This window comes from Malania oleifera, chromosome 4, assembly GCF_029873635.1.
Source record: "Malania oleifera isolate guangnan ecotype guangnan chromosome 4, ASM2987363v1, whole genome shotgun sequence".
NCBI lineage: Eukaryota > Viridiplantae > Streptophyta > Magnoliopsida > Santalales > Ximeniaceae > Malania > Malania oleifera.
The window spans coordinates 103,297,208-103,441,386 of NC_080420.1; the positions used below are offsets into that span (position 1 = coordinate 103,297,208).

At 36.3% G+C, this 144,179-nt stretch overlaps 1 protein-coding gene across 6 annotated transcripts; it reads right to left on the reverse strand.

Annotated features, from left to right (window-relative positions):
- Positions 1-32,449: 32,449 nt before the first annotated feature.
- LOC131152632 (E3 ubiquitin protein ligase DRIP2-like) lies at positions 32,450-98,329 on the reverse strand. Of its 6 annotated transcripts, none has more exons than XM_058104383.1 (8): positions 97,975-98,329; positions 93,948-94,047; positions 59,124-59,457; positions 58,568-59,016; positions 58,413-58,463; positions 52,228-52,300; positions 36,922-36,993; positions 32,450-32,885 (listed from the first exon to the last, which is right to left on the reverse strand). In XM_058104383.1, the coding sequence occupies exons 1-8, from the start codon at positions 98,075-98,077 to the stop codon at positions 32,712-32,714; spliced, it is 1,356 nt and encodes a 451-aa protein (XP_057960366.1). In that variant the 5' UTR covers positions 98,078-98,329; the 3' UTR covers positions 32,450-32,711. The 6 variants fall into 6 exon arrangements, 5 of the variants coding, with proteins under 5 accessions (XP_057960366.1, XP_057960369.1, XP_057960367.1 ...); XM_058104386.1 differs by having other exon boundaries at positions 32,450-32,901; XR_009136068.1 differs by lacking the exon at positions 36,922-36,993 and adding an exon at positions 57,710-57,853 and having other exon boundaries at positions 32,843-32,901; positions 97,975-98,183.
- Between the last annotated feature and the right edge of the window lie 45,850 nt (positions 98,330-144,179).

Consider the following 144,179-nt stretch of genomic DNA (forward strand, 5'->3'; position numbering starts at 1 on the left):
CCCTATTCTTTGAAGCTATCAACATATCATCAAAATACAAAAGTAAATATATAAAAGATCCATTTTGTAGTCTGCGAAAATAAACACAATGATCATGTTTATTTCTGATGTACTTTTGACCCATCATAAACTGATGAAATCGTTTGTACCACTGTCTTGGAGACTGTTTTAAACCATACAACGATTTACCCAGTTTACATACCCAATTTTCTTTTCCAGCAACCTGAAATCCATCTGGTTGAGTCATATAGATTTCCTATTCCAAATCACCATGTAAAAATGCAATTTTTACATCGAGTTGAACTAGTTCAAGATCAAATTGTGCTACCAAAGCCAACAAAATTCGAATAGAAGAATGTTTAACAACTGGAGAAAATACCTCATTATAATCAATGTCTTTCTTCTGTGCGTAGCCCTTAGCTACCAATCTAGCTTTGAAGCGAACATTATTTGTATCTGGAAATCCTTCTTTCTTTACATAAACCCATTTACAACCAATTGCTTTCTTACCCTTGGGCAGCTGGGCTAGCTCCCAAGTCTAATTCTGATGAAGAGACTACATTTCTTCATCTATTGCTTTTTTCCACTTGTTTGATTCAGAGTTCCTCATTGCTTCTTTGAAAGTGTAAGGAACATTATCATCCACAACTGGAAGTGCATAGGCCACCATATCAGTATATTGAGCAGGTTTTCGAATTTCTCGTCTTGGCCTTTGAGAAACAATTGATTCTTGTTGATGTGAAGATTCTCGAATTGAAATCTTCTCTTCTTGTACACTATCCCCCACCGTAACAGGAGAGTTACCTTGTGTAGTCTAATTTCTCACTGGGTTTCCTTAAATTGTCTCAACCTCCACCTGTTGTTGAGTACCACTGGTATTCTCTTCAACTCGTGACTCTTTGCGTATTGTTTTCTTCATCATCGCAAGTTCATCAAAAGTTACATCTCTACTTAAAATCATTTTTTTCGTCTCTAGACACCAAATACGGTATCCTTTGACTCCTGCACTTATCCCCAAGAATATTGCTTTCTTGGCTCTTGGATCCAACTTAGATTCTTTAACATGATAATAAGCCATAGTACCAAATACATGTAAAGAATCATAATCACTAGCAGGCTTTCCAGACCATACCTCATAAGGTGTTTTGCCCCCTATTGCAGATGATGGTAGACAATTGATGAGATGACACGCATATTTAATAGCCTCGGCCCAAAACCTTTTGTCTAACCCAGCATTAGACAACATACATCTAACTTTCTCCAACAAAGTCCAATTCATATGCTCTGCCACCCCATTCTGCTGTGGTGTATTTCGAATTGTGAAGTATCAAGCAATACCTTCATCCTGACATACCTTCATAAACGGGTCACTCATGTATTCACCACCATTATCTGATCTGAGCCGTTTAATCTTTTTGCCAGTTTGAGTTTCAACTAATTTTTTTCACTTAAGGAAAATATCACACACTTCATTTTTATGCTTCATAGAATACACCCAAACTCTTCTGGAAAAATCATCAACAAAAGTGACAAAATAATGCATACCACCCAACGAAGCTGTTTTTGTAGGCCCCCATACATCTGTATGGATGTAGTCTAAAATACCTTCAGTCTGGTGGATTGCTGTGCCAAATTTCACTCTAGTTTGTTTTCCCAGAATGCAATGCTCACAAAATTCAATTTTGCACACCTTTGCACCCTTTAACAAACCTCGCTTAGCTAATTGTTGCAAAGATTTTTCTCCTGCATGTGTTAATCGCATATGCCATAACTTGGTTGTATTTGAACCTGCATCTTTCTTAGAAACAATAGTTGCTGAGCCAATAACTGTACTACCTTGTAAATAATACAAGTTATTTTTCCTTATTCCTTTCATCACCACCAGTGCACCTGATTTAATCTTTAAGGTTCCATCTTTCAAAGTGATAGTAAACCCTTTAGAATCTAAGACACTCAATGAAATCAGAGTCTTCTTTAGGCTTGGAACATACCTAACATCAGTCAAGGTCTTAATAGTTCCATCTTGACATTTCAACTGTATTGATCCTATTCCAGTTGTTTTACAAGTATTATCATTTCCCATAAAAACAACCCCACCATCTAATTCTTAAAAATTAGAAAATCATTCCCTATTAGGACACATGTGATAGGAACAACCAGAATCCAAAATCCACTCACCAAAATAATGTGACGAAGATGTTCTATCAAGAGAAAAATCTGACTCACTTTCATCATCATTGACTATATTGGCATTAGAATGTGCTTTGCCCTTATTCTTTTGTTGTAATTTAGGGCAGTCTTTCTTCCAATGCCCTCTCTCACAACAAAGGCGCATTCATCTTTAGTAGGTCTCCCACGAGATTTACTCCTCCCATGAGATTTACTCTTCCTTCCAGGCATACGACTCTGAGAACGTCCCCTTATTGTTAGTGCTTCTGCTGTTTCCTTATGGACCCTTTGATCCTTCTTTCTGCATTCAGTACTAATCAATGCAGTACAAACAACATCATAAGTAACTTTATCTTTCCCATACAATAAAGTGGTGGTCAAATGTTCATACTCATCAGGGAGAGAATTCAGTAATAATATGACTTTATTCTCATCTTTCACCTTTTCATCCAAATTTAACAAATCAGCCAAAATTTTATTGAAAACATTTATGTGGTTATTAATCGAAATACTTGGTTGATACTAGAAGCGAAACAATTTCTTTTTCAAATAGAACCGATTTTCCAGACTCTTGGTCATAAATGTATCTTCCAATGTCTTCCACAATTTCTTTGCAGATGTCTCCCTCATAACACAATATTTCTGATTTTTGACGAGACACAGACGAATCATACCACATGCCTGACGATTGATCTTTTCCCAATCTTTGTCACCCATATCTACCGGTTTATCATCCAAAGCAATATCTAGTTCTTGTTGATACAAGATGTCCATCGCCTCACATTGCCACATACCAAAATTATTGGTACCATCAAATATCTCCACCTCAAACCGAGCATTAGCTATCGTCTTCGATGATGATGTCGAAGCCGAAGGGGTTGGAGTTTGTGTGGACAGAGTTTCTTCTACTGCTGCACTAGTTTCTGCCATCTTCTATATATTCAATAGCAACCAACAAAGCAAAAGGCCTAGAGTGAATAGTACGTACCAACAGTGTCTGCTCTGTTTTATCCTATGAAATTCCACTTTGACCAGGCCGACCTCCAGGGAGCGACTGAGCCGCAATGGTCTCTGAGCACTCACTTAGACAAGGTATTTCTTAGGCATCAAACGTGGAATCAAGGATCCTAACAGAGGAACACCTCCGTATCAATACTATTCAACCTAGCTCTGATACCAATTGTTGTGCCAGACACCCCACTTGTGCCAAACACCAATACTACAACTATTGCTGTTGAATATTAAAGAAATTAAAGTAATGCAAAAACTAATAATAAAACAGTAAAATGAACAAGATAAAAAAATTTACGAGGTTCGGTATAGAATTACCTACGTCCTCGGGCGCCGATGATCAATTCACTACTTCTTGACAAAGTACAACTTTGAGGTGTGTTTTACAAATGAAGAGTTGAGCTCTTTATATAGCTTCAACTTCAAGTCTAAAAAACACTTCTCTCCAATGTGGGACAAATAATATAAAAAATTCAAAACAACCTTTTATACTAAGGTGGAAGTATTCTACCAATGTGGGACAAAAATAACAAGGAAGACGAACCCTCACATTTTTTACTTAAATATCCAAAGCATGAAGGACTACAATATTCATACAAGAAACATGTGCACATATAGTTAACTTGTCCGAAATGAATCTCAACCAATATTTAATATTAAGCCACAAAGTTCTCACCGAATCATGAATTGATTCCATCTTGACTCTACATCGACAAGTCCAAAGTCTCCAAATGATGAGACTAGGTATGAGACTTACCAAAATGCCTAACTATGAGGCCTACCTTACACAACTAAACCAGACATTAACTATGGCTTTCTGAGTATTTGTTGCCATACAACTAACACCCAACGCCACTGCTGCTTGTTTCCATACCTCTTGAGCAAAAGATCCCGTGGAAAACACATGGTCTAGAGATTCAATCTTGGCATTTGAACAACAATCACATCGAGAGGCCATCTGAACACCTACTTCTTTAATACTAGTATCAATCGGATGACAAGCGAACCAAGACTTCTACATACAAATTGACAACCTTTTTGGCAACATAGGATGCCAGATCCATTTTGCAACTAAGAATTTCTTTTTATGCTCCCTTATAATTTTCCAAGTGCTTGTCATGGTAAATTTACCATTTGTTGAAGGTTCCCAAATTACTATATCTGGACCCTCCTTTCAAGAAATAGCAGAGTTCATTACTTCCTCAGCCTAATCTTCACCCAACATATCTACTAATAAATCAACATTCCACCCATCTTTATCCCAACAATCTTGTGTTCATAGCTCATGGTTTCTGATTTCCTGAACCTTAGCACAAAGAGGACCGGAGGCTAACCATCGATCAAACAAAAAAGAGGCCGACCTTTCCTTAATTTGAACATGAACATGCTCTAATACTTTAGGTATCACACGAACAATCGATCTCCAAAATCTAGTTCCTTTATCTGGTTTCATTTCTCTCAAGTGGTGTCTATTATACAAATACTTGGCTTTAAAGAATTAAGTCCACAGATTATCCATAGTTAACAATCTCCACACAAACTTCATATGCAATGATTTTTTTACTTCCTCAAAATCCCTAATACCCAAATCACCCTCACAAACAGGCTTACATATATTAGACCAAGAACACCATTTCCTTTTCCTTTTGTCATTTACTCCACTTCAAAAAAAATTCAATAACATAGAATTTATCTTTGTGAAGACAATATTAGGAATGTCCATTACCACCAATTGATGAATTGCCATTGATGATAAAAAATGCTTAATTAAAATTAAGGCCCCCTTGAGATAAAAGCTTAAATTTCCAACCCGCTATCTTTTTCCTCAATTTAGCAACTAGGGGCTCTAAAATACGGGTCGTAAGACGACCCTATACCAAAGGAACACCCAAGTATGTAGCAGCGAAACCTCCTTCGGCAAAGCCAGTCGTCCTTAACAAGGATCTCTTTCGAGCATAAGCAATTCTCTTTGACAAAAAAAATACTTGACTTGTCTTTATTTATCATTTGACCAGACCAATCCTCATATTTCTTAAGAGTCTTAATAAGCATTCGAATGGAACTTCTCTTACCATTAGAGAAAATAAGAATGTCATCCGCATAGAGAAGGTAAGATACCAAAGGCGCCCCACGAGGATGATAGCAAACCCCTATCTTATTCTTCATAAAATTTTTCTTTAGAAGCTGAGAAAGAACTTCCTGTAAAATAATAAATAGATAAGGAGATAGAGGGTCTCCTTGGCGAAGCCCTTGAGAAGGTTTAAAGAAACCTTTATAAGTGTCATTCATCATAATGGAGAACCAAAGAGAGGAAACACATTTTGCCACTAAACCACAGAATCTTCGTGAGAATCCAAAACTTTTTAGAACCAAGTTTAAGAAATCCCAATCGACCCTATCATATGCCTTAGCCATTTCCACTTTGATCATTACATTTTCTTCATTAGACTTCTTATGCAGAGAATGAACCATTTCTTGTGCCAATGAAATATTTTCAAATATACTTCTACCATGAAAAAAAGCTCCCTGCTCCAGAGAAATCAATGCAGACAATAAACTTGTCATCCTTGCAACAATAATTTTTGAAAAAAATTTGTAGAAAGCTTTACAAAGACTAATACACCTAAACTTGTCAAAACTCTGGGGATTCTAAACTTTTAGGATTAGAACAATGTAAGATGCAGAATAAAATCTAGGAAGAGGAGACCTAGCAAAAAAGTCTCTAGCTGCATCGATCACCTCTTCTTTTACAATATCCCAACAATCATGGAAAAAAGCTGAACCAAAACCATCCGGACCTGGGCTACTATTTCTTGGAATAAAAAGAATAGCATCCTTTACCTCCACCTCAGATGGTTCACGACAAAGAGCAATATTCTCCTCTTCAGAAACCATAGGAGATATTATATCAACAAGGTTAGCTGTTCGATTGGGGCCTACACCTGTTAAGAAAGTTCGAAAATACCTTACTACACCCTCATGAATAGCCTCCATAGAATCCAACACTTCTCCATTCGAAAGTTTCAATGAATAAATCATAGTCTTCTTCCTCTTTTGGTTCACAAATGCATGAAAGAACTTTGTATTGTTATCCCCTGCCTCCAACCACTTCTTTTTGGCTAGCTAAGAAATACAAATCTCCTCCCTCTTTTCCCATGCTTCCAACTTGAGTTTAGTAAGGAAGAAATCTTCCTCCATTTCTGGCGAATACCCTTCCTGAAGCTGAGCCTCTATAACCTCTATACTTTCCTCTAGTTTTTTAATATTTTGATGCACATGTCCAAAAACATGTTTGTTCCAGTTTCGGATTGCAACATTCGTATGCTTCAATTTAGAAGCAAATCTAACTAAACTTGTGCCATGTGACTCCTCCTTCTAGGCTTCCTTCACGCAAGACTTAAAAGATTGATGAGTGTTCCACATATTTTGATACCTGAAGGGAGAAGGACCATACCGATGCAAATTTCTATGAAATCGAATAATCAATGGGTTATGATATGAAGTCCTCCTCTTTCCATACTCAAAATAAATATTTGGCAAAAATTGGAGAAGATTCGAATTATAGAAGACCCTATCCAATTTTTCCCAACTCTGAGAATTTGCACTGTGACCATTACACCAAGACATGTTGCCAGCACCAACCGAATCCATAAGACCACAGTTGTCCAAGCAAGTATTAAATTCCTCCATAGCCGATAACGACCTCGTATGACCACCAATACGTTCTGAATCTGAACAGATGATATTAAAATCTCCCGCCACTAACTAAGGGAAATCATCCCTCTTTACAAACTCCCAATCATTCCAAAGTTCTCGGTGATCTATTTGACGACATTTAGCATAAACAAATGAAGCTAAGAAATTTTGGTCCACAGAACTAAAAATACCTGAAATAACTTGATCAGACATATGTTATAACTCAAAGTGCACTTCCTCTTCCCAAAACATCCAAAGTTTACCCCCCACTGATGCATTTGCACAAAAATTCAGAAAATTTAGAAAGTCAACCCATTGCGACATCAGACTTTCATCAGAAAAAGGCTCTGAAAGAACCAAAATAGAATGCGAAAATTTTCTCATTAACTTTTGTAAATGGCTTTTTGGCGTGCTTAAACCCCGCACGTTCCACACTAGACATGTATTAATCATAAATCAAGTTTCTTTGGACAGGTAATAACCCATTGAGACTTCTTCTCACTTTGCCCATTAATATCCTTCAACTTAACAAGCAGAACATGTAAATCATCATCCAAACAATAGCCTTTTTCCAATGGGAGTTTCTCTAAAGTATTTGTCTCCACCTCCTTATCCGATTCACAATTATGTGGGACATACCTGGGCATGATTGTACACTCTTGCTCCAAGATTTCTGAAACTATATTACTAGATGTCATCAACTAATCACGCACTACTATACTATCTTCTACTATCAAAATATCAACGTCGGGAGCACCCAAGATTGGTTCAACAATATCCTCCCTCTGCACAATCTCATACTGTTTTGTGTTCATCTGCAAAATTTTCACTTCAGGCTTCAAATCTTCAAGAACAAACTCCCCCTTTTCCATCTCACTTTGTTGAACTCAGCCACTGGCAAAATTTGTGATGTCGTTGCACCCTCTTGAACATGAGCCACCTCTAAAGGTTCTTCAACAATGCATGGATCTATCAATTCTATTTGAACTTCCTTCCCTTTATCTAATTTCTTCACATGCCAAACTTCTTGTCGATTTTCTTATCTAGCATTTTTCGTATCCTTACTTCTATCCCCAATTTTCTGTTTCCTATCACCCCCTCGGCATACCACCTTTGAATGCCCTTATCTATGACATTTCTCACAATAAAATCCTTGCTTTTTGTACCTCACTTCCTGCCAAATTTTTTGATTTACAGAAACAACAATTGGGAAAGCATCCACCTGATTTGCCAATAAATCCACCTCCACGCACATTCTCGCACCCGTAGCCCTAGTTCGGTTAAGCATAACAATGTCAGTTCCCAAGTATCGACCAAACCTTGTGGCTAGAATTTGTAAACAATCAGGTCTGTACATGTGCATCGGAAGACAAGGGAGAAATAACCATTGAGGGGCCAAGGATGGTTCTTGCTTCAGATTGAAATCCTTTGTCCATTGAAACAGACGAAATGGAAACCCAGCCAAAATCCTTCCTTCACGAGACCATCCATGAAGAAAATCTCATTCATTCTTCATTTGAACCAATACGTGAAAATCATTCATGAAACTAACAGAAGGGATCTCCGAAAGCCCCCACGACTTTATGATATTCAAATGGATAACGTCAATGGATGGCCTAGAGCGCAAAAATTTCAAAACCAACGCAAATCGGAAATCTTTTGCCACTTTGTTCATCTCAGCCTCGGAGAATATGAAACCAATATCTCCATCTACATCAATAGGATATCTCATGGCTAGTTTGAAAGAGGAATACGACGGGTTAACAGCATGAGAACGTGATACTACATGCGCATACGACAAAGATCCTGAACCACCTTTCGAAAGAGGCCCCACTGGTGGAGGATCCCCTAGAGGGCCCGCAACTGCCACCATTGAAACCCTAGACCGTAGGAGTCTTACTTCAGCAAACTTAGACGGTTGAAGAGAGACATACCTGATTAAGGATGTTTTAGAGTATCGGTAGAAAAATGGCTTGCTGAATTCAATGTTCTGGAGCTCCGGTAAGCAGCGAGATGGGTGATCATGGTTGCGGCTAGTGACTCTGCTCTTTAGCGAAACGCGCACAGCAGGAGGAGGCTAGGGATGTAGATGTGGGATGCGAGAGGGAGAGAGGCAGAGTTCAAAGTTCCCATGGGTGTTGAACTTCCCCTGGTTTTGAATCAAGACTGTCATCGCGAGAGCTCTGAATCTCCTTTGCAAAACCCAGAACTGCATAGACTGCCGTCTGAGTCTCCTCTGCAAATCCACGAACGGCTCCCTCACGTGCCCGAACTCGTCGTCATCTTGACACCGTCATTGCGAGAGTTTCTCCTTTGCAAATCTTGGAAACGACACAAACCGCTGTCTGAGTCTCCTCTGTGAAACCCTGAACAGCACTGAGTCGCCATCATTGCGAGGGTTGGGGGTCCCGTCGTCGTCGTCGCGAGAGCTAGGGTTCCCGAACTCGCCATCATCTCGACACCGTCATCGTGAGAGCTTCTCCTCTGCAAATCAATCAACAGAGCAGCAGCTAGAGTTTGGTAGTACCATGAAAGGCTGAGGTTTGAAACCTTTAAACTCTATTTCTTCTAGTCATTTCAACCATCACTATAACAAAAAGATAAGGATTGAAAATAGATCCTTGATGTACACTTATTGTGACTAGAAATTCTAATCTCTTCACTTATGGTCTTAACATTAGTCATTACTCCATCATATATATCCTTAATGACATTCATATACCTACTATATACAACTTTTTTAAAAAAAAAACCCACTATAGAACTTTCGTAGATATCCTATCATACACTTCCTCTAAGTCAATAAATACTATATATAAGTCTCTCTTCTTTTGCTTACACTTTTTCATTAATCTTCTTAAAAGTTATACAACTTTCATACAAGATCTCTCAGACATAAAACCAAATTGATTTTTTATGACCTTCATTTCTAACCTTAATATTTGCTTAATTGCCCTTTCCCACAGTTTCATTATATGGCTTATAAGTTTAATTTCATGATATTTATTACAATTTTGAATATCTTTTTTTTATTTTCGTATACATTTATTAAAGTTCTTTTCCTCAATTCGTCATAAAATTTCTTAGTTTTTATAATTATATTAAATAATTTAGTTATCCATATAATTTTGCTATCATTTAGGCATTTCCAAACTTAAATTGGAATTTTAGTCCTATAGCTTTTCCATTTTTTTTTTAAAAATTTTTAGTGCAAACTTAGCTTCATTAACTCTATTTTTAGGAATAAATCTTATATTTTTAGTATTTTCCTCATTTGTCAATTCTAAGTTTAAGTCTTCTACTAAGTTTTTGTTAAATAGCTTAGCAAAGTAACTTTGTTATCTTTCTTTTAAGTCTTCCTTCTTAATCAAGACAATATCATTCTCACTTTTTATACATTTTACATTATCTAAGTACTTACTCTTTTTTTCTCTAGCTCTAGCAAGTTTAAATATCTCTTTCCCCTTCTTTTGTATCTAATTTAGCATACAAATTATTAAATGATCTATGTTTAGATTGGCTAATGACATTTTTAGCATTTTTTCTTGCCTCTTTATATTTTTCAAAGTTTTTCATGTTTCTACATTTTTTTCAAATTTTATACCAAATTCTTTTTTGTCTTTACAACTTTTTGGACATCTTGATCCCACCACCAATTTTTTTTTTTTTAATTTAAGAATCTTCCTTTTGATTCACCTAAAATTTCTTTTACTATCTTTTAAAAATAACTAACTATCCTGCTCTAAAGTGTGTTTGTATCTACACCATCCTCTATATTCCAGTCGCCATCTTTGATCATTTTATATTTAAATTTTATTATATTTTTTTCCCTTTAAGTTCCACCACCTAGTTATCTTGCATTGATTTATTTTATCATTTCTCTTCCATTTTTTAATACATATATCTAACACTAAATTTCTATGTTGTTTGGTTAACCTTTCACTTGAGATAACTTTACAATACTTACACGATAAATTATCTACCCTCCAAATTAAGAAAAAACTATTTGACTTTTATTTTGTCCACTTTTGAAAGTTAATAATTATTTTTCTCTCTTCTTAAAACAAATATTCATTGTAATAAAATCATATGACATGACGACATCTAAGATCATGTTCCCCACTTTCATTTTTGTCTCGATATTCATATCCTCCATGCATTCTCTCATAACCACCTTTATTATCTCTTCCAATGTGTCCATTCATATTTGTTCACATAACATTTTCCTAGTCTCGGACGTCTCTTGCATAATTACTATCATTATCTTCCCAAAATTGTCTCATAAGGATTTCTACTATGTCTATTTGAGGAGTATAAACACTTGTGACATTTATTATCTCTCAACCTAAGATCTTGGATTTAGATTTTGTGTGGATTTAGAAGAAAGTCTATACAATTTTATATTATTTTTTTTATCCCAATACACAAATCTAAAATTCAATTTCTCAATTTCATGCTCCTAAACATAGGGTCCATGTATTTGTAAGTCCAATTCAATTTCAAATCCATGCATCCAAACACTACATAAAAAAACTCATAACTTTCCAACTTTTTGCATCAAATCATCATGCATGTGTGAAAATTATCATGTTTGCAATTAAAATATAGTGGAGACAACCAATATCTTGCAACGTGAAGCAATTTCTTGTGAAATTGGTAAATGTAGGAGAATTGGTTTAGTCACACATGCATTGCCAGCACTTCCCAACTTTTATTTATGATTTTTTGAATCTAGAATCTATAAAGAATACAGGAATAGAATAAGAACCCACTTCGGATTTCGTTTCGAATGAAGAGAAGAAATAAAATAAAAAAAATAAAAAATTCTTTCTTCAGATGTCTCAATTGGTCAAATTCAAAGCAATTGTCTCTTTTCGATGAATGACTGAATTAAGTATTCAAGTATTGAATATTATTTGTATTTCGAGGCGAAAGAACTCATTTTCTATCAAATTACCAAATATTTCAAAAAATTTCATGAACTACCCATAAAATAAATTGAGGTTCGGGAATAATTGAGGAAAATTTCTAAAAAATGTTGTAGTGGCAAAACAAGACAGAAATTAGATACTTATAAGAGATTCAAGAGATTCAATTTTTTAGTCATTAAGGAGCGCAAAAGAAAGGATAAAAAAACAAGACAAAGAAGATATAATTTACAAGATAGGATCTAACGTATCAATTCAAAATATAAGATCGATGAGCCGCCGTGATGACCTTAAAATAATGAAATTTGAAGCAAAGGTAGATAAGAGGATGCAATTGTCGTAGTGGTGATGTATAAAAATAATCTTGCGGACTTAGGAATTTTGAAGAGACGACAACTAATTGGACTTTTCTTAGGCATGTGGACAACACAACTCGTTGAATGGAGAAATTTGGGGGATAGGCTTTTCAAACATTTTTGCTTTGAATAGTAAAGGTGGTGTTGAAAAATGATACTTGGAAAGTGGTGCTCAAAATTTGAAGGCAACAATTTGAAGTTTAGATTTTTTGTTTTTTTGTTTTTGGGTTATGTTCTAGACAGCGGAGAAGGAAAGAGAGAGAGAGAATTAAGAGAAGAAGAATAAGAAAGAATAAGGCAGAAAAGAAGAGTGGCAGTAGATAAAGGAAAAAATAAGGGAAAGAGAAGAATAGGAAAGAAAGAAAGAAAATGTGGAAAAAAAATAAGTAAAAGAGGTAGAGGGCACTTGTTAGTTCTCAATTCAAATTTAACAATTACCAATATTCTACATAATTTTTACACACTATTTATAAGAAAGTCTGTAATTTAAAGAATTACACATACCCTTAAATATATATGAAATTACAAACACACTCTTCAAATAAACAAGCATTACAAACAAGCCCCTAAAACACACTAAATGGGGGGGAGAGGACTTATGTTAATTCTCAATTCAAATTCAACAATCACCAATCTCCACCATTACTTTTACACACTATATATATATATATAAACCTATAATTCAAGAAATTACGCATACCCATAAAGATATATGAAATTGAAAAGGAATATTCCTAAGAGGGGGTGAATTGAGTTTTTAAAAGTTTCCTTTAAATCTTTTTATAAATTCTCAACCTCTTGTAAACTTAACAAACAAACAAGAATGATTTTGATTTTTAATACTTTAATTAAATCAATCACAATCCACACTTATAAATACTTTCAACAATAACAATCCAATCAACCAATCAATCAAATATAGGATACTTAACCAACACAAAAGTTACAGCAGCGCTTCCTTGAATCAATGTTTGCAAAACTCAAAGAGTTTGATTATAGCCCTGTATTTATGGATCTTATATGCTTCCTTTTAATCAAGGTTTCTGCAAACGATTGATCAACATACTCCCTTTAAGGTTTCCGCAAACGATCAATCAACGTACTTCCTTAAGTTAAAAGTTTTTCTCAATCTCAATTGTCTCAGCTACCTACACTGAGATACACAATCATATAATTTATATATGCAGAAAAATTAAAGAGTAAAGGTTGAGAGTGAAACTGAATTTTTTACGAGGTTTAGTTTATACCCAGCCTACGTTCTCGCCTTAGGCAAGACCACCTAAGGATTCCACTATAACTTTCCTTTGTGGGCGAAACAAACCTTACAATCCCTCCTTTAGGGTGGAGCCCTCTCTCCAAGCGATACCCCATGCTTGGTACAACAATCCAATAGCCCTGAACCGTCAAAGAAAAACAAGGAAACAAGAGAAGATTCTTGTGTACAAGAGATACTCTCAGATAGAGCTGGTTAGTACAAATATAACTCAGCTAATACTTTAAATAAAATATAAAAGAGAAACTGAATTGAAGCTCAAAGAAGTATTTCACCGGATTTCTTATTTTGATTTGTATCAAGCCTTAAAATATTAGTTTTCAGATCAGTGATTGGAGACTCAGTTTATCTCTAGAAATTCTCAGCAAAAGTATGAGTGCAAGAGAGCTTTAAGAGAGAATGAGCAATGGAGCTTTGAAAACTGAATTTCAATTTCTTGGTGTAGGTTTGATTTTAGAAACTATGTATTTATAGGCTCAAAAAGTGTTAAATTCATGTTACCCAAGTTACTTGGAGTGTTTCCCAAGTTTATACAAAATTTGGGGTACAAGCAACATAAATTTGAATTTAAAAACTTTCAAAATAATAGCCGTTAATGAGTGTCAGTCGCCTGATCCTTCTGAACACAGTATAAAATTTATGTTTGAAATAGAATTAGGCGCCTGAGGATTCAGGGGTCAGTTGCCTGATCCTACACTACTTGTTCAAAAGTAGTTTAGAACAATCTTCAGTCGCATGAGGTCTAAAACTCAGTTGCCTGAATAGTTATAAATACTGTTTTTTCAGGTTATTTTCAAAACTCTTAGCCATCTTGCTTTGTTACTTTTAAAAGCATTTTTCGAGATTTTCAAAATGAGGTCTCTAAGTCCATATCAACCCCTAATGAGCTTCAAGGCATTCAAAATGATATTTATAATAAAATACTTACATAAGACTTCCTAAAGACTTTAAAAAACTCTCTAATCTTGAAGTCTTCATGTATTTCTTTTCTTTGAGCCATCTTTGCCTTGAGCTTGAGTATTCTTTAAGCTTCCACATGTTTTGAACATCTTGGTCTTTTTGAGCTTTCTTTTGATCACTTTATTGATGAAGTAAGGTTTTATGGTACTTGTGATCTTGAACTTTCATTTTTTGATCCTTTTGAACTTTGTCATACAAGGTTTCCTGAAATATCATCACTTAAATAACAAATTGTTAAATTAACCTTTATTTGTTATCATCAAAGTAAGATTCGAAAGCCATGTTAGCCCAACAATTATTGAAAATTAAGGTGTAGTCCCAAGAGGGGGGTGAATTGGGCTTTTAAAAGTCTCTTTTAAATCTTTTTACAAATAAGCATGCCTTTTAACAAACATGAGAGCATGTCAAATATGTACAACACATATTAACAATGTAGATTTGAGTTTGATGGCAAATATGTAAAACACATAAACAAAAACAAACAAGCCCCTAAACCAAAAAATCCTACTATGAGCAAAGTAGACACATGTAATAAACCACTTATTAACAAAGTAGATTTGAGTTTGATGGGGACCAACATGCCCTGCCCGTTTCCTTTGTAGACATGGTGACATGTGGACGACCTCACGATGTCCACTCCTTTGCCGACATGATGACACGTGGACAACCTCCCAATGTCCACTTCGATTTATGATTATTTTATAGGTACACGTGGATTACGTAAAGACTTTCGGTGCATGAAGATCCTAGTTGATATGCCAAAGCATGTTCGAGTTCAAGACCCATGTGGATCCCCACCCGGCTTCAATGGGCCCCACATAGATTGGGCCTCCCTTTGACGTATGCTTTATAATTAATTTGTAATATTGCAAGATAATTAAGATTGCTTGCATGTGCATGTTTAGTAAGTTGTGTGTTTAGTAACTTATAAGAGTTTTTAATATGTTTGTAAGTTGTGTTAGCATTTAGTAGGTTGTCTCCCATGCTTATGTGGGAATTATTAATTTGTTTAATGCTTTGTCTTCCATGCTAGCTAATCTTGTCTCCTCATGCTAGCTATATATATCTCTTCATTGTAAGAACTCAAAATAAGCTAAGTTTGAATATTGAATATTGAATATTCAAAGGAATTTCCTTTGCTAAAGCTTGTTAGCTTTATCCAATCTTTCGATTGTATAGTGCAAGTCTACGTCGTTCTCTCTGGAGATCAGGTGGTGAGAGACTGCTATCTATCCAACAACTCCATCTCCATCTACTCCATTTCACCCACACGGCCACCACAAAAATACCACCCCACGACCTCACAATTCCTTCACTTCATTGCTACATTTACATTGGTATTTCAAAGCTTGTACAAAGAACTTAAGGCGTGAACAAATTGTGTTGAAAAGCGTGAAGATCATCCAAACAAATCTCTTGGTAATTTCAGCATTTGTGTTTGAATCCTTATTATATTTTGTGAACCATTGTTAGTAGATTACAATCACATCTTTGAATAGACCTTTGAATCCTTAAAATTAAATATTGATACTTGCTAGCTTAAATCATTTGTATGAATATTAGTTTGCTAATATAGAACTTATATTCTTGAAATATTGTAATAGAAACTTTTCAACATATAACTTGATTTCTTTGTGAAAGAAACAATTGGGACTTATTTTTGGACAACATCATACACCCTTTCAAAAATACCACAACATGCGAAATAAATCATGATTTATGGTGTTTATGTTTAGATAATTAAATTCTTAATTTAAAGTGTTTTGAGTGTGTATGCTTGCTTGAGGGTTATCGATAGGACTAGGTCGATCCATCCCATCCTACATCAGAGTTTAGGAATCAATAACCCATTGACCCTATTATTTCAAATAGGCCTCCATGTGATCCATCCAAATACTAGCTTCTTGTCGCATATCACTAAAGCTCCTTTTCCTCAACATTCTACCTTGCCTTCTTGTCACAATTCCAAACATATGCAGCAACAATGTATATTTGAGTTTAGGAATCAATAACCCATTGACCATATTATTTCAAATAGGCCTCCATGTGATCAATCCAAATACTAGCTTCTCGTCGCACATCACTGAAGCCCCTCTTCCTCATCATTCTACCTTCCCTTCTTGTCACAAATCCAAACATATGCAGCTTGGATGCCTTCTTTATCTTATGAACATTCCCTTTATTTCAACTCAAGCTCAATGACATTAGTTGTTGAAAGATTTTTCTAAAATATATTAAATGCTATGTGGGCTTGTCTCACATTGGAAAAAGTGGAAAAACAAAAGTCATTAATAAATGATAAGGTAGAATATTCTTTTAAAATTGGTTAAGAGATTGTGCTAGTGTGAAGCACCGTTTGCACATGCACACACACACGCACACATTGCGTCGGCTGTAGGGCGCTAGTGGCGCATTTAGATGGGGCATAAGCACTTAGCACTTTTTGAGATTATGATCATTGATCATGAATCAGATGCGACCAAGTCAAGGCACATAATGCTTTGAATAGATGCAACTGTTAAGACCTTTGTAACTTTCGGGAAAAAGGAATAATTCTGTCTATTTAAAGACATAATTAACTCCATGAAATACATCGAAATTTCATCATTCTCTCCTTCTCTCTCACACATGAAATTTCCACAACTTATATCTTATTCAAATTTGGGTTATGTTTTCAGCAGAAATAGAATACAAGAAACTTATTTTAGATTCTTCTAAGGTTGTTTGTGATCAGTTTTCGTTTGTGTATAACACAAACTGATATCAGAATTATATAATGTGTTTCACTGTATCCTGAAAACGTATTTTCTAACTCAATACACATTGATATGGTGGGGGAAAATAATGTTTTAAGGATAACGACATTGTAACGTGCCTTAAAGCATTTCTCTATGTGTTTTTTTTCTATAATCTTAAAACGTTAATTACAAAATGGTTAGTTCTTCAACCTTGAGGGAATTTGCTACAGATTTTGTCAAATTTGAATGATTTGATGGAAGCAATTTCAGGCGCTGGTAGAAAAAGATGCACTTTCTTATTGCAGGTCTCAAAGTGGTGTATGCTTTAACCACCTCCAAACCTACTATGAATGAGAATGAGACTTTGGCTCAAGGACGTACAAGGATAAAATGGGAACAAGATGACTATATATGCAAAGGCCACATTTGTAATTCAATGTCAAACAATCTGTTCGATCTGTATCAGAATATGGCTACTGCAAAAGAGTTGTGGGAAGCACTTGAAGCTAACTACTTCACAAATGATGTGACTAGCAAGAAATTTATGATTGGAAATTTTTTTAATTATACCATGGTTGATAATAGGTTTGTTATAGAACAATTTCATGAAATTATGTAAATCCTTAACCAGTTTAATCAACATAATATGAAAATGAATGAATGTATTTCTGTTTCATCTATTATTGATAATGTTGACTCTATGAGTCCAATCCTGTTTTGATAATGACAAATCACTTGGTATTTGATCTGTGCATTGAGATTGTGAATAGGAACAATATTTAGTATGCATGGAAGGCTAGAAAGTCATGGAAGCCATGAAGATTAAAGTATATACATCTTGGCACAATCCATGAAACTAAAAGAGTAGAAGAATGAAGATGCAAGCGTCAAGTTCAATATCATCATGGGAATGGGTATTTAGAACTGAATGTATTTACATATTTCATATGATTTAATTCGAAACTCAAAATATACCCTAAACTGACCTTAGGACTCATGCATCTCATGAAAATCTTTTATGGGTTCTTCATTGACTTAGAGACTCTATTTAAACTCCGGAAAATATTTTATGAAAAAGCAAAGCAAGAAAGCAAAAATGATTTTTGAAAATAAAATAAAATAAAACTGAAGTTGGACTATCCAGACAACTGAGGATTACCCTTAGACATTTGAAGATGCAACTTTAGATGTCTGAAGGATTTCCTCAGAAGACTGAAGAAAAAATTGCTGAAACATAGAACAGGCAGAACACCTTCAGACGTCTGAACTTCAACTTCAGATGTCTGACCTTGTATCCAGTTCAATTTTTTTGAAACTTTAAGGAACATCAGACATCTGAACCTTAGACCTCAGTCGTCTGAACCTGCGGGAAGTTTAAAATTTTAATCTTTAGCGAGAGAACACGCGAGTTATACACTTGATCAATTTGATCCAACAGCCAGAACTTATCCTAAGGCCAAGTTTACCTATATAATCAATCTCTAAACTCTAGTGCCTCAACTTTGGGAATAATATTGAGAAACTTGAACATATTGCAATATGATTGCCTGCACTCCACAGATATTCATCAAGTTTAGGCAAATCATCTCAGCTGTTCTAAGGGATTTCATTTACACATCTTGAAAGCAAGCTTTGGTGATTGAGGTTCGGTAAACAAGGAATTGGTTTGTGTTTTAAATATATAGATATCTTGAAAATATTTCATATCTTATACTCATACATCTATTACTCTTATTGAAAAAGAAAAATCCTTGTGTTGTTACATATAAATTTATTTGTGAAAGGATTTTCTAAACATTGAATATTTGATGATCTTCAAGTTTTTATTTTGATTCAAAGACTCAATATTTTGGTTATTGTAAAATCTGCTTGATTGAAAAGTCTAAAGGTTCTCAATATATATATATATATATGTGTGTGTGTGTGTGTGTGTGTGTGATAAATATTGTTGTGACAAGTAGTGTTTAAATCTTTGCAATACTCAAAGTCTTTTATTTATTCAAAGATTCAACTTCACAAATTATTTATAGCAAGAACTTAGATCTTCATAATATTCAAGACCAATTTTTTTTAATAAGATCACATTCGGTATTCTTGCATCTAGTAAGTTGAACTAAAACCCTAAGTTCTCCAAAGCATTTACTTATATAATTATTTTGGGATATTTGATCAAAGGGAAATTTTATGAAGCAATTCATATAATGATTATATTGTTATATACATGCTGAGCTTCAAGTTTTATCATATGGATATGTGTTAGATTTTCCATTGTACTCACTAGCTTTGTTAGAAGTAATATTGAGTTGTTTTGCATATTTAAAATTTTATATTGTAATCACGGTTTGGGTTATGAACCGGGTGAGGAGGAAGTTGTGCCTCTTGTGAGTAGCGGATGTAAGGGAAGCTTTGTCCCAGTTAAAGGAGTAGAAATTTAGTGGAATCTTTGAGTGGGTTGCTCAAGGCGAGGACGTAGGCTGGGTTGGCTAAACCTCATAAAAATTGTGTTTGTCTTCTCTCTCCCTTTACTCCTTTTAATTTCCGCAACGTATTTCATTACCTATCTCGTATATGTGTTTGTTGAATAACCCCACACACACTTGATAATTAATTGGGTAAAATAAAATTTATTGAGATAATAATTTGAATCAATTTCAAGCCTTTGCAATTAATTTGTTAAATATAGAAATAGGGATTAAGTGGTAAATAATCTTAAAGATTTTTAAATAACCAATTCACCCCCTCTCTTGGGATTACACCTGAATTAACATTTGGTATTAGAGTGGGTTTACATAGACTTAACTGTTCATTTTGTAAAAAGATCACATGACATACATCAGTGTAACTCCATTCAGTGAGGGACACTCGTCCACTGGACCACTTATTTTCTTCGGTGTAAATTACACCTACTAGAAAAGAAGGATGAGTATATATCTTTTTAATATGGATTGGAAAGTGTGGAAAATTGTTTTCAAGGGAAACCATGTCCCTATGAAAGTAGTTGATAAGGTTAATGTACCCAAAACTGAAGATAAGTATACTTAAGAGGACTGAAAATCTGTGCAAATAAATGCTACTACAATGAATCTGTTATTCTATGCACTAGATGTAAATGAGTTTAATAGGATGATGACTTGTAACACTGCTAAAGAGATTTGGGAAAAATTAAAAGTTACGCATGAAGGTACTAAGGAAGTAAAAGATAGTAGGATAGACATGCTCACTAGTGAGTATGAAGCATTTAAAATGACTACTAATGAATCTGTTCAATCCATGTACTCTAAATTCACACACATCATGAATTCTTTAAATGCTCTTGGTAAATCTTACCCTACTTATGAGTGGATCAAGAAAATACTCAGGGGACTACCACCAATTTGGGAAGCTAAAGCAACTGCAATAGCAGAAGGGAGAAATCTCAAGGAGATGTTTGTTAATGAACTAATTGGATTGCTTATCACCTATGAGCTTGCAATAAATAAGAGGAAGAATGAGCAAATTAAAGCAAAGAAAGCTACAACACTTAAGACATTATCTCACTGCTCCAATGAGGGAAGTGATTCAGAATCGAATGAAAACATGACACTCATCACTAAGAAATTTGGAGAGTTCATGAGAAAGAACAAGAAATACACCAGAAAATTCAAGGGCTAAAAAACAAAAAAGGGAGAGTCAAGTAGAAGGAAACAAAAAGATGATCCTCTTATGTGTTATAACTGTAGAGAATTTGGACATATCAAGTCAGAATGTCCCCAGCTGAAGAAAGTGTCTAAGAAGAAGAATAAGAAGGCTCTAAAGGTGGGCTGGGACACTCACAGTACCAGTAGTTCAGAATCTGAATCTAGTGATGACGAGATTGCGAATCTATGTCTGATGCCTCACGATGACCATGAGGTACAATCTTTTTTGTTTTGCTTCATCTTACTATTCAAGTAATTCAGAAAATGAAAATAACATGCTTTCTTATGATGAATAGCATCAGGAATATCTATATACCCTCAAAATGCTTAAAAAAATTTCTAGTTTGAAATTAAAATTGAAAGAATTTTCGAAGTTAGTTGAAAGTCAAAATGAATCTCATGCATCTCTCATGAAAGATAAGGATTTGAAAATTGAAGAGTTAGAAAGAATTTGAAAGATAAAACTAAGATTATTTGTAAATTTACAAAATGTCAAAATAATTTTGAAAAACTCCTAGGAGCTCAAAGAAATTCCCTAGAGAAGGAAGATCTTGGTTTTAATGGGAGGGAGAATCTGAAACAAAGACATCTCTTCATGGGATATTTTGTAAGAGAGTCAAAATCGTATGTTCCAACTAAAGACTATCGTAAAAATATTACATGTTTTAAATGTAAGAGGTTGGGTCACATAAAATTTGATTGCCCTTTTGAAAATAAAGATGTCAAAATTAAGAAAGTGTAGAAAGTCAAAAGAGAATCTAGCACTAACCCCCATGGACCCAAGAAAATCTGGGTACCAAAAGTAGTTATCTGATAATGTCCTGCAGATGTGCTTGAGATTGTCCTCCTCAAAGGACAAGTGGTATATGGATAGCGGATACTCGCGACATATGATAGGAGATAAAGCTAAATTTGCATCTATCATATTCAAAGATGAATGATTCGTTACATTTGGGGATAACTCTAAAGGTAAAATCATTGGAGTTGGTAAGGTTGGTAAGGAACCTTCACTTGTCATTGATAATGTGTTATTAGTTGATGGATTGAAACGTAACTTATTGAGTATAAGTCAACTATGTGATAAAGGTTATAAAGTCTCATTTGAACATGACAAATGCACTGTAGAGAACAAATCTGAAAACAAAATACTGTTTACTGCTGATCGTCATGAAATTGTCTACACCACTAGCATTGACAACCTTGCTTCTCAACATGTCACTTATTTTTTTGCTATAAATGAGATTAGTTGGATTTGGCATAGGAGACTAGGACACGCAAACATGGACTTAATATCTAAACATGTTAAGGAAGTATTAGTTAAGGGATTGACTAAGACTAAATTCGTGAAAGATAAAATCTATGATGCATGCCAACTAGGAAAACAAGCAAGAACGAATTTTAAGAAGAAGAAAGTAATCTCTACTACTAGGCCACTTCAAATGTTACACTTAGATTTATTTGGTCCAAACCCAACTCAGAGTGTAGGAGGAAAATCATACGCATTTGTCATAATTGATGATTAATCAAGATATACATGGGTACTATTTTTAGGTCACAAAGATGAAGCGTGTGAACAATTCATAAATCTTTGTAAGAAAACTCAAAATGAAAAGGGTTATACTATCACTAAAATCCGAAGTGATAGGGGTAGAGAATTTAAAAATCAAAGCATGGAAGACTACTGCAATTCATTAGGAATAGCTCAAAATTTTTTGGCTCCTAGAACATTACAGTAGAATGGTGTAGTTGAAAGGAAGAATAGGTCTATACAAGAAATGGCCAGATCTATGCTTAACGAGCATAAACTACCTAAGTACTTCTAGGCTGAGGCAGTAAATACCGCCTGCTATGTTCTAAATAGAGTTTTGATTAGACCATCTCCAAATAAGACTCCTTATGAATTATGGAATGACCATAGACCAAACATATCATATTTTCATGTCTTTGGCTTTAAATGTTTTGTGCTTAGAGACAATGAAAATTTAGGAAAGTTTGATGTGAAATTAGATGAAGGTATCTTTCTAGGGTATGCCTTAGATAGTAAACCCTACAGAGTATATAATAAACGAACATTAACCATTATAAAATCCATTTATGTAATCTTCGATGAGTCAAATCCCTTCTCTAAAAGGACTGATGAAGATGAAATTGAGATAAATAAGGAATTTGAAAAATTGTCCATTAAAAATGATTCAGAAAAGATAAATGAATTTAAGGAGCCATCTGCTGAAGCTAAGCAAATTGAAAATGAGGTTAATGAACTACCTAGAGAATGGAAGTACATAAAAAGTCATCCCATTGATCAAATAATAGGTGAACCATTACGTGGAGTAGCCACACGATCCTCACTTAGGAATATGATTAGTCATTTTGCCTTTCTATCTCAAGAAGAACGTAGGAATGTGAGTGAAGTAATTGAGGATGAATCGTGGGTGATGTCCATGCAAGAAGAGTTAAACCAGTTTGAGAGAAACAAAGTATGGACATTAGTTCCTAGACCTAAAGATAAGACAATTATTGGAAAAAAATGAATATATGAGAATAAGAAAGATGAACATGGGATAGTTGTTAGAAATAAGGCAAGACTAGTAGCTCAGGGATATAACCACGAAGAAGGAATAGATTTTGAAGAAAATTTTGCACCTGTAGCTAGAATGGAAGCCATTCGAATACTTTTAGCCTATGCTGCTTTTAAGGATTTCAAGTTGTATCAAATGGATGTCAAAAGCGTATTTTTAAATGGCTATATAAGTGAATAGGTATATGTAAAACAACCCCCAGACTTTGAAAACCATAAGAATCCAGATAACGTTTATAGACTAACAAAAGCCTTGTACGGTTTAAAGCAAGCTCTTAGAGCTTGGTAAGAGAGACTAAGCGGTTTCTACTGGACAATGGATTTATCAGAGGGAGGATAGACACAACACTTTTCATATAGTCTAAGAACGATGACATGCTCCTAGTTCAAGTATACGTAGATGATATCATATTTGAAGCAACAATTAAAGACTTGTGCAATGAGTTTGCAAGTACTATGAAAAATGAATATGAGATGAGCATGATAGGTGAACTAATTTTTTTCCTAAGACTTCAGATCAAACAAGCGAAACATGAAATTTTTATAAATCAATCAAAGTACATTAGAGATCTGCTCAAAAAGTTTAATTTGGAAGATGGAAAAATACTAGGGACACCTATGAGCACTTCCTTGAAATTAGACAAATATGAATAAGGCATACCAGTAGATGTCAAGCTCTATGGTGGAATGATCTGTAGCTTACTATATCTGATTGCCAGCAGGACTGACATAATGTTCAGCATATGTTTGTGCTCAAGATTTCAGACTGCACTAAAAGAGTCATATTTTTTAGCTGTCAAATGAATACTTAGATACCTAATAAGAACCGTGGAACTTGGGTTATGGTATCCTAAGTATACATCTTTTGAGATTATCAGCTACTCAGATGTTGATTTTGCTGGTTGCAAAGTGGATAGAAAGAACACGAGTGACACATGTAATTTCTTAGGACATTCGTTAGTCTCTTGGTTTTCCAAGAAGCAAAATTCAATTGTTCTTTCCACAGCTACGGTAGAATATATAGTGGCAGGAAGTTGTTGTGCTCAAACACTATACATAAATCAACAACTAACGGATTTTGGATTAAGCTATGACACAATTCCTATAAGATGCGACAATACGAGTGCAATAAACATCTCAAAGAATCCTATATTACATTCAAAAATTAAACATATAGAAATAAGACATCATTTTCTTCGTGATCATGTGCAAAAAGGAGATGTGACACTTGAGTTTGTATGCACAGATGAACAATGGACAGATTTATTCATGAAACCACTTGTGGAGGATAGGTTTATCCAAATTAGGCGTGAATCAGGCCTGATGCATAGCCGAGAAGTTGCCTAGAATTTTATTAGATGACATAATTCAAGGGGAGCAACATCACTTAATATTCAAAATTGGTTAAAAAAATTCAAATTCGGATCATTTGCTCCCATTTGGTATCATATTTGTTCACATTTGGTATTAAACTCATAACATGATGAGCATATTAACTTACACATCTTAATCCTCACATAATTTTTGAACTCTAGTAACTATTTTTACTTATCCATGTCTATGAAATTTGACACATTGTGTATGTTCACATTACAATTTAATTCAATAACACAGTTTTTTGCATTAGCAAGGGGGAGAAGTAAATTGAATTAACACAGGGAGACATATTTCACAGTACAATTTTTGAAATATGATGGTTGAATAATATTTTTTTTTTAAATTGCGATTTAAAGGGGGAGAAGAATATAAGGTTATGTCCGATCATGTTTTGTTATATACTTTTTTGTTGATGTCAAAAGGGGGAGAAGAATATTAGGTTATTGCAAAAATAGTTGGCAAAACTAGTTGTGTATAAGCATATTTCATATTGCTGCATATTTGATTGTGCATTATTTGAGGGGTAGCCTTGTTAGGCGTAACCCATTTTATATTTTTGCTCGTATATTTGTCATCATAAAAGAAATGAAAAATTGTTTTGATAATGACAAATCACTTGGTATTTGATCGGTGCATTGAAATTTTAAAAAAGAACAATATTTAGCATGCACGGAAGGCTAGAAAGTCATGGAAGCCATGAAGATTAAAGTATATACATATTGGCACAATCCATGGAACTAAAAGAGTAGAGGAATGAAGATGCAAGCGTCAAGTTCAATATCATCACGGGAATGGGTATTTATAACTGAATGTATTTACATATTTCATATGATTTAATTCGAAACTCAAAATATACCCTAAATTGGCCTTAGGACTCATGCATCTCATGAAAATCTTTTAGGGGTTCTTCATTGACTTAAAGACTCTATTTAAAACCCTGGAAAATATTTTAGAAAGAAGCAAAGCAAAAAAGTAAAAAAAATAAAATAAAAAAATTGAAATAAAAAAAAAAATCTAAAGTTGGACTGCCTAGATGACTGAGGATGACCCTTAGACATTCTAAGAATTTCCTCAGAAGACTGAAGAATTAGTTCAATCGTATGAAGAATTAATTGTTGAAAATAGGCCGAACACCTTCAGACATCTGAACCTTAAGTTTAGTCGTCTGAAGTAGGGACTTCAGAAGTCTGAACCTCAACTTCAAACGTATGACCCTGTGTCTAGTTCAATTTTTTTTGAAGCTTTAAGGAACATCAGACGTCTGAACCTTAGACCTCAGTCGTCTGAACTTGCGGGAAGTTTAAAATTTTAATCTTTAGTGATAGAACACGCCGTTTTACACTTGATCAATTTGATCTAACAGTCAGGACTTATCCTAAGGCCAAATTTACCTATATAATCAACCTCTAAACCCTAGTGCCCCAACTCATAGAATAATATTGAGAAACTTGAACATATTGCAATATGATTGCCTGCACTTCATAGATATTCATCAAGTTTAGGCAAATCATCTCAGCTTTTCGAAGGGATTTCATTTACACATCTTGAAAGCAAACTTTGATGATTGAGGTTTGGTAAACAAGGAATTGGTTTGTGTTTTCAATATATAGATATCTTGAAGATCTTTCATATCTTATACTCATACATCTATTACTCTTATTGAAAAAGAAAAATCTTTGTGTTGTTACATATAAATTTATTTGTGAAAGGATTTTCTAAACATTGAATATTTGGTGATCTTCAAGTTCTTATTTTCATTCAAAGATTCAATACGTTGTTATTGCGAAATCTACTTGATTGAAAAGTCTAAAGGTTCACAATATATATTTGTGAGAAACTTTGTGTGACAAGTTGTGTTTAAAATCTTTGCAATATTCAAAGCCTTTTATTTATTCAAAGATTTAAGTTCACAAATTATTTGATTGCAAGAACTTAGATCTTCATAATATTCAAGACCAATTTTTTTTTATAAGATCACATTCGGTATTCTTGTATCTAGTAAGTTGAACTAAAACCCTAAGTTCTCCAAAGCTTTTTCTTATATATTTAACTTGGGAGATTTGATCATAGGAAATTTTGTGAAGCATATCATTCATATAATGATTACATTGTTACATACATACTAAGCTTCAAGTTTTATCATATGGATATGTGTTAGGAATTTCCATTGTACCCACTAGTTTTGTAAGAAGCAATATTGAGTTTTTTTATAGATTTGAAATTCTATATTGTAATCACAGTTCGGGTTGTGAATCGGGTGAGAAGGAAGTTGTGCCTCTTGTAAGCAGCGAATGTAAGGGAAGCTTCGTCCCAGTTAAAGGAGCAGGGATTTAGTGGAATCCTTGAGTGGATTGCTTAAGGCGAGGATGTAGGCCGGGTTAGCTGAACCTCATAAAAATTGTGCTTGCCTTCTCTCTCCCTTTACTCCTTTTAATTTCCGCAATACATTTCATTACCTATCTTGCATGTGTGTATGTTGAATAACCCACACGCACTTGATAATTAATTGGGTAAAATAGAATTTATTGAGATAATAATTTGAATCAATTTTAAACCCCTACAATTAATTTGTTAAATATAGAAATAGGGATTAAGTGGTAAAACAATCTTAAATAATTTTAAAATACCCAATTCACCCCCCCCTCTTGGGATTACACCTGAATTATTAGACTTTGCTGGAGAAACTTCGATGTATGTTGTCTAATGCTAGGTTGGATAAAAGGTTTTGGGCTAAGGCTGTTAAATATGTGTGTCATCTCATCAACTATCTACCATCATTTGCAATATGAGAAAAAACACCCTATGAGGTATGGTCTGGAAAACCTACTAATGATTATGATTCTTTACATGTATTTGGTACTATGACTTATTATCATGTTAAAGAATTTAAGTTGGATCCAAGAGCCAAAAAATAATATTCTTGGGGATTAGTGCAAGAGTCAAATGATACCGTCTAGATACAAAAAAAAAAAAAAAAATGATTTTAAGCAGAGATGTGACTTTTGATGAACCTGCATTGATGAAGAAAACAATAAGCATGGAGTCATCAATTGAAGAAAAGACTAGTTGTACTCAACAACAGGTGGAGGTTTAGACAATTTTGGGAAACCTAGTGAGAAATGAGACTACACAATGTAATTCTCTAGTTACGGTGGGGAATAATGTACAAAAAGAGGAGATTTCAATCTGAGAATCTTCCCAACAACAAGAATCAACTATTTTTCAGAATCCAAGAACCTGCTCGGTATACTGATATAGTAGCCTATGCACTTTCAGTTGTAGATGATGATGTTCCTTACACTTTCAGAGAAAAAAATGAGGAACTCTGAATCAGACAAGTGGAAAAGAGCGATGAATGAAGAAATGCACTCTTCATCAAAATCAGACTTGGGAGCTAGCACAACTGCCCCAAGGTAAGAAAACAATTGGTTGCAAATGGGTTTATGTAAAGAAAGAAAGATTTCCAAATGCAAATAATGTTTGCTTCAAAAGTTTATTGGTAGTTAAGGGCTACGCACAGTAGGAAGGCATATTTAAACATTCTTCCATTCGAATTTTGTTGGCTTTGGTAGCATAATTTGATCTTGAACTAATTAAGCTTGATGTAAAATATGCATTTTTACATAATGATTTGGAAGGGGAAATCTATACGACTCAGTTAGATGGATTTCAGGTTACTAGAAAAGAAAATTGGGTATGTAAACTGGGTAAATTATTGTATTGTTTAAAACAGTCTCTAAGATAATGGTACAAACGATTTCATCAGTTTATGATGGATCACAAGTACATCAGAAATAAACATGATCATTGTGTTTATTTTTGCAAACTACAAAATGGATCTTTTATATATTTACTTTTGTATGTTAGTGATATGTTGATAACTTAAAAGAATACGAAAGAAATCAATAAACTGAAAAGTCAGTTAAATCACGAGTTTGAAATGAAAGATCTTAGTGAAGCAAAGAAGATACTTGGCATGGAGATATGTAGAGACAGAATGAGAGGAAGAGCCAATTTAACTCAAAAATAGTATTTGAGGAAGGTAGTATAAAGTTTTGGCATGTCTGAACAGTCAAAACAAGTCAGCACTCCTCTTGCTCCTCACTTCAAACTTAGTGCAACTTTATCTTCTAAATCAAATGAGGAACGTAAGTATATGTCACAGGTTTCTTATGCAAGTGCTATTGGTAGTCTGATGTATGCAATGAGTTGTACTAGACCTGATATTTCGCAACCTGTTAGTATGGTGAGCAGGTATATACATGATCCGGCTAAAGGACATTGGCAAGCTGTGAAATGGATTTTGAGATATATTATGAATACGATTGATGTTGGTATAGTATTTGAGAAAAATAATATTATTGATCATGATGTTGTTGGATATGCGGATTCTAATTTTGCAGGTGATCTGGATAAACGTTGATCAACTACTGGATATGTTTTTACATTTGCTAATGGTCCAATGAGTTGGAGATCTACCTTACAGTCTACCATTGCCTTGTCTACAATAGAAGCAGAGTACATGACAGCTTTAGAGGCTGTTAAGGAATACATTTGGTTGCAGGGTTTACTTAAAAATTTGGGAGTTATTTAGAAACACATTGTTGTGTTCTATGATAGCCAGAGTGCTATTCATTTGGCAAAAAATCAAGTCTACCATGCACGAACGAAGCACATCGACGTTCGGTTTCATTTTATGCGGGATATTATTGATTGAGGTAAGATACTTCTTCAGAATATTACTACAGCTGTAAATCCCACATATATCCTGCAATCAAGTTCAAACATTGTTTGGACTTGATCAATATCCTGCAAGTTTAAATATTTTTGGAATGCGCCGATGATGTGGAACTCTAGAGAATGTTGGTGATTGAAAAATTTGTTAAATTTATCGTCAATGTGGATATTTGTTGGTTTTTGTTTATCCCACATTTGGTGGGAAAGTTGTTTTGAAGTTTTTTGTTTGTCTCACATTTGGTGGAAAATGTTTTTTGAACTTGAGGTTGAAACTATATAAAGAGCTCCCCGCTTTATTTGTAAATGACGCCAAAATCTGAAAGAGTTACAAATAGTATTTGTACTCTAAGGTATTTCTTATTACTATTGGTAATTTGAAAATTGCCCAAGTTGTAATTTTTCTGGAAGAAGTGGATTGATCATCGGCGCCAGATGACGTAGGTAATTTTGTACCGAATCTCGTTAAATTCTTATCTTATTCTTTTTAGTGTCTTTTATTATTAGTTTCTACGTTGTTTTAATTTTTATATATTTAATAGCATTAGTTGTAGTATTGGTATTTGATACAAGTGGGATGTCCGGTACAACATTAACCCCTAGCCCCTAGTTAATAATGAAAATAAAATGTGCAACCTTTCAAACTTAACCCTAAAGGAGAAAAATTATTGTTGCAATTTTTTTTTATAAAAAAAATGTTAATTGTAAAATGATAACACTAAAAACTACTACCACAAACTTGAAATTTAAGTTGACAAAACTATTCATAATTTGAAACACCACCAATAACCACATCATATTTTAACAATCTCATCCTCAATCTCCTTAAAAAGATCCATTCATCTACAACTTAACTTTGATAAATCAACTTTCCAATTTAGTTGCAATACTCCAATGACATTGAATAGAATCCTAGGGAGAAGATCAAATATCCATAAGTTTCATGATCTAGGCAAATGCTTTGGAATCCCTACCAAATTTTGTAGATTAAAGGCAAAAAAAAAAAATCTTCTTTATTAAATTAAATAGTATTACAAAGTCAAATGGTTTACAAAGAGAAAACAATGTTGCTTAATTGCTTAAGGTAGTCATATCTTGCTTACCAATCTATACAATTAACCATTAAAATGCTAGTGTCCATTTGTAGTATGGATGTAGCCTTGAGGAACATAGAGGGGTGTGTTCGAGCCACAAAGCTTCTCACTTTGTGAGGGCACAGAGAGGATTGTTCTAGTGTATGCAACATTACCCCTACTTTTATATAGAAAGACTATTTCCTTAGAGTCAAGATTGTGATCAATTAGTCACAAAGGAGCAACCTTATCAATTAGTTACAAAGGAGTAACCTTATCATTGATCCAAGCAAGCTTATGTAGCATTGAGGGACTTTTGCAAACAAAAATATGGAAGCGGGAGGGGATAATAGACCTTATTTTGTTTGCTACTCAATCTTTACTTTCCTAAAAAAAAAGTAATAATAATAATAATAAAGAAAGCAAGGAATAAAGAAAAAGAGCAGCCTTGGTTTTATATCTAAGGGATCGTTTGGTATCACTGTAAAAAATTAGAGATACTAAAACTAGAAATGAAAATCAAAAACTAGAAATAAAAACTATAAACTATAAACCAACAACTTGTTTGATTAACATTTACAAAACTAATACAAATTAAAAATCTAATTAAAAATTTCTCATTTTCATCTTTAAATCAAAATACTATAAAAATGATTAAAATAACAAATTAAAAATAATACACAATTTAAAAAATACTATAATAAAAATAAAAAATATATTATAATTATTTTACTTAATTGTTTTACTTTACAATAAAAATTTTATTGGACATGACAATTGAAAAATAGTAAAAATATTTTTAATTGGCTTAATTAGTTTTTTGAAATTTATGTATATTTTTCTTTTAATTATATTTAAATTCATATTATCATTTAATTTTAATTTTAATTTTAATTTAAAATTATATAAAATGAATAATTTAATCTTAAAAAATTATTTTTGGATATTAAAATTTCTGATAGCAAATTGTCAAAATAACTGAAAACCATAAAATTCGATTTTCAATTTTTTGACAAACAACTGAAACCAAAAACAGAAACAAAAAACTGTCAACAGAAATAAATGTTTTTTTATAATCTACTTTTTTCACTATGAAAAAACAAAAACAGAAAATAAAAAATAACAAAGACACCAAACATACCCTAAGCAAGCTTGTTTAAGGCTTAGCCCTTGATGTGGCAAAACAACCTGATTGAATTGTATGATTTATCAATTTTGCACAAATAAAAGAATTTATAGCTCCACAAAATAAGTATACTTCTTTCATACTAAAAGTCTTTAGGACTCGTGTGAAGATTTAGGTTAGATGAGAATGTTGTGAAGTGCTAATTCCAAATTATTTATTTGTAAGTACATATGACCCTCTATAGAACTTAATAGATATAACATGTATTTGAAATAAATAGATACATGTGCATGTTCAGTACACTTAAGCCTCATTTTCAAACTTAGAAAATATTAAGAAAAGAAAAAAAAATATGTAAAAATCCAATTTTTATATATATATATATATTTAATTATCCGAAAAAATGAAAATAAGTAAATAAAAATATACTAAATTGAACAAAAACTTGATTTATACACAATTAACATTCAATTTTTTTTTTAAAAAGTTTTTAAACAGAATAAATTTTAATTCCAAGAGTATTTGAAATGGAGAGAAAAATACAATAAAAAAAATAAATTTCCTTCTTATTGTTCTTTCCTTTCTATTTGTCAAATAAAAATCAAAATGGACATTAAGAAATTAATTTTCTAAATTTATGAATCTATGAATTTCATACACTAATAACTTGATAATATATATATATATTACAAACTGGAAAGACATCAGCCTCCCTCCCCCTCTCCCCACCCTCACCCCTTTTAAACATGCTGCTGGTAAGCAAGGATCTCTGATTGTGCATTACAAGATGATAGTAGTGAAAAAATTTAAGAGTATAACATTGAATATTTTTGAAAAAAAAAAAAAAAAAAAAAATTATAGGCTAGATCCATGCATTTGTCTGAAGAGAGGAAATTAGAAAGAAAAAGAACACAAAAAGAAGTTTCAAGAATGCCACAACAATACAGATTTATCATCAGATGGTCTATATGATCTGAAGAGCAATACTCGATTCTTGAACTGAAGGGGACAATTTTTATGAGGCTTGGACCCTTCTACGGTATGACAGGACCATGACAAAGTCTTTAGCAGATGAGCCTGCGGATGCTTGAACTCTTTTAGAGGTTGGCACTGTCGATACCCACAAGTCAACCAAGTTATGCAGCTGTTGTGTTGGAAGCAAGGCCTGGCCTTGGCACATTATCTGCACCTGCAAGAAGTAGCCACTGCTCTTGCATTAAAGCTAGGAAATCTGCATTTATCCATATTTTATGTACAAAAACAGTGTTCAGGTGTCGAGGCCAGCAAGTTGTGATTTCATCAACAGTTGTAGTTGTCGATCAGCTATCAGTGCTTGTGTCATTTTGATCATTCAGCTTTTTGAAGAGAAGATATGGAACCAATGATGAAGCTTTAAAGTGGTGGTGGGAGAGAGAGAGAGAGTTAAATTTGCCATGGATGACCAACAAGGTTTGATCAAGTACAATTAATTCAAGAATTTGAGAATTTGACATGAAAGAAAGAAATCCATCAGATTGAGAAATTGAGAGAGAGAAGCAAGATAGCAAGCAGGCGCCGTGAATTCACTGATGATTTGTCATAACCCTGGGTTTCTCTCTCACACACATTGGGGAGTTTAGGAGGGCCCCGGTCCTCTACAATTCTCAGCAAATAAAAGGCTTAGTTTGTGATGATGGGCTCAAATAGGAATCAATAAATGAGAATTGGGGAAAGGCATTTTGATTTGCAGCTTCAGTTAGAATTTTCAGCTGTTGGATTGAAATCTGGTTTTATCAGTCGATCCTCCCAACCAAACTAATTCGGTAGGTTTTACAAATTTTTAACTGCTGCCAACTGAAAATAGGTTTTACAAATTTTTAACTGCTGCCAACCCAATTTTTAGAAAGTGCCAATTTCCAGTGGATTGGTTGGGTCTGACATATGGGTAGGTTTTTTCAGTTTTCTGCACATAACAATAGCAGGCATGGTTGGATTCCTCAAAGTTAAGCTGCAGCAAAGAGTTGAGACACAAGCAATTTCCACAAGAAGGTAAAACACAAACTTACCCAATGTGTTTTCTGTTCCCATTTCACAAAATATCAAAAATCAGAACAGGAAACAGAATTCTTACCCAGTGCAGCATGACCTCAGATGTGTGAATGTTATGCATCCAAATCTTCATACAATATTTGTAAAACATTTTTTTTCTTCCCAACAAAGTGACAAGGTTGATGAAAAGCTAAAGCACATAAATTTATGTTAGAAATTTATATATATATATATACGTTGTGTTTGTGGCTCTTATACTTGGTGGGGCTCATAAACAAAAGAAGAAAAGCATGTGTTGAAATTTTGGTGCTGTGCAGCAGTCACTAGTTGACTAGTGTGCCTCACTAATCGACGAGTGGAGATACCGAGAGCAAGAAAATCTCAGAGAATGGAAAAACCGAGAGCAGAAAATAGACTAGTTGACTAGTGGACCATTCTAGTCGACTAGTGGACCCCTCTAGTCGACTAGTACTCTCGGGGCTGCGAGAAAATTTTCAATTTTTGAATTGGAACGTTGGAACGGTTGGGTACTAGGAGGGAAGCCTCCGAAGGGTTGTTAAATATGTTCTTCTGGGCATATTTTGTTGTGTGTGAGATCATTGTATCATTGTATTGTGTAACTTTCATTTTCATAGTGAAACCTTTGCCGAACCACATATATTTGTGTGTTGATTTTTGTTGTTTTCAGATATATTGAGTGTTTGAATTGTGTCATCAGGCTTCATTGTTTGCTGCAATTACATATTCCGCTGTGCAATCCTATACTCATATTTTTACAAAAATTGGTATTAGAGCATTGTTGTCATGGCTTTGGGTTCTTCTGCAAGGTTTGACGTCGTCAAATTTGATGGAATCAAAAATTTCGGTTTGTGGCAGAGGAGAGTGAAGGATTTACTTGTGTAGCAAGGGATGGTGAAGGCTTTGTGAAAACATAATTTAATTTCTGTATTTCTTGAATTCAATATTTTGTACATCCCAATTTACAATATATAATACAATCAAAGGTTCTAAATATGGAAACAATCTCCCTACAGAATCACTCTCAATAATATACAATCTTCTATATTTACCTACTCTCCTAATTTACTCAATATACCCAATGATACTCGGGATTTCAACACTTCCCCTTAAGTTGGATCATAGATATTGATCATATCCAACTTGCCAATGAAATCATCAAAGTTCTGCAGTGATAACCCTTTAGTGAAGATGTTTGCAGTTTGTTCCTTGGTAGGTACATAAGTCATACAGATGGTTCCTTCTTCAACCTTCTCTTTGATAAAATGTCGATTCACTTCCACATGCTTAGTCCTGTCATGTTGAACTGGATTGAGAGAGATACTGATGGCTACTTTGTTGTCACAATAGAGTTTGACTAGGAATTTCACCAAAATTTGTAATTCTTCCAAGAGTTTCCATAACCATAGTCCTTCATATATTCCTTGTGCAACTACCTTGAATTCAGCTTCAGCGCTGCTTCGAGCCACTACATTCTGTTTTTTGCTCCTCCAAGTTACCAAATTTCCCCATACAAAGGTGCAATATCCAGTGGTAGACCTTCTGTCTTCCGCTGATCCTACCCAATCTGCATCGGTGAAAATCTCTACTTCCTTGCTTTCACATTTCTTGAAGAAAAGTCCTTTACTCGGAGAACCCTTGAGATACCTGAGGATCTTATACACAACATCTAGGTGAGTTTTTTTCAGTAAATGCATGTGTTGGCTTACCACACTTACCGCAAATGCAATGTCAGGTCTGGTATGCGATAGGTAGATTAGTTTACCAACCAATCTCTGATACCTTTCTTTTTCAACTGATATTCCACATTCTTCGACCCTTTTCACGGTTTCAATCGGAGTTTCACTAGGTTTGCAACCAAGCATGCCAGTTTTGGTTAGGAGATCAAGGATATACTTTCGTTGAGAGACACTGATACCTTTTTTTCATCTAACAATTTCCATTCCCAGGAAGTACCGCATTTGTCCCAAGTCTTTAACTTAAAGCTCAGCAGCTAGGACTTTCTTTAACCTATCCATCTCCACTGTATCATCTCCTTATTAGTTTGTTTTTCTTCATCTCTTCCTGAGTTTAAGTGATCATTTGCCTATGACGGGTTAGGAAATGATGCAATGGGAGACTCAGTAGATGGGTCAGGGAATGATGTAATGGGAGACTCAGTAGAGGGCACAGATTCAGTAGTAGAGAAATCAAAGAACCGATCTTCACTCCATGTCTCCCTCTGAAGAGAGGGCTTTTGGAAATAAGAAGTGGTTTCAAAGAAAATGGCATCAAGGCTAAGAAACATTCTTTTGGAGACAGGGTCATAACATTTGTAGCCTTTCTGAGTAGGAAAGTAACCAATAAAGACGCATTTAATGGCACGAGGTTCCAATTTATCCCGATTGTGAGCATGAACATGAAAAAATGCAGTACAACCAAAGATTTTCAAAGCGAGATTAGAGTGGAGACGAGAGTTGGGGAAATATTCCTGGAATATTTGGAGAGGAGTGGTAAAAGAAAGGACTCGACTCGGCATTCAATTAATGAGATATGTAGCTGTTAAAATGGCATCACCCCAAAAATAGTTTTTCATATTTGTAGTGAACCTCAATGCCCGAGCTACTTCAAGTATATGTCTGTTTTTACGTTCAGCAACCCCATTTTGTTAAGGGGTATCCACAGACAAACTTTAATGAACAATTCTATTTTCTTGAAGATAATGTCCTAAGATAGCATTGAAATACTTCACACCATTATCAATACGCAAAATTTGGATGTGAGTTTGGAATTGTGTTTGAATCATGGAGTGGAAACTGACGAAAATAGAACCGACTTCAGATTTATCTTTCAAACAAGTAAACCCAACAAATACGAGTATAATCATCAATAAAAGTAACAAACCATTTTGTGTGAGTGCGATTAAAAGAGTGTGAGGGCCCCCATAAATCACTGTAAATCATAGTAAAGGGTCTGGATGGTTTGTATGTGGATTTTGGAAAGGAATTACGCTGGTATTTTGCAAGTTCACAAATCTCACACTAAAATTCAAAAGACATTTTATTTGAAAAAATGGAAGGAAATAAACTTCTTAGATATTGAAAATTTGGATGACCTATCCTAAAATGTCATAACAAAATTTCACCATCACTAGAAACAGATGTAGAAACACAAATAGTAGTTTTACATTGTCCACTCACATTAGCCTCCTCAAAGTAGTAGAGTCCCTTACTCTCTTTAGCACTGCCAATCGCCTTCCCCGATGATAGGTCCTGAAAAACAAAATGAGAGGGAAGAAATTTAGCATAACAATTGGAATTTTTAGTCAACTGGCTAATGGATAGTAAGTTGCAGGATAAATTAGGAGCATAAAGAACGGACTCTAGTGTGATGGAGTCGGAGAGTTGGATATTTCCTATGCCTGCGACAAACAAGAGTGATCCATCTGCAATTTTAACTTTCAAATTTCCAGCACGGGGTGAATATGATGAAAAAAGATGATAGACATCAATCATGTGGTCAGAAGCACGATAATCAATTATTCAAGGAATTTTGGATCTAGAGGTTATATTTAAGGCTTGCAAAAAATTACCTCTTTGGGATAAAGAACCCGAAGAAAGGATCGATGGTGTCGGTTCAGTGAAGGGTCTGAGTCTTGATGGAAGAAAGTTAGGGTTTTGAAAAAAGACGCTCCTTCGAAAGATGAGCTTTTCGCTGAGACTCCCATAAAAAAACTGTAATTTTCTAAGGACCCAAAATCCGAGTCCTTCGCCAAATCAACCGCCCCATTACTGCCCGTAGTTGCAGAATCACCATCGTGAGCACCGTCAATAACCTTATTGGCATGATGATCAACGGCCACACGTCTTTGCGCATCAGAGCTACCGAGGTGAACCAAGGACTCTTCAAGAGGGGTATGGAAGTCGTCGCGAGCCGTGTCTTCGTCCTTTAAACTATCTGGCGCAGAAACCATCAGGATTCTAGTGGACTCCACAGGAATCCCGCCAAAGCCCGATGAATCGACGATGATATTATCTTCTGATTTTCCGACGAATGGGAGGCGGCGGAGATGCTCTTCTTGAGGACTTGAATACTCGTAGGATTGTTGGAGCAGAGAACAAAAAGCCTCCTCCATGGATTCCTCTTCGTCACTACATCTAGGGTTGTCGATCCCCGGCGGTGAGGGCCCAAGAAGTTCGGTGGGGTCTTCCCATCCTGAGAAACCCATGATGGAGGTGGCTTTAAAGTTGCCGTCAAGCGTTTCAGAGGAGCTCGACCCTCTGCTGCTGACGGCTCCGTCGGCTATTGCTAACTAAGGTTTAGAAACCCTAGCTCTAATACCAAGAAAACAGAATGTAATTTCTATATTTCTAGAATTCAATATTTTGTACATCTGAATTTACAATATATAATACAATCGAAGGTTCTAAATATGGAAACAATCTCCCTACAGAATCACCCTCAATAATATACAATCTTCTATATTTACCTACTCTCCTAATTTACTCAATATACCCAATGATACTCGGGATTTCAACACTTTTTTATGGTGTCAACCGGAAAATATAAATGAGACAACTTGGAAAGAATTGGAGGCAAAGTCCGTTTCCACAATACATTTGTGTTTGGTTGACGAAATGCTCTATCATGTGATGGAGGAGGATTCTCCAGCAGCTGTGTGGAAAAAGTTAGAAAGCCAGTACATCCAAATCACTTTCTAATAAACTATTTCTCAAGCAACGCCTTTATTGGCTTAAGATGGTTGAAGGATCGAACGTAATGTAAATCAACACATAAATGCATTTAATCAAATCATAAGTGATTTAATGTGTGTTGATGTTAAGTTTGATGAAGATGATAAGGCTTTGATGTTACTAAATTCCTTGCCTACAACTTATACTTATGAAAATTTAGTTACCACTTTTACATGAGGAAAAAAGACTCTTAATTTAGAAGAGGTGACAAGTGTCTTGCTAAATTTTCATCAAAGGCTGAAAATATGTGATGAAGGAAAATGACTTGTGGTGAAAGGTAACTATGAGCGTGGGAAAGGAAAATCCAAACATGGATTGAATCAAAAATCTCGTACTCAATCCAAGAAGAAAAAGGATATTCAGTATTATAAGTGCAGCAAAAGGGAGCATGTGAAACCGGAGTGTCCGAATTGGAAGAAAAGAAATGCTAAAAAGCATGAAGGGACTTCAAAATCTGCGAATGTAGTTCACGAAGAAAATTCAGTTTGCAGTGATGGTGATGTACTTTTAGTTTTGTCAGGGTCGGATCACCTAACGGACTCATGGATACTTGACTCGGTACGGTCTTACCATATGACTCCAAACAAGGAGTGGTTCAGCACTTACAAGTTGGTAAATTCAGGTTTAGTCCTTATGGGTAATGATATTTCTTGTAAGATCATTGGCAAATGAAATGTTAAAATAAAAATGTTTGATGGTCCTGTGAGAACCTTGAGTAATGTAAAACACATCGAAGAATCTTATTTCACTTGGCACCTTGCATTGTAATGGTTTCAATTACAGGTCCGAAGGTGGGGTTATGAAAGTATGGAAAGGTGATCTGACGGTGATGAAAGAGCAAAAGCTAGATGAGAATATTTACACACTACAGGGAACTACTGTTGTAGGTGGAGCTGCAACCATAGATGTTGAATATGATGTAACCGCCTTGTGGCATATGCGTCTTGGGCATATGGGGAAACATGGAATGAAAGAACTTCACAAGAGGAAACTCTTGAAAGGTATGATAACATATAAGCTGAATTTTTGCAAGATTTGTGTTCTTCAAAAACAAAACAAGGCAAAGTTCAAATCAACTATACACAAGACGAAACGTATTCTTGATTATGTGCATTTCGATATTTGGGGCCCAATTAGAGTAGCATCAAGAGGTGGACATGTTTATCATGTGAGTTTTGTTGACGATTACTCATAAGAAGTCTGGGTATACTTCATGCGCACAAGTCTAATACATTTACCAGGTTCAAGTTGGGGAAAGCTAAAATGGAAAACTAGACAGGAAGGAGAATTAAATGTCTAAGGTCAAACAATGAGACCGAGTACGCTGATTTAAGGTTCATGGAGTTTTGTGAGCAGTAGGGCATTAAGAGACACTTTACTGTTTGTCGGACACCTTAGCAAAATGGTGTGGCTAAAAGAATGAACCGAACTCTAACTGAAAGAGTTCAGTGTCTCAGGCTTAATGCAGGGCTACCGAAAAGCTTCTGGGTCGAGGCAGTTAGTATGACTTGTTTCTTGATAAAGAGATCATCGAGGGCATCACTAGAGGGTAAAATGGCAGAAGAGGTATGGACAGGAAATGCAGTAGACTACTCCGAATTGAAAGTATTCGGTTGTCCAGCCTATGTCCACGTGCCTAGTGAGGGGAGATCGAAGCTTGACGCAAAGTCTAGATGTTACATTTTTTTGGGATATCAAAAGGGTGTGAAGGGGTTCAAGCTATGGGATCCAGTGGCAAACAAGGTGGTGATCAGTAGAGATGTAGTCTTTGATGAGAAAGTTATGGTGAAGCGTACTTAAGATTGTGATGAACAGAACAGGAGCAAGAAAACTAAGGCAGAGATGAACATATTGTGCAGGTGGAGTTGGAAGCTTAGGGCAATGGCAATGATCTTGGTCCTTTGGTTGCAGGGAGTTCTAACTCGGGAAACCAGCAAGTCGACAATGTTCCTATACGGAGATCCAGACGCACTATCAGACCTCCACCAAGGTATGGATTTGAAGAGTTAATGTCTTATGCTTTCCTTATTAGTTGCAATGATCCAACTACATTTCAAAAGGCAATGCACGGCCAGGAGAAAGGTAGGTGGATGAGTGCAATGATTGAGAAAATAGAATCATTGCATAAGAACCAAACTTGGGAGTTGGTGGAGCTTCCAAATGGGAAGAGGGCGATAGGTTGCAAATGGGTATATAGGAATAATGAAGCAATTTCAAAAAAGGAAGGAGAAAAATTCAAGGTATGGTTAGTAGCAAAAAGGTACTCACAAAAAAAGGGAATAGACTATGATGAAATCTTTTCACTTGTGGTCCGACACACTTCTATCAGGATAGTGTTGGGGTTGGTAGCTCACTATGATTTACATTTGGAACAAATGGATGTGAAGACGGCGTTTCTTCATGGTGACTTGGAGGAACAGATTTACATGGTACAACCGGAGGGATTTAGTGAACCAGAGAAAGAAAACTTAGTTTGCAAGTTGAAGAAATCTCTTTACAGGTTGAAACAGTCTCCAAGGCAATGGTATAAAAGATTTGATTCTTATATGATCAAGATTGGCTACAAAAGATGTATGATTGCTGCGTGTATGTGAACAAACTTGATGATGGTTCTCTTATTTTCTTGTTGTTGTATGTCAATGACATGTTGATAGTTGCTAAAGATTTAACTGTTGCATAAAGAGTTTGACATGAAAGATCTTGGTTCAACCAAGAAGATACTTGGGATGGAAATTCGTCGTAACAGAACTGCAAGGAGGTTATGGTTATCTCAGGGCGGTTATGTGGAAAAGGTGTTGAATAGGTTTAGCAGGACTAATGCAAAACCGGTATGTACACCTTTAGCGAGTCATTTTAAATTGTCTACTGCAAATTGTCCAAGTACAGATGATGATATCCGAGATATATCAAAGGTCCCCTATGCTAGCATCGTGAAGAGTTTAATGTATGTCATGGTGTATACGAGGCCAGACTTAGTACATGCAGTGAGTGTGGTGAGTAAGTTTCTTTCTAATCCAGGTAGACAGCATTTGGAAGCCGTCAAATGGATATTTAGATACTTACGGGGTACATCAGGTTATGACATTATGTTTGGCAAGCAACAGGTTAGTCCATCAGTTGTGGGGTTTGTAGATGCTGATTATGTAGGGGATATGGATGACAGAAGGTCTACAACGGGTTATGTCTTTACCCTTGTATAAGGACCTATATGTTGGAGATCCATGGTTCAATCTCTAGTGGCATTATCCACAACTAAAGCTGAATATATGGCAATTGCCAAAATTGCAAATGAAGCCTTATCTTACCGGTTTGGTCAAAGAGCTGCATATACAGCAAGATGGTGTTGTGCTGTGTTGTGACAATTAGAGTTCTATTTACTTAGCAAAGAATCAAGTGTATCATGCTAGAACCAAACATATTGATGTAAGGTTCCACAAGGTTCGAGAGTTGATTTCTTCAGGTGACCTTGTATTTGAGAAGGTTCACACGTCTGAAAATGCAACGAATATTTTGACAAAGTCAGTCACTACTAATAAGTTCAAGCATTGCTTGAACTTACTTCATGTCTCCAAGTGCTAGAAAGGAAAAAAAACTAACCAAACTTTCTAAGGTCAAGGTGGAGCAATAAGATATGTTTTTTTCAAGTTCTCCTAAGGGGCGTATAATCGCCAAGGCGGAGATTATTGTGTTTGTGGCTCTTATACTTTGTGGGGCTCATAAACAAAAGAAGAAACGCATGTGTTGAAGTTTTGGTGTTGTGCATTAGTCACTAGTCGACTAGTGTGCCTCACTAGTCGACAAGTGGAGATACCGAGAGCAAGAAAATCTCAGAGAATGGAAATACCGAGAGTAGAAAATAGACTAGTCGACTAGTGGACCCGTCTAGTTGACTAGTGCTCTTGGGGCTGCGAGAAAATTTTCAATTTTTGAATTGGAACGTTGGCACGGTTGGGTACTAGGAGGGAAGCCTCCGAAGGGTTGTTAAATATGTTCTTCTGGGCATATTTTGTTGTGTGTGAGATCATTGTATCATTGTATTGTGTAACTTTCATTTTCATAGTGAAACCTTTGTTGATTGCTCCCGTGGATGTAGACTTTGTCAAACCACGTATATTTGTGTCTTGATTCTTGTTGTTTTCAGATATACTGAGTGTTTGAATTGTGTCTTAGTGCTTCATTGTTTGCTGCAATTACCTATTCCGCTATGCAATCCTATACTCATATTTTTACAACAATATATGTGTGGGTAATCTTCATGATCACATAGTGTGTATGCTTATATATAAATAATTAATTAAGTATTAAGCTATATCTTTACTAATTAATATATATATATATATATATATATGAAGGTACATTGACCAAAGTCAAGTGCTTTATTTATTGGTATGTTAGATATAATGACCAAAGTCATGTATATATGATGGTTAATAAAAAGTCTTCCAATCAAGATACATTGAAATAATGGAGATGCGTTGACCAATGTCATGAATCTCCTTAACTAGTGTATCATTAGGGAATGTATCACATTTAATCAATATGTACATTCAACTTGGAGGAAGGGAGAGATCATATGCATCTTTATGACTCTTTGATGGATTGATTCGCTTATGAATTTCTATATAAAGGGCTCTTGGCCCCTCTCACCACTCAATAATCAAGTTTGGTAGAGAAGAGAGTAAAAGAGAAAGAACTATACAAGAGGAAGTGAATATCACTTAGTGTACTTAGCTTACAACTTTGAGATGTATATATAGCTATACAAGAGAGTGAGGTTATCCTAACAATCTGATGTGGAACTAAAAAACTATACACTGTTCAATACTCCCCCTCAAGCTGAAACGAAGCTGTTGATAAGTCGAAGCTTGGAGATAGCAGTCTGTAATAAATATGGGCCAACAAACTTGGTGAAGACATCAACAACCTAGCCTTTGGAGGAGATAAAGCAGGGAGAGATAATCCCAGAACGAACTTTTTCCCTGATGAAGTGAATATCTGCCACAATATGCTTGGTCCTCTCATTCAGAATTGAATCAGAAGAGAAAGTTATAGCAGAATTGTTGTCACAAAACAACAAAGAAGAGTCTGTCATAGGAAAACCAATCTCAAATAGGAGAGAGCGTAGCCATAGGATCTCACAGGTACCTTGTGCCATAGCACGGCACTCAGCCTTAGCAGAAAAACGTGAAACCACCTCTTGCTTTTTACTCTTCCAAGAAAGGAGATGATCACCCTTGAAAGTACAAATACCTAAGGTAGATCATCTGTCAGTCTTGGACCCAGCATTGTCAGCATTAGTAAACATGACACGCCTTGGTTGTATTCCAAATGAATAGAATAATCCTAGTCCAGGTGAAGTCTTCACATACCGTAGGATATTTTCAAGGAGAATGCATGAATTGACTTACTAAGCTCACTGCATAGGCCAAATCAGGCCAAGTGTTGGTCAAATAGATGAGGCGACCAACAAGTCTCTGATACACCAAAGGGTCTGTAATAGATCACCAGACTCTACAGAAAGGGAGATATTCGAATCCAAGGGCGTAGAAGTAGGCCAACATCCCAACATACTAGTGTTCATAAGGAGATCTAGGGCATATTTCTGCTGAGAGAGGAAAATGCCCTTGCTGGAGCGTGCTATCTCAATGCCCAAGAAATACTTGAGGGGACCCAAATCCTTGATGTCAAAGGTATCCCCAAGTCCTTTCTAATCTGAGCAATTCCAGACAAATCATTACCTGTAATAATAATATCATCCACATAGACAGAGATAATGGTGCAAGGACCATGGTAGAGACACATAATAAAGCAAGTGTAGTCTGACTAGCACTGAATAAATCCCATAGAGAGAATCACATTACTGAATCTTCTAAACCATGCATGAGGTGATTACTTAAGCCCATATAAGGACTCGCGCAATTTACACACCTTTCTAGAATATTCCCCCTAAGTAGAAAAACGGGGAGGGGGATCCATGTAATAGTATCAATAAGATCACCATTCAAGAAGGCATTCTTGACATCAAGCTAATATAAAAGCCAAGTGAAAGAAGCCGCCAAAGAGATTAGGAGGCAAACAGTAGTAAGTTTCACCACAAGAGTAAGTTTCGCCATAGGGCTTTATACCTGTCAACAGTACCATCTGCAAGGTGCTTAACTGTGAACACCCATTTACAGCCCACCGTGCATGCACTTGAAAGAAGAGGAACAAGATCCCAAGTATGTTGCTGATGTAGAGCTTCCATCTCAGTACGCATGGCTGCAACCCATTTGGGGTCCTGGAGGGCCTCATGAACTAAGCAAGGTATGATAATAGCATCAACCTGTCCCAAAAAGGCTTGATAACTCCAGGAAATAACTAGATAAGAAAGATACTGGGAAATAGGGTGGTCAGTAGAACATGCTAAAGAAAGTCTATTAGAAGCTCGACGGATTCGAGAAGGATACAGTGAGGAGGGAGCAGGGGGATTAGGGACTATAGGAGACATACCTAAGCTCGGTGAAGATGCTAGCAGAGGCTCCAAAGGGCGTGGTCGGTGAGTGTAAACCTGTGGAATGAGAGAGATATGGTCCTACCCAGTGGGGGCAAAGGTAGGAGGCTCAAAAGATGAAACGACACCGAAGAAGAGGGCACTGGTACAGATGGAAGAAAGATAAGCTCAGGTCGAGGAAGTGGAGATGACACTGGCAAAGATATGGAAGGAGAGGAGTCAATGTAGAAGGGGGTAGACTCATGGAACGTGACATCGAGAGAGTGATAAGTGTGCCGACCAACAGGATCATAACAACGATATCCCTTAGACATAGAGGAATACCCTATAAAATGCACTAGATGGCCTTATCATCAAGCTTGGTCCGAGAAGAACTCCGGTCATGAACAAAGCAGGAGCATCCAAACACTCTAGGAAGAAAGGAGAAAAGGGACCTGTCAGGATGCAGAAGATGAAGTGGAGCAGAATTCTGCAATGCACGACTCGGGGTACGATTGAGAAGATAGGCTGCAGTGAGAACGACACGAGGTCAATAAGACGTGGGGATTTGCATTCCCCGAAGAAGACAATGGAAAATAAACATGATGTGGCAACTTTTGCATTTAGCCACACCATTCTGTTCAGGAGTGTAGGGACAAGTCAGCTGTTGGAGAATACCCTGTTGACACAACCCAGCACGAAACTCATTACTGAGGCACTCACGGCCTTTGTCAAACCTTAAGATACGAACCACAGTATTGTATTGAGTCTTAATCATTCGTAGGAAAGCCTGAAAATGAGTGAAAACTTCGAATTTATTTATCATCAGGTAGACCTAGGTACAACGGGAGTAATCGTCAATAAAAGTGACATAATATCGATGCTGAGTGAGTGAGGAGACAGGGGAGGGACCCCAAACGTCACTATGAACAATATCAAAAGCTGCAAGAGAATGGTGCATATGAGACAGATAAGATGAACGAACATGCTTAGATAATTCGCAAGTAGCACATTGAAAATTAAAATTCTTGCAAGCTTTATAAAATTCTGGAAACAACCAACACAAATATTTAAAATTTGCATGTCCCAAACAGGTATGCCACAAATCCAAGGTTTTTAAAGAGAAAACAGCGGAAACATCAAAAGGCAAAACAAATGCTTGAAAGCCAGAAGAGGATATAGGACAGGAAGGCGGATCGCCAAAGTAGTAGAGCCCATCCCTTTCAAAGCCCTTGCCAAAAATCTTCCTCAAACTCAGGTCCTGCAAGTAACAAGAGTTGGGTAAGAAAACCACAACACAGTTATATTGTTTGGCAATACAGCTAATAGATTACAAGTTATAGGAAAATTGTGGAACATAATAAACAGGGAATAAAGATAGAATTGAGGATAAATAAGCAGTACCTTGGGTATGAATGGAACGAGAGGTACCATCGACAATGCGGACAATATGAACAAACGAAGGGATAGAGGATGAAATGAGATGCCTCACAAGTCAAATGGTTGTTCACCCCTGAGTCCAATATCCAAACGGGTGTGCCACCAGGTGTGCTAGACTAGTCTAGTGTCCAAACGGGTGTGCCACCGGGCGTGTCAGACTTACTTAAAAGGGCAGTAGGGTTACCTGCAGCAAAGGTGGCAATAGAGGACGATGCAGTCGGTGCAGCAAAGGCAAGGAGGCTAATCCGAGACTGAAGCTGAGTAAGATGAGCCTGGAGCTAAGAGAAATCTGGAGCAACAGCAGGTGCAAAAGTAAGAGAAGCCGGAGGTACAAGAAGAGATTCTACAACAACTCCAATGTTAGAAGGTCCCTGACCTTTGCCATGGCCATGACCATGAGAGGCCTATTTGGAGTAACGCTCCTGCAACTCAAGGTGGAATGAAGCAACACTCAATGGTGTGATTATTTTGTTGGCAGTGCTGGCACAATCGAGTCTTATGGTCAACAGACCTAGCACTAGTAGGGGTTGCAAGGGCAACCTACTCAGGCACACTAGAAGAAGCAAATTCAGGGAGAAGACGTCGTCACTGATCATCACCATCAATCATTGCAAATGCCTCGTATAAAGAGGGCACCGGGGATGTAGTCAAAATCTGAGTCTAGAGTAATTCAAACTCAGGTTTTAAACCCATCAAGAACTGATAGGAATGTCGACGATGCTGGCGCTTTGCCTTAATAGCTGCTGCCTTGGTAGAAAACTCAGAAAGAGGCTTATACTGGGCGAACTCCTCCCACCGAGACTGGAGATAGTCGAAGAAGTCAATCACAGATAAACCCAAAGAAGCCTGGGTCGCTTGGTGGAGCTCCCAATAAAGCTCAAAAATCCGAGCCTCACACCTTGTGTGGGCGAACATTTTGGTCAAGGTAGACCAAAGGCTATCAACAGTATCGTGAAACATGAACATCTTGTAGAGGCGGTCTTCCATAGAAGCAAATATCCAACCTAGGATGATACAGTCGTCGATGGACCACTGTTGGTGAGCCGAATTAGTATTAGCAGGGCGAAACTCCAATCCTAACAACCACTCAGCCTTGCCACGGCCCCCAAGATATAAGCGAAGGGACTGTGACAAAGCATGAAAGTTGCCGCCATTCAGAAGAATGTTGGTGATCTTATGAACAGGAGCAGTTTGAGCCAGAGAGAAGTCGGGGCGTGGAAGGTACAGAGAAGAAGAGGTGGATGTACTGTCCTTGGTAGGCTTATCACCATCCTTGGTATTCCATCTACATTTTTAGTTGGTAGCATGAATTATACTTATGCATATACTCACACCAATATTTGATGTATATTGGAAACTAAAATTATGTCATGACCTCTCAAGAAATTTGGTTGAGGAATTTCATTTTGAGATTTTTAATAATGAATTTTATTTCAAGATCCGTTAAAGCATTGTATGATAATTTCTTTTCTAAAAGCAACAAGTGTTTAAGAAGGTCAAAACACATAAAAGTAAGATGCTTGTTGTTAGAGGGAGGATGCGAGATAAAAGGTGTTCATCGAAAACATTAAGTGCCAAGATGATGAGTATACCCATTGATTAGAGTGTTTGCGCCTAAATGCATAATGAGTATGTAAATTCAATGGGTTTGGCTTATGTTTTATAATTCATATATGTGCACATTAATGACACTTACGGGTATAGGCACATTAATGAAACTAGGATTAGATTAGCAACTTGGAATATAGGGACACTTACGGGTAAAAGCACGGAAATTGTGGATACAATGATTAGAAGAAGAATTAATATAATTTGCCTTCAAGAAACTAAGTGGGTGGGGGAGAAAGTTAGAGAAATCGGTAAATCAGGTTTTAAACTTTGGTACACTGGAAAAGAAAAACATAAGAATGGAGTAGGCATTATTATAGACAAAAACTTAAAAGATAGCGTTGTGGATGTAATTAGAGTAAGGGATAGAATTATAAAAATCAAAATGGTATTAGGACAAGAGATAATAAATATCATTAGTGCTTATGCTCCTCAAGTTGGCTTAGCAGAAAATCTTAAGAGACAATTTTAGGAAGATATGGATAGTATTATACAAGGCATACCAGGGACTGAGAAAATATTTATAGGAGGAGATCTGAATGGACACGTTGGAAGAGACAATAAAAATTATGAAAGGATACATAGAGGATATGGATATGGAGACAAAAATGAGTTTGGGGAGATGATCTTAGACTTTGCTATGTCATATGATTTTAGTATAATGAATACTTGCTTTAAGAAGAGAGAAGAACACTTAATAACCTTTAAAAGTGGACAAAATAGAAGTCAAATAGATTTTTTTTTAACTAGGAGGGTAGATCGTGTATCATGCAAGGATTGTAAAGTTATTCCAGGTGAAAGTTTAACCACACAACATAGAGTCTTAGTGTTAGATATATGCATTAAAAAATGGAAGAAAAAAGATAAAATAAACCAGTGTAGGAAAACTAGATGGTGGAACCTAAAAGGAGAAAATATAATAAAATTTAAAGATAAAATGATCAAAGATGGGGATTGGACCTTAGAAGATGGGATAGATTCAAATACTCTTTGGAATAGATTAACTAACTCTATTAAAAAAATAGCAAAAGAGATTTTAGGCGAATCAAGGGGAAGATTCTCAAATAGCAAAGAAAGTTGGTGGTGGGATAAAGATGTACAAAAAATCATAAAGACAAAAAGAATTTGGTATAAAACGTGGCAAAAATGTAGAAATAACGATAACTTTGAAAAATATAAGGAGGCAAGAAAAGATGCAAAAAGGGCCGTTAGTGAAGCTAAATATAGATCATTTAATAGTTTGTATGATAGATTAGGTACAAAAGAAGGGGAAAGAGATATATTTAAACTTGCTAAAGCTAGAGAAAGGAAGAACAAGGACTTAGGAAATGTAAAATGTATAAAAAGTGAGGATGATATTGTCTTGGTTAAGGACGAAGATATTAAAGAAAGATGGAGAAGTTACTTTAGTAAGTTGTTTAATGAAAACCAAATAGAAGGCTTAAATTTAGAATTGTCAAATGAGGAAAAGACTAAAAATATAAGATTTATTCGAAAAATTAGAGTTAACGAAGTTAAGTTTGCACTAAAAAAGATGAAAAATGGGAAAGCTATGGGACCAGATAACATCCCAATTGAAGTTTGGAAATGCTTGGGTGCTAACGGAATTATATGGTTAACTAATTTATTTAATACAATTGTAAAAACTAAGAAAATGCCAGATGAAAGGAGGAAAAGCACTTTAATACCTATATACAAAAATAAAGGAGATATTCAAAATTGTAATAACTATCGTGGAATTAAACTTATAAGTCATACGATGAAACTATGGGAAAGAGTAGTTGAACAAAGATTAAGGTTAGAAACGAAGATCTCAGAAAATCAATTTGGTTTTATGCCTGGGAGATCTACCACAGAAGCTATTTATCTTTTAAGAAGATTAATGAAAAAGTTTAGGGAAAAGAAGAGGGACTTGCATATGATATTTATTGACCTTGAGAAAGCATATGATAGGATACCTAGGGAAGTTTTATGGTGGGTTTTAGAAAAAAAGGGTGTATGTTGTAGGTATACCGATGTCATTAAGGATATGTACGATGGAGTAATGACTAGTGTAAAGACTATAGATGGAGAAACTAGAGAATTTCCAATTACCATAGGTGTACATCAAGGATCTGCTTTGAGTCCTTATCTTTTTGCTTTAGCGATGGACCAATTGACTAAGAGTATTCAAAAGGAGGTTCCATGGTGTATGTTGTTTGCAGATGATATTGTATTAATTGATGAAACTAGAGATGAAGTAGAGGCTGAGTTAGAATTATGGAGAGAAGCTTTGGAATCCAGAGGCTTTAAGATAAGTAGAAATAAAACAGAATATATGAAATGTAATTTTAGTAATGATAGGAGGAATATTGGAGACAAAGTTAAACTTGATGATGAAGAAATAAATAGTACTTGTAGATTTCGATACCTTGGATCTATTATGCAAGCTGAAGGAGAAATTGAAGATGATGTAATGCATAGAGTTAAAGCACGTTGGGTAAAATGGAGAAGTTCTTCAAGTGTTCTATGTGATCGTAGAATACCCTTAAAATTGAAAGGGAAGTTTTATAGGACATCTATAAGACCAGCTATGCTATATGGATCAGAATGTTGGGCGACGAAGAAATATAATATCCAAAAAGTAAAAGTTGCCGAGATGAGGATGCTTAGATGGATGAGTGGTATAACATTAAAAGATAAATTAAGGAATGAACATATTCGTGGTAAGTTAGGTGTAGCTCCTATAGAAGATAAGATAAGGGAAGGACGACTCAGATGGTATGGACACTTGCATCGTAGGCCTTATAGTGCACCTGTGAGGAAGAGTGACTTAGTTACTGTGGGGGGCAGTAGAAGGGGTAGGGGTAGACCTAAAATAACTTGGGAGGAGATAGTGAGTAAGGATTTAATGTCTTTGAATCTATCAAAAGAAATGGTCCATGATCGCATAAATTGGCGGAAAAGGATTCATATAGCCGACCCCACTTAGTGGGACTAAGGCTTGGTTTTGTTTTGTTGTATATGTGCACATTAATGAGAATGAACTACGATGAAAAATGTTTATGATGTTTTGACATTATTGTGGGACCAGTTTAAGATATGAACATAACTGAATAGTTCATATTCTTCCTCATTATAACTTATTTAAATAAATGCTAAGCATGTGATATATGGAAGGATTTATGTTAGTTTACATAAAGCCACCATTATCCACCTTAGTCATTTGTTTAGTTAAGTGTATAGTGAATGTTAATCTAAATAAAAGAAATTTGTTTCTTGATGTGATCATTTGATCTAGTGGGAGAATGTTGGAAATTTTTATATATATGTGTGGGTGATCTTCATGATCACATAGCATGTATGCCTACATATAAATAATTAATTATTAAACTATATCTTAACTAATTAATGTATATATATATATATATATATATATATATATGAAGGTACATTGACCAAAGTCAAGTGCCTTACTTATTGGTATGTAAGATACAATGACCAAAGTTATGTATCTATGATGGTTAATGAAAAGTCTCCCAATCAAGATACATTGAAATAATGGAGATGCATTGGTCACAGTCATGAACCTTCTTAATTAGTGTATCGTTAGGGAATGTATCACATTTAATCAATGTACATTCATCTTGGAAGAAGGAAAAAGTCATATGTATGTCTATGACTCTTTGATGGGTTGAATTGCTTATGGATTTCTATATAAAGGGCTCTTGGTCCCTTTCACCACTCAATAATCAAGTTTGGTAGAATCTCCATCACTAGGCCAAACATAAGAGTAAGGGGATACAAGATCAAGAGTTTTTTGTATGATGGAGACTTGATCAACAGGAATAGAAGAAAATAAGAGTTAATTGCATCAAAGTTCGATTATCTCAATGCAAATATTGTAAGGTAAAATTTGATTTTCTTTCCTTATCTTCACTTCATCACGGTTCATAAAATAAGCTGAAGATCCTTCTTATGGAAATTTTCTAACAGTTTAATCTTTCTTGCTTTCAATTTTGCTTATGCATTATGGCTTTTGCACTTTCAAATAAACAACAACAAAAAGGAAAAGGCACATTTTATAGCAATGTACAGTCATCAATAAGGCCCTGGTCAGTCACTTTTCCAGGTCTGGGCTGGGATCAAAAATTGGAAGTCATAAATATAACAAAAAGAAAGATAGAAAGCACTAGGCATCCGAACAGCCTTACTACTTCTAGGAAGTTAAAAAAAGGAATGAAGAACGAACTCACCTCAGCTTCACTTGTTAGATCAAGCTTCTTCACAAGGTATTTTTGGATAAATGAGACAGGCAAACTGCTATCCCTGGGATAGAGAGGGCAAAAGAAAAATCAGGGTCAAAGAATAAGTTTATAGGCATGCAGAGGAATATTTACACTCCATAGAATATAGTTGCCAACTTCAGAGGTTGATATTCTAGACTTTACAATGAAAAGTGATGAATAAATTGCAACACTTAATTGAACAATAGTCCAAAGTTAGGTTTGACCATATAAAATTTCTACCAGCAGGTAATGAAAAAAATACTAACAATTGTTAAGTTTTTCTATGACATTCCATAAGTTCATAATGAAAAAAATATTAATTTTATTTAAGAAAAAATTATGCTAATAATTTTTCCTAGTACTCTACTGTCCCTGCTCCTAATTCATTCTATCCAACCTTCTCACATTATTTTGTCACAATTAGATCCATAATCTGAATTACTCATGGTCTAAAATCATATCCAAATCCTTGACTAATCACTGATGCTGCACCAAGAATAAAGGCACAATTACAGTAAGGTGAACAGTAGCATAACATGACCTATCTTCCAAGCAATAAAAAATTAAGAGAAAACAAGAAAATAAGAAATTTGGGTGAACAGCCCTAAAAGAAAAGGATGGTATGACAGTCTTTATTATAAAACTGATGTTTGCCTCTTAAGCAAACTTATTTCTGTTATAAATGTGAAAGATCTAACTTAATTATGGGAATTATGATTAGGGTTAGGGCATAGAAAAGAAGAGAGAAGAGGGTGAGAAAATTGGTTTCACTGAAGGAGAGAATACAACTCACAGACCATTTGACCCTCAACATATTAATAGTCAATGACTAAATTATCCTCGTTACCATTAATTAAATAAAACAGTAAACTCAGGGCTTCTGTCTCTCTAACAATTACAAAAAAATGATTCACTATTAGTTCTTATAAGTACTTTTAAGTGGTATCAAACAGGGCAAATTATAAATAGTGATCAGCACAACTAAATCCTAACCCTCAAAATAAATTTAATCTCACCCATCCAACATAACTTAAAGAAAAGGAGTAATAAATTAAAGCCCTTAAAAAAATTCTTACCCAGTAATGTGTAAGAGTATCACACTATGCAATTGCTCTTTGAATCTTGCTGCCACACATTATTTTATTCAACTTGGCAATGGTGCCATGTGCCTCCTGATAGTTGGTTTTGTGGGTCCTGCCTAGCTGCCAAGGCAACCATACAACAACTCTACAGCCCATTTAGAGCAACAACCTACATATCTGGTTGCTAAGAGGAATATACTAAATGTGAAAACCTAAGAAGTTGCAGGTGTTGGGAGAAACAACAATACTCAAACTCTCTGTGTGAATCTGCAGGAAACTATAAAATAGAGCAATATATATGCGGAAAATATATATCCAAACACCACAAGTACAAGACAAACGATTTTTATAGGAAAAACCTTCTCGGTATGAAAAAGGAAAAACCACGGGACCGTAGTCCACTCAAACAATTCCACTATCAACATCTTCTCTAATCTCAACTAGAGACAATCAGCAACTATCTTCAAGAAATACAATTCCTTGGCTTAAATCAACTTCTACAAGAATTAAAGAAAGATCTCACCAAAATTGAGGCTACTGTCCACGGGCTAAAAAGCAACGCTGAATGCTCAAAATCCAATCTCCAACGTTCACAATGAAGGTTCACATGCCATGAACATCTCTATAAAATTTCAACTCAATAAGACCACAAATGCTTGTTGATCGGAGCAGTTGATCAAGACTGGACAGCTCTCTCTATGTGGTGGCAGAAAACTGAGGCTACTGTCCACGGTCTAAAAAATGACACCAAATGCTCAAAATCCAATCTCCACCGTTCACAATGAAGATTTACGTGTCATGAGAATCCTTGTAAAATTTCAACTCAATCGGACCACAAATGCTCGTTGATCGGAGCAGTTGATCAATACTGGATAGCCCTCTCTCTATGCGGCGGCAGAAAACCGAGGCTACTGTCCACAGGCTAAAAAATGACATCGAATGCTCATAATCCAATCTCCACTATTCACAATGAAGATTCATGCGTCATGAACATCCCTATAAAATTTCAGCTCAATCGGACCACAAATGCTCATTGATCGGAGCAGTTGATCAAGACTAGACAGCTCTCTCTCTATGCAGCGACAGCTCTATCTTCTTTTCTTTCTTATTTTTGATTGTTCACCATACTTTGCATCAGCAAAGGATAGGGTTATTAACCTTATTCTCCCAAATGGGTCTCTCCACACATGGGCCCGTTTTGGGCAAGTTTGGGCCATCCTCACTTAGGAGGGAAACCCAACCCAACAAATCTCCCCCTTCCCGGCTAGGTGGGGGTATTCGCCATCCCGGCGGTCGAGCGACGAGTCTCAAGCTTCTCCCTTGCTAGAGCCTTCGTTAACATATCAAAGCCATTATCATCGGTGTGAATTTTCTCAAGTGCTATCAACCTGTCATCAAGAGTATCTCTTGTCCAATGGTACCTTACATCAATGTTTTTCGATCTCGAATGAAATGAAGAATTTTTAGCAAGGTGAATAGTACTATGATTATCACAAAACAACACATATTTTTGTTGCTTGAAACCGAGCTCCCAAAACAACTTTTTCATCCATGGCAACTCTTTACAAGCTTCCGTTGCTGCAATAAACTCTGCTTCAGTTGTAGAAAGTGCAATACATTTTTATAACCTCAACTGCCAAGAAACAGCCCCTCCTGAGAAAGTGATCAAATAACCTAAAGTAGACTAACGGGTATCCACATCTCCAGCCATATCAAAATTTGTATAGCCAACCAACATTGGTTTGCCACTCCCAAAGCTAAGACTCAACTTGGAAGTGTCTCACAGATATCTCATAATCCACTTAACCGCATTCCAATGTTCTCTTCCTAGATCAGAGAGAATCCGGCTAACAACACCAACTGCATGGGCTATGTCTAGCCTTGTACAAACCATTGCATGCATCAAGCTTCCTATTGCTGAGGCATATGGAATTCTTTCCATATCTTCCTTCACTTCATATGATGAAGGGATTTGCTTTGTGCTCAACTTAAAGTGTGTAAGAGGAGAGCTAACTACTTTAACCTTGTTCATGTTGAACCTCTCAAGAACTTTCTCAATGTATTGCTCCTGTGATATAAACAACTTTTTGTCTTTTCTACATCTATGAATGCAAACCCCAAGAATCTGCTTTGCTGACCCCAAGTCCTTCATTGCAAATGAATGACTTAACTGCTTCATCAACCTATCAATTCTAGAAGAATTCAAGCCAACAATCAACATATCATCAACATAAAGCAATAGAATAATAAAATCACCATAAAAAAATTTATGCACAAAAACACAATGGTTAGAAGTAGTCTTCCTATAACCTTGCTCCTCCATAACAGACTCAAACTTCTTATACCACTGCTTGGGTGCCTGCTTCAAACCATAAAGACTTTTCTTAAGCCGACACACATAGTCCTCTTTTCCTTTCACCTTAAAACCCTCCGGCTATTCCATATATATATCTCCTCCTCCAAATCACCATGAAGGAAAGTAGTTTTCACATCCATCTGTTCAATCTCAAAGTCAAGGCTAGTGGCTAACCCAAGAACCACACGAATGGATGACATCTTCACAACAGGAGAGAAAATCTCATCAAGTCAATACCTTTTCTCTGTCTGAATCCCTTGACAACCAATCTAACTTTATACCGTGGTTGTGAAGTGTGTTCTTGTTGAGTTGCCTTGTAAATCCACCTGTTTGTCAAAGCTCTCTTGCCCTTAAGCAACTTCACCAACTCAAAAGTGTGATTTTCATGCAATGATCGCATCTTATCCTGCATAGCATCAACCCACTTTGACTTATGTTCATCTTCCATGGCTTCTACATAACACTCAAGCTCTCCCCCGTCAGTTAGTAACACGAACTCGTCTACAGAATGCCGAGTGGAAGGATGCCAGTCTCTTGTAGACCTCCTGAGTGGAAGCTCACTAGAGGTGCTATGGTTGTTGCTCTGATACCAGTGTTGGGTGGTCTAGGGCCTTCTCAACCCTTGAGCTAGCTTTTGGGGTTGAGAAGACCATAGACCACCCAACAGTAGGAAGGGTTTCGTTCATGTTGGTAGGCTTCGACTTTTAGTACATATTATTAACTTGTAGGATTATGTTTCACTGTTTACTCTTGGGGGTGTTTGGTTTGTGGAATAAACAATATTCCCATGGAATGACATTCCTGGAAATGGGATGCCAACCTCATGGGAATATTTTTGTTTGGTTTATGTGTTGGACAAAAATATTGGTGCTTGGTTCAATATGGGAATGCTTGTACTCATTTCAAGAAGACAACCATTATACCTTTGACCTATATATAAACAATTTATGAATAACAATTATATTTACAACACAAAAACCTACTTATATATATACCTAATTAAATCCATGTTTTAAAACTTTCAACCATCATTAATTCAATATTCAATACTTAATAATCCGTTTAATTGAAACAATTGGAGCCAATATTGTCTCAAGATTTGACCATTATGTTATATTATTATAGCATAATAATATTACTCATGGTCTTAAATTTCCACAAAATTGTCCAAATTTCCGTCCAAATTTCCAATTTTCGTCACCCTCGAAATCGAAATGACAATCAATTTCCGTTCACATAATTTTCATCAAAATTTCAACAAATCATTTGAAATTTATCGAAGTCTTGAAATTTTAGTTAAACTTTTTGAAATTTTAACTATAGAACAAAATTCCTCATAATTCAAATGAGAGATTTAGGAGCGAAGTGATATTTCTTTCTCAATTTATTTCATTTTTTTTATTAGAACAAAAAGATATTACACAGGCTGTTGAAATTATATGAAAAAATAAACTTACAACAACATTTTTTATCTAACCATTCATGTCTAAATTATCACTATTTGTATAATAAATAATATTTATATGATTTAGGAATTTAATTTTTATTAAATATTAACTGAATATGTTTAATGCACATTATCTTACAAATATGTTTGATATACAAATTATATTACAACTTTTCCACCACATACACAACATAGATGTATTTAACTTATAATATATTAGTCCTAAAACTTATATTATTACGTCTGTTAACCATTTATAAAGTTTCATAAAAGAATTCCATGCTTTACTACTGATTTCCACTATTTTTTCAAATCAAAATCGAAATTGACATTGAAATTGAAATTTCCATCAAAATTTCCATACTTTTGGAGCTTCAAAATTTGAATTGAAATCAAAATTTTGATATTATTTTCATGTTTTATTAATTTTTACTTTATAATATTTTATTATTTTAAACATAATAATTTGGTGCAATAATACAATATTTTGAGGGCATTAATGTCCAATTGTACAAAATAGTGAGAGCAATTTGGTCCCAAAAATAGGATTGCCATAAAACTTACCTGGTGGAGGATGAGAACACAATGGTGGGAATCCCTCATTCCCAGAGTAGTGGGATTGCCTAGCTCCAAAAAAAATGTGGGAGCAAGATACCAGGGACATCACATTCTTGGGAATGTTGAAAGATACAACGAACCAAAGGCCCCCTAATAGTAAGCCATTAAGAGGTTTAGTTGTTTAAGAACTACAAGCCATAAAACTATAAAAGGGAGCAAAATAGGTGCATAAAAACACAAACTACAAGAACAACAGGCCTTAAGTCCCACTAGGTGGAGTCGGCTACATGAGTCCTTTTCCACCAATTCACACAATTGACAGCATTTTTCTCTGGCAACTTAAGAGTTATTAAATCCTTTCTCATCATCTCATTCCATGTTATTTTAGGTGTACTCTTGCCCCTTCTAATACTAGTAACAATAACTAGCTCACTCCTCACTAGTGCACACTGCACTATTTGGCCTACATTTCAATTGCCCAAATCCTCAAAGCAGCCCCTCCACCTAGCTTATTGTGAATAAGTTCATTCCTAAATTTATCCTTTAATGTTGTACCACCCAATCCACCTTAGCATTCGTATTTCAAAAACTTTTTATATTTTTTCCATGACAATTTCAAAATGAACAAATTTTAAATTAAAAGAACTCATCGGTATAAAGCAATCCAGAAGGAAGGGAAAAGCTGTCAATGCGACATAAGAAAGCTTACTTTATCCTCAAGCAACATGCAGATATTTGAGGCAATGGAACACTTCCCTCCCTGAAATAAATTTTAACATGTAATCAAGAAGTTACAATGCCAACCCATCAGAATTCAAGCTTCTTAAATAATAAATAAATAACAACAAACAACTGCTTTCTTACTGATCTTCAGAAGCAACTAAAGAGAACCAAATCGGACACTTCCTTTGTATATGCGTAGGCCCTGCAGCATCAAGAATAACTTGCGCTGATGCATACATATTTCCTGCTGCTCCTTTATGGCCAACCGTATGAAGCCTTCTAGATTTTACTTTTGTTGAACCTAGACGAGAGATTATCTCATTACAGGTATCTTGGGTTTTTGATCTGCACCCATGTTCATCAACCTTTGTTGTAGGCACATTTACTTCCATTTCAGGGGCTGTCTGTGGCACTGATTTGATGGGATGAGACACAAGTGCATTAACTTTAAAGGAGTTGTTTCTGTTTGCAGCTTCCACGAGAACATTTAGGGGTTCCAAGAGATCAATTTTCTCTTCACATGGTTCAGCACTACTGTCCATTTCTTTAAGAGGCATCAGATCATTACAATGTTCATTCTCAGGATAATTCTACATGAATTGAGATACAGTAGATTAAAGGGGAAATTACTTCGAAACAAAAAAAAAATAGTATTTTTGACATGCAAAAAAAGAAATCAATCCCTCAGCCGCTTTACCTGCCCTTTATGTTGAACAATTCTAATTGGGGTCTGAGGTGAGTCTGAGATCACTAGATGATCTTCCAGAGAATGTTCCTCTTTCTTGAAAGGCCCCTCAATTGAAAAACTGCATCTTTGTGCTGCTGCAGCCTTTCTAGCAATAGCTTTTGTTCCCCTTCCCATCATGCTATTCTGCATTGACACTCTGGGAGCACTTATTGCAAGTGCTGACAATGATCTCTCCTTCCTCTTAACTGGCATTGAAATTGAAGGCAAAACTTCAGGGGCTTTAATCTTTCTTGTTTTGAAAGGGAAAATTTTGGCCCTTATGTCTTGTAAATTGTGATCTGGCCTGAATATCAAACAAAAATTCAGCAGGCAAAATTAGACAAATAGAAGCACGTCTCAAATAAGCCTTTAGAAGTTCTTATTGTTGAGTTAACAGGCTCATTGCTTACACCACAATGTTTGTAAAACGAACTGTGCCAAAATGGTTTTTATTAATGATTTATAAAGAAGAATAGATATACGTATGCTTCAAATGCTTCGTGTTGGTCATCACACTTTTAAGGTATATTTTTGTCATTTTTCTTGGTCTCTTTAATAAAATTACATATGAGAGACAGAATAAATAAGTTATGTTTCTCTGTTTCTCACAATCATCTTTGATGTAGAACCAGCTGTGGAGAAAAGGGGAAGGGGAGAAGAGAAGAAATGAAATTACGGAAAACACAATTGAGTCCAATTCAACTAATTCCAGCCAACTAAACCCTACCACATCATGATTATTTATACGATATTAAGGAATACAAAAAATTACATGTAAAATCCTTAAATTAAAAATCAATTAGACTTCAAAAATAAATAAACCAAGAGATAAAATAATTAATTACCTACTCAGCAAGGTGAACTCGATTGCTTCTTGTCTGTGTTTTTGGTTATTTAGTATTATTATCTATGTTAATAACTAAAAGTTAGTGAGGGTATTATGGTCACTACGATGAACTTGGCTGGCTCTATTACAAATAGAGGGGGAGACCTATTGCTGTGATTAGGTCTTCCAATTTACACAACACTTTGACATGGTATCAAAACCAAGATCCTGAGACCAAGCCCTCAACCCTAAGTGCCAGTCACTCCCAAACCAAGCCCTAGACCGCATAACCCCATGGTTTTAAAATCCAGACCCGGTAAAGTCACTGGGTTGGTTGGACAGTTTGAACTGGTGGGTCAATCCGCTGGTTGAACCAATAATATATGTATAAACATCACACATATGTATATACACATATTACAAAGAGAATATAATGCTGGTGATGATAATATTAATATCATTAGAAGTGATAAAATATAGCGTAAGACTAGGAGATAATTTGATCCAATTAAAATTACTTTTCAAGTTTTTGTGTAATGTGTTTATATATTTTGAATTTTTATGAACTTGGGCGAAACTTAACAAAAATTTTGTATTTCATTTTTCACCCAAATTTAAGGTCATACATCAAGGATTATTTGGTTGACTTTGAGAAAAAAAAAAAAAAACTTTAATGTATGTATATATGTATGTATTTATGAGTGTATATATATGCATTCATATATAAATAAATATTATAATTATACACTCGTTCAACTATATATGTATTGTATGTATATATTAAGAGATGCAATTATATATTATATATGTATGTAGACAATATACACACGCACACTCAATAATATATGTTTGATATACATATTGAGATATATAAAATATATAAATATGTTTGTCTAGCAACAACACAGAAGCATGGTTGGCCAAATGGTAAAGATCTTTTCCTCTTCCCCTAGGGGTCAAGGGTTCAATTCCTATTGGCAACATTCCCCTGGGTTTGGGGTCTAGGTTTCAAAACCATGCATAACCCTATGCAAGTAAGTCACTGTAAGAGGGTCATCCACACCACCAAAGCCTTGAAAGAACTCTAGAAGTTGTCACTTGTTGGTCTCATTTCCAAGTATTGGGATGGAGCCCATGTATCCTAGAAGTATGTTGGTGTGACAAGAAATCATAACAAACATACTTAGAGATTGGAAGTTGGGTGCAAGTGTGTTTACCTTTTCGAATAGAAATAAGAGGATCAACCACTTGAGGAAGAGGATCATTTGACGAAGGAACTAGAGGTGTAGAAGTGGGAGCTGGAGGAGCCTCTCCTCCCTTGAGTCGTCGTGTGTACACTTGCAAATTGGGATGATCCAAGCGACAATGACTCAAACTGGATGAAGACGTAGGAAGATTGGATGGAGAAAATAGGTTAGGATTTGGAAGACGAGGTAGAGGAAGGGACTCATCAAGGTCTACAAAACTCAAGGAATTAGAATAGCACATTGTAGACTCAAAAAAAGTGACATCAGCAATGACAAAGAATCGATGTAAGGTAGTTCTATAATATCAATATCCTTTTGAGCATAGGAAAAATACATTTGATAGCACGATGATCCAACTTATCCCTTCCTAGATTTAATTGATGAACAAAGGACAACAATCAAATATATGAGGGAGGGAGAACAAAAAAGCCTTAAGGCTATCACCAAGGATAGAGATGACATTTTATTGATGAAAGAGCAAGCTGTGAGCATAGCATCAAAAAACTTTGTTGACATTCATTTGATACAATAGGGTTCAAGTGACTTCAAGAATATGTTTGTTTTTTTGCTTTGCAACTCCATTTTGTTGTAGAGTGTAGACACAAGATGACTAATGGATCATGTCAAGAGTTAATCTTATAAGCAGTGAATTGAGTAATGAAGTACTTCTTAGCATTATCACTACAAAGTATTTGGACTAACATACCAAACTGAGTCCTTATTTGAGAATATAAAGCACAAACATCTCAGAATGTCTTTCATTAAATACAACCAAGTCATTCAAGAATAGTCATCGACAAATGTAACAAAGTACTGAAACCTCAACTTTGACATGACACAATTAGAACCCCAAACATCATAATGGACTAACATATAAGGGCTAAAGGCAATTTGATAGACTAGAGAGGCAAAGGAAACACAATGATGCTTTCCTAATTGACAAGACTCACATTCAAGTGGGGGGAAAATTAGCATTGTACGTGGGTCACTATGACGTTGATTATGCAAAATCTATAGTGGATCTTTTGTTCCTAAACTAGCAGTGCTGCCTAGGAAATTTTTGGCAATTGCTCTTGCTTCCTATAGCTATTGGCTGTTTTTAGGGCTATAGTGTTCCTAGAATTTTATATGATGGTAGACATGCAGTGGATTTAGGGTTTTCGGCTTCGGTTTTAATGGTGAATGTGACAATTAGGTTTTAGGTCTCAAAATCGTGCTATGATGCCATGTTGAATTGTCAAAAATTGAAAAGAGTTATGTATTGATCTGAACATTACATGTGAATATATACAACAATCCTAGCATTCCTAAAAAGTACATTAATAAATCAAATCCCATGATTTATGAGACACCCTAATAGAATAGGAAATCCCATGATTTATGGGACACCCTAACAGAATAGGAAACTTAGCTATATAGGCCTAATTCTAAGGATACAATCTATTATTAAAAGAATATCCTAAAATAGCTAACTAATTATACACGGTTTTCTCACACTCACCCTCAAGCTAGTGAATAGGTATTCTCTATTCCCAGCTTGGAAACAATAGTTTGGAAAACAGAGCTACTCAACCCTTTGGTAAGGACATTAGCAAGTTGACCATGTGTAGACACGTAAGGTGTACAAATCAATCCACTCTCCAACTTTTCTTTGATAAAGTGTCTGTCAACTTCAATGTGCTTCGTTCGGTCATGTTGTACTGGGTTATGAGCTATGTTGAGTGCAGATTTGTTGTCACAATAAAGTCTCATAGGGCCATCCCACTTAATCTTCAAATCTTCAAGGATGATCTTCAGCCAAAGTAGTTCACACACACCTTGAGCCATTGCCCGGAATTCAACCTTTGCACTCGACCAAGCTACCACACTTTGCTTTTTACTTCTCCATGTCACAAGATTGCCACCGAGAAAGGTGCAATATCCTGAGGTTGATTTTCTATCAACAATTGATCCATCATAATTAGCATCAGTGTATGCCTCAAATACCAATCCTCCATTTCTTTTGAACATGATACCTTTCCCTGGTGTTCCCTTGAGATACTGTAGTACTCTATGGGCTGCTTGTAAATGAACTTCCTTCGGGCTATGCATAAACTGACTAATCACACTCACTATATATGCTATATCTGGTCGTGTGTGAGACAAATAAATGAGTCTTCCTACCAAGCGTTGATACATTTCTCGGTCTACTGCGACATCCTCCTCAGCTTTTCCAAGTTTAAAATTAGAATCCATGGGAGTACTTGCTGGTTTGCATGTTGTCTTGCCAGTTTCCTTGAGAAGATCTGCGACATACTTCTGTTAAGAGATAAAAATTCCCTGCCTAGAGTGAGCAACCTCAATCCCAAGAAAATACTTCAGTCTCCCTAACACTTTAATCTCAAACTCTTTAGCCAAATATTGACTCAAAACCTATTTCTCCTTAGCATCATCTCCTGTCACTATTATGTCATCAACATACACTAAAAGGACTGTAACTCCCCCTAAAGGAGAGTGTTTAATGAACAATGTGTGATCCCCTTGACTTTGTTTGTATCCCATAGCCAACATAACTCTTGCAAATCTCCTAAACCATGCTCGTGGTGATTGCTTAAGGCCATACAGTGCCTTTTTCAATTTACAAACAGTGTAAGCGGCCAAATTCTTCCCATATCCCGGTGGAACCTGCATATAAATCTCTTCCTCTAGTTCCCCATGTAAGAAAGTATTCTTGACATCAAATTGTTGCAACTCCCAACCATACTTAGCTGCTAGTGATAATAAGACTCTAACCATGTTCATCTTTGCAACAGAAGCAAAGGTCTCTAAATAATCAATCCCATAGGTTTGAGTATACCCCTTGGCTACCAACTGCGCCTTGTATCACTCAATCGACCCATCTGCCCTATACTTCACCGTATATAGCCACTTACAGCTCACCAGTTTCTTTCCTGCCGATAACTTCACGAACTCCCAAGTCTTGCTCTTTTCCAACGCCTCCATCTCCACATTCATAGCTTGTCTCCATTTTCCATTGGACAAAGCCTCAGATAATGTGGTAGGAATGGTGATGGTATTTAGGCTTACAAAAAAGACTATGGGATGGTGAAAAATTCTTAAACGACAAAAAAAATGCAAGAGGGTACAATGGTTGCTTTGTGCATTTTCGAGTTCCTTTCCTAATGGCAATTGGAAGGTTCTGGTCATCATCATCAACACTAGATTCAGTTTCATCTGGCAATGGATGGTTAACAACTATTACCTCATTCAAACGATCTAAGTTGGACTCTTGGACTTGCATTGGTTCAGGAACAGCCATCTTCCTTCTTGTGAACACCTTGCCAAATATGGTATTTCTAGGAGCAGAATCGGTCTTTTCTTTGGATTCATTTGGTGTTTCAGGCACAAGTTCAGAAGAACTCTCAAGTACATGGTTGGAACAAGATGAACAAGGAGGTACATGTATAGGGTTCGACGTTTTAGACACAGGAATTGATGGCAAATCAAGCAAAAAATCTTCCTTATCTTCCCTAGTTGAATTCTCCCCCTGAAGATAAGGATTAGTGAAATAAGACTCTTGTTCATTGAACATAACATTCACCGAGACATAGAATTTCTTTGACAGAGGGTGGTAACACTTATATTCTTTTTGAGTCGAAGAATAGCCCACAAAGACACATTTTAGAGCCCTCAGATCTAATGTCCCCTTGCTGTGACTGTGAACATGGACAAATGACACACACCCAAAATCCTAGGAATAAGTTTGTTTGTAGTGGTTAGGTCTGGATAGAATATGGAAAGTATGTTCATAGGACTCTTGAAACCCAAGACTCTTGAAGGCAAACGATTTATCAGATGAGTGGTTGTCATAACTACTTCCCCCCAAAAAACCTTAGACACATTTTTTTGAAACAACAAAGCTCTGGTTTTTTCAAGGAGATGGCCATTTTTCCTCTCTGCTACCCTGTTTTGCTGTGGAGTGTTGACACAAGATGACTCATATACTATTCCTTCTGTCTGAAAATATGGGGTAAGAATTTGATTGAAATAGTCCTTGGCATTATTTGACCTAAACCTTTTGATATTGACCCCAAATTGGTTTTTGATCATGGAATAGAAATTTGGGAACACAATACTAACATCAGACTTATGTTTAAGCAAGAAAATCCAGGTAACACGAGTGCAATCATCAATGAAAGAAACAAACCATCTTGCCCTAGAAACATTAGAAACAGTAGATGGACCCCAAATATCACTGTGAATAAGATAGAAAGGAATTGAGCTTCTTTTGTAACTAATTGGAAAAGGTACACGCTTGTGTTTAGCAAGTTCACATACCTCACACTGAAAGTTTTCAACATCTAAATCCTTAAACAAGGAAGGAAACATAACTTTAATAACCCTAAACGATGGATGTCCAAGTCGGCAATGATGAAGTAAATTTTTTTTCTGTATTGGATAAGACAAATTCTGACATAAAGGAAGAAGATAATCCGCCCTTGGTCATGTGCAACTAACTTGGTGTTTCAAGATAGTAGAGGCTTTTCCTTCCCTAGCACGTCCAATCATCTTCCCTGAATCCTTGTCCTAAAATATACAATTAACACTGTCAAAAATCACATTACAACATAAATCTTGAGTGAGTTTATGTATAGAGACCAGATTTGTGGACAATTTAGGAACATGAAGGACATTTTTCAAAGTTACTAATGGTCTTATTTTCACATCCACAAAACCAGCTATAGTGCTCAAGGACCCATCTGCTGTGGCTATTTTCCTACTGCTTGGGCATGGAGTATAGGTTGAAAAAATATTGGATAAATGTGTCATATGATCGGTTGCTCCTGAGTCCGTGACCCAGGAGTTGGTAAAGGTTTTATCTGAGACATTTAATCCAATAGAAGATGGAAGCTCACCTGAATAAGACAAAGAACAAGTACCTGGAGATCCTTCAGGTTTTCCAAGACTGTTGATAAGTGATCTCAGCTTCTCAATCTCTTCTTGGTTGAAACTACTCAGCTCCGACAATGTCGATTCACCTTGTGGTCCTACAGCAATGTGGACTTGTCCATTGTTCCGTGGTTGTCCTCCTTTTTGGCCCCATTCTTGGGTTGGAGGCTTTCCATGAAGTTTCCATGTTAGATTACCACTTTACCTAAAAGCTTAAACCATTAGGTTGTGGGCCAACACTGTATATCAAGCTTTAACACTTCCCCGCACGTGCAGCCCGATAGCACGTGGAGAGAAAAACACATGATAAATAGCACCTATAATAGAGAATGCAATAATTTTTTTTTTAAATTGCGGGCAACATGACTAGAACCCAGGACCTCCTACTAACCAACTCTGATACCATGTCAAAAATTGAAAAGAGTTATGTATTGATCTGAACATTACATGTGAATATATACAACAATCCTAGCATTCCTAAAAAGTAAATTAATAAATCAAATCCCATGATTTATGGGACACCCTAACAGAATAGGAAACTTAGTTGTATAGAGCTAATTCTAAGGATACAATCTGTTATTAAAAGAATATCCTAAAATAGCTAACTAATTATACATGGTTTTTCCACATGAATAATTGGGTAAATGGAAGACCTAATCACAGTGATAGGCCTCTCCCTCTATTTATAATATATGTCAAAGTACATACCAATGACCATAATACCTTTATTAACTCTCACTTATCAACATAAAACTAACACACTAATAATGCTAAACTACTAAAATAACCATCACCAATTTCTTATGCATAGAAATCATCAAATCAAGATGCTGCGTGATAAGAAAAGAAAATGAGGAGCTATCTAGTGAGGACATTGGTTGGCATTTTGCTACTCTAGTGGAGGCAGCAAGCATGTTGTTGTGTGGGAAGACCATTAAAGGAGGTATCGTATATAAAAAAGGTCACGTGGCTGGGTGTCCAAGTGTAACCATGCCAATTAGAAAGCAAATGATGAAACACCTTCACCAATATGTTGAGAAGAAGAGGGAGAATTAAAGAAGAAAAGAACAACTGGAATCTCAAATTTAAGGTTATTTTGAGAATTTAAGTTATGAAGAAGATTCATATAAGGAAAGAACAAGATTTACTCAATAGGAAAGCATATAGTCACTGTCTCATAGCAACAATGTGAAGAGAGATAGAAATTAGGGCAAGAACTAGCAGAGGGAGTAATATTTGAAAAGGGGGCTGGCTCTTCTGTAGTGCTAGTGGTTTTTGTAGAGCTTGGTCACTTGGTTTCTTGGAAGCTAGAGGTAGGGACAGCAATGGATAAATCTTGATGACCTTGAAGCTTGACTAAGGATGATTGATCCTTTTCTGGAAAGAAGAAAGACTACCAAGCAATTGAAAATCAAAACCAAACCCCTAAAAGGTTTAAGGAGTAAATTAGGAAAAGTAATGGGAAAATTCTTAATTTATAATAGGATGCTCTCCCTTTATGCAGCCTATATTTGAGGTTGTTGAAGAGGTTGGAATGGGGATGAAAGTCCCTACCCCTATGAAGTTTCTAAAATTTATTTGGAGCAAGACTATCATGATATAAAGGCTACATATACTCTTTTATTGGCATAAGCAAGGAGAGAGGTGTAAGCATTATGTGTGATGATTGGTCTAGACCAACTAGAAGACACATAATAAATTTTTTAGTTTACTGCAATAGAGGCACTGTGTTCCATAACTTGATGCCTTGGATGTGTGTAGCTAAACTGCTGAATATTATTTCAGGTAGTTTTCTAATTTTGATGGTCCATGTAAATAGTCTTATAGACTTGAATATTTTTAATTAGGTAATAGTAACATTAATGATTAAATCTATAATTTCATTTCAAATTAATGGATGTAGTTGTTGAGGGAACTGGAGAGGAACATGTTGTTCAAGTAGTGGTTGACAATGAAGCTACAATGATGGCAGGAGGGTAAAAAAGAGGCCTAATATCTAACATGTAGAAGGCCTAATCTCTTTCGGTCAGCATGTACAACTCATTCATAGACCATATTCTCAAAGATATAAGGCAAAAAAAAGCAATATCAACAAGGTTAAACGATGCAAGACCAATAAGTTCAATCATTACAACCATACATGGATAGGGAATTTCATGATTCACAAATAATAGAGAATTGCTTTGTCATGTCATTACTCGATTCACAAGGAAATATTCACAGTAAAGAGTGGTGGATTGCTATTGTAACAAGTTTGCATACTGGCGTAGACATCTAATTTTGTCCATATTGAAATTAATTGAAGAATAGGAGAGGATAATTGAAGTCTCTTTCCTTTTGCCTTAGGCCATTTTTTTGTGTATTTCCAAGTTGGGTGTTTAAATTGCACTTTTTAAGGATTAATTAACCCTTAATTAGGTTAAAATTTAGTATTTTTCCTTGACGAGGATAAGCTCCTCTCCTTGGAAAAGCTAATCCTTGTTGCCAAAACCCTTTTAGGGCAAGAAAGGGGTTTCCTTGTTCTAAAAGGGCCTTTTTGGAAGTTTGAGCCTAGAGCAAGCTCCTTTACCTATCTATAAAAAGGAAGTTGCAGCTCTTGGCAAGAGGGAGGCAAACGTTGAATCATAAGGGGAGGGAAAGTACGTTCACTCTGAGAGAAAAGAGAGAACTAGCGAGCAAAAGAAGCAAGGAAGGGAAAAAGAGCAAAGAAGAAGATTGGAGAAGAAAGGTTGAAGCTTGAAGATAGAAGATTCAAGCTAGAGGAAGAATGCAAAAATTACTTTGGATTTTGGAAGAATCAAAGCTTCACAAGATAAAGGTAAGTCTTTAATCTTCATATTTAGTGCATGATATCATGAGTTTAGTATGCATAAATGATTAAGTTGCAAAATCCCCTTTTGTGCATGTGAAAATTGAAATTTTTTTTATAAAGATTCAATCTTTTGATCCATGGAAGGTTAAAGTTTCAGTTTGAAAGGCGTTTTTACTCCAAAAGAGTCCTTTTTGAGCATGCTTGGGTGTGTGTGTTCTTGGGATAAGTCAAGGTTGGTTAGGGTTAGTAGACTGTAGATTTAGGGTTTTGTGTGGGATCATGCTCATGTAAGGGTAGCCCTAGGGCTGGAGAGGGTCAAAAATGGCCAGAAAGGCAAAGAAAAGAAAAAAGATAGGGTATGAGAGAGAAAGAGAGGTAGTAGCTTAGAGAGAGGGAGAGGATTAAGGTGTTTCGAGTGTGCATGGTGGGTTCTAGAGGGTCTAGAGGGCCTTAGCCAAACCGAAGGGTTCCAAATACATATTAGAAAGTGCAAAAAACCCCAAAAGGAAGAAATTCCGGCCATCACCATTGTCACCGGCAACAGTCGGCCATGGTTGCACAGGCCATATTTGGCATGTGTTTTAGCTATTTTGTAGTTTGCAGGAAGGTTGCCAAAGCTTGTTGAGTCAAATAGTGGTGGCACCGCACATTTTCGCTGTAGAAAGAGGCCGGAACATAGAGGTAACTAGGCTAGGTATTTGGCATCTCTTCGGCAAGTCCCGAAGAAGACAACCGAAAAGGTTGTATGAGTTCCTACCTAAGCACGTGTCACTTGCATATGGTTACTTAAATCGGTTTGCTTCTGGACTGGTTGACAAGTCCATGCAGACTGGTTGATTAGTCCACCCCCTATCGTCTTGTTATTTATTTATGTATTTAATTTAATAAATCTGTTTTAAGTTTTAAAAATGAATAAAAATAGTTTTCCACTGCAAAAAGTTCTTTAAAAAATAGGGAATAGCTAGAAAAAAAAAACCATATTTTATTTTAGAGCCATTTTCTTAATTTATTTTATTTATCTATTATTTATTTTTTATTTTTTTAATTTAACTTTCTCTAATTCAAAAATGAGTTTTCTTATAGGTTTTTTGGGTAGTTTGACGCATTAAATTTTCAAAGGATTTATTTCTAGGGTTTAGTTTTGTTTAGGGTTTTTGTCCTTTATTAAAATATTTTATGCATTTTATTGTATTTTCTTCTATTTTTTATCCTTATAAATTGTTAAAAATCTAAAAAAATTGCAAAAAAATACCAAAAAAATTTAGTGTGCTTGCCACCATTTTATTTGAGTATGAAGAGTGTTTTAGGCATAGAAAATTTAACTCTAGGATAAATTGAGGGGTAAAATCCAAAGGAGGGTAGGTTTTGAATATAGAGGTACGAGGGTTTTAGAGTTGGTCGCCTAAGTTTTGATTAGGGCTTTTTAGCTCCCATTAACTGGTAAATGAAAAAAGGAAAGTCTTTCAAAGGTAAGGGAATACAAAAAAAAAAAAAAGTTTCCATGTACATTGTTGCAGCCAAAAATCGAACGACCTTCACAATCCCTGATCATGACCACCAGAAAATAGATAAATAAGTAAGGCTTGGAGGACCCGGGGTGTACTCCAGGGGATCTCTCCGATGCCTAAGTAAGGAATTGGCTTGAGAGGTTTTATGCAACAGTAAATTTGGGTTAGAATGAGATACCTTAGCCTTTTCTCTGAATCCCCATTTATAGTGATGTAGTTTGACCCAAGGGTGATATGTCATTTTTGGCGAATTACGGTGCGGGCGTGAATCGCTCCAATTATTACAACATTGGCGTGGATTGCTCCTGTCATCATGGCGCTAGGGTCAATTGCTCTAGTCGAGCAATTGACTTGAGTGCTAACTGCCCTCATCAATGTTGGGCTCTAATCTCCTCTTGACTTATGGTAGGTGATATATTTGGGGTATATCAGTTGCCCCCCCTTCAGTTTCAAATTTTTGAAGCTTGTTTCCAAAGTTCAAAAGTTGTCTTTCTCTTCTCTCTCTCTCTCTGTTGTTTTTAAAAACTTGTTGAGCCGTTTTCTTATATACGGCTTGCCGAGCTGGCGCTGGTGAGTTATTGGCTTATCCAAGCCGATTTGGCTGCACGCATGGCTTAGTCGAGCCGAACTCGTTGGGACGTTAACTGATCCAAGCCAAGGTTGATGCGTGCACGGCTTTGCCGATCTGAACTTGTTGTAGTGTTGGCTGAACCGAGCCGAGGTTGCATTGTATGCGGCTTGCGGAGCCGAGCCTGTTCGAGTGTCGACTAATCCAAGCCGGGGTTGGTTCCTATGCGGCTTACCGAGCCGAGCTCGTTCAAGTGTCAGCTGTTCCGAGCCAAGGTTGCTTCGTATGCGACTTGTCGAGCCGAACCCATTGGAGTATTGGTTGATTCGAGCCGAGGTTGATGTGTGCTCGGTTTTGCTAAACCGAACTCATCAGAGTGTAGGCTGATCCGAGCCGATGTTTGTTCCAAGCAGCTCTTTTGAGAGGCATCTTTGTCGAACAACTCTTTGCAAAACTTTTTGTGCCAAACAACTCTTCAAGGGCATTTTTGTGCCAAGCAGCTTTTTGCGAAGTTTTTGTACTGAGCAACTCTTCATGAAGCTTTTGTGCCAAGCAACTCTATGTGAGGCTTTTATACCGAGCAGCTCTTTGTGAGGCCTTTTGTGCCGAGCAGCTTTTCATGAAGCTTTTGTGTCGGGCAGCTCTTTGAGGGCATTTTCTGGCATAATGAGTTGTGCTCATCTTTTGGTCCGGTTTTACTTTACTTAATGAGTCGTGCTCATCTTTCGAGTTGTCTTATGGCCTAATGAGTTGCGCTCATCTTTTTGGCCGTCTTCTGGCCTAATGAGTTGTGCTCATCTTTTGGGCTGTCTTCTGGCCTAATGAGCTACGCTCATCTTTTGGGCTGGTTTTACTTTACCTAATGAGCCGTGCTTATCTTTTGGGCCATCTTTATGACCTAATGAGTTATGCTCATATTTTGAGCCAGTTTTACTTTGCCTAATGAGTTGTACTCATCTTTTGGGCCAATTCTTCTTTGCTTAATGAGTTGTGCTCATCTTTTGGGCTATCTTCGGGTCTCGTGAACATGCTCATCGGTTGGGTTGGTTCTTCTTTACCTAATGAGTTGTGCTCATCTTTTGTGTTGTCTTCAAGTGTCGGTTGGGCCGGTTTTTCTTTGCCTAATGAGTTGTACTCATATTTTGGATTGTTTACCTACTATAGAGAACCTTACTGTGATTTTCAAATGATAGGACAAGTTGTTCCCATTATTCATTATTTAATCAACATAAAAAATTAGGTTCCTACTAAAAGAAACCAGTTTGAAGGAGAAAAGTCCATACCTTGAGAATCAGGCAAGGATGATTGCCTCAACACTTCAGTACATCCGTGCATCTCTCCTCTTGCAGGGCCTTGAAATGTGTGGCAACATTGTCCTCTCCAACAGAAATACTAGCCTCATGTTTTGAAGATGTTAGAGTGTGATAATCATGCTGGATTTTAAACAGGCTTACTATGAACCATGGACAGCTTGCCTTGTCAAATAAGATTGGATTTGGTAGGAGGCTTGACAAGCATTCTTGCATTAGAAGAATGGTTTTGTTCTCACCAACTAACTTGATCAAAGGAACCTCCCTAGGAGGGACGCTCCCTATGGGCTGATTCCACGCTCACTGAATTTTGATTTTGTGGACTATGGGATGCAAATCCTGCAAGTTTGTGAACCTCACAAATAATTTAATCCTGAAAAGGATATTGAAATTGCCCTGGATCTCATTGAAGGTAAGAGAGAAAATCGATCCACATCCGTCTCTAGAGAGGGATGCATGGCCAAGGACTGAGCTCTCGCAAATCCGTGGTTAATCATACAAAGATTTCAATTCCTAGGAAGGATCTCAGTGTGGCTTTGAATTTTGTTGAGCTTAATGGAGTAAATTGAGCCTCCTGGGAAAAGATTAACCTCCAGCACTTCTGGGCAGCGTTTAAGAGTCCGATCGGAAAGTGGTTCCTTTAGTTCTTGATTTGAAGGATCAATTAGTTATTTAAAGATGCTGTAATATGAAGCGAGCGGGAAAGCTACTTCGGTTACCAAAGATTTAATGTTGCAGAAGATTTGGAGGTTGCTCTTGTTTTGAAGGAGCAAAATCTCACATTTTGGAATCAGAGAATGAATTAGTTGCCTCTGATTATCTGGGTATAGTAGGCACTGATGAATCCTTTGTTGAGTCTGTCAGGTCGGGGAAAGGCGATTTACGATTTGGAGTCATTTTCGAATGATTCTGATTGGAAATTGTGTGTCATATGCTGTTTGTTTCAGAACGATGTGAGGTTGGAGGTAAAGCGGAACCAATGAAATCGGCTCCTCGTAGTAGATCTACAGAGGTTGAGGCTAATGTTGGTGACGAAGACCCCAAATTGGTATGAACAAACGGGTGATTTTTTTATTTCAAAATTGAAGATTTAGCATTTTATGGTGTTGGATGCTCTTTACATCATCTGGTGAGGGGTGGATGATTCATTTGAGTTCTAGTTCCAGTTTGTTGATAGAGATAAAGTGTAAGTTGTCTTCCGGCGGTGATTCTTCATTTTAGATTTCTTGGGAACCGTGGAATTGTTAAATTTGATTTTGTTTTAGATTTTGATGAGTTTTGATGCCGAGATGGTTGTTCAACCCAAGAGGTATTTACAGTTTTGATTTCGTAGGGGTTAAAGCTGTGTGTACGATGACTGTGTGTGCACCATGTGTTCGACCATTTGCGGCTTTGAGTTTTGCAGATGTTTCAGTTTCTTTTCTGGTTGGATTTCATGTCCGATTGGTTGTTGCACCAATTTTCTCTGTCTTTATTTCCGATCAAAGGCTATTCCCAGTTCGATTTTTCGGACATGGGGTTGCAGATTTGGAAGTGATTCATGCCCGTGACAGATTCAAGTTTGAGATTGAGATCTGCAAGATGTCTACCATTGACGATGGTGATTTTGTAACAGTCTGTTTTGATTATGGTGTGGATTGTTTAGCTGATTGGGCTCCAGGTGCTCGACATAATGTCACTAAGGAGCTCGGTTTTGCTGTTTGGAGTTTTGCTGATTGCACTTGCTACAATTGTGCAATTTCAGTGTTTAGCGCACTGTTGTGGTGATCTGTGTTGCAATTTCAAATCAAATTTCCAATTGCAATTTCAAATTCACTATTCAGAGCACTGTTCAGCGCACATGAATGTGGAAGAGTCATTATTGCCGACCCCACAGTGCATTCGGCCAACCATTTGAATTTCAAAGCTTGGCTTTGTTTATTTGACTGGCAGTGTAGCTATCATGATTACTGACCCCACTATGCATTTAATGCATAGGTCATTGTTCAATCAATTAAATGACTTGTAGAACATCCTATTAATTATTATTAGCCCTCAAGGCGAAGCTCTTCAAGCATTTGACACTGTGGCATCTATTTATTTTTCTTTTAGAATTATTATCGTGTGATGGAGAAAAAACCATACCTTGAGAATAGGCATGTTGGCTACATAAATCTTGCACATAGAAACATCAGTTGCAATCAGATTTGCATTAGATCCGGAATTTCCCAATACCACAAGCTGGGTCCCGATTATTCGTCCGTCAATTTTCTTACTTGGCTTCTTCAACGCGAGGAAAGCGCCATTGATGTGCTTGAACACGACAAACCCATACCCTTTACTTTTATCGCTGACCTTGCCAAGGATCGCGACGACTTCTTCGAGGTCACCGTAGGTGGAGAAGAGATTGTAGAGGTTCTTGATGGTAGTGTCCCATCCAAGGCCGCGAATGAAGAGCTTGCGCTAGGTAAGGTCCCGATCGACGATGGATAGGACGGTGTCGAGTACATCTAGGTGTCAGACGGCGGCATTTCGGACGATCTCAATCGAGCCATTGCATCAACTTTGAATTATTTGATGTAGTCATGATCCAAGATTGAAAGAGAAAACCTCTCAAGAAGTTCCCACAGACGGCGCCAACTGTTGCAGCCAAAAATCGAACGACCTTTACGATCCTTGATCACGACCACCTGAAAAGAGATAAATAAGCAAGGCTTGGAGGACCCGGGGCGTACTCTGGGGGATCTCTCCGGTGCCCAAGTAAGGGATTGGCTTGAGAGGTTTTATGCAATAGTAAATTTAGGTTACAATGAGATACCTTAGCCTCTTCTCTGAATCCCCATTTATAGTGATAGAGTTTGACCCAAAGGTGATATGCCATTTATTGGTGAATTATGGTGCAGGCGTGAATCGCTCCAGTTATTACAGCATTGGCGTGAATTGCTCTGGTCATCACGGCACTGGCATCAATTGCTCTAGCCGAGCAATTGACTAGGGTAGTAACTGCTCTTATCAATGCTAGGCTCTAGTCTCCTCTTAAATTATGGTAGGTAATATATTTGGGGTATATCATACATAAAGTAAAATTGTTTCCTTATGCATAAAACGCCAAATTTGCTATTCTAATTTAGGAAATTGGTCTTTTGAAAATTAGGCAAGTAAGATTAGTGAATATTTGGTGGTCTTTTGTGGATTTTGTGAATGTTAATTGAGATTATCCTCCTTAAAGTAGCAAACTTTACTTTCTAATATCTTTTACTATGGTAACTCTGGGTGCATGTTTTGTTGCTTACATTGGTATATTTTTCTATTTGGCATCTTGTTTAAACCCTAAAACACTTTAATGAATTCGAAGATGGACCTTAAGGTGGTCTCTTGTGCATACCTTCGAGGATCTTGAGGTAAGGGTAATCATCGTCTTGTGCAGGGTTGAAGCAATATCTAATGAAGGTTAAAACTACATCAAAGCACATTTACATGATAAAATTCATCCAATGATGGACTTCAAGGTGGTATCTTGTGCATATCTTTGAGGATGTTAAGGTGAGGTAATCGCCATCTTGTGCAGTCCAACATGTTGAAGGTCAATAAATTCCAAAATGAAAGAACTAAAGCCTTGATGAGTTGAATTTAAAGGTAACCAAAAGCTAATTAGGTATCGTTCGTAGAATGGGTATGTAGGGGGTGCTAGTACCTTCCCTTGATATAACCGCACTCCTGAGCTTGGCTCTGGTGCATAAAGCTTTGCTAAGAATTCCACTAGTGATGGGTGCTTATATACATGGTTGGGCCTAAGACCCAATAGGCTTAAGCTTTTGGGTCAAGTTGGTGCTCACCCATGTGTATCAAGCTTTCCCATGAACTCCTCCCGTGCTAACAAGTGGTATCAGAGCTGACGGTTCGTAACTCTGGGTGAGCGACATCGTAAAAGTCGAAACGTGAAGCTAATTCTCCTGACATGCTAACAGTTGGAGGACCAAGTGTGTGACTGAGGCCAATAAGGATCATCTAGGCTTGGAAGATAGATCCGAATAGGGTCAAGACGTGGGAGGTAGGATTGGTTTGTAGGCTCGTGGAATGCAATCCAAGGCACATAAGGCGCGGTAGTAAGGCCCGCTTGAGCAACTGTTGGAGAATTGTGCTTACTCTAACAAAGGAGACAGTTTCCGTTCAAAGGGGAGCAGTTGGAACTCACAAGTGAGGGGGATATTGTTGAGAATTCCACTAGTGAGTTTGTCCCACATTGGAAAAGTTGAATGGATGATGGGTGCTTATATACATGATTGGGCCCAAGACCCAATAGGCTTAAGCTTTTGGGTCAAGTTGGTGCTCACCCATGTATATCGAGCTCACCCATGGACTCCTCCAGGGCTAACAACTTTGATTATCAATTCTTTGGACCTAAGGTCAACTAGTTGACCAATTAATCGGTAGTAAATCATTAGGTATTCTAACCTCACGTAGAATAAAGTAGGCTAGTGGTTACTCCATTGATAGATTTTTTACCCATATCTCATTCCCCAAATACTAGTATCCAAATTCGAGTTTTCCATTTGTGTTTAGGCCATTCAAAGATTCACCCTAGTAGGAGTGAGCCTTTGGGACATGTTAACAACTGGGATGTTTTTGTTTGACACTATTGCAATCCCTGATTTTTTGGACACTTTGTAGTCTAGGTGATTTCCTTTGGCTGTACGTACTTGGGTGGCATCTTCTAGATGCCTTTTAATGATTTTTCTTTATGATCAAAAAAATTTGAAGAATGATTGTAAAGGAAATTCTAGTTAATTTAAGCTCATAAACTTAAAATCGTCCAAATAAACCACGCTAAGAGATAACGATGATATTACAAAGTTCAAATTGGATTCATGACCCAAGATGCAACTTACAATTTTTTTAAAGATGTATAGTCTCAAAAGTTTTAAAGATTCATTTAGATCAGAGCATTCCCTATTCCTTTCTTACGTACAAATAATTTAATTCTTGCTAGCCAAGTTTAAAACCGTTGAAATTTGGAAATTCTTGGGTAATAATGGAATTATCACTGCTAACTAATTTATTTAACACAATTATAAGAACTAAGGAAATGCCAAACAAATGAGAGAAAAACATTTTAATACCTATAAAAAAATAAAGGAGATATTCAAAATTGTAATAACTATTGTGGAATTAAACTTATGAGTAACATAATGAAAATTTGGAAAAGATTAAGATTAGAAACGAGGATTTCAAAAACTTTATTTGGTTTTATGCCTAGGAGATAAATGGAAAATTTTAGGAAAAATAAGCGAAACTTGCACATGGTTTTAATTGACCTAGAGAAAGCCTATGATAAGGTAGCTAGGGAAGTTATGAGTTCTAGAAAACAAGGGAGTTTGTAGTAGGTATAAAGATGTCTTAAAGATATGCACAATAGGATTACGAGCAGAGAATCTAGGGAATTTCCAATCACAATAGTTGTGCACAGAGGATCTACTTTGAGTCCTTATCTTTTTTGAATTAGTGATAGATGAACTTACTAGGAGTATACAAAATGAGATTTCACAGTGTTTGTTGTTTGCATATGATATTATCTTAGTTGATGAAACTAGAGAAAGAGTAGCATCTAAGTGAGAATTATGGAGGTAAGCTCTAGAGTCTTGATTTAGTTAAGATAAGTTGAAATAAGATAGAATATGCAAAATGTAATTTTGTCACGTTAGGAGGAATACCAGACAAAAGATTAAACTTCATTGGTCAAGAAATAAATTGCACTAATATATTTTAGTACATTTATTCTATTATCCAAGATGAATGAGAAATTGAGGAACATGTAATAAATAAGAGTTATAGTAGGTTAGGTAAAATGGAGAAGTACTTTGGGTATGTTGTGTGATCATAGAACACCCTTAAAATTAAAAGGAAAGTTCTATAGAACTGCCATAAGATCAGCTATACCATATGGATCAAAATGTTCAAAACAAGAAACAACATAACCAAAAAGTAAAGTTTCCAAAATGAGAATGCTAAGGTGGATGAGTGGTACTACACTAAAATATAAAATAAGGATTAAATGTATTTATGGGAAGTTAGGCATAGCACTAGGAAATAAGAGAAGAGAGGGACAGTTAAGATGTTTTGGGCATATGCAACATAGGCCAAATAGGACATCAATGCGGAGAAGCGAACTAGTGAATGTTAGTGACAGTAGAAGGGAGGGAGTAGACGTAGAATAACTTGGATTGAGATAGTAAGGGTTCGACATTCTTTCATTTGTCAGATATTGCCCTCAAACATGCAGAAAGGTAGAAAAGAGTTCATATAGCTGACTTCACGCAGTGGGAACTAAGGCTTGGTTGTTCTTGCTGGTGTAAGCTGAAAACCAAATTTGACTTAACCCAAACTCAAAATGCATCAGCCTCAACCAAAAAAGCACAAAAGGCATATATTCTGTTCTAATGCATAAGTCTTGCTATGAATTTGCTTTTTGAGAGCTTGGTATTTCAGATAATGTCTTAGAGCGTCTTAGGTACACCTCATCTTGAGCAAGGTTGTTAGAATTGGGATCCTACATAGGATCATTAGGGGAGTCCGCAGGATCAGATTGTGGGACTGGATTGTAGGATCAGATCATGAATCATAAGGTTCTACCTACAATGTAAAATAAATTAAAAATTCAAGTGTTTTGCCTTTTATGACAACACCCAATATAATAAGCCTAAAAACTTTGTAGCAAGTTTAAGAAATTAAAACAAATTTCAGGAATGTAGTTAGCTTGCTAGTGCCAAGCAACTTTTTCCTTCAACAATTTAGACCCTAAAAAAAATATGAATGGTCTGAATTGCAAAGTGCTCTGCGAAGGCCAGACTGTTACCAGCTTGTTTATTCAATAATTGTAATTAAAAAAGAAAAGCAAAAAGAATGAAGAAAACTGAAGAAGAAATTGCTAAACTTAATTCAAACTGTTGTAAACTTCTCAGCTTCTGTGGTTTTTTCATCTAATCATTAGAAGAAAAAGAGGAAGGAAACAGAGGAGAAAGAGGGAAAAAAGAAGAAAAAGAAAATTTTTTAGTTGAAGGAATAGGAACTTTTTGTTAGTCAAAGTGAAAAGAAGAAGAAAAAGAAATCTGTTTGCTCTCTGATTAGGGAAAAAAATAGGTCTTTGGCTTGTCAATGATAAGAGAAAAGAAGAGGAAGAAAGTAAAAAACTACAAACATAATGGATAACTACCACAAACCTGCAACTTTTAGCTCTCAGCCTGATTGTAAAACACCCTGGTTGTTGAAGCTCTCAGCTAATCTCAAAGCCCTCAGCAGGCCTCTGCTGCTACTGAAAGACAGAACAGTCCCAGCCTGCAGATAGATAACTTAAGGTGGTTTGCCTATCAAGAACCCTAAGGTCTTAGAGAGCTTTTGATTTCGAAGCAAGAGAGCTTTCAAGAGATGCTTAACTGCTCTCTTGCCTTGGAACAAACTAATCTTAGGAGATGCGCATTATTTCACCCTAATTTTGAAGCATTTGGCTAACTGGACCAAATTTTGTTTCTGTTGCAAAAGCAACAAACCAAGCTTGAAGTCCCAATAGGTGGGGTCAGCTACATGAATCCTTTTCCACCAATATACACAATGATTGGCAGTTTTTTCCAACAATTCAGGGCTGTAAAATCCTCACTCGCTATCTCATTCCAAGTTATTTTAGGTCTACCCCTACCCCTTCTACTGCCCCTTATAGTAACTCGCTCACTCCAAACTGGTGCACTATTCAACCTACATTGCAATTGCCCAAACCATTTGAGCCATCCCTCCCTCATCTTCTATAGGAGCTACAACTAACTTTACAGAGAACATGTTCATTCTTTAATTAATCTTTTAACGTTACACCACTCATCCACCTTAACATTCTCATCTAAAAACATTTCACTTTTTGGAAAGTGTCTAGGCCAATAAAAATATAAATTGAGCCTTTTTTTACTTTAAAATCCTAGAGAAAAAAATCCAAAGTTTTTTGCACAAGTTGGATCTGTAGGATTGGATCGCAATCTGAAAGAAGAAACGATTGAATATGTTCTTCATTACTTTGTTCATATGTACATCCCAATATATAATACAATTACCTATTCTAAACAAGGAAACAATTTCCTTACTGAATAATATCAAATCCCCCATATTTACCCACTTCCCTAATTTGTATATTATTTACAATGATACTCGGGATTGAGATTTTAACACTCCCCCTCAAGTTGGATCATAAATATTAATCATCTCCAACTTGCTAATAAGATCATCAAAGCTTTACCGTCCCAACCCTTTAGTGAGAATATCTGCAATTTGTTCCTTGGTTGGTACATAAGTCATACATATAATTCCTTCTTCATATTTCTCTTTGATGAAGTGTCTATCCACTTCCACATGTTTAGTCCTGTCATGTTGAACTGGATTAAGAGAGATGCTAATAGCTGCCTTATTGTCACTGTAGAGTTTGATAGGAAAGTTCACCGGGACCCGTAATTCCTCCAAGAGTTTTCGTAACCATAATCCTTCACATATCCCTTGAGCGACTGCCCTGAATTCAGCTTCAGCACTACTACGAGCCACCACATTCTTTTTTTTGCTTCTCCAAATTAAGAGATTTCCCCAGACGAATGTACAATAACCTGTGGTAGACCTTCTATCTTCCATTGATCCTGCCCAATCTGCATCTGTAAAGATCTCTACTTCCTTGCTTTCACATTTCTTAAAGAAGAGTCCTCTTCCCGGAGATCCCTTGAGATATCCAAGGATCTTGTATACAACATCTAAGTGAACTTCTTTTGGTGAATGCATGTGTTGACTTACTACACTGACTACAAATGCAATATCTGGTCTAGTATGTGATAGGTAGATCAGCTTGCCAACCAATCTCTGATACCTCTCCTTTTCTACTAGTTTTCCACAATCTTCAACCCTCTTTACTGTTTCCATCGGGGTTTCGCTGGGTTTGCATCCCAGCTTGCCAGTTTCAACTAAGAGGTCAGTAACATACTTTCTCTGAGAGACACTAATTCCCTTTTTCGTTCTTGCCACTTCCATGCCCAAAAAATACCGCATCTGTCCCAAGTTTTAACTTCAAATTCAGTAGCCAGAACCTTCTTCAATCTCTCCATTTCTACAGTATCATGGCCAGTAAGGATTATATCATCAACTTACACTATTAGAATTGTTCTCTTACCTCCTTCAGACTGTTGGAAGAACAGTGTACATTCTGATTGCCCTTGTCGACACCCTTGATTCTTTAGTACCTTTGCGAATCTGTCGAACCACGCCCTAGGAGATTGTTTGAGGCCATATAACGATTTCTTGAGTTTACACACTCTGTTTTCTTCACCTATTCTACTGAATCCTGGTGGTATAGTCATGTATACTTCCTCTTCTAATTCTCCATTTAAGAAAAAATTTTTAATATCAAGTTGTTGTAGTGGCCAATCTAAATTGGCTGCCAAGGACAAGAGAACCCGAACTGTATTTAAATTTGCCACTGGTGCAAATGTTTCAGTATAGTCAATGTCGTAAGTCTGTGTAAAGCCTTTTGCAACAAGTCTGGCTTTATATCTTTTAACTATTCCATCAGATTTATATTTCACTGTGAAGACCCATTTACAACCCACTGGCTTCTTCCCTTTCGGTAGATCTGTCAACTTCCAAGTTACATTTTTTTCTAGGGCTCGCATTTCTTCCATGACTGCCTCTCTCCATTTCGATATTTCTAGAGCTTCCTGAATGTTTTTTAGCATTTTCATCCTGTCAAGGTTAGAGACAAACACACGATATCCTGTAGACAAACTTTTATAAGACATGTATTTCGACCAAGGGTATTGAGTACATGACCTGGTTTGTTTTCTGATTGCAATAGGTAAATTGATATCATCAGGTGCAGGATTATCAGAGGAAGACTCAATTACCAGATTGGGATTAGGCATGGGCTCATGGTTATTCGGAGCCATCACCGGTTCCAGCGCTCTTGGTGCCTCAAGTATGAGATTCTCCCTCTCCTTTGTTTTCGGCTTCCTTGAGTAAACCAGTATGTCTGCGTTGTTTTGCTCTCCTACATCTCCCCCTGAGGGTAAGTGTTCTGTTGTGTTTGGCAAGTCAGGAAGTAATGCAATGGAAGGCTCGATAGATGGGTCAGGGAATGGAGTAACTGGAGTAACCGGAGAGAAAGAAGCAAATTCAGTAGTAAAGAGATCAAAGAACCGATCTTCACTCCATTTCTCCCCATGAAGAGAGGGCTTTGGGAAATAAGGAGTGGTTTCAAAGAAAGTGACATCAAGACTAACGAACAGTCGTTTTGAGACCGGATCATAGCATTTGTAGCCTTTCTGGGTAGGTGAATAACCAAGGAAGACACATTTAATGGCACGAGGATCCAATTTATCGTGATGGTGTGCATGGACATGAACAAAAGCAGTACAACCAAAGATTTTAAGTGGGAGACTAGAAGGGAGCCAAGATGTAGGAAAGTGTTCCTGGAATTTCTAAAGAGGGGTGACAAATGAAAGTGCTCGACTTGGCATTCGATTAATGAGATGTGTGGTTGTTAAGATGGCATCGCCCCAAAAATAATGTTTCATGTTGGTAGTAAACATTAATGCCCAAGCTACTTCAAGTATATGTCTATTTTTTCGTTCAGCAACCCCATTTTGTTGAAGGGTATCCACACAAGAGCTTTGATGAACAATCCCATTATCTTGAAGATAAGTTCCCAGGATGGTATTAAAATATTTCGTACCATCATCAGTACGTAAAATCTGAATATGAGTCTGGAACTGTGTATGAATCATGGTATGAAAATCGATGAAAATGGAGCGGACTTCAGTTTTGTCTTTCAGTAAGTATACCCAACAAAGACGAGTATGGTCATCGATAAAGGTAACAAACCATTTTGTATTGGTGCAATTTAGGGAACGTGAGGGACCCCATACATCATTGTGAAACATAGTAAATGGATGAGATGATTTGTATAAGGATGATGGAAAAGAAGTACGACGATGTTTAGCAAACTCACATACTTCACATTGAAACTCAGAAGCCATTTTATTTGAACAAATAGAAGGTAACAAACGTTTTAAATATTGAAAATTGGGATGACCCATCCGTGAATGCCATAACAAAAGTTCACTATTTCTAGAAGTAGATGCAGAATGACAAATTGCAGTATTACATAGTTCACTCAAACTTGCCTCCTCAAAGTAGTAGAGTCCCTCATACGCTTTAGCAGTGCCAATCGTCTTCCCCGATGATAGGTCCTGAAAAACACAATGAGAGGAAACAAATTTAGCAGAACAATTCGAGTCTTTTGTTAACTGACTGATGGATAACAGATTGCAAGATAACTTGGGGACATGTAGGACTGATTGTAAAGTTAAAGAATCAGATATGTGAATACTTCCTTTTCCAGCAACTGGTGAGAGAGAGTCATCTGCAATTTTTACCCTCAAATTCCCGGCATATGGTGAGTAGGAGGAAAAATATTGATAAGACCCAGTTATATGATCGAATGCACCCGAATCAATTATCCATGGAGATTTGTAACAGGATGTAGTATTTAAAGCTGACAGATAATTACCTCGGTGAGCCAAGGAACCAAAGGAAGACTGACCCGATGTTTGCATTGATGAAATCATCTTATATAGCTGATCCAACTGTTCAGGACTGAATGCACTGCTGGAAGAGGTATTGTTGTTCTCTCCTTGTAATCTTTCAGTTGATCCGTCAGTGCTGGCCTGGTACCCACGATTTTTTTGGTATTGTCTCGGTTTCCAATCTGCCGGTTTTCCATGAATCTCCCCGCAGGTATTTTTTAAATGACCTATTTTTCGGCAATGTTCGCACCATAATTTACCTTTTTGTGGTCGTTGACTAGGTCCCCCTGGGCCTTTTGATACAAGAGCCGAGACATCTGGCCCAGCGTGTCCAACATGCCCATCTAATTTTTGGGCGGATACGGGTACGGGGAAGTCCAGCCCAGCAGGTTCATTTTTGGGCCGCAGCATCACACGCCTCCTGTTCTTTTCCCTCCTGACCTCTGCGAAGACTTCTCGGGTTGAAGGGAGAGGTCGCCGACCAAGGATCCGCCCCTCACGTCGTCTAGCTCTCAATTCAGGCCAGCAAGAAACTCGAAGACCCTCTTGTTTTCGAGACTCCTTCGGTATCGTGTGCTGTCGCCGGAGCACTCCCACTCCTCGTCGATGCTCAAATCGAGCTCTTGCCAGAGATGAGTCATCTCCATGAAATACTCGGTAACACCTCTCTCGCCTTGCCTCATCTGCCACAATCGGGTCTTGATGTCGAAGATTTGCGAGTAGCTTTCGACATCGGAGTATGTCTCACGTACGGCTTTCCAGACTTCCTTCGCCGTTGGCAAGAACAAGTAGACTTTTCCAATTAATGGTTGCATCGAGTTGACAAGCCAAGCTGTGACCATTGAGTTTTCGGACCTCCATCTTTGCAAGGCTATAGCGTCGGAAGGGTCTGGTTTCCTCCGCTCACCAGTAAGATAATCAAGCTTCCCTTTTCCCTCAATCACCAATTTCATGGACTGAGCCCATTCACGGAAATTTTTTCCATTTAATTTTTCCAATGAGAGTGGAAAAACTGTGTTATCCAGCCCATTCGAACCCCCACCGGATGTGGCCTCTGAGTCACCGATGATGTTTGCAGAGGAGGTAGAGCCTCTGCTGTTGACGGTGCTGTTAGCCATCGTTTAGCTAGGTTTAAGAAAACCTAGCTCTGATACCATGAAAGAAGAAACGATTGAATATGTTCTTCATTACTTTGTTCATATGTACATCCCAATATATAATACGATTACCTATTCTAAACAAGGAAACAATTTCCTTACTGAATAATATCAAATCCCCCATATTTACCCACTTCCCTAATTTGTATATTATTTACAATGATACTCGGGATTGAGATTTTAACACAATCCTACTAGGATCTTACTTATTCCAATTCTACATATGATCCGGATCCATTAGGAATGCTTGGGGCGTAGAATCGTAGAATGTAGAACCCGGATTGGGATTTTGATAACCATGGTCTTAAGGTGAGCCTTGATTGTACCATTTAAAAACACTGGGTTCTTTAAAGGAGAGAGCATTTGAAGTTATTCACTATTTTTCAAAATATTTTTGAACTGAAATCTTGATGTTAAAATCTCTACTCTGGTATATAATGCTTTCGCATATTTTTCTCTCCCTTTCAGTAATTTAATGGAAGGTCAACGAATGCATTCTTCTTGAGTTTCTACCCTGCAACAAAATGGAATAGCTGAATGAAAGAAGCATTGTTGCTCATTCTATTATGTTTCATTTGTCCATTCCAAAGTACACTACGATGATATCATTCTCATAGCATGTTATCTTATCCATGGACTACTTTGATTTCAACAGAAAAATCAGATTCAATTTAAAGAAACATTGAAAACATATAATAAATTATGGAAAATATGAAGGAAACTTCAGGAAATACTAAAATAGATGATTTTAAATAATTTAGAAACAAAATGAAAAACCTCAAATTTTCTGTTTTTTGTTTTTCCTCATTTTTCTTTTAAATTTCTGAAATTCTGGTCTATATGCTTGAATTTTTAGCTAATATTCAAAATGGATATTGAAGCCTATTGCCTTTTTGAACCTCAGAGTCTGAAATTTCAACCAAAATTTCAGAACAATTTCCAATTAGGACTATGATCTTATCAATCAATAACCTTCATTAGTGCAGTAAAATTAAACTCCTTTTTCTATGTTGTTTCCATCATAGAGTCCCTTTTTGCTTGACTTCCATATGCTTGGTTGTATTTGTTTTGTCCAAAATCTTGGTTTGAATAAACTTGATCCTTGGTCTTTTAAATGTTTCTTTTAGGCTATTCTTGTACTTAGTAAGTATACTGGTGTTTTAACCTCCATGTCATCATCATTTCACAAGTAAGGTCGTCTCTTCTTCAAATCCTCTCCATATTTTCCATTAAAGAACCCACCTTATCTTTCTGTTGTGTTGGCGTGAGTTGTAAATTAGAGAGATAAATACAAATCCCTTCAATTTTGTAAATTACCAAAAATAGAGAGAAGAATATCTCTATTTATACATGTAATATTTCTGAGGTAAAATATAGAAAAAATATGGCTGTTTAACATGGTATCCGAGCCAAAAACCTCAGCCATCCCAGCCTTATGCCCGTCATCGTCTCCCTTCGACAATGACAGCCTACTCCTCTTGGCACATTGCTGTTCCCGACCGCCGTTGCCTCCCTCTGATGGGGAATACCTATGCCTTTTGGCACATAGCCGTTCCTAACCATCCTCTGTAACCGTCGCTGGCGCCGATCCCAGCCCTGTAGAACGACCACGACGAGAGCTCTGCAGGTTCGAACAGCGCCACCGACCATGACAAGAGCTCCGCCATCTTGAACAAGCGTCACCGACCTTCAATTCAGCCCTGTAGAACGACAATGACGAGAGCCCCCGCCGACTTGAACAGCGGTGCCATTGCCGAAGATTCACGCTGATCCCTGCTCTTTTGCCTCAACGCCCAGGCACTTGAGGTTATCTTTGTCGTCATCTCCGTCATTTTCCTCCTCTGTCGCGGTTCCAACTTCACTTACAGCCGTAACCTGAATACTCAGATGGGAGACCCGACTACCCCTTCTAAATCCAGTGATGCCCCCCTTGACCCAAATACTATTTTTTCTGATCTGTTTACAACTAAGATGGCCGAAGCCTTGACCAAGGCTCACACACCTACTAGTTTTCCAGAACCTGCAGCCGTCCCAATTGGAATTAAGTTGGATGGTTCCAACTTTGCTCTCTAGTCCCAGGTGGTGGAGATGTATATCTCCCGGAAGGATAAACTGGGCTACATTAATGGAAAATTACCCCCTCCATCTCCGACAAATATATCTTAGCGGAAGTGGCGAACGGACAATGCGATCGTCAAAGGCTAGTTGATTAACTCCATGGACCCGACTCTTATTGGCAATTTCATTCGATTTCCTATTGCTAAACAGGTATGGGATTCAGTTGCTACAACTTATTTTGATGAGGGAGATACATTGCAGGTATATGAGCTAAGGCGACGTGTCTCTCATCTCTAGCAAGGTGGTGGATCTTTGGAAAAATACTATACCGACTTACAAGGCTTATGGCATGAAATTGACTTCCGTAGACCGAATCCAATGGAGTGCCCAACTGACATACAAAGGTACAATAATATGTTTCAAGAGGAACAAGTGTATGCTTTTCTGGATGGTCTGGACGATAAACTTGACAACATCCGGAGTGATGTACTGCAGCTGCATCTGTTTCCTTCGGTGGAGCAAGCCTATGCCCATGTTCGGTGAGAAGCTCTCCGCCAGGTGGTGATGAATACGGTGGAACATGAAGTCCCTGGTGGAGCCATGCTTGCCTCCCGGAGCCTCAAGCTTGGTCAAGGACCTCCTACACATGGCCGAACGGGTTTCCTCTAAAAATTCTCCGTCTTCTTCCAATATTGTGAAATGCTCTCACTGTGGAAACTCAAAACATACCCGTGACAATTGTTTTCAATTGCACGGGTATCCTGATTGGTGGCCCGAATTTCAAGAAAAGAAAAAAGAAAAGGGAAGCAGCGCAAGCTAGTGGTGGCACAGGAAAAGCTACAGTGGCTACAATTGACCCGTGCCTCTCTCTTATTCATTCCGATGACTGAATCACGTGACTGCTCCTTCTCCAGACTCAGATACCTCTTGTCATGCCCTACTTAGTCATGGTAATGAACTGGATAGTGCTGCATGGCTCCTGGATTCTAGGGCCACAGACCATATGATCTTTGATCCTGTAGATTTTACCTCTCGCTCACCTCCCCGATGCACCTATATTGCTAATGCCAATGGAATTATTTCCCCTGTCACAGGGGCAGGCTCAATATCTCTATCACCTTCATTACAGCTAACAAATACTCTCCTCATTCCTTCCTTATCTCACAAACTCTTATCTGTGAGCCAAGTTACTAGAGATTTAAACTGTATGGTCCTAATGTATCCTAATTCTTGTTTTCTTCGGGATATTCTCACCAAGGAGATAATTGGCCGTGGTACTAGGAAGGGGGGATTATACTACATGGAAGACTTCAGTCTGGGTCGTGCACATCAGGTGTCCTCTCAAGAGTCCAAGATTCAACAGATATGGTTGTGGCATCGTTGTTTAGGTCATCCTTCATTTGGGTATTTACAACATTTATTCCCTGATTTATTCTCTAATATGGATCTGTCTACGTTTCATTGTGATGCTTGTATTTTGGCAAAAAGTCATCATGCCAATTATCCATTACACTTGAATAAAAGTGATACCCCATTTACTTTAATTCACTCTGATGTATGGGGTCCCTCTCCTTTACCTACTATCTCTGGAGTGCGTTGGTTTGTGCTGTTTATTGAAGATTGCACTAGGATGACCTGGCTTTATTTGATGAAAAGTAAGGATGAAGTGTTTAATATTTTTCAATCCTTTCATGTTATGGTTCGGACACAATTTGCCTCCTCAATTCGAGTCCTTCGCTCGGACAATGGTAGGGAATATGTAAATAATCAGTTCAAGTCTAACTTTCAAAAACATTGTCTCATCCACGAGACGTCATGCCTTAAAACTCCGCAGCAAAATGGGATTGCCGAACGGAAAAATCGACACATCCTTCAAACTGCCCGGGCTCTTCTTCTGAGTGCCCATGTTGCTGCTCACCATTGGTTCGATGCTATGACCATTGCGGTGAATCTCATCAACCGCCTTCCCTCTAAGCTCTTGAAGTTTAAGACTCTTCAAATTCTGTCAAGTTTCGTTTCACGACCATCTATCCTAATGCTACCCCCTCAGATCTTTGGTTGCGTGGCTTATGTTCACCTTCCAAAGAATCAACGTACCAAATTGGATCTGTGTGCCCTTCGATGTTTGTTTCTAGGGTATGGTACACACCAAAAGGGATACCAATGTTATGATCCCACTACTCGGAGATTTCATACTACCATGGATATTATTTTCATGGAATCTGAACTCTTTTATTCTTCATCCTCCACCACTCCCTCACTTCAGGGGGAGACACCAAGTGAAGAGATGAAATGGTTATGTTTTGATTGGCTTGAAGATCAGAATAATTAGAATGATGATTCTATGGCAACACCAAACATGATCACAGGGTCTACACCAAATAAAGAATCCCCCTTACCTACAGTATCCACAGACTTATCGCCTGAGAATATTCCTAAGGTAAGCCATACTATTGCACCCTCCTTTACAGATAATATAGAGTCCTCTATTGGATATATCTTACCTTTCAAGCACAATCGTGGTAAACCACCAAATAGATACTCACCAAACAGAGAGGAAAGGAGATCAAGGTACCTAGTTACCAACTATGTGTCCACGGAAAAGCTACCTGAACCTTTCAAGACTTTTTCCAAAGACCTATCCACATGCCAGATTTCCACGACTATCCAGGAAGCACTATCCGATCCTAAATGGACACAGGCTATAGAAGAAGAAATGGGAGCATTATTAAAGAATCAAACATGGAGGTTGGCCCCACTACCCAAGGGGAAGAGAACCTTTGGATGCAGGTGGGTTTTCTCCGTAAAACGCAAGGCATATGGATCTGTAGAGAGATACAAGGCGAGATTAGTCGCAAAGGGATATACCCAAACGTACGGAGTAGATTATCAAGAAACATTTTCACCTGTAGAAAAATTGAATACAATCAGGGTTCTGCTATCTCTTGCTGCTAACTTGGACTGGCCTTTACATCAATTGGATGTAAAGAATGCATTTCTTCATAGCAATCTTGAAGAAAAAGTCTACATGGATATACCTCCACGGTATACAACCTCCTCAAAAACTGAGGTTGTGTGCAAGTTGCAACGGGCATTATATGGATTAAAGCAGTCACCTTGGGCATGGTTTGAACGATTTAGTTTGGCAATGAAGAAATATGGGTTTCGTCAGAGTAACTCAAACCATACACTATTCTTGAAATATCAACAAGGCAAGGTAGCGGCATTAATGGTTTATGTTGATGATATGATTATTACAGGAGATGACAAGGAGTAAATTGCCAGACTACAAAAGCAATTGGCCACTAAATTTGAGATGAAAAATCTAGGAGGACTGAAATATTTTCTAGGAATAAAAGTTGCTAGATCAAAACGAGGTATATTTCTTTCCTAATGAAAATATATCGTAGATCTATTATGCGAAGTTGGAATGTTCGAATGTAAGCCAGTAGACACTCCGATTATTCAAAACCATAAACTTGAAGAACACCCAAACCAAGTTCCAACAGACAAAGGGCAAATACCAAAGATTGGTTGGCAAGCTTATCTATTTCTCACATACTCACCCAAATATTGCCTATGCAGTAAGCGTAGTAAGTCAATTCATGTATCAACCCAGTAAATACCATATGGACGCAGTAATCAAATCTTACGACACTTAAAATCATCTCTAGGAAAGGGACTATTGTTCTTAAAAAACAATCATCTCAAGATCAATGGCTATACAGATGCAGAGTGGGCAGGAAATGCTATCGATAGACAATCTACCTCAGGATACTTTACATTTTTTGGAGGAAATTTGGTCACTTGGAGAAGTAAGAAGCAAAAAGTGGTGGCACTATCAAGTGCCAAAGCAAAATTCCGTGGGATGTCAAAAGGGCTATGCGAACTTTTGTGGCTAAAAAGACTTATGTCTGAAATTGGTTTCGCCCCTACCTATGAGATAGATCTTTTTTGTGATAACAAATCCACCATTGCTATTGCACATAATCCCATACAAGATGACTAGACCAAACACGTGGAGATTGATAGACTCTTTATCAAGGAAAATTTAGAAGCCAAAATAATTCGGTTTCCATTTGTGAAGTCCAAAGACCAACTGGTAGACATTCTGACAAAGGTAGTATCAAGTAAAGAATTCTACAACTCACTAGACAAGTTGCACATTGAAGATGCGTTCACTTGAGGGGGAGTGTTGGCGTGAGTTGTAAATTAGAGAGATAAATACAAATCCCTTCAATTTTGTAAATTACCAAAAATAGAGAGAAGAATATCTCTATTTATACATGTAATATTTCTGAGGTAAAATATAGAAAAAATATGGTTGTTTAACATGTTCCTCTTCTGCCTCCTAATTCTATTGCGCAAGGCTCCTCTAAGCCTCGATAAAAAAGGTGTACAATTGAATGAGTACAATCCAATCCAATCCATGCTCTCATCAAAAGCCAACTCATCTAAAGGTCCATCACCAACATGTGCTTTGATGACCTCATCTCAGGTATATCATTACTTTTTCTAGTTCTCGATCCAATGATTTGAATCTCCCTAGTCTCTATTGTAATTCAAAAGGGAACTAGATCATGTACCTCATACCATTGCTTTATTGCTCCTCTCTCTTCATTGTTGTCTTTGCAGGAAGCCATGTCTACTGAGAGTTGGAGGACAATAATGGATGAAGAGATTCAATCCCTTCATCATAACCATAAATGGAAGCTTGTTCCTCTTTCATTTGGAAAGAAAGTTTTGGTTGTTGATTCTATGCAATTAAACTTATCCTCTTTTAGGTAGTTGAAGCTAGACTGATAGCAAAGGGATATAGAAAAAATACAGCATTAACAATACAGTCTCTCTCCTATAGCAAAGATTAACTCTGTTACAGCTAATTATCATTCGCCTCCTTTTCATGTTGCTTTAAAAAATGTTTTCCAACATGTTGATTTTCACAATGAGGCATATATGGAGCAACCAAGAGTTTGTTGCTCAAGGGAGTCCACTATTTACATGGCATGCTAGAGAGAGCCATCTATGTTTTGAAGCAATCGCCTCATGCATGGTTTGGGAAGTTTAGTGATTCTATGTTGGCATTTAAGATGAAGCAAGGCTGATCTGATCATGCAATATTACGATGTTTTATGGAAGCACTTCTGTTTGGAAGAATTATTTTACTTGTCTATGTGAATGATGTGGTTATTACAATGGATGATGCAACAGGTATTTGAGATTTTAAAAGGTTTTCATCAGGAGTTTCAGTGATTCATTCTCCCAAAGGAATCAATCGCCTTTGAGGAAAAATCTACTTGATCTTCTTAAAGAAACAGGATTATTAAGAAGTAAACTTGATTCACCAATGGTTTCTAATGTAATGTTACTTTTTGATGAATGAGTCTTCTATTAGCACTGCAAGCCAATTTATGGAACAGCCTAGGGTGTCACATTGGGATGCAATTATTCGTGTGTTACAATTATTTGAAGAAAGATACAAGTTTTGGCTAGCTGTACAAGTCTTCTGGTGATGTGCACTTTTTTGCATTTTAGATTCTGATTGGGCAGGTTCAGTGCCTGAGAGGAGATCTACTACTGGATATTAGACTTTCCTAGGGGGTAATATAATTTTTTGGAAAACTACGAAGCACGCTGTTTGTGCTAGATCTAGTGCAAAAGCAGAATATAGAGCCATGGCTGGCATCACTATTTAATTGATGTGGTAAAAGCATTTGTTACACAAACTTAGATTTTTCATATGCTTCCAATGAAGCTCTATTGAGACAACCAAGCTGCAATGCCTATAGCTTCAAACCATTTTTTTTCAAGAGCAAACAATCCATAGGAAGTCGATTACCATTTTGTGCACGGGAAAATTGTGAATGAAGATCCTCGTACTCCATGCAAGGCATGCATCTCATCTGGGATGCAGCTTGCCAATTTCTAACTGACGATGTTGGACTATTTGATATTTATGGTCTAGCATGAGTGTCATGAATAAGTCATCAGGCTCTAAGGGGTATTTTTGTAATTTCATAGTCTCTCTCTCTCTCTCTCTCTCTCTCTCTCTCTCTCTCTCTCTCTCTCACACACACACACACACACACATACGCACACATCTGGGATGCAGCTTGCAGACTTATTTACGAATTTATACTCTAGTATGAGCATCATGAATAAGTCATTACGATTTACACTTCAACTGGTACTTTTGTAATTTCCTGGTGTCTCTCTCTCTCTGTCTACTGGAAATTGGTACTTCAAAGTACAAGAGATCAAGGGAAGGGAATGAACACTATTGAAATAGGTTCACAGTTTACATGACAGCATGATTGCAGAGTCCTTAGGTGACGTTAAATGGATGAAGAAATTTACAGAAAACAAAATCTGAAGATAAATTTCATCAATAATAAAAACTGTAACATTCATTTAGGTAATTTATAAATGAAGTAGCTATTTCCCGTATTGCACAAAATATAGTAAGAGACACGCAATCCATTCATGTGATCCTCTTTTACCCAACAACACAGCCTCAATCATAAAAAAATATTAACAATAATATCTGGTTGGCTATCTCAAAGTTTGCCTATATGCACAAACCAGCAGACAAGGAAAATAGAATTTATAAAGAACTAGCTGGGATAGATGGAAACTTAAAGATGATTGAAAGCAGCCATTAGTACATAATGTCGACTGAATAATGGTGTTAAAAAAAAAACCTGAAAAATGCTCATTAAAAGAAAATTCTATGAAGGAGCATCTGAAATTCAATCCATGAGACAGGGAGAGATTTTCTCTATAACTCTGATAAGCAAACTAACCTAAGCTTCTCAACTGGAACACAGCCAAGATCCAAAGTGCATACAGGACAACAGTACCACTTCTCATCTGACAGCTTCCTGTAAATGCATTTCCTGCAAACTGATCCAAGTTGTAAATTAGATAAATAAAAAAGGATGCTTGTCAATAAAGCCAAAAACAGATTTTCAAGAAGAAGGTTAAATTTTATTTAATAGTTGAGAACATAAAGTAGAGGACGGGCCTCGGATCAACAGTATGGTTGTTCCTTTGTGACCAGTAGGTCATGGGTTTGAGTCCAAGGAAACAGCCTCTCTGCATAAATGCAGGGTAAGGCTGCGTACACTCTGATTACCCTCCCCCTACCCTTGCAAAGCGGGGCGGGGAGCCTTGTGGCCCAGGGACGCCCTTTATTTGAGAACATAAAGTATTTATTCCTCATACATACAGTAGTTGATATTCCCCAGAGTATCATGCAAGCAAATGAAAGTTATACTAATTTTAGATGGACAAGGCGCCAAGAAAATGATAGGCATGCAGAGATCTTGGGAGAATCTCCTACGAGCATCAGAAACAGACATACACAGACATAAATAGAGGTAAATTTCAAATTTTAAAGAAAGTGTGAATTTGCCAGCAACTAAATCTGGGGAGACTGACAAATTCCCATTTAGAAGATTGAGGAATTCTTTTAGAAACCTTTGCTTTGCTTTTATTTGGCTATTTAAATAATAGGTAGATTTGATTCTTATAACCTTAAAACAGACTGTAAATTGAGTGCATGATGCTCAGATTCTCAGCATGTACTAATCAGCTACCAACTTGTTGTAGAATCCCCACAAGCGCAGATGAAATATTTAAACTCAATCAAACAGAATGAGACATGAAAACCCAAGATGGTATTGAAACCCCCACATGGATGGTTAACCACAAAGAGCAAGCTTCACCTTCCATTCTTGTGTTGCACGGTAAAATCATAATAATAACAATTCTGAACTCAAAAAAAAACAAAAAAACAGAAAACAAATAGAATATATGCCAATGCATAAAAAACAGATCCAAAAAATGGCTGAATAACAAGATTATTACATGATGTTCTTTCACTGGTCATCAAAAGAATGGCAGCATAACAACTATAGATACAGATTCTAGTTAACAAAGCAATGAAGGGAGCATATTAAACAACAGTCATCAAAATGATCATGTCATATAAATATATATATATATATATATATATCAGAAAATCAGAAAATATGCATGGAGATCAAGATAATTTATATGATTTCCAAATGAATATCATGGATTACATTGGCATAGAACTAAATTACACGTAGCACAGAAAGGAAATCTCATAGATGCTCATAGTTATGAGTGATAAATGACAAGAAAAAAAATTAGTACAAAAAAAGAAAAGAATGAGAATCACAAGTTCTTCCGCCACAATGAAGGCATCAAAATATGCACTGGCATATGCACCTCTTGTAAAAGATATGAAAAAAAGTAAGAGGATGTAAAATGGTTGAATAATTGAATGTAAACATTTTGCAAGATAAAGAGGAAGAATCAAAGTAGATAACATGAACCACTAAATTTTTTAATTAAAATATATATTTTAAATAATTGACCCCTATTCAAGAGCTGGACTCCATTAGATTTAAAGATCTGCAGTCTTAACAGACTAAAGCTGATTTCCATAACAGAAATAATGGAAGAATTTGATTGAGCAATGGATGGAAGACAATAAGTCAGATCAAACCAACTGTAACAATGACCAATGAAAAAAAGAACGCTTCATAAGATATAAAAGAGAGAATGTAAGAAGAAGAAGCGAAAAAAAAACACATTAAATACAGCGGAGAGAGAGAAAGCAGGATCTCCAATTCCCAGCTAAAAATCTCTGGCAAGCACTCTGAGGAAGGAGCAAGTATGACTTTGGCTCATCTCTGGCATCACCCCAACATGGGCCCCCACCCTATCCCAAAGCAAGGTTCCCAATATAATTTTCTCAATAGAATTTTCTCCTTTCTTTTGGAGCTAAAAAAAAAAAGTCAACTTAGACTTCCCATCAAGAACTGAACTATATCAAATGCATGCACTTTGATTGCAAGACATTTAGGTATGACATCAAATTATCAGAAAAATTGGAGTGCACTCTCCAGCACAATGTCCACGAAGCAAACAAATGCTAGACAAAATGGCCAACTTATGTCTCTGACAGGAGCAAGTTTGACTCTTGCTGTGCTCACTCCCCAGCCACGCCCTCAAAGAAAAATTTGTATTTCTAACTAATCACCGAGTCTATGACATTATTGGGGCTTCTTTCTCAATATAAACTTTCTTGTTTCTTTCTTCTCAGGGCTTACTCTTCCCCAGTGAAAACCAAAAAGAAAAAAAAATGGTCAACTCAAACTTTCCATCAAGGACTGAACTATATCAACCACATGTGAGACGATCAAAAAATGAATTCAAATAAATTTCAAAGGAGACTGGTTTTGTATTTACTGCGTGGAGTTAAAATACAAACCAAAAAATTCAGAATGAAACCCAACTGAAGGAGGAGAGTGGTAGAGACACGGGAAGAGGATGAAAGAGTTTGTAAAGCAGACCAATATGAACCAAGCAGCCTGTTTTTCCAGTGGATGGGACTATACCACAATTTTTTCTTTTTAAAGTAATTGGAACCCAAGTGAGTTCAAAAACTTCAAATTGACTAATATATATATATATAGAGCGAGAGAGAGAGAGAGAGAGATAGAAAGAGAGAAATTGCTACACGGCCTCCATTTTAGTTGAGCAAAGTACCTTATTTTCAACTCCAATTCACCTATAAATAGCAATTGCAACCTCTATAGCTTCTGGCACAACAGAGACACAATCACCTAGTTCACATAGTCACCCAGTTAGACGAGCACATGCTAGAGTCATAAGTCTCTCTGCATCAAGCATGATAGTAGCCTCCTGATCATGCATACTGATTAGCCATAATGACTCAAAAAATTTTGGTTTGCATGTGTGCATGTCTGTTTTCCCCTCATTTGAAAAGCATACAGGGCATCAACTATTCCCAAAGAGGTTGGGGTATCAAATAGTATTCATTATACCTTGGTACACAATTTCAAAAATGACAGTAGAAATTTCAGGAACTTGTTAGTACCGGAGGAGTCCAAAGGTGTGCTTGATACACATGAGTGAGCACCAACTTGATCCAAAAGCTTAAGCCTATTGGATCTTGGGCCACACCATGTATATAAGCACCCATCAAATACTCACTTTTTCCAATGTGAGACGAACTTCACAAGTGGAATTCTCAACAATCTCCCCCTCACTTGTGAGTTCCAACTGCTCCCCCTTGAACGAAAGCCATCTTCTCCCTTACGGGACAAATTCTCCAACAGTTTGCTCAAGTGGGCCATCTTACGTGTCTCAGATTGTATTCCAAATGATGCCTCCAAACCAATCATACCTCCCACGTTTTGACCCAACTTGGATCCATCTTGGCAGCTTAGATGATCCTTCTTAACCTCGGTCACACACACTCCTACACCCAGAGTTATGAACCGTCAACTCTGATACCACTTGTTAGTACCAAAGGAGTCCAAAAGTGTGTTTGATACACATGGGTGAGCACCAACTTGATCCAAAAGCTTAAGCTTATTGAGTTTTGGGCTACACCATGTATATAAACACACATCAAATACTCACTTTTTCTAATGTGGGAGGAACTTCACAAGTGGAATTCTCAACAAAACTAATCACAAGAATCGAGACACAAAACCACCATATATGAAAAATTTCATGCTAGATTTCTCTTTACATTCTTATCCAGGCTGAAACAGCCAATAATAGTAATAACAATAAAGAAGCAAAACACAACAGGCACCAAAAGCTCAAAAATTTATATGTACACACACAAACACACAAAACCCACCTCGCAGAAACACAAATGATAAAGATTGAAGAACCCAGATCGTAAAATGCGGATAACAATGACCCAAGATCAACAAATAAAGACACAGAATGAAACGAAAGAGAGTGAAGAAATTAACTAACAGGTATGAAGGCACAGAGATATCGTTGTAGCCTCCTTCAAAAGCTTGTTACAGAGAGGGCATGTCATGCATGCTGCTATCGTCTGCCCTCGCACTTTTGCCATCTTCCTTGTTATCTCCTAAACCTCCCAGGCCTTTTAACACATTCCCTTCAACATTAATCTGCATTCATCTCTTTCATTGTTTTTTCCCTTTTTTTTTAAAAGTTTGAATTGCATAAACGGTGAAATTGGAAGATGGGTTCTGATTATTAGGGGAAAAAAACTACGTGGACGGACGAATCGAGGGCGACCAGGTTGAGACACGCGGGGACTGGGCGTCTGTCCACGATGAAACATGATAAACCCGCCAAAGACACTCATTAAATTCTATAATATTTTTTTCTAATAAAGGATTCCCAATGTAACAAATTAAAATCATGTACATTATGCATGAGTTAATAAACTTTTAAGACAATTACTCTCTTTTTGCGCGATAAACAAGTGGAAGGTAAATCTTTCATTTTTTTTTTATTTTTAAATAAGTTTACTATATATCATATAATTTATAGCCAAGCATGCAATTTATGTTGAATAGTTTATGATTAGATGGTGATGCTACAGTCTTCATTTTTTTCTTAAAAAAATTATTACAAATTTATTGACTTTATGTTACACTAAAGAATTAACACATCTCTTATCTTGTACTCTTTTCCAAAGTTAGAATTTGATGTGTCTAATGAGGAACTCTTGAACTTAGAGACAACCACCATCTTCGCCTTTCTTCTTCAAGGATATCACCATGTTTTTTGAACAAATTTTTATTATTTGAAATTTAATTATATTTATATATAATTTAAAATGGAAGCTCACCCACCACCTACCTTATTAGATATGTAATGTTAATTTTGTTCAAATAAATCTATTCATCACTTATATGTCGCTTATATAACTAAATTTGATGAATTTAATGTGGAAACAAAATGGTCTTTTATAATTAAAATGATAGTTTGAGTGTGTTGCTGAATAAAAATGTCAATGACTTCCGATGAACTTTCTAATCTCAATCACTTAAAAATGATGAAGAGAAGATTGGCTTGAAGGACCCGAGGTGTACTCCGAGAGATCTCTCTGATATCTAAGATAGAGATTGACTTTAAGAGGTATGAAGCAACAGTAAAGTATGGTTTAGGATAAGATACCTTTGCTTCTCTACGTTACCTCCTTTTATAGTGGCAAGGTTTGACTCTTAGGGAGACTTGTCATTATGACGTCCGATGTGGATCACTCCAGCTATTATTGCACTAGTGTGGATATCTCTTGTAGTAACCCGAACAAAAATAATAATAAAAATATATATATCTTCGAGGAGATATTTTTAGATATTTATATATAAATATCTTGGAGGAGATATTTTTAGATTACTTAAGGACTAAATTATGTTTATTATATAACTCTCTCTCTCTCTCTCTCTCTCTCTCTTTCTAAGATCTCGGACGGCTCGTTGCCCGAGTTAACGATCTAATGTTACTACGTGGATCAGCGGGTGAATCTCTACAAGTCCTATGGAGTAGAATCTCAATTTGAGGATTTCCAGGTTTTTACCCCGAAATTGAGGTAAGGGTCGAAACGAGCTTAGTGACTTGTAGATCTGTACTAAATAGGGTGATGTTAACGTATGGTCTTTCAATTTTAGGATTTGGGAATCCATGTGGTTGTTTCGAGCCGTTTGGAGTCATGTTTCAGTATTTTGGAATAAGTAAGAGGGATTTGTTTATATCAGTTATTTTTAAAATCTGATCTGGTAGAACTGTAGGTTATATACAAATGTTTTGCTTACTTGTTTGGAAAGTTTCACCAGATGAGATAGCCAATTTTTTGGGTGTACAATTTTTGGGAAAATTAGGGTTTCGAGTATCGTCTCTGTTTCTTGGGAAAATTATTTATTTGAATAAAACTAAAGTATAGAGATGATCGTACCTTTATTTTATGTTAAACTGTATTTCCAGACCAATTATCATATGATTGTTTAATTATCCAAATAGGTGTGGCAGGAGAGGATATTTTGTGATGATTGAGTTATGATGTGTTTGAAATGAAATATAGGAGCTAAAGTTCCAAACTTTTTTTAGGAATGGTGGTTACTAACATGCCGGTTTCATTATTGTGGGGTCAATAATGACATGCCGATTTGATTCTGTGGGGTCGAGACATTCCGGATTAATACTGTGGGGTTGTAAGACATGTCGGGTCAATACCGATGGTCATAAATTGCCAGTTTATGCCGAAGAGTGTGAAAACACTAAATTTGTGATGATTCAACACCGTTGGTCAATAATGACATTCTGGTTTGCCCGATCATGGTTACTAAAACACCAGTTCAATACCGTGGGCTCAATAATGACATATCGGTTTGCCGAATAATATCGAGGGTTGTGGAAGGCTCGTTCCATACCATGGGTCAATAATGACATGCCAGTTTGCCGAATTATGGTTACAAAAATGCTGGTTCAATACTGTGGGGTCAATAATGGCATGTCGGTTTGCCGGATAATATCGAGGGTTGTGGAATACCGATTCAATATCGTGGGTCAATAATGACATGTCGGTTTGCCAAATTATATCGATGATTGTGAAATATATTGGAACTCTTTGTGAAAATACTGAAAATGTGAAATGCTTTTGAAATTAGGAATAGCTTCCCAAGAGGGGGGGTGGATTGGAATTTTTTTAATTTTTGATAATTTTTTAATCTTTTTAGATACTGAATAGAGCACAACAGATAATATATATACTCCTTAGAATACCTGTAATTTAAACAAACAAGATAATTAATAAAGCTTAAACAATTTAATCACTTGATCAAGGATAATACTTATTTTGTTGAATTCCCTGTGAATATGTATCACCTGCTTTGAATTAACTTTCGGTATGTACCTCTCTTGATTGAGATTTCCGCTAGATTAACCAACGTACTCCCTTTTGGGTTTCCGCAAACGGTTAATCGAAACGTACTTTCTAAATACCAAGAATCTTTATTTCTTTCTCTTTGAAACTTATTACCTGCACTTTGAAATCATACAACACAACAAATAAAGTATATAAAATAGAGAGAAAGACGCAAGATTTGTACGAGGTTCGGCTTCAAAACAGCCTATGTCCTCGCCCTTAGCAAAATACCAAAGGTTTCCACTATAATAGTTTCGTTACCGGGTGGAACAAAGCCTGTTTACAATCACTCATTTGGTCAAGGCTAGAGCCCGCCTTCTCCAAACAATATGCCCTTGTTTGGTCAACGTTCCAACAACCTGGAAACGTTCAAAATCTACAAGAGAAATATCAAAACCTGATGTACAAGAGAAGCTCACTCAAAGAGCAGATTAGTACAGATAAGAACTATGTACTTCAAAAGATAAAATATCAAGAATGAAATAAACTTTTGAAGCTTTTCAAAGAATTCACCAAAATCCTTTTCTCCAGATGAAAAATCAGTAATTCTTCAGGATTTGACGAATAAAATATCAGAACAACAATACTTTCAGCTTTGCAAGAGATTGAGTAAGAGATATTAGAGCAAGAGAGCTTTGAGAGAGTTTTCAATACTTGGATAATCATTTTAATTCACAAGAACCATATATTTATAGACTTTCAAGAGGTTCCCTTGTTATAAGAGTTTCCATAAAAAGTTTCCCAATCTGTTTAGAAAAATTTGGGTTTCAAACGGCAATTATTTAAAAAATAAGAATTTTAAAATTTTTGCCTGTTGAACAATGTTCAGTTGACTGAAGTATCGTGGTTAGTCAACTGAAGTTCCTTAAACCCTTAAAAATTTGAACTGAATACAGGGTCAGTCAATTGAAGTCAGAGTTCAGATGACTGAAGTCGCAAGTTCAGTTAACTAAAGTCGCAAGTTCAGTTGACTGAAGTCATAGGTTCAGTCGACTGAAGTTTCTTATACTTTTTAAAAAATAAAACTGGATACATGGTCAATCATCTGAAGTCAGGGTTCAGATGTCTGATGTCGCAGGTTCAGTTGACTGAAGTCACAAGTTCAATCGACTGAACTCACTGCTACAACTCTCTGCTTGTTCTGGAAATTCTTCAGTCAGCTAAACTTATTCGTCGGTTGACTGAAGTAATTCTTCAGATGTCTAAACTCAATGTTCAGTCAACTGAAGTCTCTACTTCAGTCATCTGAACTGAAAAGTTCAGTCAACTGATCTTTACTAACATTTGTTTTTATATATAAAAGAAAACTTTTTAAAACTCTTTTGCTCTTTCATGAATTTAATAAATACTTATTTAAATAAGTCTTTAAACCTTGATAATCTCTTTAAAGCTTCAAAATATATTTCAAAGATATTTTGCCTTTTGAAATACTTACATATATGTTTCCTAGGCCTTTAAGCTTGAGTCCTTTCAGCTCTTGGGATGTTTTCAATTTTCTTGAGCTTCAAATATATCAGACCCTTCATGAATCTTTGAGAAGATATCTTCATATTTGACTTTTACTTATTCTTCTCTTAAATCATACTTGATCTCAATTTGAGCTTTGCTTTGAACCACACTTGATCCATATTTCCTAAAACATCAAAACTCAACCTTTTTCAAGTTAAATCATCCTTTGTTTGTTATCACCAAAATTAATTGAAAGACCTTGTTAGGTCAACAATCTCCCGTTTTTTGATGATGACAAACAAGGAGTAAAGATAAAATGTAAAGTGAATTACTCCCCCTTACTATGAACATTAATAAGCAAGTAAAAAGAACTCCCCCTTGCTAAGAGCCATAGAAAATTTTAAGTTCATATATTTATGTAATTCATTTATCCATGTAATGCATATATATAACAAAAAAAAAATTAGATTCACAATATATGATTGCTGTTTATGTACTTTTACATTTACATAATCCAGATTTACAATGATAATTTCAATTCAAGTTCACATATATGATTGCATAATCCATTTACTTGCAGGATTTTAAGGAGGTTTTATGTTTTATCTTTGCTATCTTTTCTCCCCCTTTGGCATTAATCAAAAAGAAGAAGCCACTGAGAAAGAGCCAAACAAAAAAAATGTGCTGAGAAGATAATATATATATATGTCCCATACAGCAAGAAGGTACATTTAAGCAGGAGAACTAGATAAGGTAAAATAGATAAGCTGTGAGCCTTGGAAAACAAAAGAAAAAAACCTAACTAGAGAACATCTAGCTATCCTAGTCTTCTTCTACAGAATCATCTTCTTTTTCTGCTTCTTCTCCTCCTTCTTCTTGAGACCCTGCTTCTTTAGTGTTTTCTTCATCACCTTCATTGTCAGAATCATCATTTGCATCATCATCATTATCACCATTATTATCATCATCATTTTCATCATCATCATCATCTTCAGCACTCTGATGAGCAGAGCTGATGTCCATGGGATCATTGCCTTTAGAAGTTTTGGCTTGATAGTGCTCTATAAGAGTCACTCATTTATCAAGTGATGTGACCTTTGCCTTGATATTCTGAAGACCAGTGCATATTTCAGAAGAGAAACTAGAAAAGTCTTGTTGAAAAGATAAAAACCAAGAAGGTGCTTCTGAAGATGAACCAAGGTCATGTGTGGAAGAGGATTGAGCTGCTGTTGATACTGGAGCAGAAGCTGAGGCTGAGGCTGAAGCTAAAGTTGCTGCAGATGCAGATGGTGCTTTTGTAGATTTAGCAGCTTTCAAATACCAGCCGGTACTACCCTTATCATAGCCTATTTGTTTAAGAGAAGTCTCATTAAAGAAATCATATCGAGTCCTTTTTATGAAAAACTCAGAACCAGTGGTAACATTAAGTTGAGTAAAAAGGAGTGTAAGAAGTCCTCCATAAGGAAGAATAACGCGATTTGATTCCAACTTAGTCCACATCCAACGGACAATCAAACTAGGCAAATCTAATTTCTTACCTTTAAGAAGATACCAAAGAACAAAGCATTCGATATAAGAGAGGTGATCAAAAGAACCTTGCTTTGGTAAGATATTAGTGGAAATGATCTTATGAAGAATTTGACCTTTTAAATTCAATTGCTTGTAAAGTGGAGGATGTGCAAAATAAACAGGCTCACGTTCCATAATCATAGGAAGAAATTCTGCAAGGGTGAAGCCTTGTTCTAGGATCCAAGACTGAGTAAACACAGGACAATTAAAATCTCCTGGAGCAATTTTGAAAATAGGAGATAATATTTCAGAATTCAACAAAATTTTCTTTCCTTTAACTTCAGAAGTATAAATCCCATGTTCATATTGCATATTTGCATAGAAGATTTTGACTAAATGAGGAAAACAATTTTAGGTTGTTGAATGATAAAGTCATACCATCCAATATCACGAAACAAGTTTAGAATATCAGAAAATTTAGTGACAAAGAATGATACATCCAGAATGTTACCTAAGATAGGGTCTATAGAGCTCAAGGAATTTTGATAACAGATTCGAGCTCTTAGAGCGACTAACCACTTATCAATATTTTGGATTTCTCTGCCTGAAGAAGAACCTTTGTTCGCAATCTGCTTAATTCGAGGCATGGAGATACAGATTTGCAGAAATCGTAGATATCTGTGGGGAATCTGAGTAGGGTAGAAATGATGAAGTGAAAAGAAAGTTAGGGAAAATGAAGAGTTTGGAGTTCGGATGAATGAGGCAAAGAACTTCAGAAGTCTGAAGTTAGGGTTTAGTCCACTTTAAAATAGATAAATCCCACGACTTCAGATAACTGAGGTTAAGTACAGATGACTGAAGTCTGAAAAATCTGAAAGTTTAAAAATCAGTATGAGTTCAGTCGTCTGAAGCCCTAGGTTCAGTCATCTGAACTCTTCTTCTACTGAGTTTAGATGTCTAAGGTATGAACATCAGTCGTCTGAAGTGTATATAAATTTTGGAAATTTACTTTTAAAACACTTCTCTGTAGTGAATTAACCCAAGCTCCCTCCTAATATGTATGAATCTTTCTTCACATAAAGGTTTTGTAAAAATATCAGCCCATTGATCACTTGTACTTATAAATTCAAGAATTATATCTTCCTTTTGAACATGGTCTCTCAAAAAATGATGTCTTATGTCTATATGCTTAGTTCTTGAGTGTGAAATTGGATTCTTAGATATATTTATGGCACTTGTATTATCACACCTTATCGGGATTGTTTTATATTCTAAATTAAAATCCTTTAATTGTTGTTTCATATATAGGATTTGTGCACAACAACTTCTTGCGGCTACATATTCAGCTTCAGCGGTAGATAAAGTTATAGAATTTTGCTTCATTGAAAACCATGACACTAATGATTGTCCTAGAAAATGACATGTGCCACTTGTACTTTTTCTATCAATCTTACATCCAGCATAATTAGCATCAGAATAACTAATCATATTAAAATCCGTGTCTTTTGGATACCATAACCCTAGATCGAGTGATCCTACCAAGTACCTAAGAATTCTTTTTACAGCTGTTAAGTGTGATTCCTTAGGGTCTGATTGAAATCTAGCACACATACACACACTAGACATAATATCCGGTCTACTAGCAGTTAAATATAGTAGGCTACCAATAATTCCTCTATAATTAGTAATGTCCACTTGCTTTCCTTTTTCATCTCTATCAAGACTTGTAGTTGTACTCATAGGAGTTCCTATTGGTTTACTTTGTTCCATATCAAACTTTTTAAGCATATCCTTGATGTACTTAGTTTGATTTATGAAAGTTCCATTTTTAGCTTGCTTTATTTGTAGTCCTAAAAAAATAATTTAACTCTCCCATCATACTCATCTCAAATTCTTTTTGCATACTTAAAGCAGAGTCTTGACATAAATCTTCATTTGTTGCTCCAAATATAATATCATCTACATATATTTGAACTATTAGCATATCATTGTTTTTGGATTTCATGAATAAAGTACTATCAACTTTTCCTCTTATAAATTCATTTTTAAGTAAAAATTTACTTAGCCTTTCATACCAAGCTCGTGGAGCTTGTTTCAAACCATAAAGAGTTTTTGTCAATTTGAATACATGGTTTGGATTTTTAAAACTTTCAAAACCTGGAGGTTGTTTGACATACACTTCTTCATTTATATATCCATTTAAAAAAGCACTTTTTACATCCATTTGATATAGCTTAAAATTTTTATGAGCTGCATAAGCTAAAAACATCCTAATAGCTTCCATCCTAGCCACTGGTGCAAATGTTTCATCATAATCAATTCCTTCTTCTTGATTATACCCTTGAGCCACAAGCCTAGCTTTATTTCTTATAACAACTCCATTTTCATCCTTCTTGTTTCTGTACACCAATTTAGTTTCTATAATTGACTTATCTTTAGGTTTTGGTATAAGTTCTCATACTTGACTTCTTTCAAACTGATTTAATTCCTCTTGCATTGCTATAATCCAAGAATCATCATTTAAAGCATCTTCAATATTTTTAGGTTCATCTTGGGACAAAAATGCATAATGATTACAAATATTCTTTAGTGAGGCCCTCGTTGTTATCCCTTTTGATGTTTCACCAAGTATTTGCTCTTTTGGATGATTTTTGTTATATTTCCATTCTTTAGGAAGATTCAGATTTTCTGTAAAGTTTTCATTCGAGGCAACATTATCCTTTTCTTCCTTTATATCAATGTCTTTTTCTTTTTGAAGTATAACTTCTTTTTCATCATTTATGTCTTTGATGTTTAAACTATTTGTTTCATCAAAAGTTATATGAATTGATTCCATGATCGTAGAAGTTCTTTTGTTGAAAATCCTATAAGCTTTACTACTTGTAGAATAACCTAAGAAGATACCTTCATCTAATTTTGCATCAAATTTTCCTAGATCATCTTTAGTATTTAATATAAAGCACTTACAACCAAAAACATGAAAGTAGGAAATATTAGGTTTTCTAACTTTCCAAAGTTCATAAGGTGTTTTATCTATTTTTGATCTTATTGAAACCCTATTTACAATATAGCATGCTGTATTTACAGCTTCTGCCCAAAAGTATTTAGCCAAATTATTTTCATTTAGCATTGTTCTTGCCATTTTTTGTAAAGTTATGTTTTTTCGTTCAACAACTCCATTTTGTTGTGGAGTTCTAGGTGCTGAAAAATTACAAGTTATTCCATATTCATTACAAAATTTTTCAATTTCCTTATTTTTAAACTCTCTTCCTTGGTTACTTCTAAAACTTGTTACATTGTAACCTTTCTCATTTTGTAATTTCTTACATAAGTTTATTAAATGGTTACATGCTTCATCTTTGTTTGCTAAAAATATTACCCAAGTGTATCTTGAATAATCATCTACTATAACAAAAGCATATTGCTTGCCACCTAAGCTTAAGGTTCTAGTTGGACCAAATAAGTTTAGATGTAAGAGTTCTAGAGGTCTTTTAGTGGATATGTATTTTTTCTTCTTAAAACTAGTTTTTACTTGTTTTCCCTTTTGACATGCATCACCCAACTTGTCTTTTATGAATTTAGTATTTGGTAGTCCTTTTACAAGATTTTTCTTAGATAATTTGGATAGTAAATCCATGCTAGCATGACCTAGTTTCCTATGCCATAACCAACTTACTTCATTCATAGCTGTTAAACAAGTTATGTTTTGATTTGTTATTTTCTCAAGATTTATACAATATACATTATTTATTCTATAAGTCATAAATAGGATTTCTTTGTTTTTGGGATTTTGAATAACACATTTTTCCTTCATGAAAATTACTTCAAAACCTTTATCACTTAATTGGCTAATACTTAAAAGGTTATGTTTTAGTCCTTCCACTAATAACACATTATCTATAGTTAGTGAAGATTTTTTACTAATTTTTCCAATACCAATAATTTTACCTTTGGCATTGTCGCCGAAGGTAACGTATCCCCCATACTTTTGTTTAAGAGTAGAAAACTTGGTCTTGTCACCGGTCATATGCCTTGAGCACCCGCTGTCCAAGTACCATTTGTTCGTTGTCATTATTGTCCTAAGGCAAACCTACAATGAGGGACACTATATGTTAGTTTTTGATACCCAAATTCTTTTGACTTTCTTTATTTTGTTATTAGTTCCATTATTTGCTTTCCATTCTCCTTGGATTTTAACATATTTTCTTTTTAATGGACAATTGAACATCACATGTCCTTTAGTTTTACACATATAACAAGTGATGTGTTCATGTTTGTTATTTGATGAGGTACTAGCATAAAACTTGGTTACCTTAACAAAATATCCCATACATAGTTTTTTATTCTTTTTATTTGTTTTACCATTGTAGCCTATTCCTTCTTTGTTTCCATGAAGTCTTTGTTGTCCGATCATCTTTTCAAAGTTTTCTTTTCCTTTGGTAAAATCATAGATAATCTTTTCTTTATCCTTAATTTCCTTTTTGAGTTCATTTATTTTTAAATCTTTCTTATTTAACCCTTCTTTATGAGTTTTATCTAACTCTTGTTTTACTACATTTAATTCTTCTTCCAGCTGCTTATTATAAGTATGTCTTTCTTTTTCAATAACTTTAAATGATTCAAGTTGTTTTGCTAGCTCTTGATTTTGATCTTTCAAAATTATGTTTATTTTAGACACTTTTATAAATCTTTTATGGAGTGAGAATAACTCAGCTTGTAATTCCTTATGAGAGGGCAAGCTATCACATGACTCATCACAAGACTCATTTTGAGATTCAGATGAAGAGTAATAAGAATTTACCTCTTCATTGTTTGCCATGAAGCATATATTTGCCATCTTCTGTTCACTTGATTCGATTTCAATTTCACTGGAGCTCGAGTCATCCCAAGTAGCTTTCATTGCTTCCTTCTTTTTCTTCTTTTCTTTCTTGAATGATGGACAATCAGGTTTGATATGCCCTGGCTTTTTGCAATGATAACAAATTGGTAAATCATTCTTTCCTTTACTTGCTTTCCTACTTGTTTCTCCTTTTTCAGTTTTCTTTTTATTAAACTTTTTAGGAAACCTTTTATTTCTTCTAAAAAATTTTCCTAGTCTCTTAGTAATAAAAGTCAGCTCATCTTGATCTAAGTCACTTGTTTCACTTTCTTCTTCACTAGTGCTATGGCTAGATGCTTTTAGAGCAATAGATTTTTTATGCTTAGATTCAGGATTTCTTTCCTTCAATGCCATTTCATACGTGAGAAGTGACCCTATAAGTTCATCTAGTGAAGTAGTCTTTAAATTTCTCCCTTTTGTGACAGCTGTGGCCTTTGGTTCCCAAATAGAAGGTAGGCCTCTTAAAATTTTTCTGATCATTTCATAAGTAGTATAGGTTTTTCCTAAGGCACTTAAGGAGTTTATTATGTGAGTAAACCTAGTGTACATGCTTGATATGGTTTCATCAGAATTCATTTTGAAAGCTTCGTATTCACTTGTTAACATGTGTATCCTGTTATCTCTAACATCAACGGTTCCTTCATAAGTTACTTCTAGTTTATCCCATATTTCTTTAGTTGTTTTGTAGGTCATAACTCGGTTAAACTCATTAGCATCCAATGCACAATATAATGCATTTATAGCGCTTGCATTTATTTGAAGCATTTTATAGTCTAGGTCAGTCATATCTTTCTTTTCTTTTGGAATATGTTTTCCATCAACTATTTTAGTGGGGATAAGATTTCCATCCATGACAACTTCCCAAGCTTTCCAATCCATGTGTTGGAGATATATTTACATTCTCTTTTTCCAAAAAGTATAATTGTGTCCACAAAAGATTGGTGGACGGGTTGAGGATTGGCCTTCACCAAAGGGTCCTACTCCAATATTTGCCATATGATCTTTTTATAGTTTCTTGTTAGGAATCTCTATAACCAGGCTCTGATACCAATTGAAATTAGGAATAACTTCCCAAGAGAGGGGGGGGTGAATTGGAATTTTTTAATTTTTGATAATTTTTTAATCTTTTTAGATACTGAATAGAGCACAACAGATAATATATATACTCCTTAGAATACCTATAATTTAAACAAACAAGATAATTAATAAAGCTTAAACAATTTAATCACTTGATCAAGGATAATACTTATTTTGTTGAATTCCCTGTGAATATGTATCACCTGCTTTAAATTAACTTTCGGTATGTACCTCTTTTGATTGAGATTTCCTCTAGATTAACCAACGTACTCCCTTTTGGGTTTCCGCAAACGGTTAATCGAAACGTACTTTCTAAATACCAAGAATCTTTATTTCTTTCTCTTTGAAACTTGTTACCTGCACTTTGAAATCATACAACACAGCAAATAAAGTATATAAAATAGAGAGAAAGACACAAGATTTTTACAAGGTTCGGCTTCAACACAGCCTACGTCCTCGCCCTTGGCAAAATACTAAAGGTTTCCACTATAATAGTTCCGTTACCGGGTGGAACAAAGCCTGTTTACAATCACTCATTTGGTCAAGGCTAGAGCCCGCCTTCTCCAAACAATATGCCCTTGTTTGGTCAACGTTCCAACAGCTTGGAAACATTCAAAATCTACAAGAGAAATATCAAACCCTGATGTACAAGAGAAGCTCACTCAAAGAGCAGATTAGTACAGATAAGAACTATGTACTGCAAAAGATAAAATATCAAGAATGAAATAAACTTTTGAAGCTTTTCAAAGAATTCACCAAAATCCTTTTCTCCAGATGAGAAATCAGTAATTCTTCAGGATTTGACGAATAAAATATCAGAACAACAATACTTTCAGCTTTGCAAGAGATTGAGTAAGAGATATTAGAGCAAGAGAGCTTTGAGAGAGTTTTCAGTACTTGGATAATCATTTTAATTCACAAGAACTGTATATTTATAGACTTTCAAGAGATTCCCTTGTTATAAGAGTTTCCATAAAAAGTTTCCTAATTTGTTTAGAAAAATTTGGGTTTCAAACAGCTATTATTTAAAAAATAAGAATTTTAAAATTTTTGCCCGTTGAATAGTGTTCAGTTGATTGAAGTATCGTGGTCAGTCAACTGAAGTTCCTTAAACCCTTAAAAATTTGAACTAAATACAGGGTTAGTCAACTGAAGTCAGAGTTCAGATGACTGAAGTCGCAAGTTCAATTGACTGAAGTCATAGGTTCAATCGACTGAAGTTTCTTATACTTTTAAAAAAATAAAGCTGGATACAGGGTCAGTCATTTGAAGTCAGGGTTCAGATGTCTGATGTCGCAGGTTCAGTTGATTGAAGTCACTGCTGCAACTCTCTACCTATTCTGGAAATTCTTCAGTCAGCTGAACCTATTCTTCGGTTGACTGAAGTAATTCTTCAGATGTCTGAACTCAATGTTTAGTCAACTGAAGTGTCTACTTCAGTCATCTGAACTAAAAAGTTCAGTCAACTGATCCTTACTAACATCTGTTTTTATATATAAAAGAAAACTTTTTAAAACTCTTTTGCTCTCTCATGAATTTAATAAATACTTATTTAAATAACTCTTTAAACCTTGATAATCTCTTTAAAGCTTCAAAATATATTTCAAAGATGTTTTGCCTTTTGAAATACTTACATATATGTTTCCTAGGCCTTTAAGCTTGAGTCTTTTAAGCTCTTGGGATGTTTTCAATTTTCTTGAGCTTCAAATATATCAGACCCTTCATGAATCTTTGAGAAGATATCTTCATATTTGAGTTTTACTTATTCTTCTCTTAAATTATACTTGATCTCAATTTGAGCTTTGCTTTGAACCACACTTGATCCATATTTCCTGAAACATCAAAACTCAACCTTTTTCAAGTTAAATCATCCTTTGTTTGTTATCACCAAAATCAATTGAAAGACCTTGTTAGGTCAATAGCTTTGTTTCTTATTGGAATAACACTCATGTGCCCACACACTGATATAACCTGATTCTCTCTTACTGAGAAGTGTCGCTCCCCAATCATACAAATCTGTTTTTGGACCTTTAGGTAGCCGAACCTAGCGTTCTAGAGGGTTCTGGAGCACAGTATTTTTTTAGTTTTTGTAAGTACTATTGTGAGTACCAAACTATAGCCGGGATGTCATTTTGGATTATGTTGGATACCTTGGGTTGATGATTTGTAATATGATAGACTTAGTACTCTGGTATAAATGAATGTAATAGGTTGAAATATGTTCCGTTGTGTTATTTATGTGAATAGTGGTTGTGAGTAAGGTATCCATAAGCCCTTTGGTATCATAGATGTTTGTATGATACAGATATAGGTTAGGTTCTCCGATCACACGCTAGGGCCCACTTTCGGGGTTCGGGGCGTGACATCTCCAGTCATTATTGGATTGGAGCTAAATGCTCTTGCCAAAGCATTTGACTTAGGCAATGACTGCCCTCATCAATGTTGAGTTTTGGCTTCCTTTTACTTTGGTGCTAATATATTTAGTGCATATCACTTGCCCGCCCTAGTTTTGAATTTTTGAAACTTGTTCTTGAAATTTCTAAAGTTGCCCTATCTTTTCCTTTTTTCTTCTTCTTCTCCCTTTTTTTTAGCACTATGTAGGGAGGTCGGCTGGTCCAAGCCGATAAGGGAGCCCGTTCGGCTTTGCTGAGCCGGAGGGGCCAGTTTGGTTTTGCCGAGCTGATGTCACGGGGGACAGCTAGTCCAAGCCGATAAAGGAACCCACTCGGCTTTGCCAAGCCGATTTAGGGGCTAGTTTAGCTTTGTTGAGCCGATGTCATAAGGGTCAGCCCAAGCCAATAATGCTGAGCAGCTCTTTGCGATATTTGTGTCCCGAGCTGACCTTTTCATGGGGGCATTCTTGCTGAGCAGCCGAGCTGCTCTTTACAGGATTTCTTGTCAAGCTGTCAAGTTGCTCTTCATTTGAAATTCTTGTCGAGCTACTCTTCATGGGCATTCTTGCCGAGCTGTCGAGCTACTCTTCATAGGCATTCTTGCCGAGTTGCCGAGCTACTCTTCGTGGGAATTCTTGCCGAGTTGCTCTTCATTTGGAATTCTTACCAAGCTGCCGAGTTGCTCTTTGTGGGAATTCTGCCGAGCTTCCGAGTTGCTCTTCGTGGGGATTCTACCGAGCTGCTCTTCATATATATATATTTTAACAATAATTATGCTAAGATGAAATCTTTGAATAAATAATAGACTTGATAGTTTTCAAAGATTTGAAACTTTAACAAAAACTTTTCTCAAATAATGATCTTTCAAAAAATGTATATATAAATAATAACTCAAGATCAATCTCTCAAAAGAAATATCAAGAATAAATTTTTGAGAAGAAAAAGTCTTTGAGAATAAGCAAACAATTAGTTTGATCACAAAACCTCAATACCCAAGTTATTTGCACAATATTCGCTAGAACGCCTTTTGAAAATCAACGTAACCCAAGCTCAGATTTGATGTGAATGCTTTGAAATCGTAGGCAAGAGCTTAACAGTGTGTTCAATGCTCTCAAGAGATGTGCAAAAATTCAAGGCTCCCAATAGATGTGCAAAAAGTGGTGCTCTAGGGTTTAGAGTTTAGGTTTATAAGCAACCTCGCCATCTAAACAATTTCTGGCCATTAGATCATTTAAAATATCATATTTATGTCTGTGTCCATGCTGGAATGTTGTTTTGTTCCATGACCTTTGTCGACGAATGGGTATGTTCGTTAACAAGTGTACAACACTTGTTCGTCAACGAGGCCATGAGTTCGTCGACGAGAGCACTATCTGAACTTCTTGGGCTCTCGGTATTTTTTAGTCGACGAGACAACACTGTTCATTGCCGAGTGGCCTTCATACGTTCGTCGAAGAGGCCATGGGGTTCATCAACGAGGCCTCTAAAATTTGCCTCGAAAAATTTATTTAACCTAGAACTAATGTAAATGAATCTTTCATGAAATGCATGAGTCCTAAGGTCTGTCTAAGGTATATTTGAGTTTCGAATTTAATCATATGAAATATGTAAATACATTCAATTCTAAATACCCATTCCCATTGAAGAACTTGAACTTGATGCTTGCTTCTTCATCCTTTTATTCTTCTAGTTCCATGGATTGAGCCAAATGATATGTACTTTAGGTTCCTCGTGGCTTCATATCAAGCTTACTGTTCATGCATTCTAAATCATGATCCTAATCACAAACTCAATTGCACAAGTCAAATACCAAGTGATTTGTCATTATCAAAACAGGATTGGACTTATAAAGTCAACAATTTCCCCATTTTTGATGATGACAAACACACGAGCAAAAATAGGTTACGCCTAACAAGGCTCCCCCTAAGATAATGCATAATTTAGAATTCAGCAATGTAGCAATATGGTTTACACACAATGAAGTTCATACACATTGTAGAATATGTAATATTTTTGCTAGTATATACTTCTCTATACCTCTCCCCCTTTTTCAAAAAAGAAAAATCATTTTTGCTTATTAACTTCTCCCCCTTTTGACATCAACAAAAAAAGGTAAAAAATTGTGCTGACATAATTATATCTCATCTTTGCAATCAAAATACATTTCAACCTCTATGTTTCAAGATTGTACTACGGAATATATCTCCCTATGTTACTCAATTTACGTCTCCCCCTTTCTAATTTATATTTGTGTTGAATCAAATTTTAATGTGAACATACACAATATTGCAATATACATAGACATAGATAAGCAAATCAGTCCATTAAAATCTAAAAGTTTATGTAAGCATCAACATGTGTCATGTACCCATAAAAATTTAACATACAGTAACCATTTGTAAATTTTCATACCAAATGTAAAACAAATTAGTCAAATGTGAAAATTTTTTTAACCAAATATGAATTATAATTTAAATTGCTCCCCCTTAATTATGTAGTCTAATGTAACTCTAGGCAACTTCTCGACTATGCGTTAGGCCTAATTCATGTCTAATTTGGATAAACCTATCCTCTGAAAGTGGTTTCGTGAATATGTCTGCATCTGTGCATACAAACTCAAGTGTCACATCTCTTTTTTGCACATGGTCATGAAGAAAATGATGTCTAATTTATATGTGTTTAGTTTGTGAATGTGATATAAGATTCTTTGAGATGTTTATTGCGCTCGTATTGTTGCATCTTATAGGAACTTTGTTATAGAGTCATCCAAAATCCATAATTTTTGTTTCATGTAAAGCATTTGAGCACAACAACTTTCAGCCGCTATATATATTCTGCCTCGACTGTGGAAAGAGCAACTGAATTTTGCTTCCTTGAAAACTGCATCCGAATAGATGATAAACTCAAAGGAGATATACTTAGGATACCATAATCCAAGTTCAATGGTTCCAATCAGGTATCTAAGTATTCTTTTGATAACTAATAAATGAGACTCTTTAGGTGCAGTCTAAAATCTTGTGCACAAACATACGCTAAATATTATGTCAGGTCTGCTATAAAATTAGATATAGTAAGTTGCCAATCATCCCACGATAAAGCTTAACATCTACTGGTATGCCTTGTTCATCTTTGTCTAATTTTAAAGAAGAGCTCATTGGTGTTCCTAGAGTTTTAGCATCTTCCATATTAAACCTTTTGAGCAAGTCTCTAATATACTTCGATTTGTTTATAAAGATTTCATGTTTTTCTTGTTTGATTTGAAGTCTTAGGAAGAAGTTGAGTTTTCCCATCATGCTCATCTCAATTTCATTTTGCATACAACTTGCAAACTCATTGCACAACTCTTCATTTGTTGCTCCAAAGATGATATCATCTACGTATACTTGTACTAGGAGTATGTTGTCATTCTTAGATTTAATGAAGGGTGTTGTATCTATCTTTCCTTTAATAAATCCATTTTCTAGTAGAAAACTGCTTAGCCTTTCATACCAAGTTTTAGGAGCTTGCTTTAAACCATACAAGACTTTAGTTAGTCTATAAACGTGATTTTGATGCTTATGGTTTTCAAAACCTGGTGGTTGTTCTACATATACTTCTTCACTTATGTAGTCATTTAAAAATGCGCTTTTGACATCCATTTGATACAACTTGAAATCCTTAAAAGCTGCATAAGCTAATAGCATTCTAATGGCTTCCATTCTAGCTACAGGTGCGAAGGTTTCCTCAAAATCTATTCGTTCTTCCTGGTTGTATCCCTGAACTACTAGTCTTGCCTTATTTCTAACAACTATTCCATGTTCATCTTTCTTGTTCTTATATATCCATTTTGTTCCAATAATTGTCTTATCCTCAGGTCTTGGAACTAATGTCTAGACTTTATTTCTCTCAAACTAATTTAGTTCTTCTTGTATAGATATTACCTATGATTCATCCTCAATTGCTTCACTCATATTCTTAGGTTCTTTTTGTGATAAGAAAGCAAAATGACTTATCATATTTTTAAGTGAGGATCATATAGTTACACCATGTGATGGTTCTCCTATAATTTGATCTATAGGATGATTCTTTATGTACTTCCATTCTCTAGGTGGTTGATTAATCTCTTTTTCCACTTGATTATCTTCAGAAGATGTTTCTTTAACTTCAGTGATCTTATATGAATTATTTTCAGTAGATACTTTTTCAAATTTCTTATTAATCTCAATTTCATTCTCATCAGTCTTTTGAGCAAATGGATTGGATTTATTGAATACAAGATGAATGAATTCTACAACGGTTAATGTTCATTTATTATATATCATGTAGGCTTTATTATCTAAGGCATATCCTATAAAAATACCTTCATCAGATTTCACATCAAACTTTCCTAAATGTTCATTGTCTCTAAGTACAAAGCGCTTGTAGCGAAAGACATGGAAATATGAGATGTTTGGTTTATGACTATTCCATAATTCATATGGAGTCTTATTTAGAGAAGGTCTAATCAAGACTCTATTTAGAACATAACAGGGGGTATTTACTGCCTCAGCCTAGAAGTACTTAGGTAGTTTATGTTCGTTGAGCATAGTTCTGGCCATTTCTTGTATAGACATATTCTTTCTCTCAACTACACCATTCTGTTGTGGTGTTCTAGGAGCTGAAAAATTATTAGATATTCCTAATGAATCATAGTATTCTTCTATACCTTGATTTTTAAATTCTCCACCCCTGTTACTTTTGATTTTAGTGATAGTATATCCCTTTTCATTTTGAATTTTCTTGCACAGTTTAATAATTTGTTCACATGCTTCATCTTTGTGACCTAAAAATAGTACCCACGTAAATCTAGAATAATCATCAACGATAACAAATCCATATGATTTTCCTCCTAAACTTTGAATTGGGTTTGGACCAAATAAATCTAAGTGTAACATTTGGAGTGGCCTAGTAGTAGAGATTACTTTCTTCTTCTTAAAACTAGATCTTGCTTGTTTTCCTAGTTGACATGCATCACAAGATTTTTTTCTTTCGCAAATTTTGTCTTATGCAATCCCTTAACTAAGTCTCCTTTAACTAGTTTAGTTATTAAGTCCATGTTTGCGTGTCCTAGTCTCCTATGCCATTTCCAACTAATTTCATTCATAGCAGAGAAACATGTCACACATTGAGAAGTTAAGTTATCAAAGCTCATGGTATATATATTTTCATGACGCTCAGCAGTGAACAAATTTTTGTTATAATTTTATGTCCAACAATACACTTGTCATGTTCAAAAGATACTTTATAACCTTTATCACACAATTGACTTATGCTTAATAAGTTATGTTTTAAGCCATCAATCAGTAAAACATCATCTATAAAGAGTGATGAATGTAAGAACCTGATTCGTGATAAATGGATTAAATTGATTAAGAGAGGGGTAAAAAGGTAATTGTGCAGACTTTGTCGATGAGGCCATCATTCGTCAATGAAGGCTAGTGGCTCCTTGTTGAAGAAATTTAGAGGCTTGTCAAAAAAATTGGAAATATCCGGCTCATCGATGAAACCGCTGTTTCATTGACGAGAAACACTATGAACTCATTGACGAAGACGTCATCTCGTCGACGAATCCACCCAAGTCAAAGGGCTATAAATATCCAAATGAGTTGCTTCCAAGCTAAGTTAGCTTAAAAATCTCTCTCTCTCTCTAGAACTCAAAGCTCTCTCTCTCTCTCTCTCTTGATTTCTTTGCCGGTTGTCGCCTGATTCGTAAATCCAACATTACTACAAGGATCAGCGAAGGATTCTCTACGTTTCTAGCAGATTGGAATCTCATTTCAAGCAGTTTCAGGTTTCGGGCCAAATTTGAGGTAAGGCTCGGTTTCGTTTTTGTTTCAGAATATGTATTGTAGTAAGGATTATAAGCATGAATCGTACTGTGGTTTATAGGTTTTGGAGTTTCGGTTTGTAGTTTTGGGGACCGTAGAGTTCGTAGTTGGAATCGGAGTTAAGGTAAGGAAGGGAATTCAGTTTATATCAGTTACTTTTTGAAATCGGGATCGGTAAGCTTGTAGGTTACGATCGTATGTATGTTTTGGTAACTTATTTGGGGAAATCTATCGGGTAAAATACGGGATTTTTGGGTTACAATTTTTGAGAAAATTTGGGGATTTCGAGTATCATCTCTACTTTATTTGGAAAACTGTTTGTTTTGTTTAAACTGTATTATTGAGATGACTGTTATCCATATTTGTATAAAACTGTATACTTGAATTGGAAAATGATGTGATTTGTTGTAAACTAAATAAGTGTGGTATGTATGGTTGTATGTAATTTTTCCAGGTATTTTGTAAAATAGCTATGTGGTGGCTAATTACCGTACGCTGATGAGTATAGGAACGTGAGTTCCAAAAGGATTCCAGGTTTTGTGAAGTCGGCTAGGGGCAGCTAATTACCGTATGCCAAAATAGTTATGTGGTGGCTAATTACTGTACGCTAATGAGTATAGGAACGTGAGTTCCAAAAGGATTCTAGGTTTTTTGAAATCGGCTAGGGGCAGCTAATTACTGTACGCCAAAATAGTTATGTGGTGGCTAATTACCATACGTTGCGCCATGTACTTGTGTCAAACCCGTGGGCGAGAGTGTCCAACTCTATATCCGAGGGTGCGAAATATCCCTTGTATCTCGGCTGGTCACCGAGAGGTGTAAGCTACACTGTATTGGTAATGTAATCGCTGTGAAACTTCAGGTTTCATGGAGTAGTTGTGCATTAGTGTGAGCTACATTGTATTGGCAATGTAACCGCTGTGAAGCTTTGGGTTTCATAGCGTAGTTGCATATTAGTGTGACCACACTGACCGTATGTTTTGGGTATTGTACGTACTGGAATGGATTTGTGAAAATAATGGAACTGTATGAAATGTTTTGAACTGTATCGTATTGTATGGAGTTATGTTTTACGTAAAACAACACCGGTATGCCACACATTGATATAACCTGCTTTCTTCCTCACTGAGAGGTGTCTCACCCTAAATGTACGAACAAGTGTTTTCAGGCCTTTCAGGAGCTGCAATTACCTAGCATATGTTTTGTAATGATGGGAATGTATATCCTAGTTTTGTATAGACTTTGGTATGGTACTGTACATGTATAGAAAGATTGTATTCTGCTGTGTATCTAATGAGTATGGATGTGTATGTTATGATTGTAAGGGCATCCATGTACCCCACGGGGTCAGAACCTCTCTTGGTATTGTATTATGTATGTTTTATTTGATATAGAAACAAGTTAGGTTACTATATTCACACATGGGACCCATCTGCGGGTTCGGGGCGTGATAGCTTGGTATCAGAGCTAACCAGGTTGTTAGGTCTTGTAGACTTGGTTAGGGTATTGATGTGTACATACCAGAGTATAGGATGTAGGAAATGGGTAGTGTAGGTTGGGGATTGTATTGTTGCTAGACGGGGACTCATTGGCGGTGTTCTGTGTTCTTCCTAGAATGACGATTTTAGAAAGATCACGGCAAGCCATTGATGGATTCGTGTCAGTGTGACGGGACAAGCCTAGACCCATGGGATTGGTAGTTAACATGATTAGGTGTTTGATTGTGTTAACTTTGTACGATATAAGAATTCTAACTGAATCCTATTATTTTCAGAATGGAGCCCAAGGATAATAACTTGGAGAGTGGCTCCGAGAAGACGATAAGTAATGAGTCTCCTTCTGTGTCTCGTGGTTTGGTGAGGCAGGTTATCCGAGAGATCGGGCGGAGTGTTAGGAGATGTGAATGCTCTCCTACTGATGCGGGGTGTGCCATCAAGAGGTTCACACGTATGCACCCTCCGACATTTACGGGAGGACCCAATCCGATTGTGGTAGAGAACTGGGTCGAGAAGATCGAGAGGATTTTGGAAGTCCTCCACTGCACTGAGAAGTAGAATGTCTTGTACGCTACCTTCCAGTTGACTGGGTAGGCAGGGCATTGGTGGACTACGGTGAGTCCTCTTGAGAGGCAGAGAGTTGGTCCATTTGGTATGACGTGGGGCCGCTTCAAGGAAGTATTTTTCGAGAGATACTTCCTGATCTCCACTCAGGATGCGAAGTCCAATGAGTTCTCGGGCCTGACGCAGGGAACTCTAACGGTGCAGAGGTATACCACCAGATTTATTGAGTTATCTCGATTTGCACCGTACTTGGTTACAAATGAGCACGAGAAGGCTCGGAGGTTTGAGAGGGGTCTGAGGAAAGACATCCTCCGTCTAGTGGGGATGCTGCAGATCCGCGAGTTCTCTATCTTGGTGGATAAAGCCACCATAGTTGAGATCGACCTTCGAGGTGATGAGGTGGTGTAGGAACAGAGGAAGAGACTAGTTTCTTCTGGTTCTCAGTCTGGTCCTCGGCAAGGACATTGGAAAAAGAAGAAGAACTACAGTTTAGGGTATGGGCAGAATACCGAGCAGAAGAGTTATCAGGGGGATCCATCCTCCACACCGTGCACCAAGTGTCGTAAATGGCACGATGGGGAGTGTCAGCCGTTCTGGGGTAACTGCTACAACTGTGGGAAGCCGGACCATATGTCACGGAGCTGTTAGTCACCGAGGAGAGATACGCCTGCACAGAGCCAAAACCATGGAAGTAATCAAATGCCTCAGGGGAACTACTAGGCAACCACGGCTCCGGTGAGGGTATATTCACTTACTCTAGTAGATGCGGAACATGCTGGGAACGTGGTGATAGGTACCATTTTATTGCTTTCGAATAAAGCTATTGTTTTATTTGATTCGAGGGCAACCCATTCGTTCATATTTACTAGTTTTGTAAAGTTATGTGGGGTTGAAACCTAAGCTATGGATGAGATATTATCTGTGGCTACACCGACTGGGAGTGTAATAATCTGTAGTAAGATGTTAGGTAACTGCCCAGTTGTAATTGAAGAGAGACTGCTACCAGCGAATCTTGTAGTATACGACATGTATGGTTTTAACATCATACTGGGGATGGATTGGCTATTCTCCAATTTTATGGTAATTGATTGTCATAGGATGGTAGTAGTGTTCAGACCTCCTAGGGAGCAGGAGTACGAGTTCGTAGGATCGTGTGTGCGTTCGATGCCACAAGTTCTATCAGCATTACAGGCGAGGAGGCTACTCTTAGATGGGTGTTAAGGGTACCTAGCTTGTGTGAAGGAACCACCGTGGGATGAGTTAAGACTCGAGGATATTTGGGTAGTCAACGAGTTTCCAGATGTGTTTCCTGATGATTTCCTTAGTTTACCTCCGGATCGTAAGGTGGAGTTTGCGATAGAGTTTCTACCTGGCAAGGCACCGATCTCTAAAGCTCCGTACTGAATGGTTCCAATAGAACTTTGAGAATTGAAGGAGCAGTTGCAAGAACTACTGGACCAAAGTTTTATTCGACAAAGTGTTTCGCCCTGGGGAGCTCCAATTTTGTTTGTGAAGAAGAAGGACGGGTCGATGCATATGTGCATTAATTACCGTGAGATTAACAAAGTGACGGTGAAGAACCATTATCCGTTGCCTTATATTGATGATATCTTCGATCAGCTACAGGAAACACAAGTCTTTTCGAAGATCGACCTATGGTCAGGGTATCATCAGGTGAGGGTTAGATCTGAGGATGTAGCGAAGACTACTATTCGAACCAAATACGGCCACTATGAGTTCTTGGTTATGCCGTTGGGTTTGACCAATGTCCCGATAGTGTTCATGGATCTGATGAACAGGATTTTCCATGAGTACCTAGACTAGTTCGTAGTGGTGTTTATCGATGACATTTTGGTATACTCTAGGAGTTCGGAAGAGCATGGAAACCATTTGAGGTTGGTACTACAGATTTTGTGAGAGAAGAAGTTGTATGCTAAGCTGAAGAAGTATGAGTTCTTATTGAATCAGGTTGCATTTTTAAGCCATGTGGTGTATAAGGGTAGTATCTCAGTTGATATTAGCAAGATTGAAGTTGTGGTTGACTAGACAAGATCGAAGAGTGTGCTGGAGGTTCAGAGTTTTCTGAGACTGGCGGGTTACTATCGTCGGTTTGTAGAGAGTTTCTTTAAATTGTCTGGACCTCTGGCACGATTGACCAGGAAAGGGGTGAAGTTTGACTGGACTAGTGATTGCGAGCAGTGCTTTCTTGAGTTGAAGCACCAGCTAATTACTGCTTCAGTATTGACCATTCCCTCAGGCGATGGTGGTTTTGTGATCTATAGCGACGTGTCCTTGAAGGATTTGAGATGTGTGCTTATGCAGTCGGGTAAGGTAGTAGCTTATGCTTCTCGGCAACTTAAGGAGTATGAGAAGAATTACCCTACGCATAACCTAAAGTTAGCTGCTGTTGTTTATGCCCCGAAGATCTAGCGACACTACCTGTACGGTGTTTGGTGTGAGATTTTCACTGACCACAAAAGCCTCAGGTATTTTTTCACGCAGAAGGAGCTAAATATGAGATAAAGGCGGTGGCTAGAGTTGATCAAGGACTATGATAGCACGATCAGTTATTACCCGGGAAAGGCTAATGTGGTAGCTGACGCGTTAAGTCGGAAGTCAGAGCATGCAGTAGTATCTACAGTTGTAGCTCAGCATCATATCTGGCGGGATCTGAAAAGTCTTGGCATTGAGTTGGTGTCTGGTGATCATCAGGCTTTCATTGCTAGCTTGGTAATCCAGCTAACCTTGTTTGAGCGTATTAAAGCCGCGCAGACTAATGGTGTGGAGTTAGCAAAGATTATGAAGAAAGTGCAGCAGGGATTGGCTGCGGAGTTTAACATCTCTAACAGGGGTGTGTTGAGATTTGGGACCAGAATGTGTGTTCCGAACGATGATGAGATCAGAAGGATGATTATAAAGGAAGCGCATCATTCTTTGTATATGATACATCTAGGTAGTATCAAGATGTATCGGGATTTACGCGAGTCCTTCTGGTGGAGTGGTATGAAAATGGATATTGCCTGATTCATGGAGCAATGTCTGATGTGTAAGCAGGTGAAAGCTGAACATTAGAGGCTGGTAGGGCCGTTGCAGCCTTTGCCTATTCAGGTGTGGAAATGGTAACACATTTCCATGGATTTTGTTACCGGATTACCGCCAGCGCTTCATGAGCATAATGCTATTTAGGTAATCGTGGACAGGTTGACGAAATCTGCTCACTTTGTACCGATGAAGGTTAGCTACCCTTTGAGTAGGCTAGCGGACCTGTATGTGCATGAGATAGTAAGAATGCATGGAGTACCGGTGTCCATTGTTTCAGATTGAGATCCAAAGTTTACTTCTTGATTCTGGAAGAGCTTGCAGGAAGCATTGGAGATGAAGCTTACCTTTAGTACAACGTTCCACCCCCATACTGATGGACAGTCGAAGAGGACGATACAGATCTTGGAGGATATGTTACAGGCTTGTGTATTAGACTTCGGTGGTAGTTGGATGTAGTTTCTACCATTGGTAAAGTTTGCCTATAACAATAGCTTCCAGGCTAGTATCGGGATGGCACCGTTCGAGGCTCTATATGGTCGAAGGTGTTGATCTCCTTTGTATTGGAATGATATTGGTGAACGTCGGGTTTTAGGACCTAAACTCGTGCAGCAAGCGTCTGAGAAGGTGGGTTTGATCCTGGAGAGGATTAGATCGGCTCAAAGTCTGCAGAAGAGTTAAGCGGATGTTTGCCGCCGGGAGTTGGAGTTTGAGGTGGGGGGTAAGGGATTCCTTAGAATAGCTCTGATGAAAAGAGTGATGAGATTCGGGAAGAAGGGAAAGTTGAGCCCGAGGTATATCGGACCGTTTGATATTCTTGAACGAGTGGGTCCGGTGGCTTACCGAATTGCACTACCCCCTGCGTTCTCGAGGATCCATGATGTATTTCACGTATCCACATTGAGGAGGTTCGTGTCGGATCCGTCGCATGTTATTAGTTACGACTCTTTGGAACTTGAGGATGCTTTGGCGTATGAGGAAGTACCAGTTCAAATTCTGGACCGAAAGGTTCAGAAGTTGCGTATCAAGGAAATACTGTTAGTGAAGGTATTGTGGCGGAATCACGGTGTTGAGGAAGCTTCTTGGGAACTGGAGGTAGAAATACGCTGGAAGTGTTCACAGTTGTTCTGAGTAGTAGTCTTGATAACAGATTCGGTATAGGTATGTATGTATGTATGTACGTATGTAATACAACCCTTGACGCTATATATGTATGTAACCACGATATTCCTCTGCCATAAGTAAGAGAATGTATGTATGTATGTATGTATGTATCATAACGGGGCTGCGTATAAATGGCCGCCGGTTCTTCTTAGTGTATGTATGTATTGTGACGGAGCTGCATATAAATGGTTGCCGATCCTTCTTAGAGTATGTATGTATCATAATAGGGCTGCATATAAATGGCTACCGGTTCATCTTAGAATGTGTATGTATACGGTAGTATGAATGTGTTCGTAATGAGAGATTGCAAATTTCTAGGAAGAAAATTTTGTAAGGAGGGGAGGTTGTAAGAACTCAATTTGTGATAAATGGATTAAATTGATTAAGAGAGAGGTAAAAAGGTAATTGTGTAGAGTTCGTCGACGAGGCCATCATTCGTCGAAGAAGGCTAGTGGCTCCTCGTCGACGAAATTTAGAAGCTCATCGACGAGGGAATGTCGAGAGGTTCGAAAATATTGGAAATATCCGGCTCATCGACGAAATTTGTCGTCTCGTCAACGAGAAACTCGGTGAACTCATCGACGAAGACGTCATCTCGTTGACGAATCCACGCGAGTCAAAGGGCTATAAATATCCAAATGAGTTGCTTCCAAACTAAGTTAGCTTAAAAATCTCTCTCTCTCTCTCTCTCTATAGAACTCGAAGCTCTCTCTCTCTCTCTCTTGATTTCTTCATCGGTTGTTGCCTAATTCGTAAATCTAACATTACTATGAGGATCAAGGAAGGATTCTTTACATTTCTAGCGGATCGGAATCTTGTTTCGAGCAATTTTGGGTTTCGGGCCAAAATTGAGGTAAGGCTCTGATTTTGTTTCTATTTCAGAATATGTATAGTAGTAAGGATTGTAAGCATGTATCATACTGTGGTTTGTAGGTTTTGGAGTTTCGATTTTTAGTTTTGGGGACCGTAGAGTTCGTAGTTGGAATTTGGGTTAAGGTAAGGGGATTAAAATTATATCTGTTACTTTTTGAAATCGAGATCGGTAATCTTGTAGGCTACAATCGTATGTATGTTTTGGTAACTTATTTTGAGAAATCTATCGAGTAAAACACGGGATTTTCAAGTTACAATTTTCAAGAAAATTTGGGAATTTCGAGTATCATCTCTACTTTGTTTGGAAAACTATTTGTTTTTTTTAATTATATTATTGAGATGTATGTTATCCATATTTGTATAAAACTGTATACTTGAATTGGAAAATGATATGATTTGTCGTAAACCAAATAAGTGTGGTATGTATGGTTATATGTAATTTTTCCAGGTATTTTGTAAAATAGCTATGTGATGGCTAATAACTGTACACTAATGAGTATAGGAACGTGAGTTCTAAAATGATTCCAGGTTTTGTGAAATCGGCTAGGGGTGGCTAATTACCGTACGCCGAAACAGCTATGTGGCGGCTAATTACCATACACTACGCCATGTACCGGTGTCAAAACAGTGGGCGAGAGTGTCTGACTCTATATCTAAGAGTGTGAAATATCACTTGTATCCTGACTGGTCATCGAGGGGTGTGAGCTACACTTTGTTGGCAATGTAATCACTGTGAAGCTTCAGGTTTCATGGAGTAGCTGCGCATTAGTGTGAGCTACATCGTATTGGCAATGTAATCGCTGTGAAGTTTCGGATTTCATAGCGTAGTTGCGCATTAGTGTGACGATACTGGTCGTATGTTTTGGGTATCGTATGTATTGGAATGGATTTGTGTAAATACTGGAATTGTATGAAATATTTTGAACTGTATCATATTGTATGGTGTTATGTTTCACGTAAAATAACACTAGTATGCCACACACTAATATAACCTGCTTTCTTCCTTACTGAGAGGTGTCTCACCCTGAATGTACATACAAATGTTTTCAGGTCCTTCAGGTGGCCGCAATTAGCATCCTAGCAGTTGGAAGCGAGGGTATCATTAGTTGTTGTTAGTGCCTATTTAGGTACAAGTTTTGTAACCGAGTTGTCGTGATGGTTTGTAGACACTCAGGGTATGTTTTGTAATGATGGGAATGTATATCCTAGTTTTATATAGACTCTGGTATGGTACTATACATGTATAGAAAGACTGTATTCCGCTGTGTATCTGATGAGTATGGATGTGTATGTTATGATTGTAAAGGCATCTGTGTACCCAACGGGGTCGGACTCTCTCTTGGTATTGTATCATGTATGTTTTATTTGATACAAAGATAGGTTAGGTTACTATATTCACACCTGAGACCCATCTGCGGGTTTGGGGCATGACAATGAATCATTACCAACTTTACCTACACCTATGATCCTTCCTTTTGCATTGTCCCCAAAAGTGACAAATCCTCCGTCATTTGGTGTGATAGATGCAAATTTAGCTTTATCCCCAGTCATATGATGTGAACATCTGTTGTCCATATACCATCTATCTTTTGAGAAGGAAGATCTCAAGCACACCTGCAATAGACATTTAAGTACTTGTTTTTGGTACCCATTTTTTCTTGGGTCTGAAAGTAGAATAACAATCCCAAGAGGGGGGGAGGGGGTGAATTGGGTTAATTAAAATTTTTAAGTTCTTTGTCAACTTTTTACTTACTTGTTTTAGTACTTACAACAAAATCTTAAGTAAATCAACCAATTTATAATCACAACCAAAACACTCCACAATTTACTGAAAAATTAAACAATCCAATCAACCACACAATATTAAAACCAACAACAAAGATAACCAAGAATTTGTAACTTGATACTTTTAGCTCTTGGTAACAGCCTTGTATTTTATATGCAAGCCCTGTTTTGATTTTGGTTTGTAATACGCTCTCTTAACCAAGATTTCCGAAAATTAACCAATGTACTCCCTTATGGGTTTTCGAAAAAGGTTAATTGAAACGTACTTTCTAAAAATTAAGAGTCTTCAATGAATTTAGTATTTAAGCCCTGCAACCTGCACTTAGTATCCACAAATAGAAATATAATGCAGAAAGTAAAGAGTAGGGTAGAGAAGTACACCAAGTTTTTATGAGGTTCGGCTTATCCCCAGCCTACGTCCTCGCCTTTGGCAAACCACCAAAGGATTCCACTATATTAGTTCTTTTTAGGGCAGAACAACCCCATTATAACCACTCCTTCAATTAGGCTAGAGTGTGCCTCTCCAAACGATATACCCTCGTTTGGGCCAACAATTCAAGCAATCGAACCGTCAATCAATCTACAAGACAACATTTAAGAGAAGGTGTACAAGAGATGCTCTCAAAAGAGCTGATTAGTACAAATTTAATCTATATACTTCAAAGCAATTCAAATATGAAAATCAAATTGAAGCTCCAAGAGTATATCACCAAATGGTTCTTTCAATGGATGAAAGATTTAGAACTTAATGTACAATTTCAATGATGAAAGACAGCAGTACTTTAGTAGAATTCGTGCACAAGATGAGAGTGAGAGAGCCTTTGAGAGTTTGAGAATAATTGAGAGAGTATGAGAGCTATAATTGATTCTTGGTTTATAAATTCATTGGTCTTGAGGGTATTTATAAATTTAGAAAAGTGTCTAACTTGATCCCCAAGTTTACTTGGAGTAGTGTCCAAGTTTTGAACAGGTTTGAGCCCCAAGCAATCTATTTTTCAAAAATATGTCTATTATAAAATTTAAAATCTGCCACGTGGTAGTAGCCTGAGAGCTTTTAGTCAGGCGCCTGTCAATAAATTACACAGTTAATTTTCATAGGCAGTAGGGTGGCAGTCGCCTATCACTTTGTGGTCAGGTGCCTATCACTAAAATTCCCTATTTCAAAAAATAGGCAGAAGGCTGACAGCAGTCTGATGAAACTTGGACAGGCTTCTCAGTTTGCACTGTCATGCGCCTATCAAGGTCCAAACAGTAGCCTGACGACCTTCTCTGTGTGTATTTTAAAAACCTTTAAAGTATCAGCATACTAACAATATTCAGTCAAGCTCCTGTCAGGTAAAAAAATCTGGTTTTTAAAATATTTTTGTATTCACTCTCTTTGCTTCCCAATTTTTGGAATATCAATTTTTTTTATTTGAAAAACATGTTCCAAGTTTTAAAATTAAGGTCTCTAAGTTTCTTTATGCCTAATGAGTTTCAAAATGAAATTTCATACTTTGAATATACTTGAAGTACTTACAATATATGTCCTATTGTCTTTCTTCATTTCTTCAGCTCTTTGAGAATCTTTATGAAATCGTTGCTTTGAGTTCTTTAAATCCCGAGCTTCATTTTTCCTTGAGTTTCCAATAATGATCTTGAATTTGATATGAGCTTTCAAAATTTGATCACTTGACCATATGAAGTATGCTTGACTTCAATATCTGTTTTTCCTGAAATATGACAACTTTGAAGAATATTAAATAACCTTACTTTGTTATCATCAATATTAAGAGTCCTAAGCCTTGTTTAGGCCAACAATCTCCCCTTTTTTGATGATGACAAATAAGGAGCAAAAATAGGCGAACCTTTAAAAGGCTCCCTCTTACAATAAGCATAAGAGTAAACTTCAAAATTGCATTGTAGCATAATTGCATATTTTTCACGATTTCATTATAGCATTCATTTCATAACTTAAAATGTCATCATGCTCATCAATATTTTATAAATTCATCATTTTATCATGCATGCTCAAAAATATAAACATATTCTCATAAAAGATATCATAAACATAAACATATTCATATTCCATCATACCACCATACCATCTTTTCCTGCTCATACACATACTCCCCCTTTTGACATCAATCAAAAAGGAGAAATACAACCATTCACAGAGCAAGTGTATCATACATCCAGCAAAATGTGAACAAAAGTCATAGTTTTTAAAGATTACAAAACATCATAGACAATCACAATCAAGCATTAGATCCTGTAGCACTATCTTCAGTAGCTTCTTTTTTCTTTGGAGCCTTGTTTAGAAGCATCACCTTCGTCCTCTATTGCTTTAGTAGAGTCTTCATCAAAAGCTTCGTCACTTTCCTCCTTTTCCTCTGAATCTTCATCGGATTCAGCATCACTAGGAGGTGCTGAACTGATATCCATGGGGGCTGCACCCCAGGAGGAACTAGTGAGATGCTGTTCTAGCTTTTCAAGGCGCTAATCTAGTGAGGAGTACTTAGTGTCCATAATTAAGACTTTGTCTTGAAGTGAAGTGTGTCCTACCCTCATGTTAGGGCTGAAACTAGAGTAGTGCTAATAGAAAAGAAGGAACCATGCAGGCATATCAGCTTCTTCTGGAGCAGGATTAGGTTCCTCTGGATCTAGTTGTACTGGCCTGTTCCCTCTATACAACCATCTTTGGGTGTATTTCTTGTAGCCGATCAATTTTTGAGTAATGGAGGAGAATAGATCATAATAGGTTCTTTTCACGAATTTGGAAGAGGGTGTGAGTACCTAATAGTGAGCAAAGACCAAAGATAAGATTCCTCCATAAGGAAGTCCAAGTCTAGGTGCTTTTATCTTCATAACCATACACTTGAACATTAAGCTTGCCGAATCCAATTTCTTCCCCTTAAGAAGGCACCACATTACAAAACAGTCTAAGAATGAAATGTGGTCGTATGATCCGACTCTAGGAAGGATATTATAGGCAATGAGCTTGTGTAGGATTAGAGCTTGTAAATTGAGTTGCTTATAGAGTGGAGGATTTCCAAAATAAACGGGGGGATCATTCATCACAAGTGGCAAGAATTCTTGTGGAGTGAATTCTGGCTCCATAATCCATTGTTTTTCGATGGCATTGCACTCAAATTCACTACTTTTTATGCGAAGTAATTTGCCCAATGATTGAGGTGTGAGGATAATTGTTTGTCCTAGGAGATCGGTGGAAATGCCTACTTCCTTTTTCACCAAGTTTGAGAAGAATATTTTTGTCAAATTAGGATAATATCCCTTGGCTTGATGTTTAATGAACTTATCCCAACCAATGTCTTTGAATAATGCAAAGATTTCAGGAAAATCTAATTCGAAGAAAGGAATATCTAGGACTTTACCAATATTTGGATCGATGGTTGAGATGTGGTTTCGATGCAATGATTTTTCATTCAAGGAGACCAACCATTTCTCAATTTCATCGTTGCTTGCTTGGTGAAAGAGGAAGCCTTGTCCTTGTGCCCGGTTGTTTTCCTTTTCGGCATAGTTAGAAATTGTTTGAAAACCTAAAAACCCAAGGTTTAGGAGGTTTAGGTTTTGATGTGGTGAAGTGGTGATGGTGTAAGGGAAGGTTTTAATGAGGAGGATTGAGAGGTAAGGGAGAAAGAAAAGATTTTGGAGAGATATAGAAAAATAGACAAGTGGTTGGGGTTTAAAAAGAGATGTTTCTCGTGTGCTTTAAAACTGGGCCGCCACTTGTCATGCTTCTGTCTTCGAAGGGTCAGGCACTTGTTGAGTTATATTTCAACAGGCAGTAGCCTACCTCTCAGCTAGCAGTCGCCTGCCATGCAAGCTGCATGTATATTTCTCTGTTCTCTCTTCTAGTTGACTTCATGTATATGCAACATTCCTAATTCTCATCTAATAAATACAAATCGATCTTCTGAAAGTGGTTTTGTAAATATATCAGCTAATTGATCATTAGTATTGACAAACTCAAGAGTTATTTCTCCCTTTTAAACATTATCTCTCAAGAAATGATGTCTAATGTCAATGTATTTTGTTCTTGAGTGAGATATTGGATTCTTTGAAATGTTTATAGCACTTGTATTGTTGCACTTAATTGGCATTGTTTGATATTTAAAATTGAAGTCTTTTAGTTGTTGTTTCATATATAATGCTTGTGCACAACAACCCTTGGTTGCTATGTATTCAGCTTCAGTTGTGGATAATGCTATGGAATTTTGCTTCTTAGAAAACCAAGAGACTAGTGAGTGTCCTAAAAAGTGGCAAGTGCCACTAGTGCTCTTTCTATCTATTTTACATCTGGCATAGTCTGCATCCGAGTAGCTAATCATTTCAAAATCAGTTTCCTTTGGATACCACAATCCTAGATCAAGGGTTCCTATCAAGTATCTTAAAATTCTTTTGACAGCAACTTGATGAGATTTCTTAGGTGCTGATTGAAATCTAGCGCACATGCACACACTAAACATAATATTAGGTCTACTAGCTGTTAAATATAGTAAGCTTCCTATCATTCCTCGATAATATTTTGTGTCTATTGGTTTTCCCTTTTCATCTTTATCAAGGCTTGTTGAGGTGCTTATAGGGGTTCCTATAGGTTTACTTTCTTCCATATCAAACTTTTTCAGCATATCTTTAATATATTTGGTTTTATTTATGAATGTTCCATTTTTGGCTTGTTTGATTTGTAACCCTAGGAAATAATTTAACTCTCCCATCATACTCATTTCAAACTCTTTTTGCATACTTGTAGCAAATTCTTTACATAGTTCTTCATTTGTAGCACCAAATATAATATCATCAACATTGATTTGAACTATTAGCATATCTTTATTTTTAGTTTTTATAAATAAAGTGCTATCTACCTTTCTTCTTGAAAAATCATTTTTAAGTAAAAATTTACTTAGTCTTTCATACCAAGCTCTAGGAGCTTGTTTTAAACCATACAAAGCTTTAGTCAACCTAAATACATTATCGAAATACTTTAAGTCTTCAAAGCCCGGTGGTTGTTTTACATAAACTTCTTCATTTATATATCCATTTAAGAAAACACTTTTGACATCCATTTGATATAACTTAAATTCCTTATAGGCTGCATAGGTTAGAAGCATTCTAATTGCTTCCATTCTTACTACGGGAGCAAAGGTTTCATCATAATTGATACCTTCTTTTTTATTATATCCTTGAGCTATTAGTCTAACCTTGTTTCTAACAACTATCCCATTTTCATCCTTTTTATTTCTAAAGACCCATTTAATTCCTATGATTGAATGATCTTTAGGTTTGGGCACTAATTGTCATACTTGACTTCTTTCAAACTGATTTAGTTCTTCTTACATAGTTGTAATCCATGAATCATCATTTAATGCTTCTTCTACATATTTAGGTTCATCTTGAGATAAAAACGCATAATGATTGCATAAATTTTTCAAGGATGATCTAGTAGCTATACCTCTTGATGGTTCTCTAATTATTTGATTTCTTGGATGATTTTTAACATATTTCCATTCATTTGGTAATTCAGGATTTTCTATAAGTTTATCATTTGGAGTCTTTTCAATGATTTCTTCCTTTTCTTTTACTTCTTCTTTAATTTTAAGATCTTCCTCCTTTTGTGAGATATCCTCTTTTTCTTCATTCTTGATTTCATTTGCAAAGGGATTTGATTCATCAAAAGTCACATGAATTGATTCAATAATGGTTAATGTTCTTTTATTATAAATCCTATAGGCTTTACTATTTGTAGCATATCCTAGGAAAATACCTTCATCTAATTTGACATCAAACTTCCCTAAGTCATTTTTGTTATTAAGAACAAAACACCTATACCCAAATACATGGAAGTAAGCTATGTTAGGCCTTCTTCCTTTCCATAATTCATAAGGTGTCTTGTTTAGACTTGATCTGATAGATACCATATTTATTACATAACAAGCTTCAGCCCAAAAATACTTAGGTAAATTATTTTCATTTAGCATAGTTCTAGTCATTTCTTGAAGGGTTCTATTTTTCCTCTCAACAACTCTATTTTGTTATAAAGTTCTAGGTGCTGAGAAATTATGGTTTATACCATGATCATTACAAAAATTTTCGACATGTTTATTTTTGAATTCTCTACCTTGATCACTCATAATGCTAGTGACATTATAACCTTTCTCATTTTGAAGTTTCTTGCATAGAGTTATTAACATATCACAAGTTTCATCTTTGTTGGTTAAAAACAATACCCATGTGTATCTAGAATAGTCATCAATAATCACAAAAGCATATTGTTTTCCACATAAGCTTTGAGTTCTAGTAGGTCCAAACAAGTATAAGTGCATGAGTTCTAAGGGTCTACTAGTTGATATGTGTTTCTTCTTTTTAAAGCTTGTCTTGACTTGTTTTCCTAGTTGGCAAGCATCACAAATTTTATCTTTGATAAACTTAGTATTCGGTAAGCCTTTAACTAAATTCTTCTTAGATAGTTTAGATAAAAGGTCCATACTTGCATGTCCTAATCTTCTATACCAAAGCCAACTATTTTCATTTAGTGCAGCTAAGCAAGTTACATCTTGAGATATTAGATTATCAAGATTTATGCAATACACATTGTTCATTCTATGTGCTGTGAATAAAATTTCATTATTCTTAGGGTTTTGTATTATACATTTGTATTTCTTAAAGATAATTTCAAACCCTTTGTCACTAAGTTGACTAATACTGAAGAGATTATGCTTCAAACCATCTATTAACAACACATCATCAATAGTGAGTGAGGGTTCTTTACCTATTTTACCAATTCCAACAATTTTACCTTTGGCATTGTCACCGAAGGTTACATATCCCCCATCTTTTTATGCCAATGTGGTGAACTTGGTTCTATCTCCGGTCATGTGTCTTGAACACCTGCTGGCCAAGTACGACTTTTCCCTTGATGGTGTTGTCTTAAATCATACCTATAATAAAAGATTTAAGATGTTACTTTTGGAATCCAAACTTTCTTAATATTCTTTAAATCATATCTAGTTTTTGTATTCACTTTCCATTCATTTTTAATTTTAACATATTTTTTTTTAAGTGGGCAGTTAAACATAATATGTCCTTTATTTTTGCACATGTAGCAAGTGGTATGTTTGTGTATATTTGTGGCGGATGTACTTGCATAATGTTTAGCTTCTTTCACAAAGTACCCCATGAATAACTCCTTTCTTTTATTTGTTATTCCATTATAACCAATTCCTTCTTTATTCCCATTCATTCTTTGTTGTCCAACCATTTTTTTCAAAGTTTTCTTTTCCTTTTGTGAAGTTATAGATAATTTTCTCTTCATCTTCAATTGTCTTTTTAAGATTGATAATTCCCAAATCCTTATTACTTTGATCATTTTCTTGTAATTTTACCAATTCTTGTGACATATTGTTTACCTTTTCCATGAACTTGTCAATTTGAGAGTCTTTTTTCCTTTTCTGTAGATTTGGAGAATTCAAGTTGTTTCGTTAGATTTTCATTTTGTTCTTTCAAAGTTATATTTCTTTTAGAAACTTTGATAAATCTTTTATGTAAAGCAAACAACTTGACTTGAAGTTCTTTGTAGGAAGGCATGCTATCACAAGATTCATTACACGATTCACTACTAGATTCTTCCGATGAGGAGTAGTAAGAATTTACCTCTTTATTATGTGTCATGAAGCACATGTTAGCCATCTCTTGCTCACTTGTCTCGTTTTCCATTTCGCTTGAACTTGTGTCATCCCATGTTGCTTTCATGGCTATTTTCTTTTTCTTCTTTTCCTTCTTGAGTTGAGGGCAGTACGACTTGATATCTCCTGACTTTTTGCAATGATAACACATAGGTTGATCATTTTAATTTTTGTTCTCCTTCATATTTTTTTTCCCCTTTTTCAGATTTCGTTTTACTAAATTTTCTAGGGAACTTTTTGTTTCTTCTATAAAACTTGCCAAGTCTTTTAGTAATGAATGATAATTCATCTTGGTCTAAGTTACTTGATTCACTATCATCATCGCTTGAGCTTTCGTTAGCCGCTTTTAAAGCAATAGATTTCTTGTGCTTAGGTTCGGGATTTCTTTCTTTCAAGATCATTTCATAAGTAAGCAGTGAACTTATAAGTTCATCTAGTGATGTTGTTTTAAGGTTCCTACCTTTCGTTATTGCTGTGGCCTTTGGTTCCCATATGGGTGGGAGACCTCTAAGTATTTTCCGAATCATCTCATAGGTAGAGTAGGTTTTTCCTAAGACATTTAGGAAATTTATTATGTGAGTGAACCTAGTATACATACTAGTGATGGATTCATCCGAGTTCATCTTAAAGGCTTCATATTCGCTGGTTAGCATATCAATCCTATTGTCTCTAACATCGACCGTTCCTTCATAAGTTACCTATAACTTATCCCAAATTTCTTTGGCTATTTTGCAGGCCATGACTCTATTGAATTCATTAATATCTAGAGCATAATACAAAGCATTGATAGCACTTGAGTTTACTTGTAGCATTTTGTGATCTATTTCAGTACTGTCCTTTTTCTCCTTAGGGATTTGTTTTCCATCTACTAGTTTGGCAGGAATTAGATCACCATCAGTGACAACCTCCCCAACTCTCCAATCCATAGTTTGAAGGTAAATTCTCATATGTTGTTTCCAAAAGGTATAGTTTAGTCCGCAAAAGATAGGTGGTCGGGTTGAGGATTGACCCTCTCCAAAGGGAGCTATTCCTAAGTATGCCATTCCGATCTTTACAAAGCTTCTTGTTAAGATTTACTATAACCTAACTCTGATACCAATTGAAAGTAGAATAACATTCCCAAGAGGGGAGGTGAATTGGGTTAATTAAAAATTTTAAGTTCTTTGTCAACTTTTTGCTTATTTGTTTTAGTACTTGCAACAAAATCTTGAGTAAATCAACCAATATATAATCACAACCAAAACACTCCACACATTACTGAAAAATTAAAAGTTCCAATCAACTACACAATATTAAAACCAACAACCAATATAACCAAGAATTTGTAACTTGATGCGTTCAGCTTTTGGTAACAGCCCTGTATTTTATATGCAAGCCTTGTTTTGATTTTGGTTTGTAATGCGCTCTCTTAACCAAGATTTCTGCAAATTAACCAATGTACTCCCTTGTGGGTTTCCGCAAAAGGTTAATTGAAACGTACTTTCTAAAAATTAAGAGTCTTCTTTGAATTTAGTATTTAAGCCCTGCAACCTGCACTTAGCATCCACAAATAGAGATATAATGCAGAAAGTAAAGAGTAGGGTAGAGAAGAACACCAAGTTTTTATGAGGTTTGGCTTATCCCCAGCCTACATCCTCACCTTTGGCAAACCACCAAAAGATTCCACTATATTAGTTCCTTTCCGGGCGGAACAACATCGTTACAACCACTCCTTCAATTAGGCTAGAGTGTGCCTCTCCAAACAATATGCCCTCGTTCGGTCCAAAGATTCAAGCAACTGAATCATCAATCAATCTACAAGACAAGATTTAAGCGAAGGTGTACAAGAGATGCTATCAAAAGAGTTGATTAGTACAAATTCAATCTATATACTTCAAAGCAATTCAAATATGAAAATCAAATTGAAGCTCCAAGAGTATATCACCAAATGTTTCTTTCAGCAGATGAAAGATCTAGAACTTAATGCACAATTTCAGTGATGAAAGACAACAATACTTCAGTAGGATTCGTGTACAAGATGAGAGTGAGAGAGCCTTGGAGAGTTTGAGAGCAATTGAGAGAGTATGAGAGTTGTAATTGATTCCTGGTTTATAAATTCATTGGTCTTGAGGGTACTTATAGATTTAGAAAAGTGTCTAACTTGATCCCCAAGTTTACTTGGAGTAGTGTCCAAGTTTTGAATAGGTTTGAACCCTAAGCAATCTATTTTTCAAAAATATGTTCGTTATAAAATTTAAAATCTGCGCGTGGCAGTAGCTAGAGAGCTTTTAGTTAGGCTCCAGTTAATAAATTACATAGTTAATTTTCACAGGTAGTAGGGTGGTAGTCGCCTGTCGCCTTGTGGTCAGGCGCTTTTCACTGAAATTTGCTGTTTTAAAACTAGGTAGAAGGGTGACAACAACCTGATAAAACTTGGACAAGCTTCTCAGTTTGCATCGTCAGACTCCTGTCAAGGTTCAGACAGAAGCCTAACGACCTTCTTTTTATGTATGTAGAAAACCTTTAAAGTGTTAGCCTACTGACAATATTCAGTTAAGCTCCTGTCAGGTAAAAAATCTGATTTTTAAAATATTTTTGTATTCACTCTCTTTGCTTCTCACTTCTTAGAATATCAATTTGTTCTCTTTGAAAAACATGTTCCAGGTTTTAAAATTAAGGTCTCTAAGTTTCTTTATGCCTAATGAGCTTCAAAATGAAATTTCATACTTTGAATATACTTGAAGTACTTACAATACATGTCCTATTGTCTCTCTTCATTTCTTGAACTCTTTGAGAATCTTCATGAAATCGTTGCTTTGAGTTCTTTTAAATCCCGAACTTCATTTTTCCTTGAGCTTCCAATATTGATCTTGAATTTAATATGAGCTTTCAAAATTTGATCACTTGACCATATGAAGTATGCTTGACTTCAATATATGTTTTTTCCTGAAATATCACAACATTGAAGAATATTAAATAACCTTACTTTGTTATCATCAAAATTAAGCGTCGTGAGCCTTGTTTAGGCCAACAAGGTCCACAGGGATTAGTGCTTGACTCTCCTTTAACTCTCCATACCTTTTTCATTTTAACATCTTTGTTTTTAAAAGGACAATCAAATTTTATATGACCCATCCTTTTACATTTAAAGCATGTAGTATATTTATAAGAGTCTTTTGATGGAGCATAAGTTTTTGATTCTCTTACAAAATAACCTATGTAAAGATGTTTTTGTTTCAAATTTTCTTTTCCATTAAAACCAAGTCCTTCTTTATCTAGGGAATTTCTTTGTGCCCCAAGAAGTCTTACAAAGTTACTTTGGCCCTTTGTGAATTTATGAATAATTTTAGAATTGTCTTTCAAATTTCTTTCCAATTCCTCAATTTCTAAATCCTTTTCTTTTATCACAGATGCATGGGACTCATTCAGTTTTTCAAAAAGCTTCGAGAGTTCTTTTACTTTACATTTCAAATCAGAAATTTTCTTAGTTTTCTTTTCAAGCATTTTAAGAGTGTACAAATATTCTTTTTGCAACTCATTATAAGAAAGCATGCTATTTTCGTTTTCAAAATCACTAGAATAATAAGAAGATGCTGAGAAAGATCATTATACCTCAAGGTCATCATGTGCCATTAGACACAAATTTGCTACTAGATCATCACTTGACTCCGCTCTAAACTGCTTTTGTTGTGCGTGTCCCAACCGACTTTTAGAGCCTTCTTCTTTTTCTTAGAGACTTTCATTAATTTAGGACATTCAAGCTTGATGTGTCCAACTTCTCTGCAGTTGTAGTAAGTTGGCAGATCTTCCTTCTGTCTTCTCTTGCTAGACTCTTTTCTTTCTAATTTCGAGTTTTGGAATTTCCTGTTAAACTTCTTATTCTTCTTCAAGAACTTTCTGAACTTCCTTGTTAGCAAAGCCATGTCATCTTCTGATTCTAAGTCACTTCCTTCATTAGAGCTACTAGATGATGCCTCAAGAACTGTAACTCTCTTTGCTTTATTCTACTCATTTTTCCTCTCATTTATCGCTAGCTCATAAGTGTTGAGCGATCCGATCAGTTCATCAACTGACATCTCTTTCAGATTCCTTCCTTTAGCTATAGCAGTAGCTTTAGCTTCCCATACTGGCGGTAGTTCCCTAAGGATTTTCCTGATCAACTCACAAGTAGGGTAAGATTTACCAAGAGCATTTAATGAATTCGTGATGTGTGTGAATCTAGTGTACATGGATTGAATAGACTCATCAACAGATATTTTAAATACCTCATATTCACTAGTAAGCAAATCTATCCTACTATCTTTTTACTTCCTTAGTGCCTTCATATGTTACTTCTAATTTTTCCCATATCTCTTTAGTAGTTTTATAGGCCATTACCCTATTAAACTCATTAACATCTAGTGTGCAATATAAGAGGTTTATAGCCGTAGCATTTATTCAAATAGATTTCCAATCATCATCAGTATACTCATCTTTAGTCTTAGGTACATTTACTTTATCAACTACTTTCATAGGCACATGGTTTCCTTTAGAAACTATTCTCCACACTTTTCAATCAATATTTAAAAGATATATAATCATCCTTCGTTTCCAGTAGGTGTAATTTACACCGCAAAAAATTGGTGGTCTAGTGGACGAGTATCCCTCACCGATTGGGTTACACCGGTATGTGTCATTGTGATCTTTTACAAAAATAACGGTTAAGTCTATGTAAACCCCCTCTGATACCAAATGTGAATTACGGTGTTATCCCAAGAGGGGGGGGGGTGAATGGGGTATTTTCAAAAATTAAGTTCTTTAAGTTCTAATTTTGAAAACTATCAATTACAAACTTACAATCTTCTTAATACCTAACTTAATGTTTCATAATTAATCAATTTAATGTGTGTCTTTATCAAACATACAATTTTACCCAATTACACGAAAACTTATCAAATGTTCAACTCATACACAATAAACATATAATTTAAATGTAAGTGGAAATTAAAAGGAGTTAAGGGAAAAGAGAAGACAAACACGATTTTTACGAGGTTCGGCCTACCCCAGCCTATGTCCTCGCTTTGAGCAACCCACTCAAAGATTCTAATAAAAATCCGCTCCTTTAACTGGGACAGAGCTTCCCTTACAATCTACTACTTACAAGAGGCATAGCTTCCGCCTTAACCCTGATTCACAGCCCAAACCGTGAATATAAAATAAAATTACAATTTCTGCAAAAACTCAAATGCTTTTATACAAAGCTAGTGAGTACAATAGAAATCTAATACATACTCATATGATAAAAGTTGAAGCTCAATGTGTGAGTATGATATTCAATGATATTTCTTAAAATAAGTGATGAATGATCGTTATTTAAAATATGTAGGACAAAGATGCTCCAACAATCTAATCAACTATACGATTTTTATAAAATTATTTGAATTGCAGGTATAGTTCAGAAATCTAAATCAGATTTATGATCTTCACAAACATTACTCGGACAATTGATTTTTAGTAAAGATAAAAAATATAGTCTTTATCAAAGTACTTAGTTAATAAGGGTTCTCTAGAATATTAAATCAGATATTTTTTTTTAACAATAATTATGCTAAGATGAAATCTTTGATTAAATAATAAACTTGATTGTTTTTCAAAGATTTGAAACTTTAACAAAAACTTCTCTCAAATAATGATTTTTCACAAAATGTATATATAATTAATAACTCAAGATCAATCTCCCAAAAGAAATATTCAAGAATAAATTTGTGAGTGGAAAAAGCCTTTGAGAATAAGCAAACAATTAGTTTGATCACCAAACCTAAATACCCAAGTTGTTTGCACAATATTTGCTAAAACGCCTTTTGAAAATCAACGTAACCCAAGCTCAGATTTGATGTGAATGCTTTGAAATCACAGGCAAGAGCTTAGCAGTGTGTTTAATGCTCTCAAGAAATGTGTAAAAATTCAAGGCTCCCAAAATATGTGCAAAAAGTGGTGCTCTAGGGTTTATAGTTTAAGTTTATAAGCAATCTCGCAATCTAAACAATTTCTGGCTATTAGATCATTTGAAATATCATATTTACATCTATATCCGGGCTGGAACATCATTCTGCACTGCGACCTTCATCGACGAATGGGTACGTTCATCAACGAGGTCATGAGTTCGTCGACGAGAGCACTGTTTGAAATTTTTGAGCTCTTAGTATTTTTTTATCGAAGAGACAACACTGTTTATCGTTGAGTGGCCTTCATACATTTATCGACGAGGCCATGGGATTCATCGACGAGGCCTCTGAAATTTGCCTCAAAAAATTTATTCAACCTAGAACTAATGTGAATGAATCTTTCATGAAATGCATAAGTCCTAAGGTTTGTCTAGGGTATATTTGAGTTTCGAATTAAATCATATGAAATATGTAAATATATTCAATTCTAAATACCAATTCCCATTGAATATCTTGAACTTGAAGCTTACTTCTTCATCCTTTTATTCTTCTAGTTCCATGGGTTAAGCCAAGTGATATGTACTTTAGGTTCCTCGTAGCTTCCATATCAAGCTTACCATTCGTGCATTCTAAATCATGATCATATTCACAAACTCAATTGCACAAGTCAAATATCAAGTGATTTGTTATTATCAAGACATGATTGGACTTATAAAGTCAACAACGTCACCCTGCTAATTTCAAAAAAAAAAAAAAAAGTAGAAGGGAAGTCGCCTCGTGTCCCCATTGTGGGTAGACACATGGCCCACCAATTCAAACTGAGCCAAACCTAAAACGACTTGCTTATTTTATCATAAATTTTCTTTCATAATAAATCCAATATAATAAAACTAGAAAATCATAATCAACCTGGACCCATGGGTACCAGGGATATACTTGAAATACAACACGAATACCTAAGCAGTAGGAAACGTAAAATCATATACATATCAAATTACCAATCAACACAATACCAGAATTTTACTACAATCGTCATATGATTACAAACAACCCAAAATATCTAAAAAAATTCCTAGGGTCATCATCCAAGAATCCGTCTGACCCTAGCAAAAGATTTACCCTTCAAACAGGGTAGAACAACTAAATCCTAATGCTACGAAGCTCTATCCGCTCTTTTATCTGGGGCTCTTGAAATGTTTACAGAATTTGGGGTGAGACACCTCTCAGTAAGGGAAATAAACTAATAACAATGTGTGGCAACATGAGTATTTCCATATTATACATATAACAATACAAAAATCATACTTGATAAAACTATCTGTATCATATCTGGGAAAACATATTTCATCATAACATTGTATAACAGACTAAATTTCATTATGTATAAATCATCTCGTATAACTGTACATAGAAAACATCTTGGATGGTTAGCTAGCTAGTGTCATGTCTTACCCCCACATGACTGGGTTGTGTGGCCCGAAGGCGGGACCTAGCAATGGCTGGCCAACCACACTAGATCAACATAAGTCTGTAAGTAGGATGAGTCTACCCCTCCTGATCCGGACACCAGAGGGACGCCTGTGCTATAATAAACCACATCGACTGCCGTTCTCCCACTGTCCCTTATGGTAAGCAATAGCACTAACATAAACATGATCATGATCACATAGCTATGATACCATGCTTCATGAAAGCCTAAACCAAGTTAACCAGGTTCTGATAACATATAACATATTTCCAAATAATGATACATAGCTATTTCATAATCATATTTGTTATGTTAATATCTTCATACAACTTTGCATAACATATCATATAAAATTTACGGCCCCTAAGCCGACATAGCATAACATAAAAACCTTTAGTCCCTTGCATCGGTATTTCATATAAAAGTCCGGCCCTTACGCTGGCATATCATATAGAATCCTCGGCCCTTACGCCAACATATCACATAAAATTCCTTAGTTTGAAAAATCCTTGTATTATTTTAATGTTTTCTTGAAAGCAGCAATAACATACTTATTTTATAAACATAATATTTCATCATCATAATTTCCGTGGTAAATAATACTGATGCCACATAAAAGAGATGATAAACTTACTATGATATTATTCATGAAATCCATATTTTTTATCAACAGCATTATTTCCAACATAATTATACAATATACATATTTATTTGAAATTAAATGATGTAAAATAATAAATACATTTTCATGAAATCCTGACTTAGTTTATCCCCTTACCTGTCTTCTGGAAAGCTCCTAAAATGACCAGTTCTGCACCCGCAGGATTCCCCGTTCAACACTCTATAAACATCATCTCCCTGAACAAAATTTCTGTATTTCTTCGAGTATTACATTTTCTACAATTGCAGGAAAGCCAAATACTATATAAAAAGTCTTACCTTGAATTTGGGATGGAGTCCAAGTTAACCCTACCAACGATCCACTCCAACAAACTTGAAGAGAAACTTGCCAAGACTGTCGTGGCGGCCTCAGATCGTCGAACAGGCAAGAGACCAGCCCAAAATCTTAGAGAGAAGGGGAATGGGACGAACATGAGAGAGAGAGAGAGAGAGAGAGAGAGAGAGAGAGAGAGAGAGAAAGAGAAAGAGAGAGAGAGAGAGAGAGAGTGTGTGTTTTCGCGTGATTCTGCATAAACCTAACCTGTAGGTAATCGACCCCACTCTCTCTAGAATCCTAAACGGGACAATGAACCTAGGGCTAAGTTTACCTTTCCTTCCAAATCTCATAACCCCTTTTAACGGAACTATTTTCAAAAACACATGATCGCCAATATCAAATTCCAATTTCCTATAGTGGTTATCGGTGTAACTCTTCTATCGGCTCTGAGCTGCACTATTCTATCCCTGATGAGCTGAACCTTATCATACGCTTGTTGCACTAACCTTGGTACCACAACTCGCCGTTCACCCATCTCAACCCAATATAAAGGAGAATGACACCTTCTATCGTAGAGTGCCTCAAATGGTGCCATGCCAATGCTGGCCTGGTAACTGTTATTGTACACAAACTCCACCAGTGGTATAAATTGGGTCCAACTACCCCCAAAGTCCAGCATGCATGATCGAAGCATATCTTCTAGTATCTGAATCGTCCTCTCAGTCTGCCCATCTGACTGAGGATGGAATGTCATGCTAAAAGATAACTTAGACCCTAGAGCTTCCTGCAAGCTCCTCCAAAATCGTGACATGAAATGCGGGTCCCGATCTGACACTATAGACACAGGCACACTGTGAGAACAGACTATCTCCTAAATATAAATCTCTGCTAATTATTTAATGGAGTAGTTGATCTTGATGGAAAGGAAATGAGCGGTCTTAGTCAAACGATCCACAATCACCCAAATTGCATTCTGGCCATGAAATGCCGACGGCAGCCCTGAAACAAAATCCATAGATATGTGATCGCATTTCCACTCTAGGAAAAAAAGTGGTTGCAACTGGCTTGACAACCTCTGGTGCTCAGCCTTTACCTGTTGGCATGTCAAACGCTGCGCTACATACTCGACAATCTCCCTCTTCATGTCGCTCCACTAGTAAGACTCCCACAAATCCCTATACATTTTAGTGCTACCAGGATGAACCATATATAAGG

Excerpts from the sequence above, each read along its gene's own strand:
- LOC131152632 (XM_058104383.1), bottom strand. The coding sequence starts at position 98,077 with ATGGCAAAAGTGCGAGGGCAGACGATAGCAGCATGCATGACATGCCCT. Across the intron at positions 59,017-59,123 it reads TTGTTCAACATAAAGGGCAG|AATTATCCTGAGAATGAACA; the intron begins GTAAAGCGGCTG and ends CAATTCATGTAG. Across the intron at positions 52,301-58,412 it reads GCATGTTGCTTGAGGATAAA|GGATAGCAGTTTGCCTGTCT; the intron begins GTAAGCTTTCTT and ends TCTCTATCCCAG.